General features: G+C 40.8%; 2 protein-coding genes and 1 long non-coding RNA gene across 5 annotated transcripts in view; 1 reads left to right on the top strand and 2 right to left on the bottom strand.

Moving 5' to 3' along the window:
- Positions 1 to 43,905, bottom strand: part of LOC105892721 (pro-neuregulin-3, membrane-bound isoform) — a 56,164-nt gene extending 12,259 nt beyond the window's left edge. The window contains exons 1-6 of one of the 2 annotated variants that reach the window (XM_012819028.3): positions 41,816 to 43,905; positions 19,194 to 19,323; positions 18,936 to 19,009; positions 15,697 to 15,723; positions 11,029 to 11,131; positions 8,403 to 8,523 (exon numbers count right to left, since the gene is read on the bottom strand). In XM_012819028.3, the coding sequence (XP_012674482.2) occupies positions 8,403 to 8,523; positions 11,029 to 11,131; positions 15,697 to 15,723; positions 18,936 to 19,009; positions 19,194 to 19,323; positions 41,816 to 42,503 (1,143 nt within the window). In that variant the 5' untranslated portion in view covers positions 42,504 to 43,905. The remainder of the gene's footprint in view (positions 1 to 8,402; positions 8,524 to 11,028; positions 11,132 to 15,696; positions 15,724 to 18,935; positions 19,010 to 19,193; positions 19,324 to 41,815) is intronic. The other variant, XM_031578802.2, reaches the window with a different exon arrangement.
- A 5,614-nt stretch (positions 43,906 to 49,519) lies between these two features.
- ccdc172 (coiled-coil domain containing 172) lies at positions 49,520 to 110,515 on the bottom strand. Of its 2 annotated transcripts, XM_031579255.2 has the most exons (6): positions 110,232 to 110,515; positions 67,341 to 67,426; positions 67,056 to 67,172; positions 52,461 to 52,626; positions 50,753 to 50,854; positions 49,520 to 49,875 (listed from the first exon to the last, which is right to left on the bottom strand). In XM_031579255.2, exons 1-6 carry the CDS (start codon positions 110,308 to 110,310, stop codon positions 49,763 to 49,765), a joined length of 663 nt encoding a protein of 220 aa, XP_031435115.1. In that variant the 5' UTR covers positions 110,311 to 110,515; the 3' UTR covers positions 49,520 to 49,762. The 2 variants fall into 2 exon arrangements, with proteins under 2 accessions (XP_031435115.1, XP_031435117.1); XM_031579257.2 differs by lacking the exon at positions 67,056 to 67,172.
- Positions 110,516 to 112,990: 2,475 nt separating this feature from the next.
- LOC116223143 lies at positions 112,991 to 114,004 on the top strand. The gene is made up of 3 exons (XR_004164928.2): positions 112,991 to 113,054; positions 113,366 to 113,598; positions 113,677 to 114,004. It is a non-coding gene; the product is annotated as an uncharacterized LOC116223143 (long non-coding RNA).
- Positions 114,005 to 144,179: the final 30,175 nt, after the last annotated feature.

Below are 144,179 nucleotides of genomic sequence, written 5' to 3'. Positions count from 1 at the left end.
AGTGAACATAAGCATATAAATTAAACCATAAAGGCATAAATATGGGAATCAGAATGACACCACCAAAGCAATAAAAACACAACAAAAGAACACATTAAAAAGTGTTGAATAAAAAAGTTAAAATAAAAAAAAATGAATTTAGATAACAGATAACAGCCTGACCTCAGACTGAACGTAGCTTAAAAAATGCATCATCAAATTCAAATCCAGGGAACAAAAGTGTATAAAAGTAAGTGGTTTTAAAAGTGTCAAAGCAGCCAGCAGTTCTAACATCAAAAAGGAGACTATTCCACACAATTTTGCACCAATGACAGTAAAAGCTTGACTAAACTTTGATTTCAAATAAAACCAGTAAAAGCGCCTCAGAGGACCTTAGAGTCCTTGATGGAAGGTAAGGGGTTAGAGGGTAAGAAATGTGTGTCCACTCACAGCCTTATAAACTAACACAATCTTAAAGCTAACCCTGAACCTCACTGGAAGCCAATGAACCTTACTGCGAGCCAACGTAGTTTTGCTAAAACTGCTGTACTGTGGTCCAATGCCTTGGTCCTAGTTACGTCTAGCTGCTGTATTATGGACCACTTGTAACTTGTGAAGTGACGCTTGGCTTTTACCTGAGTATAGTGAGTATAATGGTTTATTTTCTTTACATTCGATGCATTCAGATTGATCAGGTTTATTTGGTAATTTAAGTGTATTCAGTGTAATTGGTATCCAACCTGTTTATTCAATTGTTAGCATTTACAGTTGTACTTTTTTGAACTTACATTCAGTTTGACTGGCACTTGTAACATTTAAGCTTAAAGTTTAAATAAAGTGTTTATTCATTAACCATTAAGATAGCTCCTTGTGTGCCATGCCATTACACTGTGCCACTAGCTTATATACTGGTCTGTAATATTGGAGGTAATTTGATAATTGCATGGAGTCATACTCATTGTATTTTCCACAATATTTACCACTCTAACGGTGCAAACCCATGACACCGTTACGAGCGACGCGATATTCGTATCCCATGCATTTCAACGGGAGCCAATCCATTGTGACGTAGACCACCGTTTTGGGCGACGCGACCGATAAAAGTTGGAAAAAGTTGAATCCTATGCAAATGAGGAGCGATTTTTCCCGGCAGCGGCCAATCAGATTGTTTGGTGTCGTCTCTGACGGTTTGAAAATGGTATTTCCACACGCTTCAACACGCCCACTCAAAGCGATGGAAGCGTATCGCGTCGCTGTCATGGGTTTGCACCGTAATCCATTCAACTATCCCATAAAGTTCAAACATGCTTAGACCATCCAGCCTGGTGTTTTCCGTCATTGGTACCACTTTGGCTGACCTCTTGACAGTGACAGTGATCGAGCACAATGAGACATGAAGAGACAATAAAGCAGGGGCTGGTATTCACATTCACAATGGATCTGTGATTTTAACTGCAAAACAGACTAGTCTTCTTTCTACTGGTTACAATCGCTAGCTTGATGTGATCCGTGTTCTTGCAATAGCTTGCAGTTGTAGTTGTTTCCTTGGCTAGCAGCTGCTGGTTGTTTGCTAAGCACACTAGCTTCATGATGGAACTGAATAGTGATGTTTTCCTTTTCAAATTGGTTGTTTACAAAGTGATTCTTGTGTGAGCATACAAATGCTCATATGGTGGACTGATGGAACTGAATATTGCTATTCTCCTGTTGTGTCCGAAATGAACTACATAATTTTGTATCATCTGTCTGTGTAACCCATACTCCTAGATGTGTACTCTGACTGTGTAACCCATACCCCTAGATGTGTACTCTGTGTAACCCATACCCCTAGATGTGTACTCGTCGTCTCACTGAGGGCACACACTACATGGAGATAGAGGATGTGAGGAGCAATTAGCTGAATTTGACAAAATCTGTATTGGATAAGAATCACATTTAAAATAGGTCTTTAAAAATGATCAATAATTATTGATAATATTTTTGGCTATACTGCCGAGCGTAAGTGGAGTTTGCGGTGGGCCAGGTTAGAGTTAGTAATAACCTTAAAAGTAAAATAAAAGTTTTTCATATACAGTACTGTGCAAAAGTTTTAGGCAGGTGTGAAGAAATGCTGTAAACTAAGAATGCTTTGAAAAATGTAAAGAATAATTGTTTATTTTTATCAATTTACAAAATGCAAAGTGAGCGAACAAAAGAAAAATCTAAACCGAATCAATGTTTGGTGTTACTACCCTTTGCCTTCAAACCAGCATCAATTCTTATTGGTACACTTGCACAAAGTCAGGGATGTTGTAGGATTAGAGTCAGAGGTATGATCAACCAATTATACCAAACAGGTGCTAATGATCATCAATTATACCGAACAGGTGCTAATGATCATCAATTTCACATGCAGGTTGAAACACAGTCAGTAACTGAAACAGAAACAGCTGTGTAGGGGGGCTTAAAACTGGGTGAGGAACAGCCCAACTCTGCTACCAAGGTGAGGTTGTGGAAGACAGTTTCATGTCACAGGTCATATACACTATGGCAAGACTGAGCACCTCAACAAGACACAAGGTAGTTATACTGCAACAGCAAGGTCTCTCCCAGACAAAGATTTCAAAGCAGACTGGGGTTTCCAGATGTGCTGTTCAAGCTCTTTTGAAGAAGCACAAAGAAACGGGCAACGTTGTGGATCGTAGACGCAGTGGTCGGCCAAGGAAACTAGAAAAACACATCAAGCCTATTTCCCTTCGAAAACGGAAGATGTCCAGCAGTGCCATCAGCTCAGAACTGGCAGAAACCAGTGGGACCCAGATACACCCATCTACTGTCCGGAGAAGTCTGGCTAGAAGTGGTCTTCATGGAAGAGTTGCAGCCAAAAAGCCAGACCTCCGACATGGAAACAAGACCAAGTGACTCAACTATGCACGAAAACATAGGAACTGGGGTGCAGAAACATTGCAGCAGGTGATCTGGACTGATGAGTCCAAATTTGAAATATTTGGCTGTAGAAGAAGGCAGTTTGTTCGCCGAAGGGCTGGAGAGCGGTACAATAATGAGTGTCTGCAGTCAACAGTGAAGCATGGTGGAGGTTCCTTGCAAGTTTGGGGCTGCATTTCTGCAAATGGAGTTGGAGATTTGGTCATGATTATTGGTGTCCTCAATGCTGGGAAATACAGGCAGATACTTATCCATAATGCAATACCATCAGGGACGCGTATGATTGGCACCAAATGTATTCTGCAGCAGGACAATGTCCCCAAACATACAGCCAATGCAATTAAGAACTATCTTCAGCGTCAAGAAGAACAAGAAGTCCTTGAAGTGATGGTATGGCCCCCACAGAGCACTGATCTCAACATCATCAAGTCTGTCTGGGATTACATGAAGAGACAGAAGGATTTGAGGAAGCCTACATGCACAAAACATCTGTGGTTAGTTCTCCAAGATGTTTGGAACAACCTACCAGCCGAGTTCCTTCAAAAACTGTTTGCATGTGTACCTAGAAGAATTTAATACTGTTTTGAAGGCAAAGGGTGGTCACACCAAATATTGATTTGATTTAGATTTCTATTCTGTTCATTCACTGCATTTTGTTAATTAATGAAAATAAACTGTTAACACTTCCCTCTGTTTCTAGCAGTTTCTTAAAAACTCATCTAGATGTGCCTGTACTTCACAGGCCGCCCACTCACTCTGAGGCTTACTCAGGAACATTCCGGAAAGGGCTCTGCTCTATGGCAGCAACTTCCACAGTCTGCAGTCGCATCACCCTACCTTCATGCTCCAGAGACTTTCCAGCTTCCTTAGCTGCCTTATTCAACCTGATCCAATAGTCAAGAGGATGCTCACTGACATATACGGTGTAGTGAAATACAAATCAACTAAAGGCATACCCGAATGTACAGCTCTTTCAAAATGCTCTCTGAGGATGCAGAAGACACCTGGACATCCTAATGCCATAGCTGGCACAGCCCAACAGAATGCTAATCAGTCCATTCACACATTCACTCCCACTGGAGCTACTCTTCTACATTAATCCCTCCCACTCACACAGCGACACATACTGATCTGTACTATCATCTCTAAAGAAAAGTGTCTCTTTTCTCTCAGATCTTAGGACAAAATTGTATTTGGAAGCATCATTAAAAGAAACACCCGGCAGGGAATAGTCAGCAGAGAGAGCTGGTGAACTTGACTGGACAAAATATTCAAAACACTCACAACAATGGACTTACTACTAATTGCACTGGTCTCTTTAACCTGCTCACTAGTCAACTTAACAAGAGGCGGGAAATCCTGATGCACTGGAGTAGAAAAGGTAACCGCATGTGTGAGGCCAGAACCATTCCCTGCCAACCCAGTGCTACCTGGGTCCTAAGTGTCAGAGGGCCTCTACCCCTACCTACGCTAAAATACCCATGAGCACCCATACAATCCATAGTGACTAGATTTTAAGAAATGCAATATAAAATGGAAAGAAGGAAACCAAAACACAGCTACAGCTATGTGCACTACTACTGTTAATCAATTAAAACTGGAGCTGTGAAAAATAACGCGTTAACGCATTATGATTAAATTACAGGATTAATTACCGTAAATCCTCAAATAAAGACCGGGATTCAATTAGAGGCCGGGCTTCAGATAGTAGCCGGGGACGTGGTCGATACGGACAAATAAAGGGCAGGTCCCGAATACAAGCCGGGGGTAAAAAAAAGGTCATCAGTCCATCAGCACAAAGCAGACATCACAATTTAATTGAATGCATTTCATAAATACATGTTCTCCTCATGTTTAATGTTTTTGGCTAATTTCAATATGTTTGCAATAAAAAAAAAAATGTTTCAGCCTACAAGGCGAATTTGTTATTATACAGTTACTTGCCTAAACGATAGAAGACATTCCTCCTATTACCTATTTTTAATGATTTTGTTGCCGTTTCATGATTTCCGCTAAGAAAAAAAATTTCGTCAGGCTAATAGAACTTTAACGTTCCAGGTGTTGCGTAGCAAACCAAATCTTACTTGCTGATTCAAGTTACAATGACTTTCCGCTACGTTAAATGACCGGACTTCTTGCGGAACGATATGAAAGATGTGACTTTTCGCAGTGGTGAATATCAAGAAATTACAGACCTGCTAACGTTGGGGTGCCCCATTCAAATCATCAGAACTTTTTGGAACATTCTGAAGAGCCGTATAATAAGTAAGAAATAAAGGCCTGCCCCTAATACAAGCCTGCCCCAAATACAGGCCGGCCACAATTTGAGGATTTACTGTAGTTTTTTAACGCATTTAACGCATGCGCAGAATGAGCTTCCAATATACCACAACATGGATAATTCTGATGAACCTGAAGACCTTCTGGATGGGAAGTTCGTGTTCCAAAAAAACAAAGATGGAATATTCAATGAACCCAAAGTGATATGCACACTAGCAGTAGTTATCGTTTCACCGTTGCAATACCAGCCTAAAGTACCACCTCAACGCGATGCATGCGTTGGTCGGCGAGGGGAGTTCAAGTGGAATGCGCCAAACCACCCTCACTGAACAACATAGGCCCCTCACTAAGTCTGCCTGTGACAAGCTGACTAGCACAGTTGCCAAATGAGAGGTGTGTCTCTGTAAGAGGTGTGTCTGTGTAAGAGGTGTGTCTGTGTCCTGTAAGAGGTGTGTCTGTGTAAGAGGTGTGTCTGTGTCCTGTAAGAGGTGTGTCTGTGTAAGGCGAAGAGGTGTGTCCTGTAAGAGGTGTGTTTGTGTCCTGTAAGAGGTGTGTCCTGTAAGAGGTGTGTCTGTGTCCTGTAAGAGGTGTGTCTGTGTCCTGTAAGAGGTGTGTCCTGTAAGAGGTGTGTCTGTGTCCTGAAAGGGGTGTGTCTGTGTAAGGGGTGTGTCCTGTAAGAGGTGTGTCCTGTAAGAGGTGTGTCTGTGTCCTGTAAGAGGTGTGTCTGTGTAAGGGGTGTGTCCTGTAAGAGGTGTGTCTGTAAGAGGTGTGTCTGTGTCCTGTAAGAGGTGTGTCCTGTAAGAGGTGTGTCTGTGTCCTGTAAGAGGTGTGTCTGTTAGAGGTGTGTCTGTGTCCTGTAAGAGGTGTGTCTGTGTCCTGTAAGAGGTGTGTCCTGTAAGAGGTGTGTCCTGTAAGAGGCGTGTCCTGTAAGAGGCGTGTCTGTGTCCTGTAAGAGGTGTGTCTGTGTCCTCCAAAGTTAAAGCTGAACTAGAATTGATGGTCCAGTGCAGTGTCATTTCTGAGATAAGGGAGTTGTGCGACCTGTGGTGGCTGCTTCGAATATAACAGTGAACAGGGAGTTGAGCTCGCTGCCTTTGATGATGACATCCTATGAGCTAACTGCCTTTGATGATGACATCCTTCCTAGACTAGCACATGTGGCAGTCTTCTGCCTCCTTGATACAGCCAGCAGCTTCTAGACTCTTTTTTCTGCACACTGTTCTTTGGTATCAGCAGCACATATGAATTCTTCATGAGTGTGAAGGTCTAACAGTCTTTATAGACGACACACTGGCCTACAGCATCATGAGTGTGAAGGTCTAACAGTCTTTATAGACGACACACTGGCCTACAGCAACATTCCAGCGCATGAGCGATGACTGCAGAGTACCCTGAAAGCCATCAACCCAGCAGGCCCCCAGCTAAACACAGAAAAGTGCCTTCCTGAGATAGCATCAGCTTATGTACCTGGGACATGTCAAAGTGGGCATACATGCAGTTAAAGCTATCGCTCACCTTGAGCCACCACAGAACATCTCTGTCCTAACACCAATCCTGGAATGATCTGAATCATCCTCAGTGCAAGATGAGGCATTCAGAAAAGTAAATTGGTTAATCACAGGCTCCCGTGTTCTAGCATTTTCTCAATGTCACAAAACCCACTGTGGTCAGCGCAGATGCCCAGCAGCTATGGCCTTGGAGGAGTTCTGCTCCAGAGCCTTGATGGACAGTTCAAACCACTGGCCTTCTGTTCCAGAGTGCTGAGTGATGCAGAGCAAAGATATGCACAGATAGAGTGCCTGGCAGCCGTATGGGTGTGTGAGAAATTCACAAGATTCCTGTATGCGCTGGAGAGCTTCATGCTGCAAGCAGACCATAAGCCACTGTTTCCACTAATCAGCACTGTATGTATGTACCATATGTACCTGGGTTAGCACTGGTAGTTGTGGACACACTCTATAGACACCCTCAGGCAGCTGTGGCCCCAGGAGTCTCGGAGCTTGTGCTTGAAGTAGTGGCCTATGAGGATGACATCAGAAGTGCATGGCTAATCTCCACCACAACGCTGGAAATCGTAAAATACCAGCCAGAAGCAGACGCAGAACTGGCTGGAGATGGTGAGGCAGTATGTGAGTACTGGGCGGCCCAGATATATATGCATCCAGCACACCACATGCTCTGAAACTAAACTACGGTGTGTGGCAACACCTGTTAATCTACCAGAGAGCTGTGTGATGACATGATAATAGTAATTCCTCAAAGCATGCACTCTGACATACTTCCAAAGCTGTGTGATTGTCACCGGGGCATAGATCCATGGAGGGAAAGAGCCAGAATTAGCATTATGTTGTGGCCAGGCATAGGAAAGGAGATTCAGCAGTTAGTTAATAGCTGCACGGACTGTCAGGAGTCAAAAGCCTCGCAGAGAAAAGACCCAATCCCTTCCCCTTCTACATAACTGTGCATGGGAGAGTGGCTGCAGACATCTGTGAAGTCAACCAGCAGCATTATATAGTGGTAGTAGATGACTACTCCAGACACATTCATCTCCAGAATCTATCTAAAGATGCGTGATGGAGCTGTCCAAACCTCTTTGCTTGAGGTGTGGATTTGAATTTTTTTAATATACAGTATATCCTTTGTGAACAATCCATTGCACGGCCAATTTGTTTGATCCAAGTATTGACATCTGCACAACACATGCAAAGTAGGACAACAGCTGTTATTGTCATATACTGGTGAGTTTTGATGAGATTCTCAATGAGACGTGGCTTCAATGTAGTAAGCAACCTTTTCCATGTGGCTTAAATAAGCTTAGCAACTTTCAAGGCTGACTTGGTGAGAGATGTTTTCCATGTCTCACACCAAAATTTTGAGATTTCACAACCCTAGCATATAACGCATTGTCCTTGGTGGTACAGAAGCTATATTTTTTGTAAAGTAGCCTTCTATGTGTTTATACGGCAGAAGCTTTCCTGTCACTGGTGATACTTTTCTTTAACAAATAAATGGAATTTCCCATAAAGTTCATACCAAATCCAGTCAACAGTTTTTCCATGACGGGCAATCTCTCTGACTGCTTTCCACAATCATGAACATGAAGTCTGTTGCACTGCCTTTTATGTAGAAACACTTACAAATCTGCTCCTACAATCTCCCCTTTGCAAAATATCCTGCTGTACACAAAAGCAATCATGGTATGGTTATGCGATACTCACATTTTGTGGCTGCAAACTCACATGAGGTCTCAAGCAGAGTTTATGGCTAGGGTCGTTAACCAAGTAGTTCTTCAAGTTATAGCCTTCCTTGAAATGGACTTGGAGCTTTTCCCTGCGTCGTCTGCGGGAGATCAAAAGTACATCATAAGTTGTACACATACTCATAACAACTTGTAAAGTGAACATAAAACACTGATATTCAATCAATAATCTTGGTCCTTTGCATTTATTTTATTTCTAATAAGCTTTATATTTCTTTTTGTGGGAAATTGTGTTGTGGATAAGGTTTTCAGAGTCTGTACTATACAGTTAACACTATGTATGGCAAAGAGAATGTGGACAATCAATGGCTGCCCTAGCCACATTCATTGCTAACAGGTGCATACAAACATGGCATCTCCACTCTCCTCTCCATTTACAGAATGGCTCACTGAGACGCTATGCTAACTGAGATGCTAACTTTCAATGTGGCACTGACAGAAGATGCCATCTTTCCAGCAAGTCAGTTCAGCACATCGATCAATCAATTCAATTCAATCTTATATAGCGCTTCTCTATATACCCGAAGTCGCTTTACAGAGTCCTGAAGTCATTCATACACAGTCATACCGGTGGTGGTAAGCTACCTCAGTAGCCACAGCTGCCCTGGGGCAGACTGACAGAAGCGTGGCTGCCAATCAGCGCCAATGGCGCCTCCGACGACCACTCATTCATATTCATACGATGCAATGCATGTCTTTATGATGGTGGGGGAAACCGGAGTAAACCCACGCAGGCACGGGGAGAACATGCAAACTCCACACAGAAAGGGCCTGGAACGACCTGGATTCGAACCCAGGGCCTTCATGCTGTGAGGCGACTGTGCTAACCACTGAGCCACCGTGCTGCCCACATGTCTTCTCTGCTAGATTTACTTCTGTCAAAAGTAAGGGCTGTTATCGGGAAGTGGAAAAAAAGGAAGAGCATGTCTAAGAGTGTTATCCCTCCCCCATCCCCCCTTCCTATCTCCACCCGGCCGACCTCAAGCAGATGGGTCCCCCCCTATGCGCCGTGGTTCTGCTTAAGGTTCCTTCCTGACTAACAGGGAGTTTTTTCTTGCCCGTGTTGCCATTGTGCTTGCACTAAGGGGTTTCAGGCTCTGGGCTCTGTAAAGCGCCTAGAGACAATTGTATTGTTATGGCGCTATATAAATAAAATTGAATTGAATTGAATTGTTATATGAACGATGAAGAAAGAAAATGGAATTTTCAGACTCATCCTGGACCATAGAGAAGTGACCAAAATGATTGACAGGCTGGCTTCTTTGGTTAAAAGATCCATCTACAATTTCAACAGTTTGAGTTAAGAGAAAATGGAATTGTTTTGAGAAAGAGTGATCAGTCCCGGACATTTTACAGTTGCTGTAAATAATTCATTCTCATAATTTGATTTAAATATAGTTCTTACCAGATATTGGGTATGCAGGCCCAGACTTATTGGGTACCTTAAGGTTCAAATAATTGGTAATAAAATGTTGTATTTGAAATGCCCAGACTAAGTAAACGTCCTCCTAATTTGGTATTTGTCAGTACCCAGTTATGTGGACCTGCAAACACCTGACACTATCTGAAGACTGCTGTTGGGCAGAGGGTTAGGAATCTGGGTACTGAAGTCTGCCCCTTCTCCCTTGCTGCCCCCCCCCCCCCCCCTCCCTATTAGTAGTTCAGGGAAGCAGTGACATTAGTGCTGAAAGGAAGGGAATAATATCACTGTGTGTGTAGCTCAGCAAAGAAACAATAGTAGAGACATCTAGGTGTTGTAACAAAAAGGTTTTATAACAAAGGCGAAACACTAATTCATATGACATAAAACAGTATTTTGTAAAGTGACCCAAAAATAAATACAACTTACAAAAAATAAACACAATATAAGAAATGGAAACGAAAATACCAAAAGTAATAAAATAGTGTTAATTGGTAAGATTGAGTAGACTTTGCTTAAACCTCCACAGATACTCTCTCCTTAGTGTGATGTAACTGCACACTATGGTACTCAAATGGTGGATTTTTCCTTTTTCTTTAACATCTCAAATTGTAGGCATCTAAAAGTCGAGACTGGAGAATATTCTAAAGAATATATTCAGATGATGTCACCACCTCTGTCTGTACTTGGGTGCTCTGGCTCTTACGATGTGATGTGTCTCGTAGACGTGTGAAAAGTGAATAGAACTGTGTGAGTTTGTGTGTTTTGTAGTTTGTGTTTTGATGTGACGTGACACGTAGACGTGTGAATAGAACTGTGTGAGTTTGTGTGTTTTGTAGTTTGTGTTTTGTAGACTTATGGCTTTTGCTGTTCAGACACTTTTAGAAGAGGACAAACAAGATGTAGGACTTGGAATAGGACTAAACATTGTAAAGAATGGTTATTTGTACATATACTAACTTTTATGTAACTAATCATATATGTACATAGATTACATCTATACTGCAGCTCCAGCTTGAGAGTATAGACTAAGGTGATATCCTAATTCACACACATGTCCACACACACACACACACACACACACACACACACACACACACACACACACACACACACACACACACACCATAATGCCATACTGTGTGTAGTGATGCTGCATACGTACTTGTTTCGGCAGTAGAGGGCCATGCACATGGTGCCCAGTAGGCTGATCCCTGTGGTGATGCAGGTGATGGAAAGCACTTGTCTCTTGTAAACTGCTTTACTCTCTGGAGAGACAAAATCCAATGACAATGACACACCTTAAATCCACACCTGTTTTAGTGGCTCCTGTGAAACTAATGGATTAAATAGAATGAAAGGAGTAAACCACAACTACAATAAAAGTACCACAACAAATCCAGGGAACAATGGAACACCAGGCAGTAATGAAAGGGGCGTGAACAGTGGCACAAGGTATAGATGGCTCTGGCCTACAGCTGGCAGAGCGGGTAATGTCACAGTAGGCTAGCATTTGACAATGCATTTCATTGGGAGAAAAAGAGGATAAAAAACGACAATTAGAAAAATAAGATTTTTTACAAGGCGGTTGCACAGGATCAGGACAGACGTATCAGAGTTGGAGCGGTGTAAATATCTCAAAAGCGCTAGGAGGAGAAGAAGCATCAAAACACGAGTGGAATAAGACTCGATAGTGTGCTTGCTTACAAGCCTGGTTTTGCTTTACATTATTTTATTTTATGACAAATATTTCTAATCTCCCTTTGTCTGTGACCTAACCAAATGTCATTAGCCTTCGAATGCTTTTTGTGGGTCTGCAGTCCTTGTACACATATGCTTTTACTTAAATTGTATTGTTTTGGCACTATATAAATAAAATAAGGTGTGAATTAATTAACCGCAGGGCTGCAGAAATAATGTCCATTCTGTTTGCAGCATTGGACTTTTGATTTCACTAACTAGTAATTTCATTTACTACAAATGATCCAAAAGAGATTGCTATATTGTGTTCAAGTTATGGTGACAGCCATGTCCATAGCCACCTATGCGGTCACAGAGGTCCAGACCTCGGTAATTGTTTTAGATCTAAAAATTAAATTTGAAGCGAAACACGACTGGATACAAAAATGAGCACTTCTCCTCTGAGATGAATGCATACTTAATTGACTTTTAGTGTGAGAGTTGTGACAGGCGGCACGAGGGCAGCCCTTTGGATCATCAGATGCATGCAGCTGGTGGCTTGTTTGTGAACTGGCAGCATACAATTTGGTAAGACAAAGCAATGCACATTATACCATTATCTGTGAGAAACAGAACAGTAACCTGGTACAGCGTCTGGAGTAAAGGCAAATGTATACACCATGCATATGCATAGGCTACTCTGGCCATGATGAAGGCTTATGTCAGGCTTATAATCAATAATAGTATATTACCATCAATAATAGTAGGTATACAAAATTTGGAAATGAATATGACGTTATCGTGTAATGGTGTTACTCTCAAGCATGTTTAATTTATTTTGAATATAGCTAGCTAAGGTTTCAAATAACGTAGCTTCATTATTACGCTTCATATGGTAGACCTTTGTATTTTGATATTTAAAGATTTGAAATTCATAATACAGGTTTTTTCATGTTCAATCCAGTAGAGATGGTGTAGACCTACAAAGATAAAATACAAATAACTCTTTCTCGTAAATAGCAAAATGTCTCTTTCTATGTATGTCATATTTATATGTGTCACCCAGACACACTATTTTTAGGACAGTCTTAAATAAGATGAAATCATATTACGAAAACAGAAAGTTCAAGTATCCCTATGATTCGTAAGACCCGCCTTAAATTAACCCCATACTAATTATCAAGATAAAATACACATACATGATATTTTTTTTATTTAAAAATTTAAATTTCACTTTTAAACACTCGCCGTGGTTCTGGTGTTAAATAGGTTATTGGTTTCCAGGACACCTTGAGCCTGGTGGTTGTATGAAATGTATAAACAGACAGTTATGACCAAAACGCAAAACTTCATCTAGGCTAAGGGCATTTAGGACACACACTGACTCAGTTCACACCTGGTATTAACATGTGTCCTGGGCGATCCGATTGGAAAGCTCTAAGTACGTCAGGTCACACCTTTCATTAAAGTGCATCTCCACATGCATCTCGAGTGACCACTCGTGATCAGATCACACTTCCCCACTCTATATGCAAATAAACACATAAGCCTACATCATTTCCAATTGCAACAGCCAAATGCATTGTTGTTTTTAACCGGCGAAAGGCCGGCCAACAAGCTGCGTGTCTAGACAGCTTATGCTGATCTGGAACCAGTTATGATACTGCATGTGTTATAGCCTACACATGTGCACATGGATGGAGAGATGGAGAGATGGAGGGGGAGGATGAGGAGAGATGGAGAGATGGAGAGATGGAGGGGGAGGACATGTGCACATGTGTGTGAAATAATACTTAAGATTTCTCTTGTGAGCTCACGCACTGTAAAAAGTGTTAACTAGTTGAATACATTCTACCATGGCATTGCAAAACAGTATGACAAGGAGGTCTGGGGTATTGTGAAAGAACTTTCAGCGACCCCCTTTGCAAGAGGTGTTTTATGACAAGATTAGCAGGGTTCCCACTATCATGGAAGATGTGGAAAGGTCATGGAATTTTGAAATCTATTTTTCCAGGCCTGGATGTGATTTTGTTGCACCAAGGCCATTGGAAATGCAAATAAAGTATTTATATCTTGTTGTATATTTTATGGATTTATGCGAGTCAGAAAATCCGATTGCTTCTCCCATTAATCCTAATTAAAACAGTGTGGAAACAGAGAGTGAGGGGAGAAAACACCTTTTATCCAATCTCGTTTCGTTGTCTGTAAAGCTTCAGTTTCAGCTCTGCCCTTAACAGCCTTCATCACCTCATCAGTAATGTAAATAAAATGTAATTTTGGTTGTCAGACACATAGTGATCAAATGATCCTATTTCTTTGAGGCGGGCATAAACTATCGAAAACATCAGTGGCCAAAGCCTTCTCTGAATGTGTCTGATACAACGTGATTGACAGTAAATGCTAGCAATCTTAGGCAGAGTAAGTAATTATTTTCGCCCCGAATGAGGTTTTTTTGACGTTAACAAATACAATTTATAGCCTAGCATTTAACTAGTTTCGTAGTGCCTCTGCTTTCTTGCTTAGTGGGCTGAGTAAAGAAAGAGTAGTTCTACGTTATGACTTATGCAAGATATAGGCTATGGCTTTTAAGTGACCTATGCTAGCAAGTGGGGCGACAGTGGTACATTGGTAGAGAAGTCGTTTGGTAATCAGAAGGTTGCTAGTTCGATTCCCTGTCGAAGCGTCCTTGAGCAAGACACTGAACCCCTAATTGCTCCTGATGTGCAGTGTGCCATCAGTGTAAATGTAAAATGTGTATACATTGTAAGTCACACATATGTAAGTCGCTTTGGATAAAAGCGTCTGCTAAATGTAAGTAGGCTAAACCATGCATTTCTATAGTCCTTTTCCTCTCAAAGTGCTTGGAAAGTGTTTTTGTTGCCACAAATATCTGTATCACTTTATCAGCCCCAACCACATAACCCACGGCCCTCCACTGTAGTCTATTCACAGTTGCCAGTTTGTTCTTTTTCCCCCCATTATATCAGCTAAACTGTCTATAATTCCTAAGACACCAGTTTGATTGGTTTGATCAGTAGGCTAATTTGAAGAGAGATCCAGTTGTGAAGTTGCTATAGCCTTCACTATGTGTATGCCTGGAAATGATCTATTTTTGTCCACTGAATTGGAAATGTTTGTATTCTACATATTCAAATGCCCAGTGAAATGAATTATGTTACTCTTCCATGGATAATATTGAATTTTGCAAATACTGTATCTGCAGCGTGATCCAGTTTTGACTTCAATTTAACATAGCCTAACTAGCCTATTAGAAAAGAAATGATTAGGTTGTTGTTTAATTTTCATTCAATAATTAGGCCTAACATGTGGACTAATGGAGGTAATTTTGTGTACGTTTAAATTGTGAAGTGTCATTAAGTGTCCTTGACAATTCATGGAAATGTTTTGAAATGTTGTCAATGAAAATGAGATGGAACACTGATTATGATCAGACTGGTCCAGTACAGTACAGTAGGCATAGACTGTTCTGACACGTTCAACGTGTTATGGGCAACTTCAATACTTGTGATGATAGTAACGATAGGCTTTTTGTGTTCGGTGTAAGATATGTTCGGTGTAAGATATATTACTTGTTAAAACAGAGTTGGAGATCAAATGTAGGCTAATGGTGCCACTGTTTTGACCGGTATGCTAATGGCTTGCAAGCCAGAAAAATACTCGTACTCGTGTGTAACCTCCATGCATTGTTGTTTAGACACTTTAAAAGTCTTCATATAGAGAAGCAGTGAGAACAGAGTTGTTTAGACATTTTAAATGTCTTCATATAGAGACGCAGTGAGAACAGAGTTGTTAGGCAGTCTTCTTAGCCTAATATCTCTGGCCTAAAATCTTGCAAACGAATCAGTAACACAGATATGCTATAGACAATTATGACAAACAAGAAATAACATTAATATGGTCATGCTGTCACAGTCAGTCAAAGCCCACACACCCATTCTCAGCCCGTTCTCAAAGCTATCGTCGGTTGTCATCAACTCTGCTTGCCTATACATAAGTCACCACACGCCACTGGACAATTTTGTGTACAGTCCTCCTGAACATGATTCACTTTTACAGATTATACATATCCCAGCAGAAAAAGTATGTGAATAGATTAATAATAGAGTTTGTATTCATTTTATAAAACACTCACCCATGAACTCAATGCCCAAATGTTCAGCTGCACAAAGGAAGACAATGGAGAAGGCGAGAGACAAAGAGAAAAGAGAATCATTACAAACACTGCACTTTAGCCATTTGTTGTAGTATAAACGCATGTTTATCAGTTAAGAACATGATGCATTAGGCACTATGCCTATAGACTGAACTAGCCGCACTGCTTACGTGTGTCAGTTCAAAGTCTTCCCTCAAGATATACAGTCATCGCCAAAAATGTTGGCAATGACACAAATGTTGTGTTTCGCAAACTTTGCAGCTTCAGTTTTCACATTGTATCTAGATTATTGTGCAGAATGATCAGATGCATTTTAATTAATTGCAAACAGCTTCATTGCCATGAAAAATAACTTGAAAAAAATTGCACAAAAATGAATTTTCACTGTATTTTGGCTGCTACGAATATTTTGCACCTGAAAGAACGATTTACCAGATCATCAACAACTTCAAGGAGAGAGGTTCAACTGTGGTGAAGAAGGCTTCAAGACGTCCAAGAGGACCCGAGGAGTCAGCTACGGAATGGTGTCACCACCAGTGCAGAGCTCAATATTGGCAGCAGGTGGGTGTGAGTGCATCTGCACGCACAGTGAGGGAGAAAACGTTTGGACAACGGCCTGGTGTCAAGAAGGGCAGCAAAAAAGCCACTTCTCTCCAAGAAAAACATCAAGGACAGACTGGAATTCTGCAGGAAGAACAAGGATTGGACAGCAGAAGACATGAGTCCTGTGTCGTGCCAACAGTGGAGCATCCTGAGACCATCTATGTGTGAGGTTGCTTCTCATTCAAGGGAGTGGGCTCACTCACGATTCTGTCCAAAAACGAGCAACTAAGAATCCAGGAGCAATTTGATGACGATACATTTTCCAGCATGATGGAGCACACCTTAACGAACAGGCTCGGAGACCATTACATTGACATTTTGGATCCGTGGCCAGGAAACTCCCAGATCTTAATCCCATCGAGAACCTGCGCTCAATCCTCAAAAAGCGGGTGGACAAGCAGAAGCCCACACATTATGATCAACTCTGAGCACTAATAAGGCAAGAATGGATCGTCGCCATCAGGCAGGATTTGGCCAAGAAGCTGATACCCAGCATGCCAGAGCGAATTGCAGAAGTTATAAAGAAGAAGGGTCAACACTGTAAATATTCACTCTTTGTAAAATTTGATGTATTTGCCAATAAAAGCCATTGAAACTTATGAAATGCTTATAATTGTTCTTCAGTATACTATAGAAAACTTATGGAAAAATTATCTAAAAATACTGAAGCGGCCAAGTTTGCGAAACACAACATTTGTGTCACTGCCAAAACTTTTAACAAAGACTGCACAGCAAAAGTGTGGGCACCCCAAAGCAAAATATGCATTTTGTTACTTTTTATTTCATGAATTTTAAAATCTATCAGAGATTTTAAAATAGATTTTGAACTAGCCTTAATCATCTCATTAACTTTATTTTCCTTATCTCTGGAGCCCTAGCCTAGGCCAAATTATAGACATTTAAGCAGACATCCAATAACTGATGTGGAATTCTCTGACAGACGAAATTCATTTTTTATTAAAGTTTTATTTCATGCTTTTAAAAAAGATCCTGGTATTGCAAAATTCAAAAACAAAAATAATGCAGAGGCTATACTTCCTGTGAGGCAATTAGTTAACATTTGGCTAGCTTAGCTGCACTTTAGAACTGGACTAATTAAACTGGAAGTTTCAGCTTGGGTTCAGCTGATACACTGCTATACCATCTACAAACCAGAACTACGCTACCCAGACCATAACATGATTCAAGAATGCCACTTAAAGCAACAGTATGGAGTTTTGTTCTAAAACTAGTGAACTAACTACCTACAAGGTATGCAGAAGCCTTACAAACACCAACATGTGAATGGTCGGCACTAATAAAAGCATACTAGCGTGTTAACTAGGGTCTTTTGGTGATAGAGTTGCCATTGTTGTGCTATGAAAATTATTCTTATAATTTCATGGGGTGGTCCAACCCGGAATTACATAGGACATATCCTGGATGGCTAATAGGAACACCAGGTGTGTAAATCTGTCCTCCACATGAACATGTCCCATCAACAGGTGTGTATATCTGTCATTCACATGAACATGTCCCATCAAATGGATTTGAAGAACTAGTTGCTTATAAAAACTTTCCTCAAAAAGTGGCAACTGTTGCATAGTGTTGCTTTAATGATATCATTAACGAAGACAGATCCACCAACATCGCATCGCATCCGCCAACAAATGTAATAGTTTTTGTTGATGAAGCATATAACTGTTACTGTCGTGTCGTGTTGGTTATCCACAATCTGTTCATTAGGAATCATTGGGGGCCAAGCAAATTGTAAAGAGACGAGAGAGAAAATGCCGTTGTTGCTGCTGGATTTCCAACTACCTGCAGTAACCTAACCCCAACGTTTGTATGCCAAGTTGGAACTTGACGTGAAGCCAAGTACTTTTCTATGACTTGAATCTTTGGTGTGGATTTTAGTGTACGCACATTCTATAAATGAGGGCCCGGGTTTGAGTTATTACTCATAAAAAGTGACCTCTAGTCGTTGTTATGAGACTTCCTGAAGACACAGCAACTGAAATCCAACTAAACCTGAAGTATCGGTTGAACTACTGGTGCTGATGATACAGTAAAAGGGCTTAAGAAGTGACTCCGCAACATGCACATTTAAAACTCTTTTAAACTCTAAAACGCAGCTAAGCTAACAACAAAGCCATTGCCCCAACGTGTTTAGTTTTCGTTTGTTAACTCACACTTATCCTTTGTTTTGTCTGCAGCTAGATATTCTACTCTCAGTCAATCCAATCGTTTACTCTTCAATTTGTAGTCGTCTCCTCTCAAAAGTCATCATTTGCAATATAGGTCTATGCTAAAACAGGAAACAGCAAATCCTCGGCTTCCTCCTTGTTATTTGGTTCTTTATTTGCTTTTATTGCCTTCAGAATTGACTTTGCGATGCAGATGCCATTTTCCTGGCTACACTATTGCATCAACTCATGGGTCTGGTGGTGTTGCACCACAGAAAGACAGAAAAAGTCTTAAAGTGGAGAAGGTTATTCCTCTTAAAGTAGAGAAGGTTATTCCTATTCCTAGGTTTGTGCCATCTTGAAGTCCCTCAAGTTCTGCTGTTAGAAAATCGCCTTATGTAACTAAATGAGTAAGTAAGTAAGTAAATTAGTATGAATAAATTAACTTACTTGGATCTGACAAGATTGAATCTGTTTTGGGGAGAAACTGGTCACAGCGTATACCCTGGAATCCTTCTTTACATCTGTAAACAGACAAAAGATTAATTGGGCAAATAGTATGCTTCTCTTTAACAAAAGCTCTTAATGCCAGAACTGGTCATAAAACACATAAGGAGTTAAGGTAACACCTAGCTGTCATTTTTTAAATGATTTTCATTAGTCACAATACAGAAATCAATACAGAAATCTTAAACCCCTCTGAATTACCTGCAATGTTTATGTGACCCGCTCAGAGTCTCAATGACAAAACACTCTCCATCATTCAGGCAGTACGTCAGGTCTTTCTCATGGCATTGTTTGAAGTGCTCGGAGCGCAGAGGGGGCAGAGTCGGTGATGCTGTTGGTTAGAAAAATTGTGAGAAAAAAGGACATTTTTATGAATGTAGGAATTCAGGAGTACAATGTCAGTCATTGGACACTACTTTGAGAATACATATAGAATAATGTATGTGTATACATTATAAAAGCATAACAATAACCACACAACAACACTGCAAAAATTGAAATCTTAGTAAGATGAAATATCTTAAATCAAGGCAATAGATGTTTGTTTTTTTGTGTGACAAGATATTTCTTCTTACCAGGCATTTTTTATGTTAGAGCATTTCGCTTGCTTCAAGCGTTTCAGTCCTTAATTATCTTAATAAGGTATTACAACTTGTTACTGAGATTTAATTACTGGTTCTGAGCAAGTTAATTATTGAAACTAGTTTGATCACCACCGACAAAAACACAAAAATGCTTTGTGAAAGTCTGAATCAAGACAAATGTACTGAGCAGATATATTTGGGTTATTTTTATAAAAAATCTTGGTAAGTCATATTTTTCTGTTCTGTTGGCAGATCATTTTGCTTATTTTAAGTAATATATCCCCCATTTAATTCCTTTTTTCCCTTGTTTTTGAAAGCTGAAATTTTTGCAGTAAACAGTACAGGTTGAACTAAGTGTAATCACACCACAAAACTATATGCAGAAGTTATGGTATTCTACTAGTATCTCTAATCATTGTGTGCAGGAAGATCATTCCCATTCAGTTTTGGGCAAACACATGCAGAGTATACATGAGTTAATTTGGATGGATTTTACCAACAGCAGAAAACACCTGACTGGAAGGTTTACGCATCGCAGAAGTTTATGGGATGGCATAATGCATTGGAATGGTAAATATTGAATTCCATTAAATGATTATTTTATCTACAATATTACCAAGTCCTATAATACAATTGTTTGACATTTAAATTCAGACAAGCAGTTTATTAATACAGTGAACAGTAATCTTAACTGTTACAAGTATCAGCCAAACAGATTGGATGCCAACTAAATGAACTTGACTGACCAAACCTGAATGCATGGTGATAAAAAGAACATGAAACCAAAGCCAAGATGAGTGATGGAAAGATGGGCTGAGGGAGAGATTATGTAACTTAGAGTGACAGAAAGACAGCAGAAGAGCATGGGACAGGTACAGAACATATCTAAAAAACAAGGAAACTCCACGGTGCTTCCAAACATTTGATATGTATTGTGTATGTCACCAGAGTAGCTATTAATGCGACTCAAAAAAGAGCAGAGCACTAGATGACGAGTGCACCATCAATTCCAAAAGTTACCCTTTCAAAATGACTATGGAAACTTTCCGGCACTTCAGCAGAAATTTACCAGAAACTTTCTAACACTAGACTTTGCACCACACGGCGCATGTAAGTTCATTCATAACCACTCTAATCATGTAACACATTGCACTGGATTACCACTGGTATATTTGGCCTCATTACGGGACCTTTGGCTCATTCCTCAACGGAACAGACACAGCAGCAGGGTTGAATCACATTTAAATAACAAAATGAACTAGCAAGTAAACACTGAAATACTGTGTTGCTTACAGTCAAAAAGAACATAAGACACAATCATTTCAATGTAAATACATATATTGACTTGCACCTCATCAAGTGCCAGAATGTCATAACATTTCAGCAAAGCTCAAATGTTTTGGTTTCAATACTTATTCAAATAAGATTTTTTAGAATCGAATATGTAGCCTATCGTATGTTGTATCGTGAATCATATGCATGTTTGGGCATTTTACACTCTAGTCCGTAATCATTTCTCAATAATGTAGGCCTACGTAAGATGGGCTATATCGATCTCAATCAAAATAACGTTAGATTGTCATGGAATCTAATTGAACAAAACTCTTTCTTTTTTTTACAGGCTCAAAATCACATTGGCTACCCTATTGTGGTAGCCAGGGATGTGGTAGGGCATTTTAATACAGGTCCGACCATGCCCGTATTAAGACTTCATGGTGCCCCTGGGCAACAGTGACTCTCTGGTGCCCACCTACCCCCACCCCGCAGAACACAAACCATACCTATCCACCGGGGTAGTAATTTGAGTAGAAATACTTTCTTACTGTACTCAAGTATTTCTGAGTATCTGTACTTTACTTGATTGTTTTTTTATACATACTTTTTGCTTAATACTGCTCCACTACATTTTCCATACATTGATGTAACCTATGTAAAGAATAATGCACTGGGAGCAAGACAGTTGTAGGAAAATAACCGTTCGACACGTTTACCCCCCTGAAGTGCGGTTATTTTCCATAACTCACTTGCTCCCAGTGCATTATCCCGCTTATAGCAAACTTGCCAAAGTAATGAATGCATATGCTGTAAATTATGTTTAATGTAAACTTATGTTATTAGAAATCATAATCATACAGTGCAGAACTATTGTTTTATCTTTTGTTGACCTTAATGAAATATCATTACTAATCTCAACAGGTATATTATTCGTCTAAATCATAATAAAGTTTATACTTTTACTTTTGGTACTTAAGTAGGATATACAGGATATACAGTACACATCTGCTATAATCTACACAGAAAAGGAGAACATGGGCACATGTACAAAACAAATCAAGCTTTATTTATTTAATCGAACTCGCCCAAAAAACAAGTCAGAAGCCTGCCAAGTAGCCTACATCTTTCAACCAGTATGTGGCGACATTAATAGCACTTTCTTAACAATGCATAGTAAAGTTGTCAATCTTCTTTGCAATTATAGCACACCAATCAATGAAATCTGACATTACAAAAAGCAATCCAACGTTAGTTGGATTCAGTTATCATTAAACCAACTCACAGCACCGCGAATAAGCTTTGCAGTTCACAAAGCTTTCCAAAACTTAAATAGCTAACAAGAAGTGATGACGGCTATCAAAAACATCGGCGAGGTTATGCATTTAGTGACACCCACGTACACTGCTCAAACCTTTGCAAGCGCAGTCTACTAACGAACTATCATTTCAGAACCATTGGAAGCAGACAGCACACACACACTTTGCCTTCTGAAAAACACAGATTTACACGGTTCAAACCTTTGCAACCGCATTTTTTAAAAAGTTGCCGCATTTCTACACTCTTTAACTTTTTTCAACTGTCGTTTTGCATTACCGCTGCCGCTTCATCTTGATCGTTCTGTTCGTGCCTCTTTCGCTGAGTTTGTGCATTGTGTTTGGAACGTCAAATTGTGCTGACGTGGGGTCAGAATGAAAAAAATATAATTTTTTTAAAATAAAAAATACATCGGTTGCTTGGTGCCCCTGGAGTCTTGGTGCCCCTGGGCAGTTGCCCATATGGTTAATCCGGCCATGGGTCCGACAAGCTATAATTATGTTTCAGTGAATGTAATTGTTTGGAACAGCAGAAGGAGTGCTAAAGTTTATTTCTTGTAAAACTGTCCAGAACCCAAGGCGATTTTACCATTTTTTTTACATTGTAATCTCGTCTGACACATTCAGTTTAAAAGGATTACTCGACAATGCTATTGATTGGCTTTAACCAAGCCAGCCCGCTTAGTACCTTTGACCACACCGTTACCACTCGCTTTACCGTGCAAAACTGCGCGTGTACTGCTGTTTCTGCCTGCCAAACTAGGGCCCCAGGTGTCCAATACATTGTAAGGTGGAGCCAACATGGATTGCATTCCCCCCCCCCCCTTATCCCACAGATGCTTCACTAGATACCATTGTACGTCGCTTTGGACAAAAGCGTCTGCTAAATGACTAAATGTAAAAAATGTAAATGTAGATTGAAAACAAAATTAGAAGCTATGTTTGCATGGGTAATGTTAGCTGACCAACAGCTAGTAAAGCTAGGATCAACACTTGTATAAAGACAATGTAGTCCACCAATATTGTTGTTATGCTTGCAGCTAACGTTGCATGCAAAAACGGTGTTGCATGCAAACATGTCAATTTTTTTTTTTCTAAAAGAGTTAAAGGCTGTCGGTTCTTTGACACCTTTAAAGATAAAAAAAGAAAGTTATTTTCGTTCACTCATCATTCATAGCTGGATTTTTTTTTGGTTTAGGTAGGCTACCTTGAAAGTGCTAAATGGGTGCTTGAATTTTACTCTGTAAATATAAAAAAAAGTAAAGCTGTCAAAACCTTGATTACATTTTTTTTATGAAATAATGTATTGGTTGTGTATCTTTTTATAACATTGACATATAACATTGACCATTGCGGCATTGTATTGTGGCATACAAGGTTATTAATCTAGCATACTTACTTACACAAGACAAATCCATTCAAGCTTCAATGGTCTATTTATACCAGAAATGTTCTTGAAATAGAGTAAGTGCCTTTTGGAAAAAAGGTGTCGCCTCTGGACCAGTGGTGAGTAAAAATCTCCCTACTACCCTGACTTGCATTTGTATAGCTCACAGCCTGTGCATTTGAATGAAGAAGCCTCCCCTAGACCGAGGAGCTGGCTGCTCAACTACCAAGAGACCACAGACAGAATTTCGAGGGTGGTGTGTTCAGTGAAGTTCGAGGGTGGTGTTCAGTGAAGTTCGAGGGTGGTTGGGCAGCAAAAAGACGGGGACTACTCAGTGACTAATTTCTAGCCCTTGAAGTACAAAGTGGCTGGACGGTAGCTGGTAAGTATGCTAACTTTAGTAGATCTTTAGTAGACAGAGTACATAGCTGTTTTTGACATTATGGCATTTGACATTCTGTTGCAAATTTTTTAAAAAAAGATGATGAAAAAAAAAAATTTTGTTAAAAAAAGATATATGTGTGGACTGTGCAATCAAAAGTCAAACCTATTCAATAATTGTCTGTTTGCACGTCACTTGGGGAGCACACTCTGGGTTTGATATGACCAGGAGAGAGCACACTCTGGGTTTGTCATGCAGCCAAACTTTGCTTATTTGTAATGTGCTTTCCTGATGCATAGCATTAAACCAGACAAATGTATTGGACCTGTTATCTAACCGTTTACTTGTCATTACTGAAGAAATGTCTATGGCAGGACGTATGGTTAATGTTTTATCCCCCAGATCTAACCCTATATTCTACATGTTGATGTAAACCTCTTAGAAATAAAATAACAACAGCTGATCAATGGACCCACATCAGCAGGTCCTCAGGATCATGTTTTCTTATTGGGACTTACACAAAGAGGTTAGGATTCAGATATAGTGGGTGAATTGTTCTCCTAGTGTATCCTAGACATGGTGAATAAAACTAAAATCAAACTGACTTTGAAGAGCTATTCACTGAATTTGACAAAAACTGTACTGGATCAGAATTGCGGACTGCACCTTTAATTGCCCATGACAGATTTTTAAAGCTTAAATGAGAAAATAAAGATGCAGTCTGCAATTCTGCCAAAAAGGTTGTTGATATTTGAGCTCAATAGGCAATCAAATTGCTTACAGTGCTCACCTTCAATCTTTTACCTTATTGATTGATATTCCCAATAAGTCAAGGTAATACGTAGGAAAGTAAAATATCTGAAAACATATTTAGGTTGGCTTAATGGGAACACTTACACACGTACACACACATTAAAATACATCTTGTTGAGTGTTGGGTTGAGACACAAAATTATATAAAATAGCATGTGAAATTGAGCTATACATGTTTGTGCAATGGATTCATCAATGTTGCTGAGTTTTCATTGTGTAAATGTGATGCAGGATCAGACTGTTGTTCATGTGTAAATGTGATGCAGGATCAGACTGTTGTTAATGTGTAAATGTGATGCAGGATCAGACTGTTGTTGATGCACACCTCTCTAGCTGGAGCTGTTTTAATGCTGAAGGCCGAACTACTGCTCCTGTCCAAGTCTGCCTTGTTGCTCCGTGGTAAGTAAAAAAGGGCAGATGCTGGCACAGCAGGCAGTGCTAGCATGAACACAACACATGTATGTCCCACATACTACATTTGTACACACAGAGTTGTAGGCCTTCATCGTCTCTATACCTGCACATTTACCTCATGATAACGGTCCATCTATTGTTGTCTGTCTATCTACCAATGAACGTGTCCATCTTCTGGTTAAAGCAGCAGCCTATTTGGACTGTTATCCCAGCTGTGAGTGATATGAAGGCTCGAGGCTGCTCTGTCTCTGTAACAGCTCTAATTTTAGCTCTGCTGCAATGCAGGTGACACCACAGGAAGAGTGCCAGAACAAAGCATGAAGATGCACATTTAGGACTTAAACAGTGTGTTTTAAAAAAAACATAATATTCATTTATATATTATATATTATTTACTATTAACTACAGCACTTGTTCAACACAAGCAGTAGATCATTTGTCTTAAATATATTTATATTTCAATTTGTTTTAGCCATCTTCAGTATTCCTATTTATTTAGTAAGTTAGGTAAATGACAACCCAACCCTCCCCCCACCCGACCCTCTCTCTCTCTCTCTCTCTCTCTCTCTCTATCTCTCTCTCTCTCTGTTTTATCACATGGCTCCCTTTTGCAGGATTCTGCTTGATATATCTGATTACCTTATTTATAAGCATCTAATCCAGTAGAAAAATGTGCAGCATTTTCACTGTATATATTAAAAGGCAAGGATGTAAACTTTAAAGGTACACGTTGCTATAGAAGTGATCTAATACAAGCATTTCAAAAACTGTTTGGTAAGCTCCAGGCCTCCATGTGTCTCCCGCTGTCACTCAAGGGTGATTACAAAGCCAACACAGATCATTTTCAAAGTTTTCAAAGTGAGTTTCAGGTTATGAGTTGAGGTTCTGGATCTACGGAACCCAACACTAAGAATCTGTGCCTAGCAGTGACTCACTCTGTGTCTGAAACTGCCTCACAGATGTATGTAAAAGCATTCACTGCTCACACAGGGACTACGCAACAATTCCATACAAACCCCCCATGCATTCCAAACTAAGAAAGTGCTAGGAGCAGTCCAAACAAACCACAGGGGAGGGAGCACCATAGTCTTTCATTTTAAATACAATTATATCGCCCAAGACACCAGTTAGCGTACTAGCAAGCCTCTATCAGTTCAAGCTGTGTTGTTGGTGATGTTCGCAAGGTTTGTGCTGCCTTTTAGGTAGTTAGCATGCTTTAAATTATGAATGTATAATGACAAGCAGACAATGCGTGATGGAAGCTGAACTTTGACCCCTTGGCAATTTTGAAAGTATTACAAATACGAAATAAAAATTCAACTTCAAATGGTGTATAAAATCCCAAAATGCATCTGTTCTACATTTAACCAAGTATTTTTTTAAAATCTTTCAAATGTAGGATGTTTTTAGAACATGCTCAGCAAGCTCATGCTCTACAACATGATCTGATCAAAGCTTAGAATGAGCTGTTGTTCCTTCGTTCATTTGGGACCTTCAACTCATGAGGTTAAATAATGTTACATGACGTCATGTGGCCATGTTTACATTTTCTAAACAGAGATTACTGATGCAGAGAATTAATTAAGGGGGTGAACAAAGGTTGTCCCAAAAGAAGAGCAATGCCAGCCAAAAGCCAATAAATAAATGAAGAAAACATCAACTGCTAGCCCGTAGCTAGTTGGCATTATTGCGATATATAGCCAACTGGCAAAGTGCACCTTTATTATGTTGTAATAGGAAGGCTACCCCTCTGGCCCCAAGGGAGGCTTAATAGAATCCTGGCCTTTAAAATACTCAGATCTGCAGCACTAACGCACTAGTATACATCTACTAGAATCATCTTCCTCATGACGTATACATCATCATCATCATCTTCCTCATGATGTATACATCTTCATCATCATCATCTTCCTCATGATGTATACATCATCATCATCTTCCTCATGATGTATACATCATCATCATCATCTTCCTCATCATCATCGTCATCATCATCATCTTCATCATCGTGCTCCTGACACTTCAGCCATGTTAGCTTCTGCTTGCCCCTACGCCACTCCCTTTGGTTCGTGTTCTCTTGCCGTCACATGTGTGTCCTTCTCAACATGGCCGACCACTTCTTCTACCTGTGTCCTTCTCAACATGGCCAACCGCTTCTTCTACCTGCACACCGTCACATGTGTGTCCTTCTCAACATGGCCGACCACTTCTTCTACCTTCTCAACATGGCCGACCACTTCTTCTACCTGCACACCCTGCACGATAGTATGAGCAAAGGCAGATGCTGCTGCTGCTCCAGAAGGTCGCTTCCAATCAGTGTAATTGCAAATGACTGATGTGCAGCAGTCCCACACATTTTGTTTACGTTCTCTGTAAAGAGTCAAACAGTCAGATTGTACCCCTTCAGTTACTGGGTTACAGCTAGAGGAGAGGTGGAATAGGATGAATATCCAGTCTCTGATGACTGAAAATCACACATGACTCAGTTGAATATCATCACAATGACCATTCAAGTTAAACCAGGTGGTCATTTATCGTCCATAAGGACAACTTGAAAATGGTTCATTACTAAACCTTGGTGATATTAATATTCATGTGGACAGTTTTAAATCTGAAACGTGTCCACAGCCCTCCAAACTAATGAAGCTGATAAGGATGTAGGTCTTATTCTGGCTCCTCATAGGTCACGCCTTTATATGTATCTGACCATTACTTTATTCTGTGCACCTCCTGGAACATCCTATTGGCACCTCCTCCCGCGGCTTCTCTTGGTGCCCTAAGAAGTCTGTCAAGTAGTTCTCCTCCTTGGTTGCATCAACTCAATTCATTCTAGTCACAAGGTGTTGATGAGGATATAGACACTCGTTGCTCTTCACTGAGCTCTTTGTCTGGATACTGTATGCAGGTCTATCCACAAGACCTGCTCAATCTAATCCCCTACACTCTTGGTCTATCCACAAGACCTGCTCAATCTAATCCCTTACACTCTTGGTCTATCCACAAGACCTGCTCAATCTAATCCCTTACACTCTTGGTCTATCCACAAGACCTGCTCAATCTAATCCCTGTCACCCTTGGTCTATCCACAAGACTTGCTCAATCTAATCCCTTACACTCTTGGTCTATCCACAAGACCTGCTCAATCTAATCCCTTACACCCTTGGTCTATCCACAAGACTTGCTCAATCTAATCCCTTACACTCTTGGTCTATCCACAAGACCTGCTCAATCTAATCCCTTACACTCTTGGTCTATCCACACGACCTGCTCAATCTAATCCCTGTCACCCTTGGTTTACTGATAATATTCAGGAGGAGCTGCCGAAAGACAATGGCGTAAATCCAGAGATGCCAATGATATCAGTAAGTCTCTATTATCAGTCTTTTTTCCTACTGCCAAAAAGGACTTCTACCAAAAAAGGGGTTTACAATGCCTCAGGCAGTAGAAAACTCTTTTCTGCTTTCAAGAACCTCCTTAACCATCCACCTCCGCCATCAGTCACCTCCCTCTCTGCTGATGACTTTGCAACTTTCTTTACTGTAAAAGTTGGATTTCTCCAATCCTCATCTGGATATTGGAGCATTGTAGAGTTCATTCTCCCCTCTCACCAAGGTAAGAAGACTCTATCTGTTGTCTTAAAGCTAGTTTCTGATTTCCTGTCTCAGAATCGTTTGCTGGACCCTTAGCAGTCTGGTCTACCAAAACTGGTCTTTTATTTGTGAATAATGTCATGTCATCAGTTCTAATTGTACTCGACTTGTCAGCAACCTTTGACACAGGGAACCATAACATCTTCCTCCCTACACTGGCCGTATTGGAATTTTGGGGAAAGCAATTCAATTTTATTCATACAGTACCAGTCAAAAGTTTGGACACACCTTCTCATTTTTGGAGAAGTTTTTTTCTTTACTTTTATTATTTTCTACATGGTAGATAACACTTTTTTTGTTTAGTGCATCATTCCATATGTGTTCTTTCGTAGTTGAAAATGTATTCAGTATTAATCTACAATGTAGAAAATAATAAAAGTAAAGAAAACACTTTAAAGGTGTGTCCAAACTTTTGACTGGTACTGTATAGCACCAATAACAACTGAAATTGACTGTAAGTGCTTTGCAGTGCCCAGAGCCTGGACCCTAGCCAGCACTAAGGTGACTGGGGCAAGGAAAAGCTACCTTTGAACAGGAAGAAACCTTGAGCAGAACCTCAGCTCAAAGGGGGGACCATCTTGTTTGGTCTTTGATCAGTCAATGAGGACACATGTCCTTTTCAAGTGCCCCTTCAGTGGCTCCCTGGTACCTCAGTAGTGGAATGACCTCCCTAGTGCTATCCGTTATCTGTTCCAAAGACAGTGGTGTTGGTTTCATAAGTATAATCACAGTTTTGTTATTATTATCATTATTATTGGAAAACTTGATTGGTTTACGTTAATATAACACTTGTATAATACTAATATAATACTTGTTGTACTTATAATATTGTTATACTCATTTTTGTAGGCATAAGCATTATAATTATTGCCTAATTTCTCAGACAAAAGTGTCTTCTAAATACCTAACCTATAAATATGATGACTTAATATATAATTATGAATGTGCAATTATCAATTCTATAATCATTACATATTTACATTTATTTTATGATGATGTAAAAGATCAAGTTTAACATTGAACAATCTACATATTTAAATACATTATAATAATTTGTATGAGAACAGAAATGAAATGAATGTATCCAGCATAAAGCCTGTCTATGCACATTTAAGTTCTTTATGCTAGTATTCAAATCAGTGGAATTAGAAGAAGTACATCTGACGCAGGCATACAATGTGTTCTCCCAAGCAAAGAAATGTATTTACATACAAAACAGTGTATCCTTGCCAAGTATTGTGGAGGAGGAAAATAAAAAATAATGTATTTTTCTTCCCTGTTATAAATCAGACCTGAAAATAGCTGTGCTGTATAGCAGCTGTGAAGGCTCTGCAGTTACCATAGATACCGTATTAAAGATGATGGAGGTGTCATGTGTGAAGTATTGCCATGGTGATCAGTGCAGTGGCAATACTTTGTAATCAGTGCCTCCCTTTAAAGAACCTGTTTACATGGGATTTTGTAATCAGTGCCTCCCTTTAAAGAACCTGTTTACATGTGATTTTGTAATCAGTGCCCTCCCTTTAATAAACCTGTTTACATGGGACTTTGTAATCAGTGCCTCCCTTTAAAGAACCTGTTTACATGTGATTTTGTAATCAGTGCCTCCCTATAAAGAACCTGCTTTACATGGGATTTTGTGAAGCTTGGTATCACAAGCATCTGGACCTAGCCTTCATCTTCAACTTTAGAGGCTGTCTAATGATAGCGCAGAGCGCATATTTGGTGCAAAACTCCATTTAAACTCAAACATCACACTTGTCTGTTGACTATGAGTTATGGAGGATAATAAAACAACTAAAGGTCCAGAGAGTTCTATCTTTCAGTCTTTCTTTCCATCTCTTGCCTCTTTTCACTTTTCATACAGTATATTGGTACAAAGAAGTCTGCCATTGACTGTCATCTGTCAACAGGCCAATGTTAAGCAATCCATCAAGTACATTTACTTTTGAACTATTGTAGCAATAATGTATTAAACTGTAGCAGCTATCAAGCAATCACACCACAAAGAAATGGCAAACTGGGGTCAAGTACATGAATCCAACAACAGATTTAAAAACTAATAATCCTTGTCTAGCATGTATAAAATATTTCCTTTTAACCAGAATAATGATTCGTTATTATTTTGTGATGAAATGTCCTAGATAAAGTAAGGTTTCATATTAGAATCACTTTAATTTTATACAGTTTTACATTGTCTTGGTAAAGTCAAATGGATTCTATACACCATAGATGTTCGTCCAATAAGTCTCAGATGTGTTTGAAAGTCATCAAATGGATAAGGTTTATTAGGATTATCACTTCATTATAAGAAAATCTTGTTATATGTATGTCCAAGAACCGGCAATGGAAAAGTGCACAAAGGAAAGATTCGCTACTCCATGAGGATACTAATGTGACCGGAAGGCATGCTTGTTCTACTCCTGATACTTAAAGACGCAGTCCACCATTCTAGCAAAAGGTTGTTGAGTTCAACAGCTAATCAAATTACAACCCTCACTATGCTCCTGAAGCAATGTGTTGATTTGCTGGAATTGTTTATGGCCCGGTCTGAGTAAATGTTTCCCCTTTACGGCCCCATTGCTGTGTACAAACACCTGTGTGTTCCTCTTTACGGCCCCATGGCTGTGTACAAACACCTGTGTGGTTCCTTTACGGCCCCATGGCTGTGTACAAACACCTGTGTGTTCCCCTTTACGGCCCCATGGCTGTGCACAAACACCTGTGTGGTTCCTTTACAGCACCATGGCTGTGTACAAACACCTGTGTGGTTCCTTTACGGCCCCATGGCTGTGTACAAACACCTGTGTGTTCTTCTTTACAGCACCATGGCTGTGTACACACACCTGTGTGTTCCTCTTTACGGCCCCATGGCTGTGTACAAACACACACCTGTGTGGTTCCTTTACAACACCATGGCTGTGTACAAACACCTGTGTGTTCCCCGTTACAGATCCATGGCTGTGTACAAACACCTGTGTGGTTCCTTTACGGCCCCATGGCTGTGTACAAACACCTGTGTGGTTCCTTTACAGCACCATGGCTGTGTACAAACACCTGTGTGGTTCTTCTACAGCACCATGGCTGTGTACAAACACCTGTGTGTTCCTCTTTACGGCACCATGGCTGTGTACAAACACCTGTGTGGTTTTTTGAGTGCACACACTGAATGGAGAGCTAGAGGACCGGGAGGAGCAATCCACTGAATTTGGCAAAAGTTTATTGCAAAAGAATTGCAAATTGCATCTATCAAATGACATATCTCCATAGTATGGCTGTGTCAATGAAAGAAAAGACTATTCATTCTCTGTACACTGATTTGTGTATAGAGATCAAAGCAGTCAAACATCCAATACAACTCCATATCACAACTATTTTATGAAGTACTGTGCACAAAATTATTATGGCGACGAGCCCATGCTTCTCACTCTATGTATATCTTCTTCTCCCAGTGCCTTTCAGTTTCAAAGAATTTAGCAATGAGCTACAATTGACCGCTTCAGACTAGCTCAAGAGCTGGATGCAGCAATGAGGAGGCCAAGCACAAGTTTCTATCCTCAGTGAGGGATGGAGAGATAATATGTCTATGTATTTAGCTTACATATACATAACCTTCACCAAGACAAAGCCTGATCTCCTGTTAAAGTATGGAGCCTTTCTGTATTTTTTTCTGTGCTGCTGAAATGACCCAGCAGCACTTTGGTACTCAAAGGTCATGAAGAAAAAAGAAATGCACCAGGTTTTCTGCAAATATGCAAACACATCCCTGAGAAATGGTCCCTTCCTGTTTAGCATTAGTGTCACTTTGAGGTCATACTGTATATCTTAATACACATTAATGTCACTTTGAGGTCATACTGTATATCTTAATACACATTGGGTATCCTACTCTCGTCATGATGCTAGAGATACGCTTCTCATTTGGTGTGGATACATTGACCTTTTTCCAGACATGGCATCCCTTCCCCTTTAACTATGACACCCCTGCCCCTTTAACCCTTTAAATAACTAAATATAATGTATTAATGAGTGTATTCACCACAGGTTTAACCCTTTGAATAACTAAATAGAATGTATTAATGAGTGTATTCACCACAGGTTTAACCCTTTGAATAACTAAATATAATGTATTAATGAGTGTATTCACCACAGGTTTAACCCTTTGAATAAGTATAAATAGAATGTATTAATGAGTGTATTCACCACAGGTTTAACCCTTTGAATAACTAAATATAATGTATTAATGAGTGTATTCACCACAGGTTTAACCCTTTGAATAAGTATAAATATAATGTATTAATGAGTGTATTCACCACAGGTTTAACCCTTTAAATAACTAAATATAATGTATTAATGAGTGTATTCACCACATGTTTAACCCTTTAAATAACTCAATATAATGTATTAATGAGTGTATTCACCACAGGTTTAACCCTTTGAATAACTCAATATAATGTATTAATGAGTGTATTCACCACAGGTTTAACCCTTTAAATAACTCAATATAATGTATTAATGAGTGTATTCACCACAGGTTACACCCTTTAAATAACTCAATAGAATGTATTAATGAGTGTATTCACCACAGGTTACACCCTTTAAATAACTCAATAGAATGTATTAATGAGTGTATTCACCACAGGTTTAACCCTTTGAATAACTAAATATAATGTATTAATGAGTGTATTCACCACAGGTTTAACCCTTTAAATAACTCAATATAATGTATTAATGTACTAATTCACCACAGGTTTCTGTAGACTGCTTACATTAATGCAGTAGCAGTCGTTGGTATATTCTGTCATGCATGTTTGATGACCCCTTTTGATTGACATCATGTCTTTTTCTGTACCAATGTGGTAGGAATGCATGATGGAGGACTGGGAGTTGGAGGGTTGGTATGCGTGTGCATGTATGTGTGTGTGTGCAGGTTATTGTTTGCAATCCATTTAAAAGCGCATGTTGCCATGGCCTGATTCCAAATGGACTGCCCCCCTTTTGCACTCAAGGCCAGACTCCTGCACCCCTGAAAAAGTTTTACTGTGATATCTTGGTATCTCTCCAAAACATCACGCCATTTGAGCAATCTGTCTATCTTCTTGAATATATCATGTAGGGCAGGCGTGTCTTTTTGCAAGGAAACATTACTTACAGGTCATGCATGATCTTCTTAACATCTATTTCTTCCCAGGCCTTTATGACTATACATTTGCCACAACACATATAATCATAATCCTCAGGAAACTTTTCAAGACAATTAGCAAATATGTGCTACCCTACTCATAGCTCCTATCGTCTCTTGTCACACATATTCTATGCAGCGCTGCAGATGCTGTCCAAACCAGACACTTCAAAAGTCTCTGCAAACTTTTTTTCTAACAAACTCCAGTCTTGAACAGTGCATGAGATGTGCAACATGTCGTCTGTAAATGTCTCCATGCCAGATTCCACTGTGTTTCACAGATTGCGCAACTTTTCCAAACATACAGTAGATCTGCCAACAAGTCCATCAGACAACAGCCATTCGTATTCCTTCGGCTACCTTCTTTACACCAGCTGTGACCACAGATGCAGACATTTGTATTGCAGGCACAGAGAACTAAAGGCCCAAGTAGCTCAGTTGGGAGAGCATTAGACTAAAGCTCTCTAGAGTCACTAGATTGAGTCCAGGCCATGGCAACATGTGCTTTTTAACTCGTTGCTAACAATACCCTGCACGCACACACATATCAATCCTACAAGTCCCAGTCATCCGTCTCACCTGTTACATATTCCTGCATTTCAGCAGTACTAGTCATGATATTTTAGTGTGTTTGTATTTATGTGTATTGTATTGTGGGTTGGTGGCAATACCCAGCCCTATTGTGAAGAATATATGTGTGATACACTAGGTTTCAGAAGAAAATGGGGGGGTTTGACACAGGTGATACTGGAAGAAAGCATCACTTCGTGTTTGGTGGCTGCCAATTTCGACAGCATAGAACTGTTGATTTTTGTATCATCAAAGAAGTTGAAAATTCATGCTCTGAGGTCAAGGATTATGATCAGAGACACATTTCTGTTTGCCTCAAGGCCTAGGTTTAGTTCTCACTCTCTTCTATAATTGAATATGTTTGAATACAGCGATGCATGAACGTATAATGAGGAGAATGAAACCCACATGAACTGAAGTTGCTTTTGAAAGGCAGTTATTCATAAAAAAGTGATTTCATTTTCAAAGGTGGCATGCTTTTCTGAGATGTAGAAGCATAACTGAGAATTGAAGAAAGATTGACACTTAGTCTCCTTCCAACATTCTATGAATATGTGACTGAAAGGGGACATGTTACCTTTGTACACCTGAAGTGTAAGCACATTCAGCAGAAGGCCATCCCAAAAACACATGTTTGCACATACACACACATCAAAACATATTAAGAGAAGACTGGAGAGGAAATTGTGGTTTATGTTGAGCCCTCCCTGACAAGCACTGAACAAAGGGACAGCTCTTCAAGAGTTTACTGATTTATCTACAGACATGTAGACAGGCTGTCAGATTGGGAAACAAGTGCATACAGCAGACAGAGAGAAAGAGCTGAAACCCCAAAGCATTAATGAAAGAATCTTGTTTACTGATGCCTTTCTGTGGCTTCAATCTGACAGCTTCAGACCCAGATTCACAGTCTGTTGAGTCAGTCCAGTCAGCAGGCATGTGCCCAGATAGACCCCAGGTGCTGCTGAAACACCTGCCCTTATGCCCTTGGACTTGAAGTGCCCTTTTTCCTTTTAGATTTTAAACTCTTTTTAAAGCGTGCTGTAACTATGCCCAACAACTGCATCTGAGTTCTTATTCTGCAAGGCCGCATGATATCCTGTGCCTCCCCCTTTGACTTTCCTTGCCACAGCAACCACAGTGAATGCATGCAGATCAAGTGAATACATGCAGATCAAGTGAATGCATGCAGATCAAGTGAAGTGCTCTATTGAGCAGCATCGATGTTTCCCTGACTTGCCTTCATAGGTAAAAGCCAGGTAATGGCACTGTGTTCTAAGCCTCATTGTGTCACTGTTGTGAAATGAAACCACTATTAAAACATCTCGATGCAGCCTTCAATAGGCCCAGTAGCCAAACATAGACAATAGCTCACCATTAACAGCAACCAAACTAGTGTGACGAATAGCCTCATCAATTGAAACAAGTGTACTTCGGTAGTCCTTTGTCAGACACTTATGAACTGATTAACCGATAACAAACAAATATGGATTACATGGTTAATAGTCTGTGCAATTCTATTTGAATATCAGAAACATTAGCCCATCTGTCACCTTTTTCCTGTGTAGCACTGATAGAAGTGTGGCCATGTGCTGATAGTCTGCACTCTGATATCTCAAGGAAATGTTCAAATTGATCCACACCTTCACTGAGAGGCTAGAGATTATGGTTAAAGGCACAATAGGCCTTGCAACATTAAACAAAGAAACAAATAAGTACATCAGTGAATGATGTGTTACCATAAGTAACTTTCTTTTTTATGAATGACTGTTGGTGAGAGGAGTACCCTTTTTTTAGAGTGAGCACCTGCCTCCCAAAATGTCTGTGCACAGCCCTGACCGTCAGCCCATATGAACTGGTCTTGGGCACTTCACAATCTTACAAAGGTTACAAAATCACACAATGGAATTCGTCCATTGTGTGATTTGATCAGGAATTTACGTGAATGGTCAACGCCTCCCCTCCAATCAATCTGTAACTGTAGCCTGATGTCACTTGAAATACGCCCCCTGACCTGGGGACAAAACCCCAGTCACGGACTACCTAAGCCTCTTCTCTTCCCGTACTCCGACGGGAGCAAGAACCGAGAGTAAGCAAGTCTAGCATGAGCAGCTACAACAGAAAGCCTGCTAGTTAACTCAACGACGGGAGCAAGTTTAGCACGAGCAGCTACAACAGAAAGCCTGCTAGTTAACTCAACGACGGGAGCAAGTTTAGCACGAGCAGCTACAACAGAAAGCCTGCTAGTTAACTCAACGACGGGAGCAAGTTTAGCACGAGCAGCTACAACAGAAAGCCTGCTAGTTAACCCAACGACGGGAGCAAGTTTAGCACGAGCAGCTACAACAGAAAGCCTGCTAGTTAACTCAACGACGGGAGCAAGTTTAGCACGAGCAGCTACAACAGAAAACCTGCTAGTTAACTCAACGACGGGAGCAAGTTTAGCACGAGCAGCTGCAACAGAAAGCCTGCTAGTTAACTCAACGACGGGAGCAAGTTTAGCACGAGCAGTGGCAACAGAAAGCCTGCTAGTTAACTCAACGACGGGAGCAAGCAAAGCAAGTAACCCCGAAGATGATTGGCAAACTCTACAAGCTGAACAAAAGGAGCCACTGGTTCCCAGAGACATAGGGTCTTGCATTCATTACAAACAATTTCCCTTTTCTAACTTGGTACTGTAATCACACAGATTACACATACATTTGCCTTAACATAGCCTCACACACTTTGTGCTTCACATAGGCTTGTTCTTTGTTCAACTCACATGTATGTTCACAAACGTGCACACACATCTACGGTGACCGAACAAAGTCTCCAAGTAAGGAGACTATTACTAATTGCACCCACATTTATTCTGGTTCCCATGTGACGCTGGTACCTACAGCGGTGTATACTGGTACATGTAGATACTTCATGCATATTACGAAAAAAATAAATGAAAAATAGTTTGAGCATACATATCATTTGGGGAGATGGTTCTGCTAAGATGCTTTGAGAGTCATTATATTTTTCTCTGTGTGATGAAATAGTAACGTCTGACCGTAGATTAACTGAAATTGTTGCTTTAATTTGCAATTATCAAGATGCTTTTGTAACCCAAACCAGACTCAAATTTGCAACCTCCGGCATGGAAGGCGGGTATGACTCATGGGTGTTAGCATCTGTTGCTACCACGTCTCGGCTACTGTTACACCTACAGTATTCCTATTGCAATCACTGCGCTATCCTATGTGAACTATGTATATATTCAAACAAAATATCCCACACACATGCTCACACCATATCAGTAATGCTAAATGTCAGCACAGATATGGAATTAGTGGGTGGAGTTCAAAGTGGGTTGGCACCACTAGGAGCCTGGTTAGCTCCAGTAACAGTTCAGTTGTCACTGACTGATAAGTGCAATCCTCTGCTTATAACCACCAGTGACCAGACTGAACCAAACACCTAAAAGTAGTGTCTAGCCCCACAAATAAATGTGCTTCCCTTGAGTAAAGCTATCGGTTATCATTGGCATTCAAGAAACAATCTTATAAGCACTAGGAACATGGGGATGCTACTGTAGTGTTGCAACATACAGTAGTAGGAACTATTACTGCCTTAGTTTACTCTCTTCTCATAATTGATAGCATCACCAAACTGCAACCCCTTGAGTCATCACAGTATTTGAAGTGAAATGCCTAATTAGAAATGGTGGTAATATGTTCAATGTTTAATTAATCACATAATCACCATGGCAGCGTGATGTTATCATGGCACTCACATCATGTTTCGTGACACCTGACAAAAGATTGGCTGCAATATAAGTTCACAAAAGATAACATTTATACACTGCCAACCAACAATCCAAATTTCTCAAGAAATCAGGGACACAATTTTCCAACTCAACAGTATGATCAACAATACTTGATTGACTCAAATACAGTAGGGAAAAACATCTATCATATACATTATGTTGCTTATATACAAATTGTCAAATTTGTCAAATTGTCAAAGCGAATAAAGACATTCTTCCAAAATACCTTTTTTAAATTATTTTGTTACTGTTTTGTGACTAAGAAAAAATTGTTCTTCATGCAAATAGAACTTGGAAGTTTCAGGTGTTGTGCAACAACTTATAACTTGCTGACTTCAAGTAACAATGAATTTCCCTTGCGTTAAGTGAACGGACTACTTGCGGAACGATATGAACGGCACAAAGTGCGGGAATGAGCAGGAATGAAGTGAAATAACAAAAAATGTACCGTTCCCAGAGAAGTGTGTGAATGATTACATTTCTGCCAACAACTTGCGGTTTGCAGAAAGTTTGCTGTATATCTTATCCTGAGTGAAAATTTAAGGAACCATAGTCTGTGGATGTGGCGGCTGTACACTGACAGGGTAAATGTAGTAAAAGTGCTAAATGCAGAGTAAATTAAGTAATGAAAGGTTGTATGATTTGGTCGCTTCAACAGGTAAAAAGGACCATGTGAATTTTGTTACATAAAGATTTAAAGACTAATTGAATTGATAGACCAAACCATATGAGAGGAACAAAATAAAACATATTCGTAACTTGCTGTAGTGACATCTTATGGTTGATTTGTTTGAAATTGGGTAAATAGCTTCTATATGCCATCATGAATGACCATACAAACGTTCATGAAGATTCACCAAGCCATGTGTTGGCTGCTGAATTTTGATTGGCCATTGGCGGCCATTTTGATGAGCGAGCCAACTTTAGGAATTGTGAGCAAATGTAGCCAAGTATAAGCATTACACATTTCAACATTTTTGGTCAAGCGGTTCTTGAGATATTGAAATGTGTCAGCAGTCGTGCCCCCATGGACAAAATTTCATAAAAAGGTAGTGAAGTCTGAGCCTTTACATCACAACATGTTGGCTACTGAAGTGCTAATGCGTTGAACATTATTCACCAGGTGGAGCCACTCCACAAATGAATGGGAATGAGGGTAATGCACCTCCTGGAGGCCAACTTGCCATACAAATTTCAGAATCGTTATGGACAAGGTTAGGGTTAGGGTTAGGGTTATGGGACGGGCTATATTGATCTTGATTCAAAACAATTCATCATGGGATTTAAGTGAACACATTTTTTACAGGCTCAAAATCACATAACCTAATTAACAATGTAAGTCAGTTCGAAGAGATGGGGCTTGGCCATTTAACAACATGTCTGAAAAGCTACAATTATGTGTCAAAGAATTGAATTGTTTAGAACAACAGAAGAAGCACTACAGTTCAATCCTTGTAAAAGCACTCCAGGGAAACACTGTCCAGAACCTGCGGCCATATTGCCATCTCTGAAATCTCATCTGACATATTCAGTTTGTTTGACAATGCTATTGGTCAGCATTCACTAATTACCTTGCTCTGCCTATTTCGAGTCTTTGACCCCACCTTAACCTTTTACAAGCAGCAATGTTTGTGCTACAGTGCACATGTGCTGAGAGTGTGTGAGTGAGTGAAAGAGAAAGAAACATAATGTCACTATAGCAGACACAGCACTAAACAACACCAATATTTGCACCCTTTCATACCAAGGTTCTACCGGGTTCGACCAGGGTTCGGTTCAGGTGAAACATTTTGCAACACATCTTATTTAGTTGTTATATGATACATTGAGGGCACATTACCATAGGAACTTAAGTGTTGGTCAACATTTGAGCATTTACACTGACATCGCTCTCTCTCTCTCTCTCTCTCTGTTGCTTGAGAGAAGAGGCAAAAAGGGATAAACCCGGTAGTGAGGCATCATGCTAATGGTAGGCTTACTTCGTTTTGTGTTTAACAATCAGCCATTGCCTTTTAGGTATATTACTGTACGGCACAGGCTGATTCCAGCTGAACAGTGATGCCATTCTAGATGTCACATGAATGGTCACAATGTCTTTTCTACAGATCCACAAGAAGCTGAGATGAGAGTGTGCCCAAGTCTGGCTTACACACAAGACTGCAAAAAGGAAATTTGATATAACAATATACTTTAGAGTGACAGTGAGACAGTATGGCGTCTATGATAAAGAGAAAAATAGGGAGGGAGAACTAAATAAATAAAAATAGATAAATAGAGTGAGTGAAAGAGAGAGAAAGAGAAAGACAGATTGAGACGTTAAATATTAAGATAGAGAAAGAGGGAACGTAATAAAGAAACCGACAGTGATAGAGTGAAAGTGATAGTGATAGAGATAGTGTTATCGAGTGATAGTGATAAAAAAAATGGAGAAAATGCTTGCTGATAAGACTGACATTTATAAATGAATGGTTTTCAGCAATATTTTGGCTGCTTTCGCATAAATGCTCAAGGTCTGTGTATAATTCTTTATTTAAGTCCACATTTAAATAAAAATGACAAACTAACTAGCTTTTGCAAATGATGTCTTTGGCCCTTCCCACATGCCACTAAGTAGATGCTTGGTAATGACACATTATGTGTACAACAACATTCAAAACAATTGACATATTTTGTGAACTAAGCCTAACTCTCAACTGCTGTGTCAACTCATCCTGACATTACTCTTATCCTGAACCCAACCCAAAGCAAGGCAGTTCATCCTTCATTGTATTGTATTCATTGTCAACAGCACTTGCATCATGTCCAATCCAATTCTGTTTTTGTTACTTACCTGTGGACTCTTCCATGAGTGATCATTTAATACCAGAAATCAGAGGAGTGACCATGTGGCATAATAAGCACAACCACATTGGAATGAAAATGTGCAGTTGTTACCAATTTCTCTGACAAACTTCAGACACGTTTCTGATCTGACCTTTAATTAGGTAACAAAATTAGAGTTGATGCCATACTGTTTGACAAACAGCAGAACAAAGATGTGTGCTGCATTTACTGATGGTTCAACGTTGGGTCAGAAAAGGCAAATTGACCTTTAATGAGGTATCAAAATTAGACTGGCATTCTGTAGTTGTAGTGGTAGTTCAAACTCAAACAAGAGTTGATGCCATACTGAACACTAAATGTCTCTTATTCTAGGCATAATAGACCATCATTTGGATTAAGCCATCCATGATAGACCATCCAGCACAGTATAGTCCATTTGGAAACTAAAGGCTATGAAATATCTGAAGAAAATCACCAGTATGCTTATCTATGAAACACTAATACGGCTAAATAACACAAGTCTCCATAATCCTTAACAAAACTAAAGAATGAGCTAAAATATAAGCATGTGTGACAAAAAATATCATCCATCCAATATATTCATTTAAAAAACCAATTTAGAAAGCAAACTTACGTGTTGTCCTTCTGTTGTGTGTGGGTGTGGGCGTGATGGCAAGCAACTTGGTGTTGCGGTCATGTGTCCACAGCTGTGTGGAGTCATGCAGCACTGTTGGGTTGGAGGTCTTTGAGCTGGTAGTGGAGGTCCCCTCGTTGGAGTTGGTGCCCACTGCATTGGTGGTAGTGACCACGGGGCTGTGAGGCCCATGGCGTACAGTAGTGCTCCCTTGTGTAGCTTGTTTGCCTGGCATAGTGCCCCTGCTCGTTGTGGAGCTCACTGGGTGAGCACCAGGCCTGGTTCTTGTTCGCACCACGGTAGCTGCAGTGCTAGATGACATGGTGGAGCTGACTAAATGAGTGACAGCAGTGGTGGTAGTAGTATCAAAGCTCTTTGGGAAGGTGCTGGGCTTTGACAAGAAAATAGGATGCCCATTGGCATTCACCAGATCTGTGGGTACATAATCTCGCACGGAGCCCACCACAATCCACTTGAGAAGCATCAAGCTCAGTCCAAGGCCAATGAATCCGATGAATAGGGGCACTACACACAACCAGGTCTGCTGCCGGGGCCACAGGGCGCAGGGACCACAGCGCAGGTGGCCCTGCCCCCGGGCCGGAGCTTGCTGGTGGCTCCCAGCTCTCCTCTCTTCTGGTTCCTCCAGAATCATGGCACCGGAGGTGACACCCACAGAACTCTCACTCATCTCGCCAGTGGTGCAGTATGGGTTAATCTCATTTGCAAGGTGGAATTATGGATGTCAACATCAAATACTGAAATTAAGAAAAGATGCAGTGCCATCCAACAGATAAAATTGGTAAACCAGCAACAGACATTTACTCACTCCCAGCATTTATAGATATGCAGTACACACCGCACACACACACACCCTCACAGACAGACATTTGGCAGTGTCGCAATGGTGGATTAATCCTTTGTCCAATACCCAGCTGCAAAGGTGTGTCAAACCTGGAATTGTAACATCTCGGTAGAAAGGAGAGATGCAAAGCTGGCTAAATGAAGGAACCTTTAATTATGAAAAAAAACAAAACAATAATCCTCTTGTGGATCCTGTTGTCGTTCCGTGACCCTGCTACACCCAAGCAGATTACACATTCCCATTTATGTCCGAGTGCTGAAATTCCTGAATAGAATTAGCCCCACAGTTTCACAAAATCATCATGAAATATTTCCATTTACTGTCTATACAGCAGCCCGTTTTAAAACCTCTTGTTTGGATGAAATTGATTTGCAGCTCGTTCTCTGCGTTGCTACTGTTCCTAACGCTGAGTCAGCTCACCAGCTCCTGGAAAGCCTCTTCCTTTTGGCTGGAGAATACAGCACCTCATCAGATCCCCATCCCGGACTACACCACTTACCAGTGGTATATATATATATATCCAATACCCACTTTTCTTGAACATACAATGCAATCCTTGCAAAAAAAAAAAAAAAAAAATCACATATATCAACAGTCTCCAGTCAACGTTGAAGCAGAAAAAAAAATGAAAAGGGAGCAGGGAAATGGACAGACAATGTGTCACCAAAGCAATCTCCTGAGTAATCCTGTCACATCTGTCCACTAAGAGCTATGGTCCCCTGGTGCAGTTAGGTCAGTGAAGCAGTGCTTTTCCAATGCCTGCTAATGCAGCCTTTGGTGGGTAGCCTGCGTGCATCCGCTTGCTACATTCCGCCACAGAGGAAGAAAAAGAGAGAAAAAAGGGAGGGGTAGGACGGGGAACAGCCCACTGGAGATAGAGGGGGAGAGAGGGAAACAGAGCACGAGAGCGGGGGATGGTTGATGGTTCTTTTCTTTAGGACAAAAAGCTGCAGTCCAGTTCATGATCGTGGATATCAGTTGGCTCCCCTCATTCACGGCAATGGCAGGTCAATGACTAAGCCTTTCTCTGGATTCTGCAGCAATGTCACTCCCCGATCCCTTGCCCGGTTTTCTATAGTGTTCCAGCCTTCATGTAGCTATGATGATCCTCGGAAGGAGACAGCTGCTTCCCTCTGCAGCTTATGCTGGGAGGAAGAAGGAGAGAAAATGGGCGCCGCGAAGCAGGGATGGATCAGGCTGCGTGTGTGTGTGTGCGTGTGGGGGGGGGGGAAGGGGGGCTCTGCACCTGCTCCTTCCACCAGCTCAGGAAATATTCTCCGCCTCCATCATGGGAGGGGCTGAGAGTGTATGTGTGAGAGATATGTGTGCTCAGAATAATAAAGTCAGAGGGGATGGGAGAGAGAGAGATAGATAAGTTCAAAATGCCAGTTAACCAAGGCAGACAAAGGAGATAGGTAGAGATGGGAAAGACACATATAATACCCAGAGACTGAATGAGGCTGAACGAGAGGGAGAGAGGCAGCATAGTGGCGGCACGAGCAAAGGAAAGACAGACTCCTGCTGTGATGCCTTAGATCAGTGCAACAGAGCACAGGCTAGCACAGTCTCATAGCCCCAGTGTGCCTCCGATAAAGGAGCTCCTCTCTGAGACCGTAATGTCTTTATTCATAACAGACTGAAAAAGTGGACTTGAATGTAATACTTGCCCATTCTCGAACATTATTTTTTGTGCATTTTTAACTTGCAGAAAATAATATGGGACTTTATCATGCCAAAGTTTAGCCATTAAAGACTCCTCTCACTCAAATTGTCATTGGACTAGAGCAGATGGGGTGTAATGATGACAGGGCTTTCCAATAGGCTATTTGTTAGTATGTGGGCTGCCATACATAAATACAATTAAACACAAATGCAATAATCAGGTACATTTCTTTACACAAGTACCATATGTTTTCATATTATTTTGATATCATATGACATCACACCAATTGCCATCTGGAGGTCAAGAGTCATGAAAATGATTAAGGATCCTTGGGGCACGGTCATAGGCACTCGCACTAAGATTCATGACAATTGATCAAAGTTGGGCTGTGATGTGGCTTTTTGGTAGCTTTCCATCAGATTTGATTGGGCATCATTTTGCAAATGTTTTCGCATATCGAAAATCAACTCACCAGTCAGGGCACATGAAACAGGCATAAGATACAGTGAACCGTATCTTATACTTATATGGGCTTTTTCTAGCTTTTATTTCAATAGGTCAGTGTAGACTCTACACTGTAGAGAGACAGGCAATGGGTGGGACCGATATGGCGAGTAGGAGCAGGAAATAAGCTATTTCGTTGTGGAACTGAATTGATATGCAAGGTGAGTTAATCATATAAAAGACTGCGGATAAGTAGGCTGGCACTATACTGTGTGTGTGTGTGGGGGGGGGGGGGGGGGACATAGGCACGCTCCCTGTGGCTGTACACTGATACGGTGTGAAGCAGTACATATGAGTTACATTCTGTGGTTTCCGACCTGTCTGGTGAATATGAGGAATGAGTGTGAATTTAGTGTGAACAGATATATTTTTCTGTTAAATTGTGTGAAATTTACATGTATACAAAAGGAACATTTATTTACAAAGTTTGAGAAATATGCATGTATGTGTCAAATGTAGGATTATTAGTTGCTGGCAAGAATATGTTTGAAAACCATACTAAATGTAGAGTATTGACATTTATAACAGGATAGATAGGGGTACACACTATCATAATAATACGTTTAAATATAGCTGCAAGCAACGATGAAAGGCCCTCACACCTGCGGTCCTCGACCCATGGCATTCTGTCATCAAACAATACACTCACATCTTGATGTGTGTGTCAAAGTTTTAGACATCGGAAGCACTATTTTCCTGTTTCCAGATTGGGGCACTGTAACATAAACAAACCTTTGACATACAGATGGCATTATGCTCATTTGATGCATCATGCATAACTATCACACCTCTGTTGTATTTCTACATTAATTACATCATTTCACATGACTTAAGATTCTCAACCGTGCGTACATAATGCAGGCTAAATTCTCTATGCATCTATGGTTACTTTAGATGTGCGTGGTGAAGGTCATGAGTTTTTAAACATTAAAGGTATGAGCTTGTTGTGTATGGAAGGCAGTGGTATAAGCAGACAGCTTACAGCTCCTCTTTAGCTTGGCAGACTGTATTTGAATAATTCTATCAGTATATTTTGAGAATGATGGATGGGGTTAGAGGCAGGAGGAACCTGCACAGATCCACAGAGGTGCATTAATAAATGTTACTGTGTGACTAAGACATAGAAATGTATTGTCAGCAACATCTTCTTGCCACTTGTAAATGTGGCTAGGCAAACAGCGCCAATACATTATTGAATTAGGCCTTGGCTACTTCATGTGTAAGTCTTTGGAAACTGCAGACAAGACTGACCTATATAGAGAGACTGATCCACGAGGCCATTCTCTATAGCAAAGAATTCTCAAATAACAAATCCTGTTTACGAGGTGAGATTTTGCTGTCCTCATGACATAATATGAAAATATAGGCTATTTCTTAAACACAATCCTGAAGGCAACACAATATGTTATATATTGTTAATATGTTTTATTAAAGCATGCATATTTAATGATAATTCAAGCATGAAAGTAATGTATTGGTTTATCTGATCATATATTTTCATTCATAAACTGGGACATCATAATTTCAACTGTGGGTTGATGTGGAGTAAGTTAATGCATTCCAATTGAACACGCCTCTCCGTAGGATGCTCCTGTTTCCTCGCTTCCTGATTAAACATTCACACAGATCGCCTTCATTTGAGTCAGCAGTGTTTGGACTTCAAATATGCTCCACATATGATCCACAATTTTAGGTGTGTTACAAACATGCCAAAACCAACTGTGCTCTTGGCTGCTGAATTTTGATTAGCCATTTTGCGGCCATTTTGGTGAGCCGGCCAATTGGCACTTTAGTAAATGTAGGCAAATAGACCTAAGTATAAGTATACCAAGTTTCAGATTTTTAGCTTACGGGACAAGGAAACAAGGAACAAGATCACATGATTTTTTTCATACCTTATATCTTACTGACCCTTCTTAAAGACACTAGACCATCATCTTGGTCAGACTCCACCAGTCCACTAAATGAACAATGGGGAAGAAACCTGCAGCGGTCACTTGAAATTGTTGAAAGCAATTTCAGCAATGATATATGAAATATAATTCTGTATGTGTTGTTTACAAATATCCATCTTTGCCCAACGGTGTATTTCTGCTTACAAAATAGTAATAGTTCAAAGAACATGGCTCAATATTTCACTTGGGATGGTGTTCGGGGTGTTTTTCTGTTTATTGTAAGATTTACATCGTTTAGTATTTGCGTATTTTTTACTTAATTTTCCTTGTGTGCTACTTCATACTGCAGTTCATGAATACCAAAATGAAGTTCCACTTTCATACATGGGTACGTGGAAATTACAATAATAGTTGACTGCACAAAAAGAAGAGTATTATCAAGTCACACACACCCAATTACTAGTTGGGTTACTAGACAATCACTAGTTGCCTCCCGTAAACAAACCTGTGTGTCGACCGCACCCGTGTATGCACAGTTTACTGAACGTTACGTCATGCCATGTAGTTGTGGTGTGAGCGCTACTAGCCAGTTACAAGTTGTATGAATATGAAATATGGATGGCTTTTAACTGCCTTTTAAAGTGGCTACTGACTCTGTTACATATCTGGGTATTTGTGAGACAAGAGAATATGACGTGGTCCGAGAGTCCCAGTGCAGCCCGGGGGACGGCGTGATAGGCACTGCTTACTGTGGTGTAACAGTGATCCAGAATGTTCTCCTCTCTGGTCGGGCATTTAATAAATTGTTTGTATTTGGGGAGTTCGCGGGTGAGATTTCCTTTGTTAAAGTCGCCGAGGACAATAACTAAGGAATATGAAGAGCTGTTCAAAAACAATTTAAACCCAGCCCTTGAGAAGGCTAAGGATGACCTCAAACACATCCCTCCCCATGTCATTAGCAGACAGAATTAACTCTATTAAGGTGGTTATTGTATTAACTATATTAAAATGGTGTCTCCAAACTATACAGTATTATTCAAAGCGTTTTTTAGCCCTTCTCTTAGTACTGTTTAACATTTAACAAGTTACACATTTCCAATTAAGGCCGGCAGGCAGCGTCTGAGAGAACACACAAGTTCTCAATCTGTGCGAGACATGGGCTACTTCAATTTAGAAGCAGACTTGCCAGGACATACCTCACCATAGATCCCACCTGCCAAAGATGTCTCCACACACTTTATTCCATTTGTTTTCTGCCACTCAGTTGCCCCATTTTGGTCCTCCATATTTGACACATTTTCTCAGACTTGTGGCCAACGAATTCTGCCAAACCTCATGACTGCTATCTTCGATGTTGCCCTGGAAGAGATGCCCCTTTCAAACAGTCAGCCGATTCATTGTGTCTCTCTTGGCCCACTGCCTTATCAAGGACACAACTCCACCCTGACATGGCCATTGGGGTTATTGATGTTATGGCACCTTAAACTAGAGGAACTCAGGTTTTCTATCAGAGGCTCTTCTACAAAATACTACAAAGTATGACTACTTCCACAATACCTTTCCCTCAGCCAGTCTCCCTGAGTAAAGCCTCCAGTGCCCACCCACCTCTTACTCATCAGCCTTCCCATTTATTGTATGTACTTCTGTATTATTCTCCCTGTCAGTAACATTATAATTACATTGATGTGTTATTATTGCTATTGTTTCTGTTCTCTTCTGGTCATTACTGCAATGGTTATACATTGATGGCATTCCACATGTTTCTTTCAAATCTCTGCTGTATTCTCTCTTGTGGTCAATGTGTGCAGTTGAAAATGTTAAATTCAATTCAAATAAAACTAACAGGAGCAATTGTTGTTGTTGTTATGGTATGTGGTTGAGCTGGAACCCAGGTTTAACTGCATGTGAACAGTATTAATGAAAACATATGTTCATCATGTCATCTTTTGTTATTAAATGTACTTATTAATCTGTCTGTTGAGTTAGCTTCTAAATAATGTATAGTTAAAATCTAAACATGTTTGAAAGCCTGTATACTGATACATTTTACAGATTGCTAAAACAAATGCATGATTTTATATTAATCTGGTCACGGCCATACCAATGTGTTTAATATTTTGTCACCTATTTCTGTTACAATTACTCATAGCAGTTAGAGTGTTGTATTATAGGTAATTGAACTGGAAATTAAGTAATCCAATTGTACATGTTTTTTTTTAAAAATACATTTATTTATACATTGTAATATATTAAATTACACATTTAATCACAAAGGTTATTTATTTGTGTCTTTAAGGTAATACAATAGGATGTAATAATATTTGTTATCGAGCCACTGCTGTTTTAAAACTTATTATTAGTAGTTTATTATAGGTTGTTTTTAACTATGTTTTTAACCATGTTTTTAACTGTTTGTAAATTATGTTATTAAACCATGTTCTTAACTATGTTTGTAACTATGTTGTTTTTTTAACGATATTCTTAATTATGCTTTGAACTATGTTTTATTATAGCCTGTTTTAACTTTGTTTTTTCTAACTATGTTTTTACTGTAGCACTCTGAGATTCAGACGAATATAGAGCGCGCTAAAAATTAAATGATTTATCATTATTATTATTATTGTTGTTGTTTGGGAGCCCTAGAGTAAGGCAATGGTATTACTGTCATAAGCTATAAAAAAATGAAGTAAAACAAGACACTTAACAACATTACAATATCAAAAACAAAGTTTTTTATTTAGAATGTATGTCTGCCATATTTGTCTGGCAGTGTGGGTGCTCAGTATTGTAGAATGCTGCAGCAGTAAGACAGTTAATGATGATTTGTAGATTGAACAATTTAACATGCCTGTTAAATAAGGTTAGACGTGACTGTATGGAAAAGATTACAGTGACTAGTTCATGCAAAATCTGACACAATATAATGTTATAGTTTAACATTTGAATGTTGAAGTTGTTTCGTTAGTATTTTACTTTTCATTTTTCTTCCATTTCTCAAGGACCAACTCCACCCAGTCCTCGGCTCAGTTGAATCGAAAAGGCAGTTGGTTTCCTATAGGCTTCTTGGTGACTGCCATTCTCTCATCTTTCAGAGCGTCCGTCAGGGATGCAGCCTGTTTAACTTCTGTGTCCAGCTCTAGCAAGAATATGAGAGATAAGTTCAACTTAGAAACTGAAAAGTAAAGGTACCAGTTCCAACACTGACAGCATCCCCACTTGCTATTTGAATTCTTTATTCTACCACATTGCTAGCTACCTGCCATCAGCTCTGCCTATAAGTACAATTCTCCACACAGCGCTGCCAATGGCTCTTCTGCTAGGCAATGTATAGCAAGGATTGATTGTAGAGAATAAAGAATTGAGAGCATTTACCAAGGCCGGTAAATGCTCTCAATTCTTTATTCTCTAAAATCAAAGGTTTTAGATGTATGGCAATCATCTTTACCATAATCTGATATACATACCATAATTTATTATTGTTATACGCATCTTGTTTTCTTATACGTAATGTTTTATTTCTCACTGTTATTGATGTTGTATTTTCCAAATCAGTTTCTTTAGTCCCTTTGGACTTTGGACAAAAGCATCTGCCAAATACTAAAATGAAACTTGTAAAATGTAAATGTTTATTCTGACAATAACCAGAATTTAAAGGACTGAAGACCTATATTTGCTAACATTCCTCTAGTTATAACCACTATTTCTTTGAAACTGACAACAGTGTGACCTGTATTTTATGTGTTTTCAACATAATTTACTGTCATGTGAACAATTCTCCCTATGATTCTAGTAAAATAAATAAATAGACAAACAATCCTTCTCTTGCAACATTGATAGTGTGGGTGAGGGGAGGTGTTAGCTTCGAAGGACTGGGACAGCTATTTCAGAACTACGTCACAGTTGCCAATATGTGAAAATACAGCAAATAGACTGTCTACATAGAATGTCCAACAGCATTTTTAGAGGTCTCTCTGCATTTCAAACCTCATTCATCACACAGAGAAATAGCCTACCCCCATGTTGAAGCTCCAGCTGTGCCAAATGTGACTGAAGAACAGTTTTCTTTTCTTCCGTCACGTTCATATGTGCATTTGTTTGGGTCATGCACTGCATTTCTGAAAATAAAGGAGTTTAATTACTCTTTTTTACTCTAATTACTTTAAAAAGTCATTACTTAACACATACATTCAATAGGAATTCTGAGAATCTTTCCAGCAGCGAAGCACGTAGCACTAATAGAGTGATTTGTCTCCTCTTATAACGTCTCTGATTTAATATTATGATTGTCATTTTAATGGAGTCATCGTATGCCCACTTGATATGGTTCCTAGGGGTCTTAATGAAATGGCTGTAACATACATTGGTACAAGGATCATTTAAAACAGCACCTTTATTACTCGGTCTAAAACAGCGACCTGTTTTGAGTGCCTGTTCCTTTAAACACTAATGAGCCAGCTAACCCCTGGTGCTGGTACCAATGTATGTTACAGCCATTTCATTGCTGGAGACTGACACAGCAGTGCACCCACACCGTTTTAAACCAGAGGCAGACCCTGAACAAGAAGAGGCTTCCGAACAAGTTTGAGAATGTAGTCTTCAACAGGACGTTTCTGAAAGGTTAGTTAACTTTATGTCACTTCGACAATTCATTTTAGATTTTGTACATTGGCTAAGGTCATACGGTCTTGCTGGCTGTGTCGAGGAAAACCCAATGCTAGTGACTCGAGTATGTAAATACAGTGTGCTCATGTACGAGTTTGTAACACATACAATGTGTTTATGTAAGTTACTGGTTGTGAAAAGTTAGGTTTCAGGTGTTTAATTAAATGCATCGAGGGGTGGTCCAAAGTCATGTAGAAAGACTTGGTTCTGGGTTACGGAATATTCAGATGGCATGTGCTGCCTGACGGATGACAGTGGGTGTGTGTCTGGCGCATGGGGTTGTGTTGATAACGGAGATGGTCAGTGAGATTGACAGGTCAACAACCAATCACGCCGCTAGCAAGCTATTTACCTTGTGGGTAGTTAACTTGCTAACGTTCTAACATTAGATAGCTGGCTCAGACGCCTCGCTAATCACCTCAGATGTATTCTTCAGTTACAATAACGAGGTTTTTACATTGTACAGTGTCTATTTCTTGGTAACTTTAAAAAAATTGAAGCGAAAAAAGTCAAACAAACAAATTTTATGTACAAATACGACCGCGACAAATTTGTCCATGAAATTTGGCAAAGATCATCCTCAGATCAAGACTCACTAAAGGTAATTGTTTCATTCTTGATTTACCGAAGCATTTTTCCGTGATGTCAATCAAAATCAGTGGCGAGGCTGTCAAACCAGAAATGATGGCATTTCCTTGTTAATTGTTATAAATTGTTATAAAACTTTGAGGGCTTACAACCATGCCCTTGACACGATGGCATTAAGTTGCCATGCCAACTAAGCCAAGCTGGACTGCTTGTCTCCCTCCTCGCTGCTTGCAGCATACCTAAACTCAAATGCTATTCTCAAATGCTAATAGCATCTTTTTTTAACACAAATTCTCTACTCTGAACTACAGAGAAACCATCAAGGTCATGAAAACTGACTGTCAGCCCTATTTGTTACATGTATGTGTAGTACATGAAGTGTGAAGGGAGATCGAGATGAAGACGGGGACAAGCAAAGACACACCGACTTATGGAGAGGGACATACTTTGGATGGAGATACTTTTACTCACCTTTACTTAAAATGTCTGCCTCTTGGGTCAGCCTCAGCATTTCAGCAATAGCTTGACTGTAGAAAGTAGTGTGTTTATGGCTGAGGAGGCTATATTCACTGTTGAAAGCGTTGACTTCCCTCCTGAACGTCTTTTGTTGTTCCACCTCACAAGTCTTCATTGTTTCCTTAAAATAGATGTTTCAATACATTAAAAACCTTGATTGATGAAAATGAAAGATGCTGTCCAATCAGGAGCAAAGCTTAAGGCTCATGTGTAGGCTATTGGTTACAATGATCTTACCTTACCGTATAAGATTTATTGTTACTGTGACTCACTGTTACTTTCATCTACTGTTCCTGACAGTCATAATCTGCAAGGCAGCAACCTTCATTCGTGCTTTTGCATGGGTCAGGGTTTTTTTAATACCCACACCATCCAACCTACTATGAGAGCCAAGCCAAGCCCCCCAACCCACAAAAATATGCTTTAAATCAACCACCTCAACCTGGCTTGACCCACAAACAGCTGACTTTAATAATAACTACTACAATGACATCCATATCATGAAAATATTTCCTTATTTGGTGAACATTTCAAAAGGATAGACACGTCTATAGACTAAACAAAATAGCTCACCAATGACTGCTTAAGGTGGCATTATGTAGGAATTGTACTTCAGGGTTAGGATTAGCAGTTTTACCTTAAAATAACAGCCTACAAAAAATTGGGGCGCTACAATGACGTTTAATATGGAGAATCGCCTCCATGCCATTGCCATACCAGGGTCTGTAGGCATATTACTGCGTTATGTAAGTTTGCCTGAAGCCACCCGGTTACTACTGTCTGCAGAACTATTAAGTAGCTAGCTTATTTGCCGTCTTGCTTTGTCTTGTGTTGCACTTGCTTGATGTTTGACTGTGTTAGGAAAGTTGTTGACTCACTAGTTTGTCATAGTGTCAAAGTAAGCAAATTTCAAGAAGTTTCGCTAGGTTTAGCCGCTAGCATCTCATTAGCAATTAGCAATTCCTCCTTTGTGCTGCTTTAATGAGTGCAGTTTTGAATCTTCATGAGCTAATTCAATGTTGTCAATGTAGTCCATTACCGAACCTGGCTATTATAGTACATTGGTTTCAATGCATAGTGTATTTTAGATTAATAGCATCTGGGTATAGACTAGCCCAATAAGACGAATGGTTCCAAACAGTGTTTTTTATTGTTGTATAGCAACAAAATAAGTAATCCTTGATTTAAGACCCAAACTGTATCTCTCTTTCGCCTTCTCTCACACACACGCACAAACGATGCATATCCTTCACATCTCTGACATCTTTTAACAGTGAACTTAAGCAAAACATTATCTCTGCGTAGTTTCGCTAGTGGTAGCCTCTTCCTGCTGACCAACAAAAAAGCTTAGGTGGTGTAATTTAAACAAAAAGCTACTGATACCACTAAGAGAAAAAAAACTCACAGGTTCTAAAACACAGCTATGCAACAGTGTTAATTTTGGCAGCTATTTTAGATTTAGTCTTAGTCTTTAGACGAAAATGCATATTAGTTTTAGTCACTTTTAGTCATTTTTATCCTCCTTAGTTTTAGTCTAGTTTTCGTCGACGAAAACTCAGAACATTTTAGTCTAGTTTTAGTCGACGAAGTCTCATTACATTTTAGTCTAGTTTTAGTCACATTTAAAAGTCCATCTTATAGCCACATTAAACTCCTTTACTTCCCTTCTCAGGCGCGGGGACCCCTTGTGTTGTGTCTACAACTGCATAATAGTCAAGCTTGCAGTACTTAAACTGTGGATGCAATTAGCCTCTAAAATACAGATCTCCTAGTATATGCCTACAGCTGAATTCCAATGAATTCAACGTAAATAATAATTTGAAGGCAATACTTAATTAACAGTATTATCATTAAAATATAAGAGAATATCAAGTCTAGATTTTGAAGATTCAAATGATGTGATAACACAATACAACTACTATGCCTACCTGGGGTACGTTCGTCGTAGAGTTGAAGCTAAGTTAATCAATTGGCCTTTTAGCCCGTTAAGATTAGCGAGCTGATTGAGAACAGCAAATATCGGTTCGTTAACGGCTGACCCGCATCCTAATCATGTGGTTAATTTCAAGCAGGCTAAAGTTATCATGGCATTTGCGCGTGCACGTCCTACTTCAAAAGGCAGGAAAGGTCAATCACCAAAACCATGATTTTCTAACGGTATAATGGTTCTAAACTCAAAGAAAAGGGCTCTTTTTTTCTCCGCTGGCGAGTAGGAGATGAACATGAACGCTTATGAAGAATACAAGACCATAATCATGGCAAAATTCAACACCACCACCGCTGTGAGCAAGGTGTGTTGGGGTGTTTATAGGGTGATATCTATGTATGAATCCCTGACAGCAAGTGTCAGCTGGTACAGAGGTTTCGTCTACCGGTTTGAATCTGCATGGTTGCTAGTTCAAATCCCCTCAACTCCTTCCTCGATGTAGTTTTACATTTCCTTCGAAGTCGCTTTGAATAAAAGCGTCTGTTAAATGACTAAATGTATTAATAACAAATGCAATAAATTGAAGCAGCGAAAATAAATTGGCTGTATTTCTCTCTATTCTTATCATGAGTCCACCGTAATAATTTTCTACAATAATGATATGCTATGGTGTACTAATAACACTCATATAATTATGAGTGCTTTGTTCTCCGCATCACCGACACTACAAAAATGTACCACTCGCAAAAAAGCGCAAGACAGTCAATGTTCGACTGTGGTGTTTGCAATAAATTACTCGAGAAGGTCTTGTAAATTAATGATTCCTTGTCGGCTGAATCGGTAGCGCTCATACAAGAATAATGGATCTTGGCGATCGCAAAGAACTCTCTCCCTCCGCTAATCTAACTCTAATATCAGTCCTTGGTCAATGGGATCCCTCCTTTTTCCGGGGGTGTGGCAAGCTTATCCAGCTACACTTAAGTTAGCCTGCCCTGGAGCAGGTTAGTGCTAATCGATATGTAACTATGGTGATTTATCAAAAGTTGCTTCCACGAACCAAAAAGAGGGGCGTTTTTTATCTTAGCCTGAAAATTAGCTCGCTAAACCGTTTAGCGAGCTACGACGAATACCCCCCTGGCCTTAGTTAAATCAACCACATATGCTCCATATGAATTGCTGTGCAATCTGATAACCAACATATTTAGCTAGACAGATAGTTTGAGAGTTGAAAGTAATGCCAATGATAATAACAATTGCATAAAAAGACAAGGATATGTAAACCAATCACGTATTCATTTATTTTTTCTTGATTAATGTCATGCGTGGCCTGTCCTATAGTCCATTCTGCAATGCGTTTACTAGCTAGTTATCCATAGCTAGTATAACTTAGCTAGCAATCGATAGCTAGTATAACTTAGCTATGCTACCTCATAGTTAGCTAACGTTAGCTAGCTAAGCGTTTTGGAACTCATTTGCCAAGCCAAACGGGAGGTTTCAATCGAAAATGACTAGCTAGTTGTGCAAGCTGACACAACATATACACTCGACTGCCCTTTTGAAGTTAACTTAACGTTGGCTAATATATTCTAATAACTAGTTAACATTAGCTAATTATCATTGACAGTTACTAGCTCATTTACCTTGGCGTAAATAGCAGGGTTGTCTTGTGCGCTTTCAGGTGCCTCTTGTTGTGTTCTTCCCACCTAATTTGAAGCCACAAGGTTTCTCTCCGGTTATTGCGGTGCATTGTGTTTTATTTTCTGTCAAGTTATAATTAAAGACTGTCCAGATATCTATTCTTATTTTTCTTCCAGTACCGAGTGCTTGAACTTTAGCCATCATAACGTCTGTTAGGGCGTCACTTGCATGTCGGGGCATCTCAGGGAGTTGAGGAGGGATAGATACAGGACCGGGCAACATTCAACCAATGATGTGCATATGGTTTAGAAAAAAAAAACAATTGTGACTTAGTCAACCACCAACATTTTCGTCTCGTCTCGTCAACGAAAGTTAAAATAGATTTAGTCATAGTTTTTATTTATAAAGATCCGTTTTCGTCACGTCTTAGTCCCGGGAAAAAGGTCGTTAACGAATATTTTTCATCAACGAAATTAACACTGCTATGCAATGACCAAAACCACAAATTGCATATAAGCGGCACTAGGCTTTGCAATAATTATAATGTACATTGCTAACTATAAAAAAACCTGTAAATTATAGCCTATCGGATGTAGAAAGATGTTTGATACTTAAAGTTAATATATGGCTCATGTCTTCCCTTTTGAGTCTGGTATCAGAATGCATTACTGTAATCATTTTGTCCGTGTTTTGTTGTTTATGCCTGTGCGTTAGCTAGCATATTTGTCAACTGTCAATGTGTGTGTACGTGTATTGTAAGACTTGCCTACTGTTTGCCTTTTGTTTGGTGTGTGTTCAAGTAGCTGTAAGATATGGGTAGGTTTCACATACCAGGCCTATGAATTGATCCCTATACTTAGTCTCAGACACACCAGGGGCCATTTAGACTTGATTCGTTTAAACAGCCATGGTCAGGTAGACCCCCCCGCCCCCTCCCTCTGCCTGACATTCACATCTTTCACATCCCCTTACCCCCAAACACACCCACCCACCTTTCCTTATGCTTTACACCGATCAAACTCCCCTCAAGTAGACCTATTCATAGTTTTCAGTCACGTGACTACAATAGGTAGCTGGCGGGCAAAAAGAACAGCGAAAATGGCGTTAAACAGTGGACAACTTCGCGCATTGCCGCCTACTCAACTACGATCGCCATCAACCATAGACCATACCACTATAGCCAGACAGAGATATTTAGAAAGCGAGATACCTGCTGTTAGCTACGAGCTACCTGCTGTTAGCTACGAACTACCTGCTGTTAGCTACGAGCTACCTGCTGTTAGCTAGCAGCCTTTAGCCTACCCAACGCTGTTCTTTATCATTTGACACAATTTCCTGGTTTAAACAAGTACGAACACCTGGTCTGGCGAATGACAACTTAAATTATCTTCCCATATATTTTCTACTGGCATTGTAGTATTACCAGTTGGATGACAAAATACACTAGCTTAGCCTACTTGCTTAGGTACTTGTCGCAATCTCAGAGAAGAAACCGGGTAATCCAATTTGAATTGTGTTGATGCTTTGTTTCTTGACTTTATTACTTGATCTATTCCCGTTTTAGGTAGTTATTCTGATAAATGAGGCGACCAGAACAGGGTGACCGCTTTTATTGCCAGCCCCAAAAGTATGGCTACTTTACTGTGTGTCCGAGAAAAATTGACCCAGAAGGCGTCTACAATCAGCTGGTAGCAACGTGGGCGGGTTTTAAATGCGATAAAAACAAAATCCGGGCTTGTCTCCTCGCCGATTTGAACAGCCAACCGAGCAACAACTGTCTAGCATTTTACTACCTAAGTCAGACAATGTTGAAGCGTAGATATTAAATTATATTAAATGAAAGGTGGTCGGTTCCTGTATAAACTCCAGTGTTAGACAGGTGTGGAATGTGTTTTTTGCCCTTCAGCTGGTCATTCTGACGTCACTTGAAAACTATGAATTGTCCACATCCTCTTTCACCATGGAAAGAGTGACACATTTACATCAACCTTTCTTGCCAAAGGGTCCAGAAAGCTTCCCCCACCCAGACGAACACCTGTGGGTAATCTTTTATGCCACTGTTTAGTATATTCATTCCGTAGCCATATAAGAGCTACAGAATTATGTTACCATTCAGAAGACGGCAGCGAGAGAAGTCGGCAGCAAGACAACAACAAAGAGTATTCTTGTGATTGTAACTGTACGAGATTACGGTGCTGTGTGTTAGAAATTCCAAGGCTAAACTTTGTTGGAATAAACCGATTATTTCGCTAAGTCTACTTCCCCAGTTCCTTCACTCACTCCATCTACGATCAGCTAACTTGAACCAAGGAAACAACTTTGGTGTTTCATCAAAGATTTGGTCTTTCATAGCCAATGAAGTTGGGGGGCACAGTTAGTGTGAACAGGTAGGTGGTAAAACCTGCTAGGCTCTAGGCCTGCCGCACCTCTTGCTGTGCATTCTTCCTTACTGGCTTGCTACAATATATACAAATTAAGTACAAGAATATGAGGCGTGACATGACAAAATCTGTGGAGTTGTCAAAAGGGGACATGCTAAATTTACCTTTAAATTAAGTTAAATTACCTTTAAAGCAAGGAAACATTTTGTTACATTTGTTGCAATCCAGAGAAATTGGCAAAAATTTCAATACTAATACTCAGAACGTTGCTCAGCCCTTGCAGTCCCTTCACCTCAATACATCCTCAGTGGGCATTATCTTAGAAGGAAATGTTGTGAGAACCTGCCACAGGCCATGTGCCTTCTCTTTGGACTGACTTACGCACTGCACCTTAACTACCCCAAGAGCATAAAGAACACCTTACACACTGCACCTCAACTACCCCAAGAGCATAAAGAACACCTTCGATTTCATTCAACAGGTACTTCTGAACTTAGGTAAGAGTGAACTGAAGCCCAAAGTTCAAACACTGAGAAATCAGCTTTCAATGTGAATCAGGCAAGTTATCGAAGCTATGCCAAGTTCCTAGAATGTCAACAAAACACACACACATGACCACAGAATTAATAACCAGGCAGGATGGCACAAACATACTGTTGAATGAGCCACAGAGAAATGGACCCGCCAGCCAAAGAATCTATCCTAATGCATTTCAGGCTTAGGCCATGTTTGATAAACATATCATAAAAATGTATGCTTGCTGAAACTGCTTAAGTGAAATAATAGAATCAAGAAACAAGCATTGATAGAATAGAACATGCTGTGCTAAGATGTGCTTGAGTGTCGTAAGAAAACATGCTGGGAGAAACTGTATCCGAGTGTTTTGAGATGTACCAGACACGACCAAGACATGAGAAACAGGCAGGGGCAGGGAGTGTACATTGGGGCCTCGAGTGTGAGACACAAATGTGCGAAGGAAAGATAGAAACTGAGTAGGGCAGAAGCCAACACATACATGTTGAGGGAAAATGTGTATGCTGCAAGGAAGACGCTAGCAGCCAATAGAGAAATAGCTTACCTAATATGGAAGAAACTGTGGCCTACACGACTACAAAAGGAAGGTATAAAAGAGAACACGCAGGTGGCTCTCTCTCTCTCTCTGACTTTGGTGGACTCTTCTTTGGTGGAGACTTTAGCATCATACGATAGAGCTTAGTGAGGACAGTTAGACTACCACGTGGAAGAGTGGATTTTCTTTAGTTAGAAAACCTGGTTGAACAGGAAACACATTTATCTTGATAGTAGAGTAGTTAACTTTTGCTTGTATCTTTGTACTCATTGTAATAAAACTTTGAGAAGCTTTTAAATACAAAACCTCGGTTTGGAGTTTTTAATGGAGTGAGTTCAGTCCCCGCGTCTTACTGTACCCACCTCCCTTTAAACACAAAGTCGAATCCATCAGTCTTCTCCAATCGTCTCTGCCTAACTGCCAGACACCATTCGGTACAGGGAGACTGACGACTGAGCGGAAAAGGTGAGTTGCCTCTCTCTATCTTTAAGAAGGGAGTACGTTTAGGTGATCGCCTGGTTTCCCCAGGGGTCCCTTCTCGTACCTTGACTATAAGACAATCAGAGGTGTAAAGTAACGAATTACATTTACTCACGTTACTGTAATTGAGTAGTTTTTTTGTGTACTTTGTAATTTTTAAGTAGTTTTTGAAATCAGTAATTTTACTTTTACTTAAGTAGATTTTGACTGAAGTATTGTACTTCGCTACATTGGAAATTACATCCGTTACTGAGTAAAAAAAAAAACATAGTTCAAGGCAGGAAACCAAAAGGCGTGAATCACGCACGACAATTATCACTGCAGTGGTGGATGCTGCATAGAGTGGATGATGGAGTCAATGCAAGCCGCCGGTGCCGAGTCACGAAAGATAGAGGGAGGAAGATGATAGTGAGGACTAGCAACAAGCTACGGACGACCAACAAGCTGAAGCCCCGAACTTTCCACCAGTTGAAATTAAAGAAGATGAAGAAAACTCGTGACCACATCTCAGCAAGCAGTTTGCCTTCCAACGTAAAAGAGGCAACAGCTATTTAATGCTGTGTAGGCTGTGCCTGCCCCGCAAGACAGAATTTTCTGCTGATAAAAATGTATCTTCAAATCTGCGCAAGCATGTGTTGGTAAGTACAGTATTTGTTCATTTCCATTAGCAGTTCATACAGCGTTTTTGTTGTTTAGTTAGCTCTGCTCCATCAAGCAAAATATGCGTTTCATGGCACTATAGCCTACTTTTGGCTAGCACTTGCAACTGCCCTGAGTATGCTAACGTCGACGATAGGCTAGCTATACACTCGTGTACACCCCTTGTGTCCATCCTTGTGTTAACAGCCGTCATCCAATAGACTAATAATAATTCCATCCCCGTCTTCTATTCGTTTCAGGTCATAGCATTATTTTGTTCAGTCTTTCATATTGTGTTAAAAACTGCAGATCAGTCATCAGCAATGAAATACACCACATAAACTGATATTAGGCTAATCATTTGGCTGCCTCGCATGCCCTGAAACAGGAACGATGTGAATGCGCACACCATCTTTGTCAGACAGTTGGACAAGTTAGTGTCAATGTGTATGTCGTTATCTGGAATTTATCACGATTCGTCAGATATTGATAACGATAAGTGGTGGCTTTGCGACGTGCACGTCTTTCATGTTCATGCGCAGGGCTCTCGGTTAGCAAGAATTGAGGATTATGAATTGTGATGCATGTAGAAATAGAAAATAATGCTAAAATTCTGTATATATACTGTAGGTCTGTCATCTAGAGTAGCTATTTATAGATATTTCTGTGTTATGATGCACTCTTGATGGCAGCTCAATACTTAATTGTCAGAAATGTTGTTTGTGATTCTACAGGTCTAGTCTATGTCAGACAACACCTTGACCGGATGGTGGAGGCTGGAGCAAGTTGGACAACATTCATCAGATGAAGATGATTTATTTTCCTCAATGAAGTCCAGAAGGTCAGCAGGTACAGGGGAGTTAGAAGGGTACCTAGCCTGCGTCTCAGTCAATATGGATCTGCTGAACTCCTTTCAGAATATCAAAAAACTGTCCCTGAAACTCAATACTGGCCTACCTGCCTCGGCCGCCTGCGAGTAGGGATGGGTATCGTTTGGGTTTTTTCCGATACCGGTGCTAAACCGATACTTTTAAAACGGTGCCTGAACCGATATTTTTTTTTTTTTAAAGCACAAAGCGACGATTGATGACATTAAAGAAAGGCTTTTTTTTTTTGCCAAGGCAATTTTTTTTTCTTCAAATTGAACAATATATTAACTGTTTAAACTTTAAAGTATATTATAAATATAAATACATACAAAACACTTGGCTTCCAACTACAGCTTCAAACTTTTTAACTTCAAACAATGAACATTATATTAATTGTAAACAACAGTTTATAGTATACTTAAATAAATATAAATAAATAAATACAAAAAAACAGCTTCAAACTTCTTTTGCAAAAATATGACCATATTTGCCTTTGGAGTCAAAAATGTATTATTTTGTTTGCATTTATTTCATGAAATTTCACCATTTTATGATTTGTTTATACCTATCTTTTCTATCTTGTTTATAGTTAATCTTGTTACTTGAACACACTGAGTACGAGAAAATGTGTACTGCCCCTTTAAGAGACTACCGTAGGTTGTTTAGCTGTCATCTCCGTTTATTTTTCAGTCTTCGGTTGCTGATCTGCCGTTGACTCTTGACTTCTCTCCCCTGTTTTCACGCAATTGTTTTGTTGCATTTGCTGCACGTCGCGATGTTTTAATCTTTTTGTGCGAAATACAGCCACACTTCTGACCGTTTACCTTTCGGTATTTTCTCTGTTAAAAGGTTGAAGGCTAGTTCTGTTTGTGCTTGCTCTGTGAAATGCTGCCTGCTCTTCACTGTCATAAGACTGTTGCTATGAAAACACCAATGAGCGCGAGCGACACAGTACAAAGTTTACATTGGGAGCTGGGGCAGTTTTACATGTGCCCCACGGCGCTCTGCCTAGCGACCATGTTCAATTGGCTCAGGCACCGAAATCTGCGTTGCATTTCGGTCCGGGTAGGTACCGGTTGTATTGGAACCGGTTCCATATTGGTACCGGTTCTCGGTACCCAACCCTACCTGCAAGAGACTCATTGCTGTTCACTGCAAAGAGAGCCCGGATGAACTCTACTCACCTTGAAAATCAGCTGCTGCTCAAACTCAACAAGAAGTTTGTAGACTAATGCTCAAAAGGTGGACACAAGTAAAGTAACCAAAGTTTAAATATACAGTGGGGCAGTGGCATTTTAACTTTTTATTTGAGCGGTCATGTGGTTCATGTCTTGACATGTCCTCCCAAAAGTTCTTAAGTGTTGTGTTGACATGTTTAATGTTTTACATGTTTAATGTTTAATGTTTGACATGTTTAATGTTTTAAGATTCTCCTTTAATTAAAAATAACTAGTTTTTGTATTGGATTTATGACCCCTTGTCCTTTTTTGCACTATATAGGAGCGGCCCCCATGAAGTTGTTGAAAGTAACTAAGTAACTTTTACTTAAAGTACATTTTAAATTAACTACTTTTTACTTTTACTTGAGTAGATTTTTAGATGGGTCATTTTACTTGTACTTAAGTACATTTTCATCAAAGTAATTGTACTTTTACTTGAGTACAACATTTCAGTACTTTTTACACCTCTGAAAACAATACTATAGGGCTTGGTATACTGTGACTGGGTTCCGCATTGAAAAGTCTAAAGGAGGCGCGTGGCCTATAACCACGAGGGTTGACCGTGAAAGCACTTGAAACGCTTTAGCATTTTAAAAGTACGAGGTAATCTTCGTCGGTGGACACACCTTAGCGCAATCTCTACAATCCATGCACTTATTCATGCGCACACACACAGAATACACACAGAATGTAGTCATGTACCAGTCATTTGTTGTTGTTTTTGGCAACATCAGCCTGTGATTCCCGTACTAGAACTGAACATGTTTTTTTTTTTTTCAGAGACAAATGTTTTTGTTAAATAAATGTCATAACGTAATTGTAAACTATACACATTTTAAGTTATAACATTAAGAATGTAAAATGTAGGCCTTCGATAAAATGCAGATATTTTCACCACAAAGGTTTCTGACTTGTGTGTTAAAGTATGCCAGTTGTTTCAGCTTGTTCAACATGACAAAAGACAGTTCATCAGTTTGTCAAACTAATCTAAACAGACAGGCCATAGGCATGCCACTGCCATATAATTGATGGTTCTGCTCCCACCTACCTAAATGCTCTTGTAAGGGCAAATGTTACACCCAGGATGCTGCGCTCTTCTAGTGAGCGTCGTTTGGCACTGCCGTCTGTGCAAGTACGGCAGTCCAGACTATTCTCATTTGTAGTTCCACGTTGGTGGAATGAACTACCCAGCACTACCAGAGCAGGGGTGTCCCTCTCTACCTTTAAGAAGCTTTTGAAGACCCAACTCTTCAGAGAGCACTTCCCGTCCTAACTGGCACTTCGACTAGTGCGTGACTTGCAGTTACATTTCTGCACTTCTTTCTTTCTTTTTTTTATTTCATTTTGTTATATTTCTTATGTAAAGTAGTATTTATTTATTGTTACACCAGGTTCTATTGCTTGTAGCTTGAATATTCTCTCCCTTGTACGTCGCTTTGGACAAAAGTGTCTGCTAAATGACTAAATGTAAATGTAAATGTTGATGGTAAGCACTAGAATAGATAAATTGCACTTAGGCCTCTTTTTATTTCCCACATAAAATATATATTTTTTTTCTAAACTGAAAATATTTTTTGTTGCTTTGAAAAGGTGCAATAAAACACTGCAAAGACTGGGTGTTGACTGCTTCCTTTTTTTTGATAGATATTAGTGTAATGTTGCCGTTAGGGCTTGTGAAATGAATGTGAGAATTGTTATTGATTTAAAGATATTTTTGTGTTTAAGTAACTAAAACAAGTTAAGTTTGATCAGTTGGAATGTAAGATTCAGTTTTGAGTAATACTTACTTAAAGTTTTAATATGGAGAATGGCCTCTCCGCCATTGTCATCGGGGGTATACTGCCACCGAATATACTGCGGTATGTAAGATTTCTGGAGCTAGCTACATCCTTTGCAAAGAAACACAGTGTGTGCTGCATTCCATACATCTTTAAAATAGAGTTTTGAATGACGTTTTTATTGCTCAGCCTTTAATCTGCAGTAATTACTTTTATTTTCGATGTCACCCAATTCCTTTTTTGATGAACCCCAACAGCCGCGAGTAATCAAGGTGATGATGTACTTTTGTGTGGACATACATACATCCTACTCTCACTGCAGTAAAAAGCCTACTGTATACAAATACACTTATTAAAATGAACATGGCTTCAGTGTAACAAGTAATCAATATGTTAGGGAACGACAAAGACGTTCAAAAACACCAGAAAGTCATAGGTTTACGTTTCTGGCAGACAATGGTCCAGCTGAGCTAGGCTTGCCTTGTTTTCAACTACATTTAAGTTCCCTGTAACAGGCTACCTTTTGCAAAAGAAAAATCTAAATTTCCAAAATACACTACATGAAGATATGATTTATGTTTGGCTTTATTACTATGTTTGGCTTCCTTGAGATCATTTTAGGGCCTATTTTTTTTGTGTCAGTCTGTTTGTGGTTCAGCACATTGTCCACATAAAAGCAAGGTTTATGTAAATTATATTGTGCAAGTTGAAGTATATGTAATATAGGCCCTGAAATGATCTCAAGGAAGCCAAACAGTTATAAACAAATATTAAATACTATATCATATCTTCATATAGTGTAGCATTCATCAGTATTGACAGGTCCACCACATACTTGTTCAGTTGTGGTAGGGTTCATATTAGCATTTCCTATGACTTATAGCAGGGAAGGTCAAGCGAGAATCATACAGAAATTGTAACACCCTAATACAATCAGGGTTTTTCCTGGGTCAAAATGGGTCTTCGGTGCTCCAAAAAAAAAAGCCTGTGTTACCGTGCCTGTGTTACCGTGTCACCTCATTAGCAGACATCTATGTATTTATTTCGTTTTTTTTACCATTTCATAAATAATGAAAGCTATGCTTGAGGAAATCATTTTGCTTCCACTTTAGATTAAAATAGATAGGCTAATAGATTGACAATAGTCCAAGCCCCATGGTGCTATCATGTTAGGTTCAAAGATTATTAAGGTTTACCTCTTTACATATGCAAACTATTGAAATGTATATCAATAGAATCTAGAACTAACCAGTGGTCAGAAATGGAACACACAAATTACGAAATTCAAGTTTATCTATTATTGCTATTCATTTTTATTATACAAACCTACATACAATTATTTTTGTTTTTATTATTAAAACTGTCCACAAATATGTTTAATAGTGTGTTTAACTTCTATTGGCGCACCAATGGAGGCTGCGTTGGAAATCGTTAATCAAACTTTTGTCAGCATTTTGAGTGGAAATTTCATTTGCATTTGTACAGTGCATTTGTACAGTGTATTCGGGCACGTCGGGCTGGCCCTCGCAGCGGGACGACAGTTTACAACCGCACCGGTTTATCAATGATAATATTAATATTATTATATTCGAGATGCAACACAAATATATCCGCTCTCCTCAGAACGAGCTGAGCTTTCATTGATAAACCAATGCGGTTGTCTGCCTTTCCTGAGGCCCCGCGGTCTACTGGTACTCGTTCAAACGGGTAGACAAATAATAGCCTACACCTGTGTAGGTCCTCAACATAGCTCACAGTTGCGTATTGATCAGACAAGAAACGCTTATCAACTCGATTACTATTGATCAAAACAGAACGAGGGTTCGGCTGTAGCCTATACTTGAAACATAATATTGAGAACATATTCGCTGACATGCATTGCACCCGTGATGAACTGTGGCTTAATGGTGTTTTGAGCCCTCACCGTAGACTTCAAGCTTTCCACTTTAGAGAAGACGTTGGTTTGAATTTGAGCAAGCAGCTAGCTAGCAGTTGTCTACACTTGGTAAAAAATCGAATTACGGTAGATTCATGCTAGCATTGCGCTAAATAATTAGACAGCTAACATGAATTAGTGGTGTTAACATAAAGTCAGTTATTGTATATGGCATTAATATTATTCTAAAACACCTTCACTAGTTGTTTTAACCAGATTTGTAAGCAGGTTGAAAACAACATTTTTGAAGTAAAGTGCCTTGGTTTAAAACAGCTAAACGCTAGCTACATAGTTGCTTGCTCAAATCTCAAATTCAAACCAACGTCTTCTCTAAACTGGCAAGCTTGGAGAAGCCTCTGTTCAATGATTGGCTCAGAGGGTGGGAGGCGGGATGCGCCTTCCAGGCAGCTGCTGCCTAGAAGTCGACGGTGAGGGCTCAAAACACCATTAAGTTGAATTGCGCCATGAATGACAGGTTTTTTTTCTTTTTTTTGCCTTAGGCGCTCGGGATTTGTCGTAGGCGCTCGGGAAAACGGCTTAGGCGCGCGCCCAAATGTTCTCTATGCAGGAAAAACCCTGACAATACTAGCTTCATGCAAGTGTTTGAAAATACCAAATAATCTCTGAGCCTCTGTTGTTCTTGTTGAAGCTGATCACTTCTATTGTCTAGGTGTTCCTGCTGCCTTTTCAAGAGGTCACACTGTAAAATCATCTCAGAAACAAGATGACCCTAGAAAAGAGTATATAAGAGTGTAAGAGAATATTAAAAGCAGAGCTTTCTCACTGCCAAATAACCTGCTTGATCATCACTTACATAATGTATTTACAAAAGACAGATGAGATAAATCAAAAACATGATGCAATAACAAAGAAATATGCAAATTCGTTCTGATCTTACCTTCTGATCTAGTTCTTTCCTAAGGCAGTTCAGCTGCTCTCTGTGGGTTTTAATCTGTTCATGACTCTTGGCAATGGCACTCTTTGCTGTTGGGACAGTGAAAATATTACATCAGACTCTTCATTAGTACAATACAGTACATGATGGGGTGCCAGCAGGGTAAGCAAGGTTGGCCCAACCAAGGCTAAAAAATAAACATCAATTTGAAAGATATTGTGGTAAACGTGGTAAACATCTCTGTAGTATAGCCATCATTTATAATCCAATCATTATGATCCAATGTTGCTTGTTTGAATTCATCTTTTCCTTGACTGTCATCTTGTGGCCATTGTGCTTTCCCATAATAAATCTGGAAGAGCTTGCCAACCATCTTATTCGATCCAGTGGCATGAGCGTAAGCCACTTTCGATGATGTCATGGGTCTCACTGACAAACAGTGCACCTTGTTGGAGGCCTGCTTGTTTTGGACGTTCATGCATGCGTATTGCAAACCCTCTGATAAAGAGTATTGGTGACAGTTGATTTCAGTGGTAGGAAACCAACGTGGTTGACAGTCCAACAGCAAGCAACGTTTTGACAAACTTGTGCTGAACTGGAATCAGTTATGATGTTGTACACATTAAACACTACATTAAAATACAAAAATATACAGATTTTCTTTTTATCATAAGTATTGCAAACTGTCTGTTAAAGAGCGTTGGTGACAGTTGATCTCAATGGGAGGCTAGTTAAAGTTAGGTAAACAATCTAATTGTCAACTCACCAGCAAGGAGTGCTTTGGAAAGCTTGTGCTGGATTGGAATCAGTCATGATGTTGTGCGCATTACACACCTGTGACGAAACTATATACTGGAAAAAAAAATGCTTTATCCCATGCAAGAGGAAGCAGGTACAAGTTAACTAGCAGGCCCTAACCCTAATCCTAGACCTGAAAATAGTCAAGGATAATACTATCTTGGAGGCCTCCGAGAAGATTACCAAATTCTTACAGAGATAGGGAACCAAACCCGTACCGAAAAGAACACTACTGAAGTTACAGAACCAACCACAAACAAGTCTGTCAACCCTCAACCCTGGATAACAACTAAAACAAGGCCAGAACAGCAACCCACTAAAAATCCCCCCCAACACTTGGGCACTAAACAAATTTCTCCAACCCACCTAACCCCACAACTGAAAAACAACACGAAAACCAAGAGAAGGGCACGGACCACAATACAGACCGCAAACTCAACCAAAAAACCAAGAGGGGATGAACACAACCCCATGGAGGTAGGGACAAATCCACCAAATGGAGGAACCTCTGAAAACCCAGAACCCGGGACAGAGAATTCCAGCCTCCACACTAAGGAGAACCATCAAAGATGCATGGTGTTGAACCTAGGACCAACCTGACCTAAGGTAACAAATGGGTGGTTTCTAGAGGAGGACTTCCCCCCTCTACCAGCCCCCCAGAGACCCCCTCTAACACTCGAAACATTAATGACAAAGAAACAAAACCCACGGCCACCTAAAACACAGAACCAATGTGCCATCGAAAACATGGTGATGGAAATTGAACCCTGTCCATTTTCCGGTACAGAGACCACGAAACCCCCACACAAAAGACACCGGGAAGGCTGGTGCTCGTACACCAACCACATCCTAAATCTCTGAGTCAGTCCTCAAAATCCCCTTCCCCACCCTTGGAGGAGGAACTTTGCATTGTAATTCCCGACGAGGAACAAAATCCTGTAGAAGAGGAACGGGGACAGAACCAGTCCCACATTGAGACATCAATGAACCTTGGAACTCCACCAACTACATTTAAACCAAGTAGGCACCTTAATACCAAGAGAAAGATGGTGGACTGGGGTCTGGCAGCCAGAAGGAAGTGGCTTATTGTGGGCGATTGAAACTTGTCAAGGATACCGTCCTTCCAGATTCCAGATAGATAGCTATCCGAGGGGACTTTTCTCCACGCTGAGGCATTGATGAAGAAAGCCACGGCAGCTACAAAAGTTGAAAAAGTGGTCCTATCGTTTGGCATAAACAATAGGAATCAAAAACTGAAAGAGACTGCGATGAAGCAGCTCAGCTACAGAAAGCTGTCAAGGCAGCAAAAGATAGATTCCCCTACGCAGAAATTTGGGTTCCTCAGATCAACTTCTGCAAAAACCTCCCCATGGATCAACGATTAAACCTAAATAACCTCAACACCTATATCAGAACACACATGGGACACATCCCATTACTACAAGACCAGGACTTCAGTGTTAATAGGGATCTGATCCACTGGACGATGGACACGGATAAAGCACCTAAACGGCTTGACCCCATAAGTCCCATAAATGGGTTCAAAACAGTGATCAATCTTTAAATTAACCCACAACCAGATATCTGTATTAAATCGGGGACTGACTTTTATCCCCACAGTAGACACCATTAAAAAACATAAGAAACAATTGGAATTGGATTTACAAATTTACCAAAGAAGGTTGAAATTAGAAAAAAAAACACCCCCCAAGTCAAATTGGGAACCTACTTTAAATCAATTACCTAGAGCAATCCAAAAAAATCATAGCAGATCATTATGCCTTTAGACAATTCAATTGGGATGTGCAAACAAAAAAGAACGGACAGCCCTCCGCCAACTACAAAGAAATAAACATGTAGTGATTAAACCAGCGGATAAGGGTAGTCAGAGGTGTCAAGTAACAAAGTACAAATACTTCGTTACTGTACTTAAGTAGAATTTTTAGGTATCTTTACTTTACTCAAGTATTTATTTTTCTGGCAACTTTTTACTTCTACTCCTTACATTTTAACACAAGTATCTGTACTTTCTACTCCTTACATTTTTAAAACAGGCTCGTTACTATTGGTTCCGGTTTTATTTCAAAAGTTTAAAATGTGTGCCATCCAATACAGATCAGTGGCGCCATCCAGATATACTGATTTCGAGCGTAATTGGATGAAGCATAGAAACCCATAACACTCATTGGTTAGGCTATACATCTTCTTTGCGCATGACGCAAAACAAGAGGCGAACTAACGATAATAAGCGCGGCCAAGGTCAGTGTCAGAAAGATATTCGGTTGGCAACTCTGGCAAGATGGCTGAAGGCTCTGAAGACTGTGAACCCAAGAACCATATACTTTTGGCGTTCAAGAACTCTCCGTCTAATTTTAAAAAACATATAGAGGTAAGCTCTGTATTATTATTATAATAATAATGGTCGATTTACAATGCTTGCTACAGCTTTGCTAGCATAGGAACATGCCAACATGCCTTGGTTTGCTTGCTAGCAGTTGCTTTATAAATTGTTACTTTATGCCTAAATCTAATGTGAATGTTTTTAAAGACAATTTAGTCCATGTGGGTTGTGAGTTAAGGGGGCCAGCCGAACTATATAGCATAGGTGGAAATAGAGCCAGATATACAAAACTGTATAGTGGTTTGATAAAGTGTCTTCTAAATAATCTAATGATTATCTATGCCTATTTTCACAGAGAATACACCCTAATCATCTGGGGAGATATAAGACCCTTACTTCAAACGCCCTGAAAAGAAAGCCAGGAGCACCAGATGAAGGCCACCCACCCAAACAAGCTAAGTTATGGGAGACCAGAAGAGTGTCCCAGGCCAGTGTTGATAAAGAAGTCCTTCATTTTATTATACAAGGCCTGCACCCACCTAATGTAGTTGAGCAACAGGGTTTCATAGATCTTGTACATCATCTCCAGCCCAATATTAATGTGATGTCACGCAACACTGTTGTAAACAAAGTTTCCCTGGAAATGAAAAACAATCTGAAAACTGCTCTAGGTGAACTTGAGTTCATTGCCACTACAACTGACTGCTGGACAGCGTACAGGCGTGGATTCATAGGTGTCACAGCACATTGGATAGACCCCCAGACTATGAAGAGATGTTGCGCTGCCCTAGCCTGCAAACAGCTTAAAGGGTCACATTCTTTTTCTGCCCTTGCCAGTGCTCTGAATGATATGTGAAAAGATTACCCGCACCACAACTGATAATGGCTCGAATTTCTTAAAAGCTTTTAGAGTGTATGGTCAGACTGACGAAAATAACAACAATCCAGCATCTACAGCAGAGAGTGGTGAAGTAGATGATGATGGTGATGAGAATGATGAAGAAGACCAGGATAGCACTGAGAGCGTGGAGTTTGTTGAAGCTGGAGCCATATTGGATGAAGACGACTGCCTGGAATATCAGCTTCCAAAACACCATTGTTGCGCCTGCCACCTTCTCAACTTGGTGTCAACAGTTGATGTTGAGGAGGCAAATATCAGTACAGTCTACAAGCGGGTCTCACGCTCAACGTTTTCTAAGTGCTGGAGTCTTTGGAACAAAAGCGCAAGATCCACCACAGCAGCTGAGATCATTGAAGAGAATTGCAAACTCCAGCTCTTGAGGCCAAATGCAACCAGGTGGAACTACTCTTCTTAGCAGTGGAAAGGATTGTGAGAATTGCAAGGGAACAAGGAGAAGGGGCCATTACAGCTGTTTGCAGTGCACTAAAGATACCCATGTATGTACCTGCTCCTTTTAATTTTTAAAGCTGAGCTATATATTTTTTCACTTTGAATTGAAAAGCTATGAAACACTATATATACAGTATATTTATTAACCCTCTGCACAGGTGATTAGCATTTTAGAATTGGCTTGTTATTGAATTGAAGGTGTTCCATGAAATAAATATGAAATTGTGTTTTTTATTTGTTGTTTTAACAGGTTCACGCCTGTCGAGCTTGCATTTCTGGCAGAATATGCAAAACCGATGAGACCAGTTGCAAAGGCCCTTGATGTTCTTCAGGGGGAGACAAATGTGCAAATGGGGTGGTTGGTCCCAACAATTACATTACTTAAGGCTAAGCTCCAGCACTTCCGCATTTCCTCCAAGTTCTGTGGGCCTTTGATTGATGCACTTCTAGCAGGCCTTGAAAAAAGATTCGGACAGATCCTTACAGATCCAGAGCTGATCGCCGCAGCAATTCTAATCCCCAAATTCAAGACGTGCTGGACAAGTGATGAATGCATCCTAAAACTTGGTAAGTTTGCACCGTTTGCTAATGCTAGTATTGAATAGAGGAAATTCCTGCATTTGAAGTATCTCTAACATACTAAGCAATTACAGAGGAAATCAAAAGCAATCTTTATTTGTAAGCCATATATGTCACATTTCAGTCTGGGAAAATTATCATTGTTTATTGATGTGTGTAATCATGTGGTTGTATAATTGTGTGTTGTGCTGTAACCAGTGTGCAGGGGGAGAACGTTGTGGCAATAATTGTGGACTAATGGACTAATGGCCACGGAGTATTGATTATATGATTGGACACTGGACGGAGGAATCCCTTTTATACAGGGTAACTGAAAGGAACGAGAGAGATTTCCCAGGTGACGCTGGAGTGATGACGCGATCCAGCAGCGACACGCCGGACTACAACAATCACCAGCCAGCCGGCGTGAGGGGAGAGAAGCATGTTAGCATGCCAGCTAAAGGGAAGTGCTTGTACTGATTCGAGTGGATACTCTGTGTGAATGGGTCAGCTTCTAGCCTGCCGGTTTGTAAGTGTGCTTTCTGTCCAGAGCTACCGTCAGAGGAGAAGCAGAAGCGGCATCGGGAGGAAGAGTGCGAGAGAGAGACGCAGACTGTCACCAGCCAGGGTGTGTGGAAGTGCGACGGTGGCGTGATCTTCCCTCCTTCATCCTGCAACGATGAACCGCTGTTTCGCTTGCTCCTGGACTTATTGAGCTCGTGGGGTTTGGGTGTTTTGCTGTGTTTTGGTTGGCGTGGGGGATGCCGCCGACCAAAAGTGTTTTCCTTCATCACCGGCAGCGCACCCGCTTAGCGGGGCAGGCATGAACTGGGTGAGCCCCTCTTATTGGTTTCCACTTGCTGGGGAGGTAAGTGCAGCCTAACGTGACGAGGGGATGTTTAGTGTAGCGTGGGAGCGAACTGTAACAGTGGTGTAGCTTGCTGTGGGTGTGTGGGAGCCATCTGTGCACGGACATTGCTTATGTATATTTCACGTGTGAATTGTAACACCAGTGTTTTGCCTAGCTGGGAATGATATTGGGGGCTTTGCTGTGGGAAGTTTTGTTTCTAATGTATTGCATGTCTTATTTCTAAGTGGCCTCTCTGCAATTAAGTTGTACTCCTCCTCCCCCCTTTGTGGTGCCTGACTGGCTATTAGTTAGCCTCTTTATCCTGTGTGATTGGGGTGGGTTACATAGGATAGGCTGGGCCTAAACTATGTACTATATTTTGCCCAGGGACTGTGTGCTTCTAAGTGTGTGTGTGGCTGCCGGCCCTCTACAATAAAACTGTTAAACTTTATTCATGTCTGGTGTTGTGTGTCTCAGAGGGGTCTGAACCAAGGGAAAACATTAAGGTCGCGGTGACGACATATAAAGTTGATCAAAATCATAATGCCATCTTTCAGTGTTGTAATTTCAATGTTTTAATCCAAGTCCATGGTCCAATTTGGTCCTATTTTTGTTTTTCTATTCCATAGGCCTTGACTATATCAAAAGTCACTTGAAAGACCAAGCTGTGGAGAATCAAGGAGAGATCTCCCATTATACAGAGGAGGAGGACTTCTTTTCTGCAATCAAGCAGACTAGTTCCCAAGAAAATGCAAAACAGCTTGAGACCTACCTTGGTTGCCGAGATGATAGAGATGGTAGAGATTCTTAAGTCTTTCCCGGCAGTATGCAACCTGTCATTGAGGCTTAACACCGCACTCCCAGCCTCAGCAGCCTGCGAGAGACTGTTTAGTGCAGCGGGACTGATCTTTAGACCAAAAAGGGCACGCATTGGTTCCAAGAACTTTGAAAATCAGCTTCTTTTGAGGCTAAACAGAGGGTTCTGGTAATTCCATTGTACTTTCTGTCCTACAAACACACAAAATACTGACGTGCACACTTTCTCACACACGGACCGAAATGCTCCTGTGACACCAGTGGTGTTGGTAGTGTAGTAGTTTATGTCCAGTTTTACTGCCTAGTTTTTGAAGGGAATTATGGACAAGCATATCTCTCTCTCTCTCTCTCTTTTACACACACACCCTCTTTTACTCACACACACTCTCTCTTTTACCTCACACACAGACTGATATGCACTTCGCAGTCTATTTATCTCCTCCACACACTGACAAGCACACTCCTTCCACAGACACTCAAGTTCTTAACATTCTGTTGCTGCTAAAATAATGTCCTGGTAGTTTTGCAGGCCAGAGTATGTCTTGAACTCCAGTTTGGAGTTCTATTTAAATTCCAATAAAGTTTGAGAAAAACATGCTCTTCGAGTTTGTGGTCTTTGACAGCATTATTATATTTTTGTATGACATTTTTTTTTTTTTACCATGTCTTGGGCTCCATGTAGCACTAATAAGCTTCTATTTCTTACAGTCGTGTCAACTATGAGGTCCAACTAGTTTAGCTTTAAATGGTTTTTAAAAACATTTTTTTTTATTAAGGTTACTTTTTACTTTTATGCTTTAAGTAGATTTTAGAGCCTGTACTTTTTTTTAAACTTTTACTTGAGTAAAGAGGTTAAGTTGATACTTCAACTTTTACCAGAGTCTTTTTAAACTCTAGTATCTATACTTCTACTTGAGTAACGAACGTGTTTACTTTTGACACCACTGAGGGTAGTGCATTGGTCATAATGGACCGTGACCAATACGTATGGGAGGGTCTTAGGCAATTAAATAACTCAGAACAATATATTAAATTGGAAAAAACAATTTATTTAGAGACGATTGGAATGGTTTGGAAAATTTGACAACCTTTTACAAGGATACATAAATTCAAAACAGATGCAGTATTTGATTGGAAAAGGCTCACCTAGACCAAGAAGATTCTACCTTTTACCGAATATCCACAAGGATCGAGCCAATTGGAATAGATCAGGTGAAATTCCCCCAGGGAGGCTAATTGTTTCAGATTGCAACAGCAAAACTTTTTTTACGGCTGAATATTTCCTCAACCCCATATCACAAAAACATCCCAGCTATCTGAAGGACTACAAATTCCCCCAACAGCCTTTCTATTTACAATAGATGTAGATAGCCTCTACACGGACATAGAAACCGAATTGGGCTTGGAAGCCATACAAAAGTGGTTCCTAAAATACCCCGACCCCAGGAGACCAGAAAAACAATTACTCCAACTATTAGAGATTCATTTAAGTAGAAATGATTTTGAATTCGTTTCACAATTTTATTTACAAATTAAGGGGACAGCCATGGGCAAGAAATTAGGGCTGTCTGGCCCTATCGCCCTCTCTCTCCCTATGCTGTCCTCGAACTGCGTTTGCTACCTTGCAGGACTAGACAGCTAGCTAACACTTTTCTTTGCAGAATAAAGATGATGAATTTCAAGTGAATCCACAAGTCTTGTTTTTCTTGAGTTTACTGGAGTTATCAGCATGCAATTATTCATACAGGACATTTGCTTTTGTAAAACTGTCTGTAACAGACCGAAATAAAGAGATACATACATTTCACGTCAAATAATGTGTCATAAAGGTAGCACGATACCAAGATAGCTAGCATAACTTAGCTGCTAAATGGGTCAGTGACAAATAAGGTTTGACAAGATGCAAATTCAAAAATATGTTTTAAACCTGTTAAAACAACATGCCCAAGGACTGTTAGAATGTATATTTTGCATTTCTGTTGGTTTCATAGTATTTGATATGACATTTCTACCATTTTTTACCAAATACGGAACTAATGGCCCTGTATATTGTCAAATGGTGTAACCACAAAGTATTTAAAAGTATTTAATATTTCATCCTCGTAGATTTTATGTCGGTGAAGTCATTAAAACAAGTAATTGATTTTCAAATCTCACATGAAACTTTTTTTATTATATTTATTTTAAAAATTTAGATTATATGGATTTTTTATTGTACTGAGCAAGACAGTATGTTGTAAAAATTCAAGTTTTCTTCCTATTCCTTGAGTAGTTGGGTAAAAATGGTTTAAAAACACATTGTTACAGTGTTGTAGAATAGTTAAGTCTCATCCATATTAACCTTTTCGTACAATATGAGATTTTTGTGAAAAATACTGGTTACGCCAAATGACATAAATCGGTTACACCAAATGACCATACTGCTTCTACAGTCAAAGAACAAGTAATTGACACAGAAAAACAAATAACAAGTCATCAAGGTAAAATGAATTAGATGTTTTAATACATCTCATGTTATTTTTCATATTATATAAAAAGCATTTACCAAACAATGAACAAACAGTGAACAAGAGTGTGTGTGTGTGTGTGCATGCGTGAGTGTAAACATTTTATTTTCAAACTATTTACAAACATTAACGAAACAGTGTCATAAATAGGTTGTGAACACCTAAAAATCCCTATCCTAAAAGTTGTGCTTGTGAAAAAAATATTAGACCTTCTGGGTCTCAGTCTGGAATCGTTTCCAGTCATCTACAGTGAGTTTTGAACGACGGCAGTTGACAGGTTCCGGTTCAGCACACATGTGAAGCACATCAGACTCATAGTAGAAGAGTAGGTCAGGTGGGTCAGGCCAGATGAAAACATTCCTCCCATTCAGCTGTTTCATACAAGTAACCTCAACCTCATCACCCACCACCTGCAGGATCTGTCCCACAAAAGGTTTGCCCTCATACTTGACCAGAGCAAACTTTCCTCTCTGAACCTCCAGGCCGTTTGTTGATTCTGATGTTGCGGGGAGATCGGCAGGTAGAGTACTGAAATCTACCGAGGATGGACTATAGCAGTTGCAAATTGCAGGCCTTGCACAGAAACAAGAAATGTCCCTGTACTGTATTGCAGCTGGCTTCTCACAGGTCACCTGGTGGAGTTTCATTGTGCCTTTCACCGCTGGGAGAACTGATGGGACTTTATCATCGAATTTTGCGATGGCATCCTCAGAAATCCAATAGTATTGGACACTTGATGTCTGCTCTTTCAGGAAATTATAAAACTCCTCGGGAGTCTGCAAGGCCTTTCCCCTTTGGACTCCTGTATCAGCCAGGCGCTTTACAGCCCCACCGACACCATCAGGGGCGCCTTTCCCGTGTGCTTTTTCACTGAAATTCCATGTGATTTTTTTGAATCCACATAGAAAGGGCACAGTGCTAAGAAGATAAAAGTTCTTCCTGTTCCTGTATTGGGTCACAGGCCCATCACTGATGACATGGAGGGAGGAAGGTGGTGTTTCAGCCTTGGCAATGGCATCCCTCAACACCGGCTCCAAATGGGCCCACACAGCACGCTCATCATGGCGGAGACAGGCAGAGATGGTGGCATATGTGTAGGTAGCATTTGCTGTGTATACTACACAGGTGTGGAGGGTAGCTTGTTTGCGGCTGCCAGCAAAATGAAAAGCCTGGACCTCTGTTGTCAATTTGCATCCATAGTTCTCCGAAAAATCTATATGGACACAGAGTTCATCTGGACGCAGAGTTTCTCTCAACTCTCTGAATGTCCTAGCTTGATGGAGCCAGTTGAATTGATGCTTTGTCATGGTGTTCAGCTTCTTGTTCAAAAGAACAAGAAGGTCTGCCGTCTTCCCTCTCTTTGCCACCAACTCAAACTTGGAAGATGTTTTTCCCTCCTCTCTGGTGACAATTCTATCCCACTGCTCCCATGTTAGGATTTGGTCATCCAGAGGGCCCTCAAACTCTACTTCATCATAGCAGCATTTTGCACACATGCGATACATACACAGTTTCCTGGAAGTATCGCATGCGATTAGCCCCAGCAGTTCAGAAATACTCGTTGTCAGTAAGATCCCTTTCTGATGCAATTTCTCAACTATGAGTCTGAAGTTTTGATGCTCAAAACATGCACAGGTGTTTCTGTCCGACTCTTTGGCAGGAGTTACATCAAATGGACAGTATCTTAGGAACTGTCTGTACGAGACCCTGTGGTGCCTCGAGGCGCTTGTAGTGTAGCTGCTATGGAGGTCTTTCAGAGAGTGAAGCAGCACTCTCCTTTGCTGTTTGTTTTTGTTTTTAGTAACAGTGTCTTTTTTGCCAGGCAACATGCGGCTACTCTCATCTCTACACAAAAATCTGATCACTTGCTCCTTTCTCTCCTCAGAGATTTTCTTTTTGTCCCTCTGTTTGTTCTCACTGATTTTCTGCACTTTTCTTTCTTTCTTTTGTCTTTCCAGTTTTCTTTGTAGCTTTTCTGTCTTTGTTTTTGCTACCTTAAGCTCCTTCTTTAATCTACGAAGCTCAGAACTGAGCCTCTGCTTCTCCTTCAATGCTGTGCTGTGTTTTTTGGTGACACTTGTCGGAGTTGATGAGGCCTGTGGTCTCTCTGGCTGTACATATGCATGATCTAGGTTTCCTATGGGCTGAGGAGGGCCGTCATCAGCTGACAAATTCAGTGATGGAGGAGTCAGGTTCAGCACATCCGCAAGTACCCTGTGTTCCTTCCTGTGCTTTCTCTGCAACTGCCTCCACCTTTCCCTCAACTTTTCCTGCTTCTGCTTTGGCAGTGCAGCTACTGGGGTGTTTATGATTTTCCCCTCTCCTTTCCTCTTTTGATAACTAAGAGTACAACAGAAAAAAACAATAAGCCTTTTATGTTTAGAACTATAAATTATCCTACATTACCACCTCACACCTCTCATTTCTACATCACTGACTTTACATTTATTCACATGAAACGTGTGTGTGTGTGTGTCTACGCATATGTGTACTACCTTTCCTGCCTTTTGGCCAGGTACTTTGCCCTTGCAGCAGGGTCTGCATTTACTCGTGCTCTATGGCGAGCCACCTTTTCTTTACTTGAAAAAGGCATCTGTTAGGGGACAAGAGGATAGAAAGCTTATTGTTTGCATTCACATTATGTCTAGACCTATATAAAAAAATTCTGTCTACATACATACAATGTATTATAGAAATGTGAATTTCAATGATTGAATGGATTAATAAATAAGTAATTAAATACCTACATAAATAAATGAATAATACAAAAATAAATGTTTTTTTTATTATTTTTATTTTAAATCACATTTCAACCAGCTGTTTATATTGAACAGTAGGGGTCACTATTTAAACTATAAAAAATATTATAATCAGCATCACAAATACAGCTTTTGGCCCTTAATTGATCAAATTGGCCTCAAACAGGAAGATGTCAAATGGTGTAACCGGTTACACCATTTGACATTTTCAATTTAAAACCCAAATCTGCAGGCATTATTATGGACAACTATATCAACACTTAACCTTGGTGTGAACATATAAAACCATATTTTACATTGAATATAATAACTTTGATTATTATGGTTTCATAATTTTTTTACCGAGGTCATACCATTTGACATGTAAACTAAACATACCTGACCATGGCTTAAAAACACTCAATTAAGTCAAATTTCAGAGAGTTACTAACCTTGACTTGTGGCAGTTAGTGTCTTCAGAGGTCCTTTTCTGTGACATCATATCCTGTCACATGATCTTCTGGCACAATATTTACAAAATGGCTCCTAAAATGCGGTTACACCACTTGACATTTCAAGAGGTTGACTTGGCAGACATGATTCTAATGATATTAATTAAAATATTCCAAACATCAATGTTTCATAACTATTATTTAGTATTGAAAAGAACTTGTGTAAGATTATGCCAAAGTATATCACCGCCTATTTTGAAGAGAATTTCACATTTTTAAGTTTTATTTCTTGGTACTAAGTTTTTATGGTTACACCATAATGACAATTTGACCATTATTCTCTTAATATTCTCACAAAATTTGATAAAACCAGAACTTTTAGATTTGGTCTTGAAGAAAAGTATGTATGAAAGTGATTTGATAGATTATTCTCAAATTTTAAAACTTTTAGATTTATTTCATCCTCATGTTCACAAAAAAATGAGCGTCACGTCTTTGACCCAAATACTGAATTCTGTTCTAACATTTTCAAACAGAAATTCAACATCATTTTTTAATTCTCTAAACCAGTGTTCGAATTACGTGGGAGCCAGAGGGAGCCGAGCTCCCATAGAGTGAGGACTAGCTCCCATGAAAGCAACAAAGTAAAAGATCTGAAGGTGTCTGCCATATGTGACATTGTAATTTAATGTTAAATAACGCTCATTATCCATCCCTGTGTGGTCTCTTACCATTAAAGACGTTAAATTAAAATAGGATACCCTACCACGGGACATAGCCAGACCGTAGCCTACCTTACGCTCATGAATGCAGCACCAGACCTGCCAACCTGCACGCATTTTGTGTACAAACCACGCAATCCTTAGTCAAAATACGCAGGTACGAAATGCCAGCTGAAACTACGCAAAAAAATTTCAATCAATACAAACCTTTACCGTACATTTATTTAAACTACATCCCTCAGATTGGACAAGATGCTACGACCTTGTGACTATGGTTCTGTAACCCTCCCCGACCCGCAATAGTACTCTCACTCACTCAACATCCACTGATACTACACTGCTACTTTATTATCCACCGAGGCGTTATGCATTGCTAAGGTGCAATGGGAAGTGGGGGAGTAATAACCAAGCACATAAATGTGACCGTAATGTTAGCATATAAAACGTTATGTGTTCGGTAACTTAACGAGATGATGCATTTCAAGGGGTATATCCTTCAGATAAATTTGTATAAAAAGTTAGCCGTAGTAGCTAGCATACGATGTGATTAGCCTGGTTACGAGACGGTTACGGTGTGAATAACTGATGGAGTAGGCTAATTTAGCTGCAGTAACGTTAACTCAAACGCCACGGAGACTGTTCTAACTTTGAATCGCTCTGTTGGGGCAAAGTGACCATTGCAAAGGTGTTTGACTACAGACCGCTAACGTAGCAAATAATTCCTACTATTGCAGCCAGTCAACCGACCAGCCTTGCAGGTTTAAAATAATCATGACGTCAGATGACGATTTTCAGTCTCGTTACCAAAAACAAGACCCAATACAGAGCAACCCTGAGCACTGACATGATAATGGCTTTGGTGACAAGAAAGGTGAGCATGAATGCAAAGGGGACTGTCTGTCACATGGAAGGCTTCAGTGATGCTCTGTTGAAAAAGGCCAAGTCGCCAAGCTATGAGGCAAAGCAGTCAAGAGCAAGTGCCACTGGAAGTAGATAGATGGATACTTTAATAGTAGCTTTAAAAATATATATATATATAAATATATTCTTTAGAAGTGCTAAATGATGCAAAAATTAAGTGCAAATGATCTCTCTTCATTTATGGAATTCTTGTCAAGAAAATATGATTGTATTGTTTTCTTCGCCGCTGATTTACTGTTTTATGTTATAACTGGATGATATGGCGGTGAGTGGGGGATTGACCGTATGCAAAGCCCCTGCCAAACTGAGACCACATTTACACATAGCCGGGTATTTACAGAAACAAATATTTCTGCCCCTCCGTTTTCAAAAATAACGTCATACACACAAGATCGTTTTCAAAAAAGTTTCTGTTTACATGAACCCGCATAAATACGCCCTTCTATGGAGGGATGCAGTAACTCTGAAAGAGACAGTAGTGATGAGCGCGACATTCGGAAGTTCTCATGCCATTCGTCCGGGAGGACGACTTCTTTCTCGAAGTTCTCACCAGACAGCAGTTTGCCCTGGTCGGATCCAAAACCGGCGGCGGCGACGTTGGTTGGGAGTGAAAGCAGTAGAAAGACTGCTGACCTCCGTGCAGTTCTTTGCCTCTTCTCCTCCATATAGAAAAGCAGTTGTGTTTGTAAATACAAACAGGCGTTTGCATTAACGTATACATGAGCACTACCTTAACAGCATCCATGATCAGTAAGCAAACTAACTGTAAACATAGGACGCTCACATGATGTGATGCATTTTTAGTCGCATACTGTGACGTTTGAGAACCTAAAACTCCGTTTTACTTAGTTCACACGCAAACACAAAAACGGAGTTTTCAGAAATCTCCACTTTGGCCGGAGTTTTTAGAAATGATCGTTTTCCGTGATAAAACCTCCGTTTTCGTGTAAATGAAAGGCCAAAACGCATACGTTTTCCCATCGTGTAAACGGGGTCTGAAACTCCCCTGGTACTCAAACACTTTCTTTAAGGTTGGCAGGTCTGCAGCATGACTGCACTTCACCACCACACCACTAGGCTAGAGCAAGCCGCATAGAAACATCTCCGTAATCGACAATGGCTTTATTCATTTTCTGCCAGATAGTGCATTTCCCCTGTGTTCAAGTTTAAGACGACAACATGCATTTTTATGTCGTCTTCAAATGAGTTACGTTTTATTTTATTTTATTTCATTGCATTGTGAAATTGTGAATGACAAGACCAGTGGCGTATCTAGCCCTATTTTTTGGGGGGGGGGGGGGGAAGAGAAAGTTTTCTTTTTTTAAATAGTGAGATCGTCAAATTCACACCTAACAACCAATTTAGTGAAACTTATTTTGTAAAATTTTTAGAGTTAGAAATAAAATAGTCTCGAGTAGCACAGGAATCCCGCCTGTTTGAGACTGTGGTGGCAAGCACACGGCTCTGTTTGGTCGTGAGTGAGTGAGTCTCGCGAGCGTGCAGACAGACGTGATAATGTCTAGCAAACAGACTTGGAGCGACTGTCCGACCCAAGCTGGTGAAAGCTGCCATAATCAGCTGCTGGATATAAAGGTATAGCACATGAAGTTTAAAATAGTAAAAGAAACAAAATGGTTAAATCATCACGTGTTAATTATAGATGTTGTGGCTCTCTTATGCAGGTTCATTTATCCTGTGGGTATGCTACCCTACTCAGTATAACTATAACTAGCTAATGAACTCTAGCCTACAACGTTTACCTACTCACTTTAGCTGCAAATCCCTACCATACCAAAGTATAATTAGCACCTATCTCAGCAGATATCTTCAATATATGTATTGTTGTGCCATATTTTAAATCTAAATTTGTTAATTTCTCTTCCTAAAACCCACTAGAGGACACTAAAAGGATATTTTACAAAAATGTCTTATGAGAGAGCATGCCCCCAGATCCCCTAGTTTTGCTGGGTCACATGACAATAATAGGTTTTATCTAGGTGCTTAACCCCCCAAAAGTGGGAACCTAGATTCGCCCCTGGACAAGACTAAATATTTTGGTGTATTTCTTTGTATTTTGAAATTGATATATATATATATATATATGTGGACTATTACAATCAATAATGTATTGAAATTCATTTAAAAAAAATGTCTCTGTTGTGTGCGTGTGTCAAGTTATATACAGTCTATCCCTACCATGCGCAAAAGCGCTGCTTGCACCTAGGCTATTTAATTGTATAGCCTTGGTAGGCTATGTGCGCGGTGCGCCAACTTTTTTATGAGATAGAGACCCCCTTAGAGACAAAAAGATAATTCGAACCCTGCTCTAAACATCATTAAATGTACTAACACAAAATATCTACTCACAGAGTATGGAGACAACTTTATGGTAGGGGGGGGACACATCCCCCCTGGGATCTCTGCCTATGCTGGCAGCTGATCCACCTGAGGATGGCACTGAAATGGACTTGGATTCTTTTAAGTTCTGTGTAAGGGTGGTGTTGTATGATACTTGTTTTGTGTAAACATTATGTGTCATGACTAACCATAGACATGTTAACATTTACATTAACTGCAATCCAGGAGTTCTTCATCATTCTGGACAAAAATGTCATACCCTGCAGGTCAACCTCTTCCCTTGGTGCTTTTGATGAACTCTTTAAGGCACTTTTTTTTTTTTACAACACCATGCTTCACAACATGTATGTTTTCCTTCAGACAACTGTGTACAACATTGACGTTGCCAAAGTTAAAGAGAGTCCTCACGTTGCTGAAGTTAGAGCAAGATTGCTTCATTAGTGGTTCAAATCTGTCCATCATGTCCTGTTTTGTTTGTAAGGCAGAATAAGATGGTTCAAATATGCTTGTTAGGCATATTCGATCAGTTCATGGTTATTTTTCTGGAACACTTGAGGTGTGTTGAGTCTGGATGCAGCCTTGTGGTTGGTACATTTTTTGGTTTTAGGAAACATTTGAATACTAAACACACCGACAATACTGATGATGACTGTGACATCGATGTTCGTGTAAGCAATGATGAAGAGATGTCAGTCAATGCAGAGAGAACAGCAGTGGATTCAGAACCATCAATGTCCAGTAAGGATGTTGTATACGTGTGCTACTGCTTTAGCACAACTCAAGATGTCTGGATTAAGTCAGTCTAGTGTAAATGGTCTTGCCTCTTCAATGGAAGAAGCAGATTTTCAAATTCAGAATCAGGCAAAAAAAAAAAAAATGCAGCTTTACAGTGCTTATCTCCACAGGACACAGAAATTAAGAACAAAATAGAACAATCCTTTCAGAAGATGGAAAACACCTTCTCAGCCTTAACCCTTTGGTGCCGCCCCGTGTAAATATCGTTCCTTTTAGAACGATGATGTTTTGGTGCCATGACAACGAAAAATAACATATTTGTGAACAAAAAAGGTTTTTACAAAAAGCCTCAAGAAATATCCAATCAGATTGCATTATTTGTGAATCCGTCTTATTGATTGGCTAGTGCCACGAAGCTTATCAAATCAAGCCATGCTTCTTTGAGGTTAGAAACAAACATGGCGTCAGCGAGTAAAAGACCACGCAGCGAGCGACAGTGATTTTCAACACAAGATGTAGCAGCATTTCTTATGAACGATGAGAGTGATGAAGAAAAAGCAATGTAGACAGTGAGATTTCTAGTGGAGAAGAGTTTGAATTGAACCAAGGTTTGGAAGGAGAAAGTGTAGGAGAAAATGACTCCGACTCCGTTTCTGTCACGAGGTACGTTCCATTGTAAATACACACACCCAACAAGTAGTCACTGAAATACATGCTTTCCTCATTTGTTTCTCGGAGTAAATAATAAACTTTATCCATCCTTTCTATTTCATTTTGTGTTCGGCTCTCAACTTGGCTAGATGTGTAGCTTTATAAGACATTTTTGATGGTTTCCCACATAGCGCTAATATACTAGTACACACCTTACTACTATTAGCAAAGAACATGTCACTGGGATTTCATTTTGGCGTTTGAAAGGCATAGGCAAGCAGGGACTTACAAGAAATTTAGAAGAAAAGATAAAGGAGTATTTATATATATTTGTGTGTATGTGTGTGAGTGTAAAAGAAGAATAGAAAATTAACTAGTTCTTTTTCTGATCAATTGATTCTCAGCTTAGGTAAGGGTGATATTAGCCACGAGGAGAGCAGCGATGAGGATGCTCCGGTACATCTGGCAGCCAACACAAGACCAGCGAGAGGGAGAGGTGTGAGACCAAGAGGGAAAGGGGCAAGAGGCCGACAAGCCATGAGAGTTGGACCAGTACAGAATCAGCAAACTGGACACAGCAGCTATGATCAATTACATTTACATTTAGTCATTTAGCACAGTGGTCCCCAACCACCGGTCCGCGGCCCGTCACCGGTCCGTGAGGCATTTCCTTTCTACCGCAAACTAGCGAAAATGAGTAAGAAACAAACATCCTTGGAGGGCTTCTTTGCGAAGGGGAAAAGGCCAAATGAGGAGCCAGAAGAAGAGCCTACGACCTCCAAGAAAAAGAAAGCTTCTTTTAACAGACAATACCAGGAGTCATACTTAAAATACGGTTTTATCGCAACAGGTGACTCTCACGCACCAAGTCCGCTCTGCATACTATGTGGCGACAAGCTAGCAAACGAGGCAATGAAGCCTTCAAAACTGCTTCGGCACATGAGTTTAATGATTATTTATTTATTCACTTACATTTGCAGTGTTCGTGTAGTGCTTTTTTAGAACATTACGATGGCTCTTAGAATCATGAATTTAAATGTGAAACGTAATTGTTAATGATTAAAATATTCTCATATTTTTATACTTATTTAAATCCGAGGATGTCTGTAGAATTGACGTGCACGCAATCACCAACGGTTTCTCACAAATTAAGCCCTTAAGAACAAGCTGGCTGATTCACCACTGCTATTTAGCGTTCTTAAATTCTGGTCCAAGTTAAAAACGAATCCCAGATGAGAAAACTTTCATGAATGCCAGAATTGTCCCTGCAGTTACTTTTATACACGGACGCGTAGGTGCAACTCGCGTTCAAATGATAACTCTCCGTTTTAATTGGTGGATCAGAAATTAAACTGTGTATTTGATTTGTTTGTGTCAGTCCAGTCCTTTACATTTCGCCACGGAGGGAGCTTTCACTAAACAGTCATAGGTTTTTTTTTTCTCCGTCTGTGACATCGCGCCCCCCCGGGAGAGTGTCGCGCCCCCCACTTTGAGAACCACTGCTTTATAGGATAAAGTACAAGTCAGTACAATGGCGAGTTGTATTTTTCATGCACTTAACATTCGTTTTTATGCCGGTCGCGTTATTTTATTTTTGCTGTATTTATCTGCCGGTCCGTGAAAATAATGCCTACATTAAACCGGTCCGTGGTGCAAAAAAGGTTGGGGACCCCTGATTTAGCAGACGCTTTTGTCCAAAGCGACGTACAAGGGAGAGAACAGTCAAGCTAAGAGCAATAAAAAGCATGGTGTAACAATAAATACTACTTTACATGAGACTTAGATGATGACCCAGATAACCAAAATCAGCTTTCAGATTTCTCACCAACAAGACCTGCTGGCACTCATTTAGTGACACCGGTTCTTAGGGGACTATGACACATGCTCTCGATTTTTTTCTGTGCATATCTTTTCAAGACATTTGTACCTACACTAACTCATATGCGTGGGGTGTCATTGAGGAAAAGCAGTCTGACAAGAGTGGGGCATGGACTGAAACAAGCCCTGGAGAAATAAAAAGATGATGCCCTAATCCTATACTGTGGTCTGGTGGATATTAGCTCTTTCCATCGATACTGGAGCACAAAGACCCTGTACCATGGGCTTTGGGCAAGGTCTACTATGTCACAGGAGCGGTTCAAGGCCCTGATGGTCATGTTACATGTAGTGGACCCCAGTGCTGAGGATGGAAATGATAAGATAACAAAACTTAATCAGAACTTTCCTTGACCATTTCAAGGAGCGCTGCAAGGCTCTGTATCAGCCCTATCAAAATGTGTCTGTTGATGAGCGAATGGTAAACAGACCTGCCAACATTGGAAAATGTTTTGGAGTACCACCCCTGGGGGGCGGGTTGTGCGGCGCGGCGGGGGAGAGAACTCTTGTAAATGTAGTACACCCCCATGATTTTTCCTGTCCAAGATTTTGTGGCCTTCATTTTATTAGTTATAATATGCTGTTACATGTTTGAACCAATAGACGGCATTCTGAGCTAATAAATAATGCAGTTCTGAACCACTTTAGTAGGCCTAATGAAAGAAAAAAAAAGAGACTGTGATAACTGTTATAAGTGATAACTGTGACAACAAATTCGTAGCCTAATAAAAAATGTCACTGCAGAAGTGAGCAGTACGCAGCAGGCCTATTACATTTCCTCTGGGATGTTATTTCACTCTAGGCTACTTAGGACCTTCTCAAACAATGGTCATGTTATATTTGTTCTAGTGCTCTCAAACGATTAAAATATTTAATCGCGTGATTAATCGCATTTATGTCAGTTAACTCAAAATGAATCGCGATTAATCGCAAATTTGTATCTATTCTAAATGTCCCTTCATTTATTTATTTTTTCCATCCTTTTATTTTTATTTTAATGCCCTTATCAACATGGAAAAGTGGGTTGGCTTGCTTTATGCAAATTTTTTATTTTATTGAAAACCAACATTCCCAAACAGGGCGGTACAAAATATAATTATAAAGTGCACATTTCAGGTAAACAAGGACTCAGCCTATAGTGCAGTTAAACCATGGCTTAATATTTTATTTTATTTTTTCAAGTTTGCTGGGAACATAGCAGTCAGGCCTCTTATTTTAGAAACAATGAACCGTAACAGCTAGGTTACCAATAAAAGGTAAGCCTACTACTTCTTTGCTTTTAGCCAGCTGCCTGTTGACATTTTCAGACAACAGTGAAGCTTGCTTCTTTTGCACAACACAACTTTTAAAGAGTTTTATTAGGCTATTATCATTAGTGTATTATTAGTAGAAAACATATAGCCTATTACACTGTGACATGACGATAGCTGTGCGTAGGCCTATGTGTGGACACTAGAAAGCTGTTGCGGACTTCGAGCATGAACTTGAGAACATCGGACAGGTAGGCCTATGATTCTCTGATAATATACATCATACTGTGTTCGTTACCTGTTGCTCCTTGGTGACTGATGTCAATATTGACATTGCACACCGTGCAGAAAGCATGGTAGGGAAGTCTGAAAAGAACGGAGGCATAGCCATCTCTCCTGGTAACTATCAATGATTTTTTTGAGTTGCATGCGATCTTTTTCTTTTGTCCGGTGGTTCTGCCATGGTAGCATACTACAAGGGTTTGTCTGAAATTAGTAATATCAAAACCCTAAGAAAGCGTAACGTCAAATAATTTGTAACACAGCAAAGACACAGATCTAATTGCCATTTTAAATCGATGGCGAACATGATATGAAGACCGCATGGTTAACATCGTTGGGCTAAAATTAATTTAACGTCTTATCTCTGCAGTACTCTTTAGTTTACCTTTCAGTGATTTTTAACTTTGTTTAATGTCCTCACTTGAAGAATTGGCAGATGTGGGCGAGAAGGGAGAATTAGGTAAGTATGAATGAAAAATCGCTAACTGAGACCTAAACAGCGGTTGATTCTACTGACTGCAGTGTAACCTAGTACTCTCTGATTTCGAGGGTCAAACAGGGATAGTAACGGCAGGGGGTCTGTGATTGGTCAAACTCCTCTTCTGCAGCTGCCCATGTACGCCTTGGCGACTCGACACAGACAGACTTTGAAGGTTAAACCCGTTGAAAACCGGCAATGCATTATTGAGCGTTATGCGTACTTTTAGAGCATCAACTCGTACCCGCGTACTTTGATGTCAAAATGCGTGCCAGGTACGCAAAATGCGTACATGTTGGCAGGTCTGGGTAAAGAGTAAGCACAGATCTGGAATTCGTCAATATATAAAAAAAAACAAGTTAACAAAATGGGGACTGAAGTTATCTGTGCTAGCCGATAGTAGCAATGGCTACACCTGTGATTATGATGTGTACACTGGAAAAAATGCTGGACGACAACCCAGTCTTCCCCTGGTAAATCAAGGATACCACCTTTATTTTGATAATATTATTTTGATCAGTTCAGCTAGTAAAGGACTTATTCAGACTCAACATCCCTTCAACAGTAACAGCGGCAGAGAACAGGAGAGGCTTTCCTGACGGAATGAAAAATGGAAAAAAGGGGGCAAGAAAGAAAGAGCGAGGAAATATGAGATGGGAAAGGGACAGAGAGTGCTTAACGTTACAATGGAAGGATAATCGACCAGCCAGTTCAGTTTATCCTCCATTGAAACAGCAAATAACTTTGTCATGGTCACACGAAAAGAAAGAGTTCAACATCAGTGGACAAACATTGAGGTAAAACAGCCACAAGCCATTACATGAATGGAGTTGACAGATCAGACCAATTGATTTCAAAAAACAATTCTCTTCTGAAATGTAGGAGGTGGTGGAAGGTGTTGTTTTTCCACATGATTGACATTGCTGTTGTAAATAGTTTTATATCGTTTCAAATACACAGAGCTGCAAATCCAGACAACGATGACCTCAAGCGGCCTAAAAAGTTTTCTGTTGCAGAGAACAGAGAGGAGTTGTTCAGACAGCTGGCAGAGTTAAAGGACTATGGACCACCTCCAGTCCACAGACCCCCTAAAAAAACAAGAAGGGGAATATGAAACAGAGCATATGTCTGATTTGAAGCGCAACTGCAAGGTGTGTTATGCTGCTACGCGAGTTGAACTGAAGGTCAAGACATACTGTGGTGCTCCTCAGTGCCAGGTCTACCTTCACCTAACAAATAAGCAAAATTGCTTCCAAATATGGCACGCAACAAGCACAAACATTGAACTTTTCGGTACTTTTTGTAGAAAGAGGGTCATGTGCGTATACCATGAGGTCATGGTTGTCTGGATTTGCAGCGCATTGTTTCATTGTTCATCAGATCATTCCTTGATTTACTTTGTATCATATTTTCACATAATATGGTATTGTGTGTGTGTAAAATGTGGTGCTGTCATGGCAAAAAGTGACCGGGTGCCAAAAAGAGCCCGGGTGATGTAATATTGGCTTTCGAACGACTCTTGAGTGACAGTTGCTATACCAACGTTAGCATTACGTCACCCGGCTCTTTTTGGAAGTCAGACTACCTCAATAACGCGATTTACCCCAGAGCATCTCGCATTATACTTCGCTACCTGAGACGAGCTTGCCTGTATTTTACCTGCAATAAACCAAGCAAAACAACCATGTGCTTGATGTTTGACTGTGTTAGGAAAGTTGTTGACTCACAAGTTTGTTATAGTGTCAAAGTAAGTACATTTCAACCGGTTTCGCCGCTAGCATCTCGTTAGCGATTAGCAATTCTTCCGTTAGCTGGGGCACATTATTTTGCTTAGTGTATAGCTAGCAAGCTAGTATGAAGTCTCCCAAGTCTTTCTAAATAGGACTATATCAACAAATAATGGTAGATCTTAAATGATTTAAGATGTTAGCAAATGAACTGGCTGGCTTGCTAAAAAGGTAGATGAACAAGCACCGTATATTATTTAAGATGTTAGCAAATGAACTGGCTGGCCTGCTAAAAAGGTAGATGAACAAGCACCGTGTAGTATTTAAGATGTTAGAAAATGAACTTGCTGGCTTGCTTAAAGGGTAAATGAACAAGCACCATATATTATTTAAGATGTTATTAAATTAACTGGCTAGCTTGCTTAAAAGGTATATGAACAAGCACCGTACCGTATAGTATTTAAGATGTGAGCAAATTAACTGGCTGGCCTGCTAAAAAGGTAGATGAACAAGCAACGTATATTATTTAAGATGTTAGCAAATTAACTGGCTGGCTTGCTAAAAAGGTAGATAAACAAGCACCGTATATCAGTATATTTTCTCCTTTTTATAAAAACGAATTTCTACTCTAAACAGTTTCAATTGAAATGCAAATGATGATGTAAACGGCTAAAATGGAACACTTTATTTACCGGGTAAAAATGAGTTTAGCCACAATATATAGCAATTCAAAAAGTAGTATTGACTGCAAATGTTGATGTACAGGATACCGGCAGGTGTAGCTAAAACGGAATACTTAGTAGTTTTAGGCACAATATTAAGTGACTAACAAGTAGCTAATGGCTTTCGAACGACTCTTGAGACTGACCAAAAAGTGCCCGGGTTACGTAGTGTCCGGTCTACGTAATGCCAGCGTTGGTATAGCAACTGTCACTCAAGAGTCGTTCGAAAGCCAATATTACATCACCCGGGCTCTTTTTGGCACCCGGTCACTTTTTGCCATGACAGTGCCCCAAGCTGCTTTTGGGTCCCACTAGGTTTAAAAGTGGGTGAATTCCCTTACCAGGCAGGCTTTAGGACCCTGGGGAGGTGTTCTGGGGACTAGGCAGGTCGGGCCATTCCCTAATTGAAAGCTCACCTGCAGATTGTTTAACTAGTTGCTGCTCAGTGCCTCACGGAGCATTCAGACGTGCATGTTGGAATGAGTTGCGCCAACGGATGGCGGAGGAGGAGTCTGGCGCGTGGGCTTCTGTGATACCAGAGACGTTATAGTGAGATTGGTTTGTTGACCTGTCAATCACGCCACTAGCAAGCTGCTTACCTTGTAAGCAGTAGCATGCTAACATTAGGTAGGGTGCTCACACACAGGGCTCGAAATTGGCACCCGCCAAGTGCCATTGGCGTGTAGATTTTTGGGCTGGCGACTAAATTGTGTCCGATGCCCCGCCACTTGGCAAGTGACATTGCGGAGTACAGCGCCCGACTACCGCTCCCGTCATGGTTAAAAATAGCTTGCAAGGCCAACACGAACAGTGGGAGAGAGTTCTAAGAATTTCTATACAACTATAACAATTTGCACGCGAATACAAAGTTCTAATATTTTGACCGCGAATCAAAAGTTGAAACAGACTAACTTACTTTACCACACGTAAACGTCAGTGGGCTTTAACCGGTCAGCTGTCAGCTAGAATCCAGAAGTTCGTTGTCTCTGAATGATGTTAGCAGCAGCTAAGCAGCTAGCTATCCTAGCCTGTCAACCTACTGGATCCATTATTAAGATACGTTTTATACTTCCTTGTCAGGCTGACAAGAAAATCAACTATCGATAATATGATTTCGAGCTTGTCTCCACTATTGTTGTGCGATGATATCCCCTGTCCTCCCGTCTCCTGATAAATTAAGCTAACTAATTTTTGCGTGCTAGCTTTTGCTAGCTAGCATGAGGAGTTGCCATTGACTAGCGAGCTACAAACGTCAGCCAACAATGCAAAATAAAATGATATGGCAGAAACAACGTCAATACCAGGGTGTTTAGTTACATTACAGGGGAACCAGCCATCAAGTACATGGAATTGAGTTGTATTATTGTCAACACAAGTTTTTTGTTTTATTTTTCATTTCAGGCTCTGGGTTCTGTAAAGCACCTTGAGACAATTGTACTGTTCTGGGGCTATATAAATAAAATTGAATTGAATTTATAAAAACGTAAAATTAGTTGATTTTGTTAAATCCATTCTGAGAGTGATAAACAGTGATATTAAAATCATAGGTCATTTGTTTAAGTCAAACAATGTCAGAGCAGGTCTGAAATGCCAGGTTTAATTTTGGCCGGTAAAAAATATGATTGGCTGGTAATTTATTTCATCTACCAGCCATTTTGGCTGGTAAGCCAAAAAGTAAATTTCGAGCCCTGCTCACACACCTCGCAAATCCTATCAGACGTATTTTTCAGTTACAATAAAGGGGTTTTTACATTGTACAATGTCTATTTCTCGGTAACTTTAAAAAAAATCGAAGCAAAAAAAAGTCAAACAAACAACTTTTAGGTACAAATACGACCATCTACGGAGTTTGGTCGCGTTTTAGACGTAAGCATATACGGGATCTGATTGGCTAGCGCCTGTGCTGTCAGTTATGCATGAAAGGCAATTTGATTGGCTGACGCATGCATTGCCTCACGGAAAGTTGAACATTCTTCAACTCTTGCTGCAAGCAAAGCATGAAACGCAACGCACGGGAACCCAACGGAGCCATAATTCAGTTCGGCAAAGGATGATGTCACCCCATTCAACCCTGACGGATCAACGCATTCCAACGGAAGCGTGTGAATGCTCTGAAACTAGTCAGACAAAGAGTCAGTGAGAAGCAGGACTGATGAGAGAGAAAGACAGAAGGGAAGTTTAAAGTGTTAATAAAGAACGTGCATTGGTGAAAATTCCCTTGTTGCATCCTTCTGAGAGCTGGGCTGCCACAATATGTGTATATATACACACACATATTTTATCACAATGAGTTATACTGGAATAACTGTAGCGAAGGGAGAGCATAGTCACCCCTCCTGGACTTTAACCCGGTTCTACAGGGTGCCAAACATGCACTCTGACCGCAACGCCAAAGAGCCAGGCTTACTGTAGTTGAAACGTTTTTTATAAATATTCAGAAACTAAACGAAAAGAGCATTTCGCTTAGAAATGGGGTAATGTTGAGCCTGTTGAAAAACTGCTCGGAACAAGATTTGACAGCAGAAGAAATAAAACAACAGGCACCTATGACCAGGTCATTGTTACTGACACATTTGCTTACATTCCTATTTTGGAAAATCTGAAGTTAATTCTTAAAAACACAGAACTTGTGGCAATGTTACAGCTCAAATGCATGCCCAAGGAAGGTGTTTATGCAGACTTGAGGGATGCCAGTTATTTCAAAAACGGTCCTTTATTTTCCGTTGAGAAAGATAAGTTATTGTGATGAATGTAGCGTCAATTATGTGATGGCTTGTCATGTGGTTGGTGACGTGATGGAGGATGTGAGACACCTGGACAGAAACTTTAAGAATGACATGGTGTTTTTTGACGGACGAGAGATGAGACGACGACTCGAAGCAGTTTCGTGAGTATGAACTGGTTGCGCGCGTTCTCTGGCACGGAATATTTATTGGGGCAAGAGTACGGCTTCAAACCGACGTGGGACGCTCGGTTGCATGTATTTTTTTTTGGACTCTTTTTGTGTGTATCCGGGATGCCGGTGCCCGCGGACTGACGGGTCTCATTGGGGGACGGGAGGGTCTCAATGGCTGCCAGACGGAGGGAAGTTAGGCAATTGTTTTAACGTGCTTTCATGAACTGTGTGTGTGTGGAGGGGAATTTGGGGAGGGATTGTCGCTAAGATTGAGTGTTGGAAATAGCGGGTGGGTTTTGGGGAAATGTTTTAGAATGTATTGACTAGCCTATGAGCCCCTGAAGGATTATTGTTTGCAGTGAAATGATGACTAGTTTGCAGCGTCTATTTAAGAGTTTTAGAAATGTGTGCTTATTTATAATTCCCCTGTTGGGCCTTTTGGGTGTGTGCAATATTCTGTGTGTGGTTAAGGCGAAGTGGCTTGTGCAATAATTCTAATAACGGACCCGAATTCCTGCTGATTGAGCTCGACCTAGCATTTTATGAATTATGTCATATTAAATAATAAACAGGTTCTATTTGTACTCCAACTTTGAGTGCTGGTCTTGAGTGGAACTTGGGACGACTGCCGGACCAAGTCGGTTTAAAAAAAAGGTGGTGGCAGCACAATATCAGTAACCTCGCTGTTACATTACACCAAGTTATGATGACTTTGAGACTGGAAATCCCTTGGGATCAAAGAAGGGTATACACGAAGTAGGAGCTATGCATTTTACACTAAGGAATTTTCCTCTAGTCTTAATTCTTCGCTAGCGAATATTCATTTATGTGCTCTTTTCCATGCGCAGGACATCACGCGTTATGGGTTTGATTCTGTTGAAAATTATGATTGTAAAACAGTGCCGTGGTGGTCACAGAGCAGAATTGCAGCTACAATTGTCATTGGGCCTGTGTGCAGGGATGGGTATCATGTAAGGTCAAGCATCATGAAGGCCAGGGTGCAGGTGCAGGCCAGTGGAAAGTAACAAGCAGTCAGGAGGGGGGTCACTTACTCACACCCACCCACCCACACACATACACACACAAACACATACACACACATAAAAGACATACACATACACACACACACACACACACTGTGACGATGTGATCGTCCCTACGGTTGAATATGCTCTCTGGCTGCCATGCCACGGAGCCGGGCTCTTTGGTGTGGCGGTCAGAGAGCATGTTTGGCACCCTGTAGACCTGGGTTCGAGTCCGGGTAGGGTGACCGTGCTCTCCCTTCGCTACACACACACACACACTCGCACATAAGCACACACACAAGATGATGGCAGTCAAGGTCAGACCAGGCCTCCAAAAAAGTGATACCAAGCAAATTGGCAGGAGGGTCTATCTTCCTCAAAGCAAAAGTTCCCCCGCAACAGGTGAGCGAGAATATTCTGAGTGGCCAAAAGCGTAGATAAAATATGAGGAGATATAAGGGAATATTCTGATTGGATCAGTATAGATGGAGGTTGAAGATCGTGACTTGCAGAAAGTGACGAATTATGAGTATAAAAAGTAAATGCATTGGGTGTTTTAGTCAGAGCTGCTCCATGGACCACCGCTCTCATTTTGGATGAAATGTCTGCAAGGATGGAATAAAACTTCAGTTTATCGCACTCTGGACTTCTGACTCTGATTGAAAAATTACTTTAAGATTTGGAAACAGTTGTTAATTCGCTACAACAATTCAATCCTTGAGCCACTTGCTCAAAGATTCTTAGATCATGGACAAGAGGGACTGAAAATCCCCTCATCTGAACATGTGGTTGCCCAAAATACACTATGACACAGCCGAATTCACGTGATTAAGAAAAGAGACCCTCTCAAAAGGTGATCTTACAGACTCAAAATTAGTCTATGTTTTATAGACAGAATGCCACAATATTGTTTCTTTTACAAGTACATATCAAAATGTTGGCACCCACTAACGCAGTACAGATTTCACTTAAGGAAAAATACTAATTTACTGGGGAAAATAGTACTTTTGAACCATTGAGTACAGATTGGCACACCACAATGTTGGCAATACTGCCTCTGTTTACTTACACTCAGTTCTGATTATTGCTGCCTGTGATGTCTGTATACAGCTGGGGTTACATGTGCTCATTGGTAGGGTTGGGTACCGAGAACCGGTTCCAATACAACCGGTACCTACCCGGACCGAAATGCAACGCAGATTTAGGTGCTTCCTTTCGGTGCCTAAGCCGATTGAAATAAATAACAGCAACACATCATGCAGCTAAATTAACCAAACTTACGTAAAATGTTATATGTCTTATAAACAGAACAGAATTACTGAAGTTTGAAGCTGTAGTGTGTGTACAGAGTGTGTGTGTGTTTTGTATTTATTTGTATTTATTTAAGTATCAGCATTTTTGGGGCCGATTGCCGATCACAGAATGGCAGGGGAATGGTCATCTTTTATCTATAATCTAGCAGAGTTCGCTTTGTTTAAAAGGCTGCCGCTATCAACCAGCGGTTAGTCTGTTTCATGTCAACACTCAACAGTATATAGTATAGATATTAGTTAATGTAGGGTTTTAATCATTCACTGTTTCATTATTATTATTGTTTACATCATTTAGTAATTCCGCTATTTCAAATGGTTACCGTTGTTAACGGGTAAATGGAATGTTCACCGTAACGCAGCACGGCGTTAAAGGGACAGATCCACCTTCATGTTACAGCCGTAATATATTCATATTCTTTGTCTGTATGTCTTGTTATTTATCATTCCTGTAGAAACCACGGTCATCAGTCATTCATATTCATCCTACCAATTCATGTCTTGCGAGTGTGTGTGTGGAAAATAAATACCGTTCTTACTTCATCATTGGAATTTTGAGATTATCTGTTTTTACTAGACAATCTGTGGCGATTGGCACATATTTCATAACTTTCATACAGATCCCTTTGGGATTCATTCAGCGCAATATCCCCCCATTTTATGTGCCCAATTTGTAGAAATTCAACTAACTATGAATTAACTGTATTGAAGAAAAGTGTTTATTTGATGCAAAACTGGTTACAGCCTCAAATGACAAAATTAAAAATAACAAGGATGAGAATTTGTAAAATGTAGCCTTTTTCAACATAGTCAAATTAAACAATGGGCCACAAAATGTTTCAAACCAAAACTTGCTAGGCCTCAGCCTACTAACACAAAGAGGACAAAATCCTTCAGAATCCAATCATTAAAGGCAAGTTTCTCTTGATGACTATGAGCATCTCCGCATTTTTTGATGTCAGCCGGTTTCTTTTGTCATCAATGACGTTTGCAGCCGTGCTAGATAGTCGCTCACTATCCACACTTGAACAAAGATATGCGCTTGATGCCTGTGCAAGTGCGGGGAAGCAGCCTTTATTCGCCTGCCAATAAGCAAGTGGCTGTCCACTGCGTGGCATTACGGGCTCAGCTAGATATTGGTTGATCTGCGAGACGATTGTGATTTCCTCATCAGTTTGCCCTGTATCCTCCTCCACCAGTTCAGCAAACATTGCCTGTAAAGAGCAAGCTGGTGGGCTTTTGTCTGTTGACCTGCTTCCACGCTGCTTGTACTTGGCAGTTCAGTGCGGCATTGGGCTGTAACGACGTCCCAAAACAGATCATGCACAGTTGGTTTGAGTGCCTCTGGAAAGTATGTCTTTGTATCTGAAATGGATGATGAAAATGAAAAACTATGTGAAATAAATTATAGTGACATGCCATGCAGGCCACACAAATCAATTTGGGTCAGGTTACATAGCCTAAAAAAATGTCCAACTATGACAAAAATATATAATATTTTAGATTACTATAAGCCGTCCTTCAAATAAGGCATAAGAAAAGCATAATTAGCTATTTAAAACAAAGAGGTAGTAGGCCTAAGACTGAAAGACAGGGGAAGTGATACGTGATGGTAAGTTTTTTTTTATACCTTAGATCTAGCATCGTCGCAATTGCATATAGCTTCTGTGTGTCAATGCCAGCAAATCGTCTTCTGACAGCTTCCAGTAGTACGGTTTTTGATGTTTTCACGCCGTGGTCAGACTCCACCGTCTTCTCCAAGAGCCGGGTGAGAGCTCTTATACACGGAATCACATCCGCAGCGGACGCAGTTGATGAGCTGATCTGTTGTGTGAGCTCGAACGGGGCGAGGATAAAGATTATATTTTCAATTAATTTCCACTAGTGAATTGTAAACGTGCATGGCAATTCGTGTTCTGCTGCATAGGCTGCAAGCGCTAATTTCTGTTCTAATAGACTCTGGAGCATGTACAATGTACTGTTCCATCGAGTGGACACATCCTGGCGGAGTTTTTTAATCGGCTGGCCGAGTTGCTTTTGAACATTTTCCAGCCGGTTGTATGCCAATACAAGAATGTTTAAAGTGCCCAACAATGCGTCTCCCGGAGGCTGTGATATCCAAAATACTTTGCTGGGACAATACACCCTCATGCACAGCAAGCTGGAGAGTGTGGCCAGGGAAATCTCTCATTGCTTTCTGCATGTTTTTGCCGTTGTCTGTAAGAATTGCGTGGATCTTTTCTCGTTGGATCCCCCATGACTGAAACATGCCATTGAATGCATTAACCCACGCCTCAGCAGACTGTGACCCTGTGAAGTCTTGACATTGTAGCACAATGTTGTGTCTTTCGAAGTTGATATCAATGAAGTGAGCTGTTAAACTTAACATGGACATAGGACAGGCGTCTGTCGCAACACGATGGTAGTCCTTTGGGGGATAGTAGTCCCTCAGATTGCGCATGCTCAGACACAAACGGTTTACGGCATAAGGCTCAACATCAACATATCTGGCTTGTCTTAACGCATAATGTAGGTTTATTTAACGTAATATTTAATAATGTTGTAAACGGTTTAAACGTCAACCTATGGGGCTTGTCTTAACGCATAATGTGGGTATATTTAATGTTATTTATGTTGTAAACGGCTAACAGCATAAGGCTCTACGTCAACATATGAAACAACTGGGGAGAGACTTTTTGATCCTCCACCTCATCTCTTTTGTCCACTGTGACATCTTCTTTGTTTTTAAATAAATGGTCATGTTTTCAAAAAACTGGCTTTCGTCGCTTTTCTCCATGATTGAAAACGGATCTGTCGTTGTGACGCATGCGCGCGCGGCTTCGCTGTCGACAGTGTCGCAAAATGACGCATGCGCAATGTGAGGGACTACTATCCCCCAAAGGACTACCATCGTGTAGCGACAACGTCTGCACTCCATGTGTCGCTTGTGAAGCTAATGTGCACGCTATCCTTCATAAGCTTGTCTATGTGCGTGTACACTGTTTGATACAATGCGGGAAGACAGACATCAGTAAGATATTTCCTGCCTGAGGGGTCGTACCGTGGATCCAGGCAGGGTAGCAAGCGACGGAACCCTGTATCCTCCTTAACAGATAGAGGCTGTTCGTCAAGGCAAATTAACTCCAGAATTTTTTGCGTGATTTCTTTCCACTTCTTACTGTCCCTGCTGTATGGTTCACGTACCTTAAAGGCATCACTTACAGTAGGCTGACTGAGGGATGGGGATGAGAGCGACGTTAGCTTTGGCTTGTTCATTTTCTCATACTCCGCATATTGAGTTCTATGGCGTGTTCTAATGTGCCTAATCATGTTTGTAGTGTTAAAATGGCTTTGCTGGCTTCCACCCCGAGGGATTTCAGAACCACAAACATTACAAATTGCAAATTTGATGTCTTTGTCAAACACTTTGAAAAAATTCCAGACAGGAGAAGTAATTTTGCCGTTTGCCGCGCATGCAGGTGGAAAAAGTCGCGCAATTAATTTACGTCACGTGATCGGCGCTTTTGGCCGATCGCGCCATTTTTACCAATATTGGCCGATCATGATCGGCGGCCGATCAATCGGAGCATCACTACTGTAAACTGTTAATATATTGTTCATAGTTTGAAGTTAAAAGGTTTGAAGCTGTAGTTTGAAGCCAAGTGTTTTGTATTTATTTATATTTATAGTATACCTTGAACAGGTAATATGTTGTTCAATTTAAAGAAAAAAAATTTGATTTGGCAATAAAAAAAGCCTTTCTTTAATGTCGTCAATCGTCGTTTTGTGCTAAAAAAAAATTTTTTAAGTATCGGTTCAGGGACCGGTATCGTTTTAAAAGTATCGGTTAAGCACCGGTATCGGAAAAAACCCAAACGATACCCATCCCTACTCATTGGTGGTTACCAGTGGTTACTTATGTTTACGTGTGCTCATTTTCTCTCCTGTGCAGATAAACCGATGTACCTGGACAAAGAGACGGAGAGACTGAGAGAGAGAGAGGAGAGGGGAATAGTAGAGACAGAGCTGCACTTCCTGACACAATGCACAAAATACAAAGACATTAGACAAAACTATTTTAAAAAGATTGGTGAGGTCCTCTCTGAGTTCCTGCTGGCGAGCAGAGGCTTTCATACCTCACTGGAGAAAATGAGGAATGCCTCGTCCTTGCTGCACAATATGTGACTTCCTGCCATAAACTGAGGGACAGCCCATAAATTAATTAAATTCATGTATGTTCATGTTCATTGCTGTTGTTAATCCCTTGATGATGATTATTATGTATTTGTATTATTGTTCCCACTTCTCCCTTTCCCCTTCTGATGTACCTTGTGTATAGATATATGTATTGTTTATATAATCACTTATTATAGAATTTGAATTTAGGGAGAGAGATAAAGAGGAGAGGGGGAGATAGAGAGGGGAGAGAGAGAGAGAGATATTCAAATTTGAGAACCCAACTTGAATTTGAGAGCAAGAGAAGGGAGATTCAATTGGTTTCCCAATTATTAGCCTCCTCTTCATCAAACATCAGCCACGATCAACAAGGAATAAAGCCTGCAGCAAGTATGAACAACATCTTCATTCTGTGTGACTCCAATGGGAATCACCCAGACCAAAAACGGCTTTTCCCAAGGAGCCATGCCAAGAAACTTTGGTGCCCAACCACACAAGTTAGCAAAGGATATACTGCAGAATGGCATCCAAAATCCATCCCACATAATCATACACACAGGGACAAACGATCTCAGTGCAAGAAAAACTGCATTAATCAGCATAGTCGACGTGACACACCAAAAAGTGTCATAGACAAAATGAATGCAAAACTTATGTCCTTCTGTGCTGGAATACCTAATGTATAGATGGCACATCATAATAACATTACTGTAAACCATTTGGATGACCATGTGCACATCCAACTAGAAGGAATGAAGCTGTTTGCCAAAATCCTTAATGACACAGCATTGAACAGAGAAAGACGTTTAGGCCTAAACTCAGTGAATAGTGCCATAATCCCAGATGGACAGAGCTCAGTTCAGGCACATAGGCCTCCTTATGCTGCTGCTGTATCTAATAGAGATACAGATCTGTCTCAGTTAAGGTCAATGCTGCAACTTATATGTGATAGTCTCTTAAACTAGCCATGAAGAAAAAAAAAGAAAAAAAACTTTATACCTGGTTACCCTTTACTAATGTTCAAACTTGGGTTATTAGGTCTAATTATTGTACTGAGTAGAGAAACATCATTAACTGTGGCACAACAATATTGTTGTAATGATATTTCAAAATTACCTGCTATAATGTCCAGGGAATACGTTCTTCCTTATTTGGAGATAAGACTCACAATGTTGATTTTGTAGATATTGTAAATAAATCTGACATATTGATAGCACTAGAAACATGGAATAAAAACGGACAGGAACACTATTCCCTACCTAATTACAGAGATATATACCCGCTATTAAACACACCAATGTTAAATGTGGCAGGAGCTCAGGAGGAATTATAGTTTGGTTCAGAGAATCTATCAAAAAGTATGTTCACATTAAGAGGAATCGACCATCACATATATGGATCAAACTCTCAAAATAACTCACTTTCTCCAACCATGACACGTACTTATGTGCCTTGTACATTCCTCCCTACGAATCACCATATTACTCTGAAAGCACATTTGAAAACTTGAAATCAGAAATCATTGCATTTCAGTCAATTGGGAAAATACTCCTAATGGGAGACCTAAACGCATGAACTGGAAATGACTTAGATTTTATTGACCCAGCTGGCCCAAAATATATAGAAACACTCCAACAAAACACCATTGTGAGTACACGTAGACATACTTTTGATAATATACTCAATAAGCATGGCAAGGAACTTCTACAAATTTGCAAAGACCTTGGCCTGTACATCGTCAACGGCAGACTCTCATCCCTGGGAAGCAGTGTGGTGGACTACGCTATATCCGATTTAGACCAGGCCAAATAAACTATTTCATGGTGATGCCACAGCTGCCTTTTTCAGACCATAGTCATATTACTATCAGGACCCTAACACTGCCTTCCTTGCTGCTGCCTTGGACCCCAGGCTCAGAAAACTTAAGCTCTTGCCTTCTGAAGAGGTATTTAAGGTCCATAGCACAATTCAAACAATGGCACTAACTAACTGTCAAAAGGCAAGCAAGCCAGTCCAATGAAAGGGGAAATGAATCCACCACCAACATAGAAGAAGACAGCCCAGCTACACAAACCAAGGGTCATTTCTCAGTGTTCTCAGATCATCAGACTCCAATACCAGTGATGAAGAGGATCAGCAGCAGATTCAAGAGGTGCAGAGGGAGGTCTTACAATATTTTGGCGAACCTCCTCTCTCCAAATAGGACAATCCACTGCCATGGTGGAGAGCAAATGCAGCAAGATACCCAACCCTGGCAAAGCTTATGGGTATTCCAGCCGCCTCAACGCCCTCCAAGCGTTTGTTCTCTGTTGCTGGGGACATTGCCTCAAAGCGTAGGACAAGCCTTACTTCTGATCATGTCACGCTGACCTTTCTACATTGTAACTACCACTTGCTCTTTTAAAGGCTTGCACACAAATACATTAACACAAACACACTCTCTCTCACTCTCACTTTTTTGTTTTTAGTTAGAGGAAATATACAAAAACATCAAGGCATGTCAGAGTACCTATAAAAGTCTAACAGGCCTCAGTTCTTTAGGAGTTAAAGTAGTACACCGATTTTCAGAAGAATCAGTCTGAAGGATATATTTAAACAATTAGCTAGTTAATGTAACATGAGTCTTTGCTAACAGTAAACAGTTAGCCAAGCATTGACAGTTGACATTGACAGTTGGGATTCCATTCCATTATCAGTTGCCGCGAGCATTCTAAATTAAAAATAACCTGATCAATTGGAATGCCATATTCAAATGACCCCACCAGCATGAGCCAAAACAAAACAATCCCCCACTGCTCAACTCTGGCTACCTACCACCCAATCCACTACCCTTCTGAGGTCAAAAATGAACTCCAAAGAAGAGAATTTAAACAGAAGCTGCTGGAAGGAAATCCTAAAACCCTTTTTGCTGATTTATATAAAAATGGAGAAGTCAGCAACCTAACATTTTATTCTGAACACCCCAGTATTTGGCACAGTACCATCACTCACCACCACCCCTCAGCAGAGAGAAAAGGAATATGTAATGGGTGGAAATTACAACTTACAGAGAAAGAGGACCCAGACACAGTGATAACAACTATAAACATATACAAAACTGTGAAGATTATGGTACAAGGCAACATAAAGACTTTCCAATCCGAATTTGAAACCATAAAAGCACAAGCAGCAGCACAGAGAGAGAAGTCTGGCCCTCTGGACCCCCCACAGACAACCTCAGCTGCCACCTCACCACCACACAGCAGCCTGACAGAGGAGGAACAGAGTGACAAGGAGATGGAACCGACCGCTAGTACTGCCCCTCCCATGAATGACATGAGAGACAAGCTGGCACACATGGAAAGGGAACTAGTGCAGCTACATGAAATGTCCCTCCAAACAAACACTCTTAAGGACTCCAACATAGCCATATACCAGCAACTGTCAACCACAAGGACACTCTATGAACACACCCAACACCAGATAAAGGAACTTCAGCTTGACAGGGACACAAGCAGGAAAGAATTGGCCATGCTAAAAGAAATACTTATTCAAATACAACAAGAGAGAAGTGACAACAAAAAAGAGATCTCTTCAATGTCTGAGAAGCTGAGAGGTGACCATTAACAGCCTCAGTGAACAGCTGCAAGTGCTTACTAACCAAAGCCCACATCTCACCAGCACACTTGTTGCCTCTCCGGACCTGCAGCAGCCACCAGAGCCGCAGATAGACCTCAGTCCTCCTCGCAAGCAGCAACACCCACCAGAACAAGCGTCACCTCCCACCAAACAACACAAATGGGATATTGTCCTTCTTATAGATTCAAATGGAAAATTCTTGGACGAAAAGAGACTGTTCCCAAACCACAGCACAATCAAAATCGGATGCCCCACTACCAACAGAGCCCTTGATCTGCTGTCCGAAGAACACCTCGGTAGCCCGGGCCACATCATCATCCACACAGGCACCAATGATCTGAGAGATCAGCAGGAACGGGTCGCAACGTAACTAAAAGCAGTGATCAACAAGGCTAGCAACACTTTTCCAAACACAAAGATTGTTATGTCCACCCTGCTCACCCGAAAAGACTGCCACCCTAAAACAATTTCAGGAATCAATGCCAGCATGTCAAGAAATTGTGCTCTCAGACCCAACGTATACCTGGCCCACCACCCAACCCTCGAGATCAATGGCCTATTTGATCAAGTACACCTCAAGAAGGAAAGGGTTTCTGTATTTGCAAGAACACTGAAGGATGCTGCGCTTGGCCGCATCCCTAGATCGGACCGCCAGAACGGCAGAGGAGAGAGCAGAGCACAGGCATCACCGGGGCACAAAGACCAGCACTCCAGAGACAAGAAAGGAGAGCTCCACCAAAACCACCACACCACTACCCACAGCACCGCTCTCCACTGCACCACTCTCAACATCACTGCTCGCCACAGCACCGCTCTCTACAGCACCAGCCTCTACAACACCTAGGACATGGAACAGCTGGAGAGTCTACGGAACACCACCAAGGAACTCCTGGGTACCCTCCCCCACTTCACCCCAGACCCCTGCCCCAGCACCCACCCGGCCCCCAGCTACCACTGCTGTGCCCACCACACCATGGGCCCCCACTTTTGCCCCCACACCCATGCCCACCTCACCTTGGTCCCCCACCCCCTCCCAGGAGTGCCACTGTGAACACAGCAGGACCACCACAAACATGGCAGCAAGGCCTCCGCTCAGCACCACCATCACAGCAGCACAGGGTGCAAACACATGGGAAAAGCTATGCTGAAGCCCTTACTGGAGCTCCAGACCTCAATGACATGATGGACATCAGACAAATGCTCACCCTCATCTGCACTCGTCTTACAGGCCAGGGGCCCTGGTGAGAACACACATGAGCACGCGCGCGCGCGCGCACACACACACACACACACACACACACACACACACACACACACACACACACACACACACACACACACACACACACACACACACACACACACACACGCTAACTGAAAACATTAACTGATACAAATGAATACAAACGCAATTATATATTGATAATACTGTTTATATAAACCAATGCTATCCTCTTACATATCACTTGTGGGTGAAAGATATGCATTTCCACTCTGTATGAAAAACAACAACAAATCTAATAACTCATATTGTAGCATGAACCAATACGAATCCTTTGTAATCAGCCATTGGAATGTCCAGGGATTAAGATCATCTGCCTTTGGACTGAAAAGTAACAACTCTGAGTTCATTGATGAGCTCAAAGACTCCGACATCATCATTCTAATGGAGACGTGGGATAGGGGAGACTTACCGACTGGCTGCCCTCCAGGCTATGGGGAGTTAACAGTTAACTCAATAAAGCTCCCTGGAGTGACACAGGGGAGGAGCTCAGGGGGAATACTCATATGGTATAAAGCCAAATATACAAACTCTATTGAACTAGTTAAAGAAGGTGATAATTATGTATGGCTTAAGTTAAAAAAAGACCTGACCTCTAATACCCAAAACATATTCATTTGTGCAATCTACATCCCTCCAGCTGAATCTCCCTACTTTAAGGATCAAACCTTTTCTGACTTAGAGGGAGACATCACCCACTTCCAAACCCAGGGAAATATCCTAATCGTTGGTGATCTGAATGCCCGCACAGCTGAAGAATCAGACACTACTAGCACAAACGGAGACAAATACATTAATAACAAAACTAACACCAGCCTAAGTCTTCCCGTAAGGAATAATTACGACAAAATAACAAATAGAAATGGGAAAGAACTGCTGCAGCTCTGCCGATCCCTCAGTCTATACATAGCCAATGGTCGAATAAGAGGGGACTCCTTTGGCCGCTACAGCTACAGTTCCTCTCTTGGCAGTAGCACAGTAGATTATGCAATTACAGAATTGGACCCATTCTCTCTCAGAGCATTCACAGTGAAGCAACAAACCCCCTTTTCAGACCATAATCAGATCAAAATTTACCTTAAAAGACCCCACTCTAAACAACCATGCCCCAACTCCAGTAAATTATATAATATAACAACTAACTATAGATGGATGCAAAGCAGACTACCTGCATATCAAGAGGCTATGAGCAGCCATGAAACCCAAGAACACCTAAACTCTTTCTTGGACCATGCATATCCCAGCAGGAAAGAGGGAGTAAACCTAGACACAAAGCACATCACCAATATCTTTCATTATGTGGCACAACAATCGAGCTTACCTCTACAAAAACCAAACCCAAAAAAAAGAAAGCAAGAAAAATGGTTTGACTCAGAATGCAAATCCATGAGGAAAAAACTAAGACAATTATCCAACCAAAAGCACAGGGATCCAGATAATCAGGACCTACGTATTCAATATGGAGACACAGTCAAATAAACAAACACTGAGATTTAAGAAAGAGCACCACCTCAAAAACCAAATCAACCTAATTGAAGAGTCCATAAATTCAAACAGTTTCTGGGACCACTGGAGGACCTTGAACAAAAATAATAATACAAATAATGATCTAGCCATTCAAGATGGGGATATATGGATCAACCACTTCAAGGATCTATATCAAGAAACCCATATCACACCGAAACGAGACCAATTACAAGACAAATTGAACCAATTAGAAACCATCATTAAGGACTACCAGAACCCATTAGATTATGAAATCACAGAAAAAGAATTAGATCAAAAACTGAAAAATGTAAAGTGTAGAAAAGCCTGTGGACCTAACGGCATCCTCAATGAGATGCTTAAACACACAGACAATAAATTCAAATCAGCCATTCTGAAACTTCTAAATTTAGTACTTTAAGCGGGCTTCTTTCCTGAAATATGGAATGATGGACTGATACGTCCCATATTTAAAAGTGGAGACAAAACAGATCCACAAAATTACCGTGGGATCTGTATAAATTCATGTCTAGGGAAGGTCTTATGTAGCATTCTAAACTCAAGGATCATAGACTTCCTCACAGAACATAATGTATTAAGCAACAGCCAAATTGGATTCCTACCCAAATTTAGAACTACAGATCATATATTCACATTAAACACACTAATTGACAACTTTGTGGATTTCCAAAAAGCCTTCGATTCAGTCTGGCACAATGGCCTTTTATTAAAATTACTCGAAAGTGGTATCGGAGGGAACACATACAATCTGATCAAATCCATGTACACTAACGGGAGGTGCTCAATTAAAATTGGAACAAAAAAAACTGAATCTTTCTTTCAAAGACGTGGAGTAAGGCAGGGCTGTAACCTTAGCCCCACATTATTCAATATATACATAAATGAATTGTCAAAACAAATAGAGAACTCCCCTGCACCTGGCCTGAAACTACAAGACACTGAAATAAAATGTCTATTTTATGCTGATGACCTGGTCCTACTGTCTCCCACAAAAGAGGGGTTACAGCAACACCTGTCAGAATTAGACAAATACTGTCAAACCTGGGCCCTGACAGTAAATCAAACCAAAACAAATGTACTAATTTTTCAAAAAAGGTCCAGGCCACAGAGAGACAACACTATTTTCACAATGGGAAACAACCCTATTAAAGAAACAACAAATTATACATATTTAGGACTAAAAATTTCAAATACAGGTAATTTTAACTTGGCTGTGAATGAATTGAGAGACAAAGCAAAAAGGGCTTTCTATGCCATCAAAAAATCTATACAAATTGAACTACCAGTAACAACATGGCTCAAAATGTTCCAATCTATCATTGAACCAATTGCACTATATGGCAGCGAGGTGTGGGGTACACAAATTCAACATGATTGGACAAAATGGGACAAACACGCAATTGAAATACTACATACACAGTTCTGCAAGAGTATCCTCCAAGTGCAGAGAAAAGCTCCCAACTCTGCATGTAGAGCTGAATTAGGCCAATACCCTCTAATATTAAAGATCCAAAAACGAGCCCTAAATTTCTGGAATCATATTAAAACAAGTGACCCACTCTCCTTTTCCTACAAAGCCCTATGCTGCCAGGAGTTGAACCCACAAAGGAGTCCCCTCTGCTTACTTGTCCTGAGGCTGGGTGAACCATCAGCCACCCAGGTCATTACACAACGACGACCTCAGCCTCAAAACTCAAGATCTCAGATAATCAGACCCAACCAAATCATTATGAAAGAAAAAGAAAAATATAGAGATCACTGGGCAAAATTAACAAAATCCCAGAACAAATTAGAAACATATGTATCACTAAACAGACAGTACACCGTGGCAAATTACCTGACCACAGTGTCTGATAAAAAAATGAGGAAAACTTTAACTAAATACAGACTGAGTGAGCACAACCTGGCAGTAGAAGTCGGCCGACACAGACAGACCTGGCTACCCAGAGAGGAGAGGCTGTGCTCCTTCTGTAACCAGGGAACAGTAGAGACGGAGCTACACTTCCTGATTTACTGCAACCATAACCAAAGTCTTAGAGACTATTATTTTGACAAAATAACACAAATATTCCCAGAAGTTCAACATCTAAATGATCTGGACAGACTCTCAGTTCTACTGGGAGAGAGGGAGGACTGCTGCAGACTGGCAGCAAAATATGTATCAGCCTGTCATGAGCTCCACAATAACATGAACCCCCTGTCCCAGATAACTAATATTTAATGTTTAATGATTAACAATGAACCTGTTATATGTTTCTATACCACATTGTTACCACCTATAACTTATTGTTTGTTTTTATTTATTTATGTTTATTGTGCTTGTACATTTTATGTAAACATGCTTTGGCAACGTTGTATTGTATGCAGTCATGCCAATAAAGCCTTTTTTGAATTGAATTGAAAGCACAGGATTAACTATATAACATACCAGGAAAAACAACAACCCCTTGCAAGGCTCTCCAAGCTTTTCTTTTTTAGAAACGACCGAACTACGCCATAGTCCTGCCATTTTCAATCCATCAGAGACAACACCAAACAATCTGATTGTGGCTGCTGCTGTAGAAATGCGCTACTCATTTGCTCAGGATTAAACTTTCCCCAACTTATTTCGCTGGCATTGCACAATTCACTCGTCTACGTCACAATCACCTGCTTACAACAGAAATTAATGGGACATAGAATTTTGCTTCGCTGGCATGTCAGAGAAAAAAAGTGTTGAGCAAAAATTGGCGCGGTTTTGCTGTGTAGAAGCCTAAAAATGAACGTCAGCTTAAACCGTTTAAAACATAACTCTATCTAAATAAGTTACCCATATTGTATTCTACGCTGTTACATGTATTCCCTTCCTCGCCGACACTGTTAGAAGCAATGTTTTACAAAAGGGAGAGGGTTAAGAGTTAGCTGCCCTAGCTAGTTAGCTAGCTAACTTACATAGCTATCTAGACTTACCTTCTAGAAGCTGACGGCAGTTCTCAGACACATGCTGCTCTGTTAATATAATATGCCTAAATAGAGTATCCAAACTCATATTCCTGAATACCGAGTCCTGAATGACGGAGTAATTAATCTCTGGCTGTGGCCAAGCTAGTCCCAAGCAGTCTCGAGCGTAAGAGACAAATATGCATAGTTACGACCTGGCAGCGTTGCTGCGCGCTAATTTCTCTTTAGAAGGGTGGAAATCGTTCATGAAGAATTCGGCGTTGGTCCGTGTATGTTTGCGTTCATTCACTCCTTTTTTCCTTAAAATTTTTTTTTAGATTAGATGCATCCAAAATAGGCCAACAAGCGATTTACGAGGACTTAAATGACGAATAAAAAAATTACAGAGAAGATAACATCAAATATGATCGGCGTTGGCTAAAACATAAGAGGCTGAGCCCATCAATATTTGAACAACGTACCTCTAAATAGACTGTTGCCACACATTTGTTTTTGCAATGCAAGGGATACACATTAAAAAATATTAAAATGAGCAAAAATTGGAGAAGAAAGGTTTTGGATTTGGATCAGGCTGCTTTCAAATACCGTTTCCATGCATATCTTCGTGTTGAATCTAAACGGTTCTCATACGCATCAACGAGTTCAAATGCCCAATTATTTTATTCGGATGGGCACAGTATTGTTGAGTTCTTGCATCTTCTCTGGGCACATTATTTCTGCCACTTTAGTGAGGCACTGTTTTATGAAGTCACCATCCGAGAAAGGTTCCCCGTGTTGCCCTATGAGTTGAGCTACCTCGTAGCTGGCTATTGTAACATTTTCTTGTCTTTTGTTAGTACGGGAAAAATACTGTTGTTGAGCTAGCAGGCTAGCTGCCATTTGCTTAACATTATCTCCTCGCCTTACGCCAGTGTGGGACGTGTAGGTCTTATGTTTGGTTTCATGGTGTCGTCGTACATAATACTCTTTTATCCCTGCAACAGTTTAATTGCAAATCAAACAGACACACTTCCCCTTGACTTCTATGAAGAACTAAGAAGTACAATACAGTCAAGTGCAAATTTCATGTGTGGGCCATATTCCATTATATTTTTTTGAATTTGCTGCGGGCCAAATAAAAATGGACATCGAAACATTTGCATCATTGTGAATGGTAATTTTGACCAAAAATAACTGTTAACGATGAGAGTAAAATTATGTCATACGTGCAGTGAAAACTTTAACTCTACAACATGATGAATACCCGCCACTATTGCTGAAATTTTGTAGCCTACGCCACGCTGGAAACTGCTCCGACTGGAGAGACACCGTTGGGTAAGTAACATTTCTTTGTTGTCAACATCAAAAATGTATTTTTAATGTAAAATAGCCTTATTTTAGAGTTGCATCGATGTTGAATGAGGTTAGTTAGCTTCTTCTCTAGATTGTATTGTCAGCTCCTGCGGTAACGTTTGAGTGAGCCGGTTGACTAGCTTAAACGTGGGGTGAGCTTGCTGTCAGCTCGGGCACTACAGCATATTCATTTAGACGAACGTTTCTTACTCTCAGTTAAGATGACCTGCCCATATAATTTGTTATCTACTTCTGTAGATGTCATTTTGTATGGGTAATGTTAATCACAGTTTGTCAATCCATTTGGATGAAGGCGAATTGTGTTCGCCTTGACGCTAACTACCAGCGACGCGTTAGCAAACTAGCTGCTAGCATTCTGTACTTTATCTCTTTGTGGGGGATGCTCCATGTTGCAGTATTTTTCATCAACGAATGATGTCAAATGACAAATACGTAAAATAACGTTAGCCCGGTGTCGATAGCTAACACGACTACTGTATTAACATTTGTAGCATATTATATCAACCTTGCCATGCTTTCCAAGGAAACCTGAGTGAATTGAAGTAGCTGATAAGCACCGTGACCGTCCGTTTAAAAAAAATGAAACATATCTTCATTCTGCAGCCTGCCAATCGATGTGGTCGAATCATTCCCAGCTGATTATATGCACCAGTGTTGCCTAGGCATCATGATGAAGCTACTGCTCCTGTGGACAAGGGGAAAGACTGAGGTCAGAATGTCTACAGCAAAAATGGCTCTGTCAGGGGGCCCTGAGAAGCGGGATTCCTACGTGTTTTGGCCGCAAGCCAAGGGGACTGGATGATCTTGACCGCTGGAAGGCTACCAAGTACCGCCAATTTCTCCTCTACACTGGGAAAATCGTGGTGCAAGGTGTACTCCGAGAGGATACTTTATGGCCTTCAGCACAGCCATGTGCATAATAGTGTCCCCAGTACTAGCTGTGTTGAATATTCATTAGGCACATGACCTCCTGAGATTCTTTGTTGACCATGGAGATTCTGTATGGCCCACGATTTCTAGTGTACAATGTACACTCGCTGTTGCACCTTGCAGCCAATGTCGCTTCTTTTGGATGCCTTGACAACTTCAGCGCATTTCCATTCGAAAGCAAGCTCTTTCAAATTAAAAGAACGGTAAGATCTGGGAAAAACCCTCTTGTGCAGGTTGCCAACTGCCTAGAAGAAAACTTAAAAGTTAAAATCCCAAATGAGCAGCAAACCACAACCTAGGAAAAGTCTGTCTTCATACTCGGTGACAGCGAATGCTGAAAGTCCCCGGCAGCCCCCGGACATCCAGGACTGGCAGAGTATTAATCGCATTACATCAATGTTTGAAATTAATTCTCAGTAGTGGGAAATTATTTTAAATTATGGTTAGTCATGTGATGTAATTATTATTATTTTTTGTATACAGCTGTTGAATTGGAACCAATAGCAGGTGCAAGCACAGCGCTAGACCCAAGCATCCACATACGAGAAGGTAAATGTACAGCAGGACAGGTCATGAAAGGGATGCCAAGCGAGGGGATGGAAAAAAATAAAATAGCTTGAAACATGTGTAATCATAACTACAGATACAGTAAAAGTAGACCTACAACAACATATTGTATTTTGTGTATGCATCACAACATCATCAGTGCATCGGGGCATGGCCATTTTCAAATATCAAGGATATTGTCTGGCCTCGTGCCTAAAGCCCCACTCTCACTCATGCTTAAATTAGTGTCTTTCAATAAGAGATTGAATGATATGCCATTAATTTTTACACTACATTTGAATGAATTCACACAGAGGTCAGTAAGCTGTTCGAGGGCTTTGAGAGGAGGATGCTGTTGAAGCTGGAAATGATGCAGGAGGGCTCCAACAGCATCCTCACCAGGGTGGAGACCCTCCTGGAGGCCCAGGGGAACAGGCCAGTGGCAGATGAGGTGGAGAACCTGTTGGAGCAGCCGCTGGAGACCCTGGAGGAGTTTGAACAGTTGTGCCACAGCTTCCAGGCAGATGCCACATAGAAGAAAAAGATTGTGAGAGCGATTCATTCAACATTTTCTTTCCTGATATTTTGTGATGTTTCTCATGACAGGTCTTTTGATTTTTTACAGATTCAGTACTTGAGTCTGCAGGCTCGGGTGAGCCTCGGAGACGGAGTGAGGAGAATGCTGAGAAATATCGACAGCAATGGACTGTGGGGCCACTACAGTTACAAGGGGAGAAAGGGAAACAGCCATTTCAGGCGCTGCCCATAAACCAGGCGTTGATAACTAAGTGATATTTACATAAACCCATCAGTGTTTTCACTCAGCCTAATTAATCCTATTCCACTGTTGCCATTCTTACAGGCATGCGTGGAAGACTGCATCGCAATGACCTCAAACATGCCCCACACCGTAGTAGTGCAATATCTACTTTTTTTCTGCGTAACGGTGGAAACCCATGACACCGTTACGAGCGACGCGATATTCTAATCCCATGCATTTCAACGGGAGCCAATCCATTGTGACGTAGACCACCTTTTTGGGCGACGCGACCGATAAAAGTTGAAAATTGTTGAATCCTATGCAAATGAGGAGCGATTTTTCCCGCAGCGGCCAATCAGAATGTTTGGTGTCGTCTCTGACAGTTTGAAAATGCTATTTCCACACGTTACAACACGCCCACTCAAAGTGATGGAAGCGTATCGCGTCGCTGTCATGGGTTTCCACCGTAAGAAGTCTAGTATTTTAGAGCGTTTGTAGGGAGAATTAAGACCTCTAACATTGAATGACATAACAAAAAAGTTCTCTGACTTGTCTGTGTTGCTGACTTTGGACATTAGTACATTGGTGGTGGAACCCATCCCAAACCCCCCCTGCCCTGCCCCCCTACCATCCCTAACCCCGACCCCCCTCCCATTCATCCCCTTAGAATGTGCCATCCGTGAGTGTCACTCAGCAATGTCAAGCACTGAACACTCAATTCCCCCCTCTAACTGGGAACATCAATGTTATCTCAAAAAGAGATAAATAAAAATAAGTCAATGAATTAAAGGAAAAAAAATATATATATTAAACTTTAAATGAATATCTTTAGCCACGAACAAAGTTATCACTATACTAATTTAGTTATTGCATCATCCTTACTTGCAGTACTACAAATTAGCGAAGTAATCTTCCAGATGCATTCTACAGAAAAGTTAGCACAATACAATGCCCAAAGATTAGCCTACCCATCCAAACAAAGTTCTCATTGCGCCATCTCTGTCTCCTGTTCCTGTGAAGCAAGTGAGTCCAGCTATTCGTCGTCTTCTCCATCTGCTAGCACTGTAACTTTCAGGGCTTCTTTCGCTTCCTCCGCTGAGTTGAATGACATCTTCACGCCTTTGTAGGTTACTTTCAGGATCGCAGGATATATGAGATATGCATCTATCCTCTTCTGCCACAGTTTAGCCCGATTCTCCTTGTATTTCTGCCGTTCTTGCATCGTTCCGGGGCCGAAGTCAGCGAAGAACTGTAACTTGGTGCCATCAGGTAGAGTTGGTTTCGCTTTCCTCGCTCCCTCCAGAAGCTAGTCTCTTTCTCAGTCTTGCGCAAGCTAACCTGTATACTATCTATTTGGTTGAAGACTGTGCTAAATTTCTTAGCGTGAATGTCAGCCTGCTCTTTTAACGACCGGAGAATGTTGCCGTTCTCTGCCATGTGTTTTTGTATAGGATCCAGTGCTTTTTCTAGCGATTTATTTAGCATCAATGCAACAGTTTCTTGAAATGTTTCCATCTCAGCTGCCATAGCTCGCTTGATTAGCATGGCAATATCCTCTGCAGAATCGTTAGGCTGTTTGCCTTGTTTGTTTGAGTCTTTCTTGGACGAAGTTTGGTCTTTCTTGGAAGTCATAATGAAAATAAAACGTACTTTGTCCAAAATGTATATCAGTGTGGTCTGTTAACACTTTTAAACAAAATAAAGAGGGGGTTTCGATTAAGAGCTCAGTGCCCTGCAGCCATCTTGATTGGCGCCTCACCGGAAGTCCACAAATTGTTAAAGAGCAGGGAGCGGGAGCTCTGAGAACTGTCTTCACTTCACTCAAGTGTTGTTTTTGGAGTTTTTAAAATCATGTATTGCTTCAAATAGCTTAGGTATGTCAGATTCTATATGGTAATACTGCTAAATAGAGCACATCTATGACTCCAGAGGGCCTATGAATGTCACTTTGTAAATCCTCCTCCCCCCCACACACCCCACTACATGCACTCACACACACACGCAGAGTTAAAAGTGTGATCACATTAATTGATAAATTGCTGTTGTTTGAATCTGTTAGGCTGAGTCCAGTCGAAATCACCTTTCTGGAGGAGTATGCCAGAACCATGGGACCACTCGCCAAGGCCCTCAACATTCTGCAATCCGAAGCCGACGTTCAGATGGGATGGCTCCTGCCTATTTTAACGCTCCTCATCACAAAGCTTGACAAAATCCGCAGTAATTGCCGATACTGCAAACCTTTGGTGGATGCTGTCCAAGAGGGCTTGCAGCGACGCTTTGCAGACATGCTTCTGGAACCAGAATTTATTGCTGCTGCTATCCTTGTCTCAAAGTTTAAAACATCGTGGACTTCTGAAGAAAACGTCATAAAACTAGGTAAGACTACATGAGTGATCCAGTTTTGTGTCAGAAAAGTAGTAAAAGCTAGATTCACAGAAACAAAATAACCAAAACACTTTTAAAAGCTTACAAGCTCAAATGGGTGTACATTAGATTTATAGCACCTTCAAAATGCAGTCGTTCTGATTTAACATGGAGGAATGCATGATTACAGTGACTTGATTTTTAGCATTTATTTAAATGTCCATTTCAGGCATGGACTACATTAAGGATCATCTGGAGGAAGACACTTCACATCAATCGCCAACTAATGGCTCGAGTGCATCAGATGATGAGGACTTATTTGCTAGCATAAAGACACCTGATTGTCAGGAAAATATTAAACAATTAGAGGGCTACCTTGCCTCAAAGGTAGACCACAAGGAAATATTAAAGTCGTACCCTGTAGTGTGTCAGAGCATTCACACGCTTCCGTTGGAATGCGTTGATCCGTCAGGGTTGACGGATCTCCATTCACTTTGAATGGGGTGACGTCATCCTTTGCCGAACTGAATTGTGGCTCCGTTGGTTTCCCGTGCGTTGCGTTTCATGCTTTGCTTGCGGGAAGAGTTGAAGAATGTTCAACTTCTCGAGAGGCAATGCATGCGTCAGCCAATCAAATTGCCTTTCATGCATAACTGACAGCACAGGCGCTAGCCAATCAGATCCCGTATATGCGTACGTCTAAAAAGCGGCAAGCTCAAAAAAAAAAATGGCGACCAAACTCCGTAGATGGTCGTATTTGGACCTAAAAGTTGTTTGTTTGACTTTTTTTTGCTTAGATTTTTTTTAAAGTTACCGAGAAATAGACACTGTACAATGTAAAAACCCCTTTAATGTAACTGAAAAATACGTCTGATAGGATTTGCGAGGTGTGTGAGCACCCTACCTAATGTTAGCATGCTACTGCGTACAAGGTAAGCAGCTTGCTAGTGGCGTGATTGGTTTGATGACCTGTCAATCTCACTATAACGTCTCTGGTATCAACAGAACCCCATGCGCCAGACTCCTCCTCCGCCATCCGTTGGCGCAACGCATTCCAACGTGCACGTCTGAATGCTCCGTGTAAGTTATCTCTTAAACTCAACACCACTTTACCAGCTTCAGCTGCTTGCGAGCGCCTATTTAGCACAGCTGGGCCGATTTTCAGTCCACGGCGGGCAAGGCTGGATACAAAAAATTTGGAGAACCAGCTCCTCCTGAAGTGAAATAAGAAATATTTCGGCTTTGGCATATAGTGAACAGCTCTGCCATTTTAGGCTTGCTGTTTTAGCATGCCACTTTTGATTTTTGAGGGTAGGTCAGGTTAACTGGTTTGTTGTGACTTACCTCTCTGCCTGTACCAGAGTATCCTACTCTATAATCTTAAGCACAAATTGGTTTGGAGTATTTTGTTTTGACTTTCTATGTTTGTACCAGAGTATCACTTCATACTTCTTTGCAGTCTTCGGTGAAGACTGGTATGTGTAATTTATGCAAAAAATTGTTCCTATAATGACATTTTTTTTTTTCACGTCTGATCTGAGGTCAAGTGTTTTGTTATGACTTTCGTCTGTTTTTGTACCTGTTGTGTAGGGAATATCACTACTATCCCTATTACAAATAAATGTAAAATGAAATAATTGTTCTCTAGTGCTGTTCATAACCACTTGGTCTTACCTAATGGCAATAGTTAGCTTTCAATGTTTTGTGCTTATACTCTTTTTAATAGACAAATGTAAGACACTAAAGAGTGGCATTAGTATTTTCACCTTATATCAGTTGATTGAGCAGGAGCTTTGATGTGAAAATGATAAAAGGCCATTAGAACCATAATTCATCAAGGTACTTTTAATACTTAAGTAAATTTGAAGGCAAATACTTTTGTACTTCTACTTAAGTGGAAATTCAAAGTGCATACTTCCACTTTTACTTGAGTAATATTTTACACAAGGTATCTATACTTTCACTTAAGTACGTAGTTAGTGTACTTCGTCCACCACTGCTAAAGGCCTATCCAAAAATAAAAGGCCGTAGGCAGGTGTGCTTCTGAACACATTCAATAATAAATAAATAAATCAAAAACACGCAATAAATGAGTGTACCGTAGGCCTAATGGAAATGACTTGTTGGACTGGTGAAATTTCCAACTTGGCTTTTCTAGCTAACGTATCCGAAGACCCAGTCAAAATGAACAAATCATTTCTGTTTTCTCTAGCTACCAGTGCTGAGCCTATTCAGGTCACGTGAAAAATGATCCAAAGACTCGTATCCAGCAGATAAACGAATCGTTCACCTCCGACCGTGTCTTTGGTCAATGATTCGTTCTTCTGCCAACCGAGTCTTTGGATCAATGATTTGTTCATCTGCCGGATACGAGTCTTTGGATCATTTTTCACGTGACCTGCATAGGCTCAATACTGGAGGAAACTGAAATGATTCGTTCATTTCCCGACTCGGTCTTTGTACGTGTCTTTGGGTCCTTTTTCACGTGACCTGCATTCAACGAATCATTTCTGTTTCCTTGGCTGAGCCTATGCAAGTCCCGATGCGCGGCCACGAGAAAATGAACAATTCTTTCGTTCAAAATGAACTAATCGTTCTCTTTTTGAGAGGACTCGTTACTCTTGAGTCCTTGTAAGGATTAGTTCAAAATGAACGAATCGTTCACGAACGACACATCACTAGTACCGATAAGTTGTTTGTTTGACTTTTTTTTGCTTACATTTTTTTTTAAGTTACAGAGAAATACACACTACAATGTAAAAAGCCCGTTATTGTAACTGAAAAATACGTCTGAGTGCACTGTTAAGCGAAATTTATGCTACTCCGACCCCGATACGGACAGACAAACAACCGTTTTCGTACGAAATTCGATTCACTATTTTGAATTTATAGTACTCCGAAGGCTGTGGGTGCTGAAAACAATTAACCACCAGACCAGTAGGTGGAGCAACGTTTTTTACCTTAGAGAAGCCTGCCCCATGACGTCTTTGTGTGTGGAAGTCGACGATTGTTTATCTACACCCCTCCCGCCCCGCCTTTTCCTCACACACACTGAAGATTAATGATGGATAGAACAAGAATTTTTATGGAGCTGGAGCTGTTAGAGATGGAAGAGGACTTGCTCTTTTTTTATTTTTGGAGAAGAGAACAACGGGAGGAGACGGGTGCGGAGGTGGAGTGTAAAATCGGACGAGGCAGTGGACGGGAGAGTATGCATCTCTGGTTCGACCTCTGAAGCTTGGTTTATACTTATGTCGCCGACCCTTTTGAAATGGTCGGCGACAAAAAAAAAAAGTGTCGCTCAAGCTGTTGTGTTTATACTTAAAGCGAACAGTCGCCTGTGCTCACTGTTCGCGTGACACTCAACGTACTGACGTAGGCGGAGGATGTCAACTGAATTATTTTACCGTTACATTGTTTACGCTTTGTAGGTGACTGATCGGAGAAAATGGCTGTAGCGAATTTTGTGAGTACATTAGAGGAGGAGAGTTGGGGCGAGGAAGAGAGAGTTTTGGGGAGAGAGAGAGAGGTAGAGAGAGGGTTGGGGAGAGAGAAAGGGAGAGAGAGAGGTTTTAGGACAAAGAGAGGGTTTGTAGGATTTATTGACAGCATGTCAGAGGAGGAAATTGATTTAGAGGAGGAAGAGCTATTAACAGCCTTGCTATTAGCGAGAGAGCAGGGGCACAGAAGGGAGAGGCGATGGTGTGTTCGTCCTCTTAACAGGACCCGCTTGAGCCAGGGAGAGTTCGTACTCGTAAAACAGATGAGGGAACTTGACCCTGAGATGCATTTCAGATATTTTAGGATATCGGCCAGTCGATTCGATGATTTGGTACACCACATCCGTCCCCACATCCAGCATGCCCGATCCCACACATCACCTATAGAGGTAGCGGATAGGTTGGCCGTCACCCTCTGGATCCTGGCCAGTGGGGGCACACAGCAGAGTGTAGCTGCTAGCTACCGCCTTGGGTCGGCCACGGTATCTAAAATTGTGACCAAAGTTTGCCAGGCCATTCACAAGGCTCTAAAAGAACAGTTCATCCCCTACCCATCAAGGGCTGGGTTTGAGGAAATCGCGAAGGATTTCTGGAGAATGTGGAACTTTCCCAACTGCCTGGGTTACATTGACGGCAAACATGTCCAAATTAAAGCCCCTCCATCCGCCGGTAGTGAGTACTTTAATTATAAAGGCACGCACTCTGTGGTGCTGATGGCCGTTTGCGATGCCCAGTACCGCTTTACCATGCTGGACGTTGGCGCCTACGGGAGGCAGAGCGACGGGGGAGTTTTTCAGGCCAGTCGGTTTGGGCAGGGGCTTCTCCAGGGGAGACTTGACCTTACTCCGCCAGTGGATCTCCCTGGAAGTGAGGTGCCCATCCCACACACGTTTTTGGGAGATGCAGCTTTCCCCCTACACGCAAATCTGATGCGTCCCTACGGTAAGATTCACGTCACTAATAGCTTAACAGACAAAGCATACAAATGCAGTGTGCTTCAGTTAAAAGATTAATAGCTACAATAGTTTAGATTAGAGTGTGAAATTCATCTGGAGTTGTCTAGCTTTTGAAACTTTGTATCAATTTCTGACTAGTACTTGTAAGGACAGATCATATGCATGTAATATCTTTGCTGTTAAGCACTTTGAGCTGAATTGTCTTGCATGACAGGTGCTATACAAATAAAGTTTGTTATTATTAATATTATTATTATAAGCATGTACAACAAATAAATAAACCTGTACAAAATATAATATACATATGTGTCTCTTGTCTATTGCTTCTTACGCAGGTACCAATCTTGACGAGGGACACTACAGGCACTCAAGAGCCAGGAGGGTGATTGAGAACACATTTGGGATCATGTCTGCAAGATGGAGGATCCTAGGTCGGCCCATCGAGTTGCAGCCAAAGAAAGTGGTGGATGTGGTCAATGCCTGTGCCACTCTCCACAATTATCTGTGCTATACAGACGCTGCGAACCCCTTGGCCACTAGGTATTAATATAAATTCAGGTGTAATAGCAGCAACAGGAATCAAATAGAAAATCAAAGATCTTCAAACTCTAGCCTTGTATTACTTATATAATCCAACTCATCACCCTGTATAATGTGTGTTTGTGCTCTCTTATCTGACAGATATATTCCGCCGAACTTCACAGATTCAGTGTCTGTCTCTCAGGAGATCCAGCCAGGGGAGTGGAGACGGGTGGTTCAAGGGGACAACAACCTAATGGGTATTGGGCGTCTGTCAAACGCGAGGGCATCCCAAGCTGCCGTTGACACCAGGGATGACCTCAGGAATGTTTTCCTAACTATACCGGGTCAGGTACCCTGGCAGCTTGACCACGTCAGAAGAGGTCTCCTCAATCCCCAACCACAACAATTACTGCAATAATAAATAATAATATACATCTCATCAAAATCTTTGATTTCTTTTTTCATTCACAACTCTGTATTTTGCTGTGCTTGATGTGCTTCTATTTCAAAAAGCAGTTTGTGAATTTTAAATTTGGCCTCACAATTCTTATGTGGGGGTAGCTTCTGGAGCATAATGGCCACCATGTTTCCAAAAACACTGTCCTCATTCTGCGGACGAGCCTGTCTCTCCTCCCTGACTCGCCGTAGCTCCTCCAGCCTCTCCAGGATTGCCTCTTCCCCGCCTTTCCTTTTTCGACGCTGTGATGTTGGCTTTGATGTTGATTGTGATGCTAGCGGCTGTGAGGCAGCTTACTGGGAATCAGCTGACTGGGAAGGCTGTGCTGTGCTGGTCCCAGGGAAGACGGCATCTAGGTCTTCCCTGTTAAGCGTTGTTTCTTCTTCATTCTCCGACTAGGAGGCAAAGGAATATATTGTAAAATGTCAAGCCTTAATCCATAAGCATTGCATATTGAATACCACATTGAGAGGAAATTCATATATATATGTAATTTCAGCATGATTCCAATCATTTTGAGCATTGTGCCTCTTCTCAGATTGCTTAGATACTGTGTATTTAAAGGGTTAACAAACTAGTAGCTTCAATGTTGCTGCCCCTGCAATATGTAATGTTTGACCAGCATAATGACACAATCACACTACTCACCGTCACCTCCTCGTTCTCCGGGCAGTTTGTCAGTGTTATTGGTGAGCCGGACGAAGTCGTGCATCCATGAGAGGCTAATATAAATGTCGGGGACACGCTTTCCTCCGGCATCGCCGCTTCTCCCCACCATCCTCTTCTTTGCCTTGTTATACCTGGTACACGTACATGCTACTATTATGAGTGACCTTTATTAAGAAAACTTAACACTACCTATAATTGCTATTCTGTTGTATTCTGCTGTTAGCTACATTAGCCACCAGGAGGAATTTACCTGTCTCGCAGTTTCTTCCATCGTGCCTTGTACTCTACTACCGTCAAGCCGATGCTCTCTGAAATCTCCCCCCATGAATTAAGTGACACTTGGGCATCTTTATAATATGGCAAAGAGGCATTATACAGGTGAGGATATTTCCTCACTTGCTCCGCCAATCTTTCCTCTATTCCTTCTATTGCAAATAGCTGTTGGAAATCAGCTGTTTTGACAACAGCTGTTGAGCGCTCGCGGAAAATTCAAACAACGAAGTCAACAACGCGTGCCGTCTATCTAGTCAATCACACTTGAGCGACACTATGTGACGACATCAGCGCCAGTAGAAATTTCTCCAGGTTCAAAGCGACGGTTTAAAGTGTCGACCATGACGTAATTTCTGTCGGCGACCATTTCAAAAGTGTCGGCGACATAAGTATAAATTGGGCTTAAGAGATGTCGACGAAGAGATGCACTTCGCCTATTTTAGAATGTCGGCTGGAAGGTTTGACGACCTTCTTCGTCGTGTGGAGCCTCACATACGGCACCAGGGCACACATGGTATGCCGGTTGATGCTGCCCAGAGACTCGCTGTGGTGCTCTGCCTTTTAGCCTCTGGTGGAAGCCAACGGGAAGCACGTTAACATCAGGGCACCACCTCATGCCGGGAGTGATTTATTTATTTTTATTATAAAGGAGCTCACTCCATTGTACTGATGGCGACGTGCGATGCAAGGTACCGGTTCACGATGGTGGACGTTGGAGGATACGGGCGGGAGAGCGACGGCGGCGTTCTGAAGGAGAACGCATTCGGGCGCAGCTGCTTGACAACAAACTCAACCTCCCGCCTTTGGCGTTCCTTACCGGGTCCAGGGCCGATGCCCTGCACGTGATCGTGGCTGATGCTGCCTTCCCCCTGCATAACAACATCATGCGTCCATTTCCAGGTATGTCACAAACCCTAATAATGAATTGCATTGCACATTGCATAGATATTTTGCATAGATATTTGACAGAACGCAGTATCTTATTTATGATGGTGATGCAACCATGTTTCTGTTCTTTTGATGTGTGCTAGTTGTAGATGCTTAGTTGAGTGTGTTGCTTCTGTTTTTCTATTTGATTTTTTATTTAATTATTTATGTGATTTAATTGTTTTGTTTCTGTTTTCTATTTGTTTTGATATTTTATTTTGTTGTGATTTAATTGTACAGCACTTTGGTCAGCGTGAGCTGTTTTTAAAATGTGCTTTATAAATACATTTGACTTGACTATTCAGTAACACTCTGCATTGTGTATGTTTTTTGTTGTATAATCAGGGGCAAATCTGAGCAAAGAAAAGACTATTTTCAATTACCGCCTCTCCAGAGCCAGGTGGATAATTGAGAATACTTTTGGAATCATGGTGGCACGCTGGAGGATCCTGGGCAGGTCAATAGAGTTCCTGCCAGACAATGCGGTGGATGTTGTCAAGGCCTGTGTAGTCCTACACAACTACCTGGCCTACACCGATGAGGCGACCACACCTGCTAGCCGCTACATACCGCCCAGGTTCACAGATACAGACTCGGTCAAAGAGCCGTGCCACCAGAGCTGCACAGGGTGTGAGGGATAACCTCACGCAGTTCCTTGGAAAAATGACATGGTGTCGCGTGGTACACTAAACCCCAGACCATGACCTTGTAAATAAAATATTTAAACGGTCTCAAAACCTGTTTGGTGTGTTATTTTTTCTTACCTTGTATACAAACAAAAAAAAATCCCCAACTGTTGAATTTATTTGCAAAAAATGTAACATGGCAAATAATGTGCAAAAGTAAACAGTGCAAGAGTAGTATGTAACAATGCGGGGGATGTGACACTAGAAAGTCAATCAGTTCAAGTGCTTATTTCAGAACAACAAAACGTTTCAAATAAACGTGGCAACATCACATCTTAAACACATTGACATAACACTAAAAATACAAACTATTTACAAATTGCAGTAACTTGACAAAACAATCTATTATACATACTATTTACAAATTGCAGTAAGTGGGAACATTTTCAGGCTGATTGTCATGCATCAGGGTGTAACCGTTGCCGGTCTTTGGGCAGATTTTTGGCCATAAAACCAATAGTTTGCCCAAAGCTGGTGCCATATTTGCTACATCTTTATACAGCTCCATTCTGCGCTCCTCGATCCTGGCGTATAGGGCGTATTCACTCACGTGACCCCTATCCATAACAACAAGCTTTGGCGGCCATCTTGGGGTCCATGTACGGCATTGTTTTGCTATGTTTTATGCCGCTCTGACCATCACATTCTGAAGGAGACACAATTTCAGTGCCTTGTAATTATGGTACTGTGGGATATTTTTTTATGTTAATGTGAATATGGAATGGACTGGTTCTCAGCGCAAGGTACAGTACAGGAATAGATAAGGACACTTGTACCAGATAAGGACATGCTTACAGTAAAGAACTCTTAGAATAGCAAGAAGTGCCAAGTATACAGTAGACAAGAAGTCTGGCTCTCTGAAGAGACAGTTGTCAGGTCAAAGGTGGCCTCAGTAAATATACCCCCTGGGGGTAGTCGATACAAGACCAAATACAGATGATTAGGGTAATTAATATGGGACAACGCCCCACAAGAACGAGGCTTAAATAGTACCAAGAAAACAGTACATGCGCTGAGATCGAGCTTGACCATGGACGTCTCCTTATTGTGACATTAACGATCACAATAAATACTATCAGATTTTCTTCACAATCAGTCTCAGAAAATACATTGATCACAAAAAGAAATGGAATGATCAGCCACGACAGTACTGTGCCTCATTGTTGGATGTAGGACTAGGACGGGTAAAGCGCACACACACCGCGAAAAGGTTAGGTTGTTTCGCGTCCCGCGTGTGATAACTAACCAGGGGGAACATGTGGAGGGACTAACATCTACTCGGCGCAGACAATGGATTTCTGCCATAAGTAGAGCGGATCTGACAGCGGAGAAGTTGGAGAATGAACGTGTGTGTGGTAAACACTTTGTGTCTGGACAGCCTAGCAAACAATGGGACCAGTTTAATGTCGACTGGGTACCTAGTCTCAACCTCGGGCACAGCAAGATAAAAGAGGCCGGAAGAGCCGAACGAACAGCTCGGCGCAGAAAACATCGTGAAGAACATCTCCAGCGTGATGTTGTCAAGAAAGTGAAAAGGTTAGAAAGTGAATCAAGGAAATGTGAGCTTGAAAATTCAGAAAAGCCTGTGTACGTGCCTGCTTCAAAGGTTCTCGCTGCTCCTGAGGAACAAGACAACGCTACTACTGGTACCAAAGAAACACGGACAACTTCACATCATGCAGAAAACCAGACTCCATCCAGTTGTACGGAACTCACAGGTACAAGCACTTCTGACAAATCTTCCCAGACATCTGAATTTAACTATCTGTTCAAGGAAAGCAAGATGCAGTCTTTTACTCAGGAGTATTTTTCAAACTGTCATGACAGTGATGACAAGGTACGATTTTACACAGGCTTGCCCAGTTTTGATACATTGAATACAGTTTTCAATTTGGTTGAGGCCCATGTGTCAAGGAGGACCAAAACCTTAACACCATTTCAAGAGTTTGTGATGGTTCTCATGAAACTGAGGCTCAATGTACCTCAGCAAGATCTGGCATATCGATTTGATGTCAGTCAGCCTACTGTCTCAAGGATTTTCTGGTCATGGATGATAGTGATGGATGCACAACTATCACCCCTTCTCAAATGGCCTGAACGAGAGGAGATCATTCAGACAATGCCAGCATGTTTTGGTGACTTAGTCATGGCTGATCGTGGTTTCACAATTCAAGAGAGCCTTGCCCTACACCAAGTGAAACTGGCCATTCCTACATTCACTCGTGGTAGCAAACAGCTTGACCCAGTTGACATCGAGCACACAAGAGGAATTGCCAATGTGAGGATACATGTTGAACGTGTGATTGGACAGTTGAAACAGAAGTACAAGATGTTACAGGAAACCTTGGAGATGGGTTATGTCAGCCTTACTGGTGGTTCCACAGAACTGATGGTAGACAGAATTATCAGAGTATGTGCTGTGTTAACAAACATGTGCCCATCAGTTGTCCCCTTAACTTGAATTGCAGATCCAACCATTACATGATAAGGACACTGTTTTTTATTTGATTTGACTGTTTTGAATTCATATTCATACTGTACAGATAAGGATAGTAATATACTGTTTTTATTAACTATTTTTAATTTGATATACTGTTTTGATTTCATATTCATACTGTACAGATACAGATAATAATAGATATACTGTTTTGATATACTATTTTTTATTTGATATACTGTTTTGAATTCATATTGTACAGATAAGGATAGTAAGATATACTGTTTTGATATACTGTTTTCTATTTCATATACTGTTTTGATTTCATATTCATACTGTACAGATAAGGATAGTAATAAATATACTGTTTTGATATACTGTTTTGAATTCATATTCATACTGTACAGAATAGCGCTAAATCAAGTTTTAGTGCAGATACTACCATACAAATTGTGACAGTGAGAATGCAGCAATGCATCTTGAATTTATTTCCATCTTTATCCAAATGACTTAGATCATTCATTGCCCCAAATAGTGATGGAATGGGGGTGAACGGGCACATGTTGACCCTTCATTTCTGTAGAGTTTTTTGTAGTGCTCAGTCTTCAGGAACAAAACCTCACAACTCCAAGGTATGTGGGGAGGGGGGCACCTGCAGCACTGTATGACTTTATTTAGCCTTGCACTGTAAACAGGGGGAAGGACAGTAAAGGTTACTATGGTAACAAGAATTACAAACAACGACATTATCTCCAGGTTAACCTCAAATGTAAAATACAAAAACTTTCCCAACCACGACGTATTTCCCATCAAACCGTTTTCCCTTGACGCTTTGTACAAAGCCAGAGACGAAGTAGTTGTAAGCCTGTAGACTTTTGTACGCCTTGAAACTTTCCTGTGTGTAAAAAATTGTCTCCAGTACTAAGTACGACGCAAGATCCATTGCCTCCACTGGCGGCAGGCGATCCGCGTCTAACTGCTCATCTTGAATCAAAAAAGGATCGATTCCAACCGCTGAAATCTTTCTTTGGTAACGCAGAAGGACATGAGGCTGCAGGCCTCTCGCATAATCAGACAGTGGACACGCTAGGTCAACTTCTTCTGACATTTAATAAGTGGACCCCAAGATGGCGCCACGCGAGATGCTGACGTCACGTGAATACGCCCTATATGATGGAACTGTGGTCTGGCTCCATTCGTCGCTTTCTCCTTTGTGGAGGTGGCAATACCATGGAGGCTGGAGGGGTGGACACACTTGGAGGTGGATGGCAGGTTGAGGTGGATGGCTCGGGGGAGGCCTCAGGTGCTGAGGCGGATGACTCAAGGCAGGTCGAAGGTGCTGAGGCGGATGACTCAGGGCAGGCCACCACTGAGGCGGATGACTCGAGGCAGGCTGACTCAGTGGAGGATGGCTCCGTCTGCTGTTCATAAAAAAAAAGAACAGTCAGTCGCTCTGTTAACAATATGAAAATTGCATTTTGGCTACAATGATGAAAAGTTACATAACTGCATTAATTAAGTCAACTATGTATCTTAACGGCGTCAATTACCGGCACGCGTCAATTATCGGCATGTCATGTTTACATTCACTCTCGTGATCAACTTAGGGCAACTATGGAAAAAAACATAAGCCAGGGTTCTTGCACCATTTCAAAAGTAAAATGTAATGCTTTTTAAGACCTTTTTAAGACCTCAACAAATATAATTTAAGACCCAAAAATGTCACAATTTCTTTGGAATACTCAATTCAGGGGTGCAAACTCATCAGGGATGAAAAAGGTGACAACGATGCGAACCCCCTAGGAGGGTCCGGGGCATGCTCCCCGGGGAATATATTTTATATATAACAACATTTTGCACATTTTAAAGTTCAATGCATCAATCTGGTGCACTTTGACAACAAACTTATGAGGCTAGATCGATGAAGAGCTTTGTGCTGTTGTAAACGAATTGTGTGCTCTGGTAACAGTTTAATCATAAACATTCCTGTGTTGAATGTTGCGGGGGCACAGGCCAACCCAAACTGCCTCTAGTTGAGCCACAGTAATGGCATCCTCCTCCTAAAATTCTCTCATTCTGAAAACAAACTGAAGTAGGAGAGTGGTAAATTTGTTCAGTTGCAGTGAAGCGCCCGGCAGTAGAAAACGGGTCAGTGTTTCAGATTACAGATTACATAGGGACGTGTGGTCAGGGGAGGCAGAGCCTCATAAAAAGTAAAAAACTAAATAAATATTAATATGTATCTACTGATCTGTGCTTTAAATAAAATGTCTGTATGATTCCGATCATTTTTATAATCAAAATCGCTGAATTTGACCATGTCCTGTTCAAACAGAGGCAACTCGCGACGTGAGGCAGCAACGAGCTGCGCCTCATCTCAGATTGTGCAATCCCTAACACACTGGGTTGAGCGCATGACTTTTGCTTTCTCATTGTTTGTCATCACTGAAATATTTGTAGACACTGTTATTATATGTCGTTTGTATCCATAGAATAGGTAATGTAATGTATTTCACGTATGTGAAGAAGCTATTTAGTCTTGCTGATCTGTCATAAAACCACAGTGAAAAAGCACATAGGGGAAGCAAACCTAACCTCTGCCTCAATGAACGGGGCATGCAAGAGCCTGGAAAATGGTCTTCCAATCCAGTGAAGTGATAAATACATAATGGGAGACCAATGCCAGAGCTAAAAGGTTTGCTTCAAACGACAGGACAGAAGATAACTTTAGCAGCTAAACTCCGGACCAAACTCGCCTGACGGCCATGTCTTTTATGTAAATGTACATTTTTCGGCGTTTTCACGCTTAGATTTGTCAAAAGTTACCGAGAAAAAGACACTGTACTATCCGATAGCACCGTTATTGTAACCAGCAAAAATGGTTGATGTGATTTGCAAAGCGTCTGTCAGCCAACTGTCTGACTTTAGCACGTTAGCCTACGTTAGATAGCATAACGTTATTGCAGCGTACCAACTTTACACGTTACCGTAAATTCCATCTTAAAAAGGCCGCTCAAAACCAACGCTTTCACCCGAAAGACATGTCTTGTAATACACCTGTCGATTACAGACCAGAAGACTCGAAATAAAAAGCGTGTCATGGTGACATGGGTTGGCCAAACAAACAAGCTTGAAAGAAATATTCATGACAGCTTGCGTTCACAGATTACTTGGAGATACCCAAGTGTGTGTGTGTGTGTGTGTGTCGAACCTCACATCGACAACCGCGTAATGGCGACACGCAGCCTGACGTCAGCGTCTGTAGCCGACGTACTGTAAACAGCTATCAAATTGCGGAGACTCATTTCACACAATACTAAATTAATCAACTATTAGATGTTTTACGATGCGCCACTGTGCTTTCTCATCGTCATTAAGCGCACCGGCAAAAAAAATGAATACCTACAGCAACTTTACGTGAAATTTAAGACAATTTAAGACCTTAATTACCCGAATTTTAATTTAAGACTTTTTAAGGACCCGCGGGAACCCTGATAAGCTATTTAATTTGGTCTTAAAGTTGTAGTGTCAGATTTGTTCTCTCCAAGATGAAGTTTAACTGTCATTTCAAATCCGATTAATCTGGTCGTTTAGACCAATGTCAATTTATGATTCTAAGAGAACAACGCGATTTTGACTAGGAAGGTCGCGTTCCGTAGTTGCGTTTACAGTTTAACTAAAACAAAGTTGCAGTAGATACAAATATTGTATTTCCACGAAGGATAGTACAATTACAACACCGTTATAATAAACTTAATATACACAATGAGGAAAAACACTACATAATCATGCCATGTTTGTTGTGTGCGTGTTTAAGTAAATAGACTGCACCTACAACTGACTCAGGTCAGAGGAAGCCCACAAAATACCCAAATCAAACAAAAATAACACTAGTTAGATTAACGTTTTGCTTGTCAAAACATATTGTGACAGTCATTTGTACAGAAATTAGACCGGTATATGTAAAAGTAGGAGGAAAGCATATTATTATCTAAGCACTTTAAGAACAGACAGCTGCTCTGTTAGCAATGCACTCATACAACTACACTTACTTACTACATATATATATATTATTTAATTTACTATTCATTACATCAACAATGTAAGCACTTTAAGAACTGACAGTTGGTCTTTGTTCGGTGCATTTTGTGTTTATGACCAGAAGCTTTGCCGAGCTGGCAGGTATGATTGCACGGCTAGCTCAAGCACAAAGAGGTTGTTCAAAAAAACGAGAAATATTTACCTATTTGTCGTAGTTGGACGATGTCAGTCGATGTTTGACGTGTGGGGTTAACCACGACATGTAATTGAAGAAGGCCGGGACCTTCTGCCCCCCTGCATCGTCACCTTTCGCTGTCTTCTTGACCCTGACAAACTTGTTCCGGATCTTCCTCCAACACTTAATACACTCCAGGACATCGAGACCGACCGCCTCAGATATCTCCCTCCATGAGTTCATTGTCATCTGAGCATCTCGGTATGACTTCAATGACAGGTTGTATAGGTTCATCTTTGTTTACAAACGGACAATGAAGAGGATAACGATGCCGATAGTTCCACTGGTGGGATGATCAGTGGAGAAGAGGAAGAACTTGACCATCTGTTAATGAATGATTGTGAATCTGATCAAGAATTGAGGTGAGATGCGTCTATGTTCACTCCTAAACGACATGCTGTTTATCCTTACATTACCATTTCCGATCTGTTGCGCCATCAATATATACATATTTTTTTGTAACATTAAACGTTATAACATTATATTATTATTTGGAAGGGGTTATTGGAAGTTATTAGACGTTTTCTTGAAAATAACCGATGGGTTTCCAGTGTTTTGTGTCCACGTGGAATGACATGTCATTCATAGATTCGTTCGTGTCATATGTCCCGCATTTAGATCGCGATACACATTATTTTTCATACAATGCTATCACTGCTGTCTCATAGTTATTTTTATTTTTTTATCTTGATCAACCAAAATAAATGATTATATATTTCTATACTTGCATTTGTGTTGTTATTTCTCTTATATAACTTTGTAGTTTGCTATTTATTATGAGATTTCATCCTAAACATTCTTCTTATATCTATCTTGTGGTGGATGATATTCACCTTGATCATTGCAATGAAAATCATAGATCAGTAAAGAGACAAAGTAATTGCAACTTTGTCAAAAATCTATACATAAAACATGAATATTGATATATACAACGATGGCTCAGTTGCTTGCACTGCAGCCTCACAGCAAGGTCATGGGTTCGATTCCCGCCTTGGGGCGCTGTTGGCTCTGGGGGGCAGGTCCTCCCCAGAGTGCACAGTGCTCAAGTGGGCTATCTCCCGGGCCTTTCTGTGTGGAGTTTGCATGTTCTCCCCGTGTTCACAAGGGGTTTCCTCCGCTAATAACCCCAACAGAAAAACATGCAAAAAGAACAGAACACTCCTGTCCGTCCCTGACCGAGACGGACGGTTCATTTGGTCCCCGGGCGCTGAGAAGCTGCCCACTGCTCCTGGAGGAGGGACGATCCGAGATGGGTTAAAGGCAGAGCAAAAATTCACGGCGACCTCAGGCCTGCGTGTGCGTAGTGTGTCCCGGTCGCCTCCATATATATATATAACACGTGTGTGTTGCTGTGAGTTGTGCGTGCAATAAAAAACTGACTGCAGTCAGCCTTGTTTGTTTGTTGTTTGTTTGATTAATGTTTTATGTTGCTAATTTTCATTGCAGTGATCAAGGTGAATATCAACCACCACAAGTCAAGTTCAGGGAGTGATTCTGAAAATGATCTTGGGTCACCTCTGCAAAAACATGGCAGAGGACAGCCACGTGGAAGAAGGGCTAGGGGTAGAGGAAGGGGTATCAGCAGAGGTGATAGGGCCAGAGGAAAATGTGTAGCACCTGGTCCTGTTGAAGAAAATAAAAGCTACGATGACCCAGACACTACCAATATTCTGCCTTCCTTAGCTCCACGGCGCCCACCAGGAAACCATTTTCCTAATCATACCCTGCGAGGGACAAGGGAGAAGGATGGAGATAAATTGCGCAAAGTGGCTGATTTTGTTGCAAAATTCAAAGCAAAGTGCCAGTCATTATATCAGCCCACACAAAACATTTCAATTGATGAGAGGATGGTGAAATCCAAACATAGGTCAGGTATTAGACAGTACATAAAGAACAAACCCACTAAATTTGGCATCAAGCTTTGGGTTCTTGCTGATTTCGACGTATATGCTGGCAAAAAAGGTGGTCAGATTATTGGACCAAATGGCCTGGGGTATGATGTGGTAATGAAACTAATTACTCCACTTCTAAATCAAGGGTATCATTCATTTATAGATAACTTTTATACCTCGGTTTTACTAATAAAAGATTTATTTGGACTGGGAACACCTGCCTGTGGTACAACCTCTGAGAACAGACGAGGATTTCCTGTGACTATGAAAAATGGAAAGCAATGGGCACGGAAAAAGGCTAGGGGAAGCTTGAGGTGGAAGAGAGATGGTTGCTGTTTTTTGTCTGCTGTGCGGCGTGTGCTGCCCTGGTTTTTTGCCTGTGACAAAGTCAATTATTCCAGGTATCTGACTGTGTATTGGGCTGAAATGACCAGCCTTGAAGACACACATCCCTTAGCACACCAGCAACTTCTTTCTGGGGACTTCGTAGCCCAAAGACATCTGTCGGTAGGGAAAACATATGGCCAGAGAATGTGTATTAAAACCGGATGTCGTCACTTTAATCCGGTCTCTGGTTGGATAAAACTTTTCAACAGAAATGGACAAGGACCTTTACTTTTTAGTTGAGAAGTTGTGTTGATCGCCTGACATGCAAACGATCGGTTTTCTTTAAATTATTATTATTTTTGTGAAGTTAAACGGCTTATGTGAATAAAGCTATCTACACAACTTTTTATATGTCTACATTGACTCGTTTAGTTGTTCATGTGGTACACGTAGGTCTTAACTGAAGCTAACGCTTAGACCAACAATCCATTGGAACACATAGTAGCTAGCTAGCCTCGCTGCTAATAAGTCTAACGTTAGCATGCTGATATGAATAGACCCATTATAGTCAGGTGGCTTAATGCTCAATTGACTTGTTAACCGAACTTTTACGAAGTCATACAACTAAACACACAAGTGACTTGTTAACCGAACTTTTACGAAGCTATATGACCAAAAACAAAGCTAGCACTGTTAATTCCGCTATAGCTAGCCAGGTCAAATAGCTCGCCTAAGATACTAAAATTTAAGCTAACCAATTACCTCATTTCCCCCAAAACCCATCGATTACGTGTGTTTGTGATGTGTAACATATATCCTTAATCAGTCATTCAAGTTATTAACGTTTATTTACCGCTAGCGATTACACGACACAAGGGTAATTCAATCGCTATTAATGTTGAACTTGAACATCAACAACGTCACACAACATTAAAAGTCAGGCATCGGCATGGTTCCTAAAGAATAAATCAAAGGTCCATTTCTGTTGAAAAGTTTTATCCAACCAGAGACCGGATTAAAGTGACGACATCCGGTTTTAATACACATTCTCTGGCCATACGTTTTCCCTACCGACAACATCAACAGCATGGTTTTGCCGGCACCGCATGTGATCAAGTAATTGAACAAACGGCCAATCGGCCTCAAAGACAAAGAGAGGCATCAGCGGATTCTCTCTGAACAAGGGTGCAGTTCACCGATGGACACTAACCCAACATGAGCGGGCAGCCATCACATACGAATGTAAAACAATGGCAGGACAGCGCCCAGTAGCAAATAAAGATTCTGAGCTGGACAGCACCAGAATTCAAAGAGATGAAGCTGATGTGACAAGCATTTTGACCACGATCAAAAATAGGCTCCACCCCTTTGACCCGATGCTAGAGGGAGAGTCTCTTTATAAAATCTCCTCTGGCCAACTGGCACCAGACAGTGTTACGTCTGATTTGCTTGGGGCTAAACGAAGAGGCACTCGGGCGCTCACGGAATTCTGTGACATCAGTGGAGAAACATCTTTCCATGACCCCTTAAAGAAAAACTAAATCAAAACATTCAGACACACTGGCCAAAGCACAATAACAAAAATTAGAGGAAAAGAAATTACACTGACATCACACCGGAACTTATTTGCAAGGCTAATAGTTGTGGGCAGTGTGAGAAAAGTGAACATCGAGGACATGCTCTGCTACAGTTTGAGTCCTTTTCCACAGTCCCTAGCCAGCTTTGACGGATCTCTGGTGAAAACGAACAAGGCGAAGCTGATGCACATCTTGCAGGATGAGATCAGCCCACCTACAGAAGTGAGTGTAATTCCTGATGGTTCTGTCTGGATTTGGGATGCTCTGGTGTAGCAGCTGAAGCTTCAACCTACGTTTGGGCTATTCGCTGACCATGTGCTGAGGACACTAGTCCAATCTGCCAAGGCAACAAAGTCCACTGAGGTACATTTTGTATGTGACAGGTACAGCAACCTCAGCATTCAAAATGCTGAGAGAGGCAGACGGGCAGAACAGGGATTTTCCAAAAATTAGGATTTATGGTAATGAACCAAAAACACCAAAACAATGGAAAAAATATCTGGCATATGGGGAAAGCAAGGAAAATTTACAAAATTATCTATTTGAACATTGGACCACGTCTGCAAACACTCGAATTGGGAATGTGACAGTCATCATGGCCAGCGTCGGAAATACACGAGGGCAAAGGGCAAAACTGCCCCTAAGAAATATAATTTTGCCCCTGATATCACTAGGAGAGGGGCAAAAAATGCCCCCATAATTTCCTGTAATAATAATAATTTAATGAACTAGTAAAAAACATCGTAGCCTATATGACCCTTTCAAGTTGCCATAAAATGTTTTTGATTTTCGCCTTGACTGATTGTTGCGTGTGCGTGAAGAACCGAATGTTCTAACAAAAAAATTTCGGAGCGCTTCTTATTGAGACCTGTGACTGAGTGTGAGGAGAAATGAGGATCAGCAAACACAGTCTCCGTCACTATCTCAGGTTCTAAAAGATAAAATTCACACACCCAGCGACCGTCGAAAAATGGAAGCTAGATTGGGGTGGAGGATGACGACGACGAGAAAAAGACCCAAATTTTTTTCAAGGCATGTCGGACTTGTGGACAACGAGTTGCCAATTTCGTTGTCAATCCAGCACAGGCAAATTCTTCTGCTGACTTCATCAAGGGGAGCGAAAACATAAAGAAATACATGGCCTTTCGTCACCAGGTGCCAAGCAACACGCAATCGCCTACGGTGAATGATAACTAGTAATAATAATTTTAGAAATGATTAAGTTCGGTTTAGCTAGTTTAATGTTAGTTAGCTAACGTTAGCTAGCTCTGATAGTGCGTTAGCTACAAAGGCTTGCTTGCAAGCTAGCTAACTAGTCCTATCTGTATTTCCTGTAGGCCTACTATGGTAGGTACAACATGATTTAAAGGTAACAAAAAAAATCAATAAATATAATACGTTATTATTATGAAAAAAGAAAGAAAAAACTACTGTTAATAGTTGTTTAAAATTTTTAATAATAACAATAAATAACCACAAAGAAATAAGAATAAAATTGAATATGATTGTCTGATTTATGTTTTTTGTTTGGTTTTTGTTCAAAAAATCGAAGAAAACACTTTGAATTTGTAGACTGCTGCCTAATAGTCTTATTATTGCCATTTGATGACAATTGCTCAAATACTGTAAGCCTAAATAAGTGTGTTTATTATTTGGAACAAAGGTTAAATGTTATTTAAAAAGTTTCTAAAAGTGCCCCCAATTTTTTGTTAAATGCCCCTGGATTTCAGTAAGTGGGGGCAAAAATTGCCCCCAAAAAAATATGTAAATTTCCTACCCTGATCATGGCACATGGCAGCAAATGCCATGCCATCCGGATGAATACAACCATAGAAATTCCACCAGGATGCTGTTGCATGCCGCTCATGCCTCAAAAACCTGGACCAACATTGTCATAAAGAGCCCAGACAAAGATGTCTTTGTTCTGGCACAGTCTTTTTGTAGCCAGATCAATGCAAACCTGTACTTCCACACTGCGAACGGGAGAGAGTCCCTAATAACAGATCTTTCCAAATTGCACAGCCATCTTGGACAGGAGAAGAGTGATACCCTTGTAGGTCTCCATCCATTTTCCGGGTGTGATACAGTCAGTGCTCTGTATGGTGTTGGGAAAATTAAAGTATACAGAAAACTAAATTCAAAAAAAGACTACATTGACCTATTTCGGCAATTAGGAGAGAGTTTCACACCATCGGAAGACCTCAAACAGGCACTGGAGGTGTCATGGAAAAAGGTGTCCGGGCACCAGAAGGGGTCCGGGCGACGTCATGATGGCTTTCGAATGACTCTTGAGTGACAGTTGCTATACCAACGCTAGCATTACGTAACCCGGACCCCTTTTGGCTATCAGTCAGTGAGTCTCTAGAGTCGTTTGAAAGCCATCAGCTACTTTTTAAATCGCTTAATATTGTGCCTAAACGGACACTACGTAACCCGGACGCCTTTTGGCTACTAGTCAGTGAGTCTCAAGAGTTGTTCGAAAGCCATCAGCTACTTTTTAGTCGCTTAAGATTGTTGCACAACGGGGGAATTGCTAATCGCTAACGAGATGATAGTGGCTAAACCTATGTGCATACTTACAGGAGACTGGCAGCCAATATTAAGCGACTAAAAAGCAGCTGATGGCTTTCGAACAACTCTTGAGACTATCTGACTGATAGCCAAAAAGTGTCCGGGTTACATAGTGTCCTTTTAGGCACAATATTAAGAGACTAAGCTGTAGTTTTAGCTACACCTGCCTTGCCGGTATCCTGTAGCAAATTTTAAAAGGTTTCACCGCTAGCATCTAGCAATTACTCAGTTGTGCTCTACAGTTAAAGGTGCTGCAAACAATTCCCTGTTTTGTGAAAATGTAATTGTGGGTGCCGTCAGACATGTCTAATAATCACAACACATTAAGGACTTTCTTAGAGCAACACAACAAAGGAATTGCTAATCGCTAACAAGATGCTAGCGCGAACCTGAAATTTGATTACTTTGATACTATAACAAACTAGCAAGTCAACAACTTTCCTAACACAGTCAAACATCAAGCACAGGGTTGTTTTGCTTGGTTTATGGCAGGTAAAATACAGGCAAGCTGGTCTCAGGTAGAGAAGTATAATGGGAGATGCTCTGGGGTAAATTGCGTTATTGAGGTATTTAATGCAGCGCAAGTCTGTCACTTCCAAAAAAGTATCCGGGTGACGTAATGCTAGCGTTGGTATAGCAACTGTCACTCAAGAGTCGTTCGAAAGCCAATATTACATCACCCGGACCCCTTTTGGCATGACAGCGGCATTCACGAATGACCTCTCAGGACATTAATAAGGCCAGGGCTACAATGTTTAAGTCGGGCAGATGTTCAGAGCGGGACTTGCCTCCAAACCAGGACTCTCTGCAGAAACACATTCAGCGGGCAAGCTACCAGGCTGCAGTGCACAGGAGGAGCCTGGAGTGTTTCCCAGACATTCCTCCTCCAATCAACCATGGCTGGAAGATGGGGAGCTCTACGAGGTGGACTGGATGTCACTTCCACCAGCTCCAGAGGCGATCCTTGAGCTTGTTCACTGCTCCTGCAAGAAAACGAATTGTGTCAGGGGAAATTGTACATGCCAAGTGTATGAGCTGCCATGTACAAACCTGTGCAAGTGCACAAACTGCGACAATAGGAGCGTAGAAGAGGACTAGGGAGAAATCTCACCCCTTGGCATTACCCTGGTATTGCAGTGCCGCCAGAGAGGGGTTGCTTTCCCCCCCTTTTTTCTTTATCCATTATGTTCCTTTATTCTCTTTGTGTACTAACCGACCTTTGCCTTGTGGCTCTGGTCCCAGTGCTCAGGAGAGATATCCCTATCCACATTTTCTCTTCTCCTTTCCTTTTCCCCCTTGATTAAATATTTCTTAGACTAGAACGTTTTGTGTTGCGTGGAGTCTAACATCGACTCCATACAAGGTGAATAACGTTGATTAAACTTGACAGAGAAACGGTTAATGAGGTATCAACCAAGCATAGCATAGCTAACAGTAGGCAAGCCTATATAGTACAAACTACGGCTCGTTAGCGAACTAAAACTATTTACACCATCACTCACGTATGAAAAAGACGGTTTAGAAAACAAACATGTTTTAAAACGGCCTTATACTGATCAAATTATTACTTACAACACGTCTCCGTTTCAATGTGTTGGAGCTGTAGCGTCTGCAGTGAAAGATGTCAATATTACAGCTGAGCTGAGTTATCGGTGAAACGGGTGTCAATATGGCTGCATCTGATTGGTTAATAATTTTCTTACGCCAGTATAACATCGTGTTATTGGTTCGACTGATTTAGTAGGCAACTGTGTTAGCCGGCGAGTTCAAGTCTCTGTAACAAGTTATGATGATCTATAGTGTCGAAAGCAGCACTAAGTTCTAGAAGAACCAATATTGAAGTGCACCTATGATCGGATGCGATTAGTAGGTTATTCAGAACTTTGACTAAGGCCGTTTCAGTGCTGTGATGGGCTCTAAAGCCAGATTTGAAGTTTCTTGAATATCTCAAAAAGTAAAAGTTTTAAAGCTTAGAAACCTTCATAGTGCATATATAAACATGCGTATTCCAAGATGCAGGGTAACACATTGGAAAAAAGAGCTGCCACGCCACCACCTTTCTGATCGGAGCGAAAGCAGTGTGAGAAGGAAAAGTCAGATGGTGATGCTTCAAGAAGTTCCTAATTGCCTGAGGCATCCAGCCATGTTTCAGTGAGAAAGATACAGTTCAACTCGTGGGATGTGATAATGTCATTTACAATAAATGTCTTCTTGGAGAGCGATCTAACATTAAAGAGCGCCATCTGTAGACAGGGAGAAGAACTAGAATTGTCCATGTCAATAATACAGGGTTGAAGATCGCGGGGGGGTTCCCTAGGTCTGTATTAACATGAGAGGGAGGGCAAGGATCAGCAGGATCCATACTATATGACCTGCTGTTCTGATGTATGTCAGAGTGTGCTAAAAGCAATAAACGTAATAAAAGAAGCTGAGATACAGATGCGCTAGACGCGTGCTAAAAGGGCGTGGTAAAATCTCAATGTTCGCTCGGGTTACAGTAAACGACAGCACCCTATTTTTGTTCCTCATGGTCAAATTAGCTAGCCTGACGATGTCATACTCATAATTCTAGTCAGAATATGAGTCTGATACCGCTCCAATGGGCTGCGATTATGGGGCGTGTTTCAACCGAACCAGGGGAAAAAAATGCCTCTTCGCTCAATTGGATATATCTAGAACCAATCAGAGCAACGTAGTATGACCATAACGTAGACCATGGGGCCAGCTGATACATTAAACTTTTACCGGATCCCGTAGGAAGGACGGCAAAAACATCTTTTCGATCGACAAATGCCTTGATCGCGTTTCTCTGTTCTCTTTCAAAATCAATGTGCTGTCAATGTCTTCTTAAACAGACTCGAATCACCACATTTCAGCTCTCCAACGGCAGCCATGTTTGTTGAAAACGAATTCACCCCAAAAGCTCTTTGGTGACGTGGTTGATTACGTTACGGTTGATCATCTGTCCATCATCGTATAAAGCCCGCCTTGACAATTTGATTGGTACGGCAATGTCTGTCCGCAGATAATTTCTCCTCAAAGGAGTAATGCCAGACTGAACTTCCCAACCAAAAACGTTGTGGGCGGGGCTAAGTTCGGTCTGGTATCCAGGCTACAAATTAGCCAGAAATCATTGAGAAAAGTCGTGACGCTCATAATTCATACTCAACCTATAGCCTGTTACTGGAGTAGTTAGGTACTGTAGATCCTGCAGCAAATGACGTAACAATTTTCCAGAAAATGTCTTTGAGAGTCCAGCGTTATACTGGCCCAGGTTGGCAAAACAATTGGCAAAAGTGGTTATTGCACAAGGATGTGGGCTGCTTTGTGCAGCCAACCACGGAGCAGTTAGAGTACCAAGTTTGCTTCATGGAGTTAGCTAGTGTAACGGTTGTCTGACAGTCAGGGATTGAGACGAAGTTGTAGAACTTTTCTGTATTTATTCCTATGAAAAATAAAACAAAATCATGCCTTCTGGCATTGATGTACATCTCATGTAGCATCCAATGCCAAGTCGAGTGGGCATAACTATGAATGCATGAAGTTACAACACTTAATCATAACTTATTTACATTTCATGTTTGGAGCAACATACCTTTGAAAAATAAAACAAAATCATGCCTTCATGCATTGGGTTACATCTCATGTAGCATCTGCGTAAGTAAAATAAAAGAACTGCATTGTATAACATAGGCTACATTAAAAGCATGGACACTTGCTAGCAGAGTTCACAGCTAGTCACATTATACTCGGTGTGCATATTTTACCTGAAATAAACCAAGCAAACAACCATGTGCTTGATGTTTGACTGTGTTAGGAAAGTTGTTGACTCACTGGTTTGTTATAGTGTCAAAGTAAGCACTTTGGTCAGCGTAAGCTGTTTTTAAATATGCTATATACATTTATATGACTTGACATTTCAACAGGTTTCACCGCTAGCATCTCGTTAGCGATTAGCAATTCCTCATTTGGCTGCTTTATGAAGGTCCTTAATGTGTTGTTATTAATAGACATATCCGACGGCACCCACAATTACATTTTCACAAAACAGCGAAAACACAAAACCACCTTTAACTATGGAGCGCAATGGGAGGAATTGCTAATCGCTAACGAAATGCTAGCGGCTAAACCTGTTGCGAAAATCTGCTTACTTACAGGATACCTGCATGTGTAGCTAAAACGGAATACTTCATAGTTTAGGCACAATATTAAGCGACTAAAAAGTAGCTGATGGCTTTCGAACGACTCTTGAGACTGAGACTGACTGATAGCCAAAAAGTGCCCGGGTAAAGTAGTGTCTAGGTGACGTAATGCTAGCGTTGGTATAGCAACTGTCACTCAAGAGTCGTTCAGAAGCCAATATTATGTCACCCGGGCTCTTTTTTGCGCCCAGTCACTTTTTGCCATGTAGTATTTGTATCCCACATGTAATGTAATATGCTTTTGGGGGTGGGGCGTGCCTCCATGCGTCTCTTATGTGGCATGACAAGCTCTTTGCCCAGTTCCTTGATGAATAGCCTTTGTGCATTGGTCACACCACCCATGTAATCAGGGTGTTGTGCAGTGAAGTTGGTGTAGGCATTGAGGGTGGCAACATCCAGCACATTGTGCCAGAGCACCATGGGCCACCTCCGTGTTCTCCGCTTACATGTGTAGATGTGAACCATCTGATCCATTGTGTCCACTCCTGATTTTGTTTTGTTAAAGTACTGGATCACTTCTGGTTTCTTCTTCACACTGTTGTCATCCACTGCTGTCGTCATGCATGGTGCTCAGGAGGACAACAGCCTTCCCCTTTTTAGGCACATAGCTCACCATGGTCATGTTGCCACTAAAACCAAATTATTTTATATATATATATATATATATATATTATTTGTAGACATTTCAAAACAAGACTTAAATGTACAATAGTCCTCACAGATAAGTGAGAGGATAACACATCAGACAGCCAAATGGTGAGGATACACATTACAGCCCCCACCCCTCTCCCCCTTCCCAAAACAAATATACAACTAAAGCAATTTGAGACACAGACAGAAAAGAAAATTATAAAAGCAAACAAAAAACACAACACCAACAATAACTGGCTGTTAAACGCTTGCAGTGGCAGATAATATTGTAGAAAAATATGCTTATACTCATTCTTACACTAAAACCAAATTCTGAGCTATGCTTCTCCCTTGATTAGGATGGCTTCATGACAGGCGGTATGTCCGGCTTGTTCTGGCGAAGAGTCCCCACAATGGTCAGGTTCTTCTCAAGGACCTTCTCGGCCAGAGGGATACTGGTGAAGAAGTTGTCCATTGTGATGTTGAGCCCTGGTCCTCTTGTCATCTAACCGTATATCCTCATATCTATGGAACCCCATGGTGGCCTTGTACATTGGATTTTGCAGCGGATCCAGAAACAGCTCCCGCAGGGCCACATCCCAGCCCTCCCCTGCAAGGAGGGTCAAACCAATAAAAGCCATGAATTCCTCTTTGTCAATGCATCTCTGCTCTTTCTCTTTTGCTGCTGCTGCTGCTCTTTGTCCCTCTAAGTTGGTGCATTTCAGAACCTCCTCAATGATGTTGTCACTGATAAACAAATCCCAGGCATCTTTTGGTGAAACGGTTGTTGAACCAGATGCTCTAATGGCCTGGGTCTGAGTTTCCTCTTCATAGAAGATTCGCCTGATGAGTCCTCTCTCATCAAAGGATTCTTCTTCATCTAGGAGAGCTGGATTCCGATACACACCCACAACTCCAGCTTGACCCTGTGGCACATAGTCTAGGTCATCAGCAACAAGAAACACGCATGAAATCATATGAAACGAATACGGGTCATTTTGGACCCATGTTGTGCCTCAGAAGGGTAGTGATACAAAAATTATTTCTATTAAGAAAGGAAAAATAGCCTCCCTCTGGAAGCACCTAGCAACTGCTTAATGAAATAAAACTAAAACAATTATTGCACCAGGATATACCAACAGTCCATCATAAGCATGAATCACTCATACAATAATAGCAGGCACTCGTAGATATTAACTACAGACCCGAACAAATAACAAACATGCACCAGGACAAGCTACAGCTTCACCAGCCTTATCCACAGTCACATGCAAACAGAAAACACACAAGACCGAAGCATTACACCATTGGAGAGTTTGACAAGGAGATAGTACAATGCCACGGTTCACCTCAACAGGAAAAGGGGTGTGGTTACGGACACCGCAATGAACGCACACAATGGCTGGTCCTTTTATTTACACCTAGGTAGAGGCTACCAATGACTAGGCTGACGCTATTTGGGCTGATTGAGAGTAAAAGCAGGGAGTGTAACGACAATTGCATCTGTGGAACTTTTTGCTGCATCAGCAACAACAAGATTTAATGTACTGTATGAGCTCCGCATGGGACAAATAAAGCCCTGGGATTTTGTTTCAAATGTCTGGCTTGGACTCCTTTTGACTTTCCCTTCATGTTGGCGCCGTTGTCGTAAGACTGTCCCCGGCAGTCTGCAAAGGGAAGGTTAAACTCTTCTAGTCTCTTCAGAATAAGGTTGGAGAGCCTGTGGATGATTCCACCTCAAGGAACCCCATGAAATGCTCTTTTACTGTAGGGGTGTCTGTGTCATCTACTGCAACCATTCTAACTATAACAGATAACTGTTCTATGTGGCTGAGGTCTGGGGTACAATCCAAAATTATTGAATAGTATTTGGCTTGCTTTATCTCCTTTAACATATAGTGTAAGATGTTTTCACCAATGCAATCAATTAGTTCATTTTGAGTATCCTTTGCTAAGTATGTTGTATGGCTGGCTCCTCTCTCCACATTAGCAACATGCTGTTTGAGGACTGGGTCAAACTTGACCATGAGCTCAACTTCCTTAAGGAAGTTTCCATTATTTGGCTGGTATAGCCTGTCTGAGTTCCCCCGCAAAGACTGTAT

The sequence above is a fragment of the Clupea harengus genome, chromosome 13 (genome assembly GCF_900700415.2).
Source record: "Clupea harengus chromosome 13, Ch_v2.0.2, whole genome shotgun sequence".
In the NCBI taxonomy this organism is placed as follows: Eukaryota; Metazoa; Chordata; class Actinopteri; order Clupeiformes; family Clupeidae; genus Clupea; species Clupea harengus.
Note: the sequence above shows the minus strand (reverse complement) of the source record. Positions and strands in the feature narration are given on the sequence as shown.

Excerpts from the sequence above, each read along its gene's own strand:
- ccdc172 (XM_031579255.2), bottom strand. The coding sequence starts at position 110,310 with ATGAGTTTGGATACTCTATTTAGGCATATTATATTAACAGAGCAGCAT. Across the intron at positions 67,173-67,340 it reads GGAAAGAACTAGATCAGAAG|GGTCATCTTGTTTCTGAGAT; the intron begins GTAAGATCAGAA and ends ACTCTTTTCTAG. Across the intron at positions 50,855-52,460 it reads GGCAGACATTTTAAGTAAAG|AAATGCAGTGCATGACCCAA; the intron begins GTGAGTAAAAGT and ends CTTTATTTTCAG.